Source organism: Polypterus senegalus, chromosome 17, assembly GCF_016835505.1.
Source record: "Polypterus senegalus isolate Bchr_013 chromosome 17, ASM1683550v1, whole genome shotgun sequence".
NCBI lineage: Eukaryota > Metazoa > Chordata > Cladistia > Polypteriformes > Polypteridae > Polypterus > Polypterus senegalus.
The window spans coordinates 91339925-91484103 of NC_053170.1; the positions used below are offsets into that span (position 1 = coordinate 91339925).

The window sequence follows — 144179 nt, forward strand, 5'->3', positions numbered from 1 at the left end:
CCCCGTGTTATTTAAAGAACAGGATCTATCAAAGTCTGCTCTTCACAACACACGTTTGTGGAAGTGTATCATGGCACAAACAAAGGAGATTTCTGAGGACCTCACAAAAAGTTGTTGATGCTCATCAGGCTGGAAAAGGTTACAAAACCATCTCTAAAGAGTTTGGACTCCACCAATCCACAGTCAGACAGATTGGGTACAAATGGAGGAAATTCAAGACCATTGTTACCCTCCCCAGGAGTGGTCGACCAACAAAGAAAACTCCAAGAGCAAGGCGTATAATAGTCGGCGAGGTCACAAAGGACCCCAGGGTAACTTCTAAGCAACTGAAGGCCTCTGTCACATTGGCTAATGTTCATGTTCATGAGTCCACCATCAGGAGAACACTCAACAACAATGGTGTGCATGGCAGGGTTGCAAGGAGAAAGCCACTGCTCTCCAAAAAAAACATTGCTGCTCATCTGCAGTTTGCTAAAGATCACGTGGACAAACCAGAAGGCTATTGGAAGAATGTTTTGTGGACGGATGAGAACTTTTTGCTTTAAATGAAAATGTTATGTTTGGAGAAGACTGCATAAGAACCTTATCCCATCTGTGAAACATGGTGGTGGTAGTATCACGGTTTGGGCCTGTTTGGCTGCATCTGGGCCAGGACGGCTTGCCTTCATTGATGGAACAATGAATTCTGAATTATATCAGAGAATTGTGAAGGAAAATGTCAGGACATCTGTCCATGAACTGAATCTCAAGAGAAGGTGGGTCATGCAGCACCTAAGCACACAAGTCGTTCTACCAAAGAGTGGTTAAAGAAAATAAAGTGAATGTTTTGGAATGGCCAAGTCAAAGTCCTGACCTTAATCCAGTCGAAATGTTGTGGAAGGACCTGAAGTGAGCAGTTCATGTGAGGAAACCCACCAACATCCCAGAGTTGATGCCGTTCTGTACGGTATGAAATGAGAGATTTTTAGTTTAGCTGAGCAGGTTTTCACTTTGTCATTATGGGTTACTGAGTGTAGATTGATGGACAAAGTGGCAAATGTATCCATTGAAATTATACAGAAAGTGATGGGGTCTGAAAACTTTCTCAATCCATTATATATTCATGAGACAATGTACTGTCTTAATGTTAGCGAGCCTTAATGTAACGTGTTTAATGTGTTTAAGCATCGCTATTCTAGGCTTCATAAGGGTCATGAAAAACATGAAGAATGTTCATCTCTCTGCTGCGGAATAGGAACGTTTTCCTTTTACATCAATGTGGCAAGGTAATGCCTTCGGCTGAGAATGGTCTGTCTCTCAAGGCAGAGACCACCATGATGTCTTGCCGCATATAGACTCGGGTGTGATGACTGTTGATGCTGGGTCATCCTCATCCATGAATCAATATTCTCTCCTAAATCCCAAAGACACAGATTTTAGGAGAGAATTTGGACTTCTGGCTGAAGATGCTCTTTATGATGTGACAAAGCAATGAGGTCATCATAGAATTGTTCTGCTGCTGCTGTCTGCTGTCGCTTGAAGTCGTTTTGGATACATTAATTGAATTGGTTTAATCAGTTTTTTTTTTTTTTTTAGCTGAATAGCCTGATCTCTTCAAAAGTTTTCAAATGATCTTTCATTCCGCTTGCTGCCTTCAAAAATTAATAGATGAGCTAAAATGTTTCCCCATACGTGACAGGGACTGTGGATGGCGCTATATAAAATATAATATCGGGCAAGAGTCTTCTTTACTTTATTCTTCTTTTTACTTTTTCTTGAGGCTTTTCGCTGTTTAATTTCTCCTCGAAAGTTAGCTTGGTGGCTCGTCATGAAACTGCACCCGGGAAAAACGCGAAACTCCTCAAATAAACGGAGCCTTTTCAGAAAGGCGCTTTAATACAGCCGTCAAACAAGGCCGCGTGCGACCGCTGCTAAGCAACCCGCAACCCCGCATCTTTTACCTGTTCCCGCCCTAGCGAGTTTAAATTGACTGCATTCCCAGCCAATGCAAGAGACAGCGGCGGTGAAAGTAACCAATAGGGTTTCGTGGAAGGCGGCGCTTATAAGGGACTTTCAATGTGTTCGGTGACGCCTTCTAAGAAGAGCGACGAGCGAAGCTGGAAGGTGGATGCGCTGGCGGGTTTTGGGGGGTCCAAAAAAGTTGACGGACACGCGGTTAGTCACTGTGGACTGCCCGTGTCGTAGACTTTCACCAAGAGAAGCTGTAATAAAAGCCAACGATATTTCGCGTCGCGGCGGGCAAACGAACTACTGTACACGGCGTCACATTACGGTTGACTTTCAGAAGCAATGTTGCCCCGTCCAGAGGAAGGTGCCAATTAGAGAAGCCGACAAGTTAAACCACGACCGTCAGAAGCAGCGTGCCGTGTAAGAAGAGAAGATGCCGGCTCCCGTCAGCTTGTCGGACCTGCTCCGCCTGTCCATTGGCACCCCGGAGGTCGGGTCTGTCAATTTCGGCGCGCTTCGCGCCCTGCTCCACGGCATCCTGAGCCACCTCCAAATCCAAGAGGTGACAGCTGAGCTACGGGACGAGGACAGCGACCTGCACGACCGTGGCGCTCACCCTCAGCCCGCCACTTTCCATTACATGGAACGAAAAGTGGCTGACATCGAGAAGCAGGTGGCGGCTCTCAGCGGTTTGCCCAGCGCTGCCGAGTTGCTCGAGCGATCCAAGACGGCCAGTCCCGGCGACTCTCCGGTCAATGATATGTGGCAGCTGATCGTGATGAAGAAGAAGATCGAGGCCAATGAGGATGGCGTCTCAAAGGTAACCCCCGTAACAGGGAGAGAAGTTCCGCCGTAAAAGTAAACGGGTTGTCGGGCAGTAGAGCGCTATATGCTTTTTTCAAGTGAGTAGCAAAGCTGGCGGGGGTTTTGTGGTGGATCTGTCAGAATCCCTGTCTTGTATTTGGAGGTTTCTATGTGCAGAACATGTTTACCCAATCGTGTTCATTGTATTGTCCTTTTATTTTGTAATTCGGTCCTTCCTTGTTTCCTAACTCACTTTATGGCAGAGTCTAAAGCTCAAGGCCCGTTGTCAAATTTTTTAAAGTGCTCCCAAAACCCTGCATTGGCAAGGATGTGTGGGTAAATTACTGCTAACCAGTCGTAATCCTCTTGCTGATGACTGTCTTCAATAATGTTAATTTAATCCAATTCACAAATATGGGTGGGAGCAGAACCCATCCTGACCACACTTGGTGCCTGGCAGGAAAGTGACGTCAAAATAATGCAAAAGAGGGTAGCTGAGCTTAATGCTAAATATTAAAGCAGACTACACACATATATTAACAATTCACAGTGCCACAAAACTCATTAAAAAATTATTTGTGAGTAGTCAGTTTGCATTCTTAAACACCATAAAAATATATCATCTGAATGATTGCATCACATTACATTCAAGTACAAAACTGAAAAGAAATGTAATGAAAATTTAACAAGTTGCACAATTTATTCAAGCATGCAATATTATGCTAAATCAATTTAGCATGAAAATATTTAGACAATCTAATATTTTTAAAGATATATATATTTAAAGAAAACAACAGTATTACATATAGCTTTTCTAGTTTTTGTCACTTTGTTCTTGATCCAAAACCTCCCGCCGTCCCCTGGTACCTTCTCTCCATGTCCTTGAAGTCCTGATGGAATCTTTCACCCCGCGCTTCACTCCAAAGATTTTCAGAAAAAAATTCCAAATGCAAAAAGTGAACTTTGAGACTCGTGATACAATCCAGTTCCTTAAAATTAAACTAGTCATTAATTTCTTAATAAATTGGATCTTCATTTTTACTTAAAAACATAGAAATCACTTCTCTGAGTGATAGCCAAGCCGCTCCTTCCAGGTCGTTCATCCATTATCTAACTCGATATATCCTAACTTACAGGGTCACGGGGTTCTGCTGGAGCCATTCCCAGCCAGCACAGGGCGCAAGGCAGGAAACAAACCCCGGGCAGGGCGCCAGCCCACCGCAGGGCACACACACACACGGGATAATTTAGGCTCGCCAATGCACCTAACCTGCATGTCTTTGGACTGTGGGAGGAAACCCACGCAGACACGGGGAGAACATGCAGACTCCACACAGGGAGGACCCGGGAAGCAAACCCCAGGTCTCCTAAATGCAAAGCAGCAGCGCTACCCACTGCGCCACCATGCCGCCCAAGTCGTTCATTGCACCTTCAAATTGCACATTGGTTTTCTAATATCGGGTCCATCTTTCAATTTAGCCTCCGAGAAACTCGGAAGCTATCGGCACAAATCATTAGGATGGGCTCCATCTTTGGACAGCCTGGTTTCTTAAACCAAAGTGAATGTGAAGCCGTGAGAGCAGCACTTTATTTGAGTCCACCAGGCGAGGTCTGAGGATGTCGTGGGCACCAGGCTGGAGCTTCTTTTTAGGTTCCTTCTGAACCCAAAGTCAGTTCTTGGCTCTGATGGCTCCACATGCTGCTAGGTCTCCTCACTGTGTTCAATTATATTCTGATCTTATTATCGAATAAAGTAACTGTTTCGCTTTAAACGTACTGTAGATTTATCAGAAAATATTACATTTAATCAAATTACCATTAAAATAAAATTGCTGCTCCTCCGCATCGAGAGGAACCAGATGAGGTGGCTCGGGCATCTGATCAGGATGCCTCCTGGACGCCTCCCTGGTGAGGTGTTCCGGGCACGTCCAACCGGGAGGAGGCCCCGGGGAAGACCCAGGATACGCTGGAGGGACTATGTCTCCCGGCTGGCCTGGGAACGCCTTGGGATTCTCCCGGAAGAGCTGGAAGAAGTGGCCGGGAAGAGGGAAGTCTGGGCATCTCTGCTTAAGCTGCTGCCCCTGCGACCCGACCTCGGATAAGCGGAAGAGGATGGATGGATGGATAAAATTTTGATATTGAATTCTAGCGCAAAAAGAATACAAATTATACAGTTCACAGCTAAAAAAAGTTAAAATACAAAACATTGTATTGTCAAAAGATGTGCGTGATGGAAGAAAGTCATTTTCGTTTTTGAATTCAATGTACAAAAGTTTTCTCAGTTTATACCTTGAAAAAAATGAAGAGTGGGTCGCTGCGCCAAAATTACAATCCGTTCCAAGTCTTTTGTCTTCATTTCCAGAAAAAGAAGCAGGGTGAATTGGAGAAGTCCGTCTCATTACCAGAGTTGGTCAGCCCTGAGCGTGTTGGGGGGCAGCCATTCGAAAGGCCAAGAGAAGTTCCAAACCGTGTGAAGAACACACAAACCACAAAGATGAACAAGAGCAGCCTACGCCTATTCAGGACCCGCTGTCTCTTCTTCGGGGCCGAGAAGTGCTATGAATGATCAAACTACCGTGCAGAAGCAGTTCTAAATAAATTTAAAACAGTTATGGGCAGATAGTCTAAAACACTAAAAAAACAAAATGAAACCGGAAAAAAATCTTTTCACAATCTACTATATAATAAAAGACTAAAGCCTCCTGTGTGCACTCTGATTGGTCAGTTTTGCTTTGGTGTGATTGGTCAGTTTGGTTTCCAAGGAGGAGTAAAGGCGCACGCTGAGAGAGTCGCCATCAAAGACCCAAAGTGTAAGACCGGACGGGAGGTGAGAAAGGCGCCTCGAAAATAACGAAAGAGTCTGAGCAGCTGGCTTTATGTGAACGGGGAGCGCAAGTGAAGCGAGGCCTTCACAAACACACACACTCGAATATGGAGGAATGGCGCTGAAGGTGCACATAGAGCAGGAGAGAGAAAATTATTTTTTAATTTCTGTGGCTAGTAAAAAGTCATGATTTCATCTACGTCAGGGGTGCCCAGTGGCTGAAGGTTTCCATTCTAACCCTTTTCTTAATTAGTGACCTGTTTTTGCTGCTAATTAACTTCTGTTGAATTCATTTTATTTGACCTGCTCTTGAAGACTCGGACCGCTTAATTAGCAGCCAAACAATAATGAGATACAAAATGAGCCAAAACAGGACCAGCAAACTGTGACCATCGTTCAGTATCTGAAAATAGGTGAAGGTCTCAGGAATGCTGATCTGCTCTTAGAAAAGAGAAAATCCACAATTTCAGAAATGTCTGCTATTGCACAATGAGAGCAGCAACAAGCCATGGAATTAAAGAACGGGTTTAATGAACGACAAGACTCGGTGCCTCATTAAGTAACTGGTTGGAGTTTGAGGCCCTGACTGAGTTGGTCTTTTGTTGGCTCCCTCGCTTCACATTTCATTTTTTGTTTGGGTTCCTTTTAAGGAAAGAAATGAAGAAATTCAGGGAAACATTTCTTAAAAACGGGCGGCACGGTGGCGCAGTGGGTAGACATGGGTTCGCTTCCCGGGTCCTCCCTGGGTGGAGTTTGCATGTTCTCCCCGTATCTGCATGGGTTTCCTCCCACAGTCCAAAGACATGCAGCTTAGGTGCATTGGCGATCCTAAATTGTCCCTAGTGTGTGGTTGGTGTGTGTATGCGCCCTGCAGTGGGCTGGCACCCTGCCTGGGGTTTGTTTCCTGCCTTGCGCCCTATGTTGGCTGGGAATGGCTCCAGCAGACCCCCCATGACCCTGTAGTTGGGATATAGTGTGTTGGATGATGGATGGATTTCTTAAAAACCAAGTCAATTAAAATAAATTCAAAAGAAGTTAATTAGCAGCAAAAACAGATCACCAATTAAGAAAAGGGTTGGAATGAAAACCTGCAGCCATTGTGGCCCTCCAGGACTGGAGTTGGGCTCCCCTGATCTAACCACACTTATTTCTGGAGCACATTTTCTTACAGTGTAGCTCAAAGTGCTTTACATGGTGAAGAAAGAGAAGAAAAAATTAGGGAACACTAATGTACATAGAATAAGAGTAAGGTCCGATGGCCAGGGAGGACAGAAAAAACAAAAAAAAAAAACGCCAGACGCCTGGAGAAAAAAATAAAATCTGCAGGGGTCCCAAGGCCATGAGACCTCCCAGCCCCCTCTAGGCATTCTGCGTAACATAAGTGACCTCAATCAGTCCTAAACAAAAAAGTGTTTTTTTTTTATATATATAAACAATTTATCTTATTTGTCTTATTGTTCATACCTTTCTTGAAGAGAATAGAAAATGGATCACTGGAAATGTGCAATGGACTGTATAATATAAACACTTGAGGCCTGACAGTCTATAAGAGTTAAAAAAAAAAGAAACTGAAACGGAGAAATGGATTGACTTTAGGTAGAACACCAGAGATAAGGCACGCGGAAAGAGCTGTGGATGCCAGTCCCATAATGAACCCAATCAGCATGTCTGACTTGACTTGGGGGTGTTGGAGGAAACGCCGCCACCTAAACTTCACGTGATTTGGTGTGAGATTTGAACCCAGGGCACTGAATCCTTGAACATTAGAACAATTCCGACGAGAACAGGCCATTCAGCCCAGCACTCCTAGCCGTTTATCTCCTCCAAAATAACCTCAAGTCGAGTTTTGAAGGCCCCTAAAGCCCTGCTGGTTATCTGTGTGAAGAAAACTTTTCCGAATGTTTGTGCAGAATTTACCCTGAACAAGTTTCCAACTGTGCCCCCGTGTTCTCGTTGAACTCTCTTGTTGGACTAACTCTCTTTATCATTTTAACTATTAGTTGTTAGTCTTCTTTTGCTTAATCTGTAAAGGCTCAGTACTGAGGCACTGCACTACGGTGCCCCTCTCACATATGAGGGTCGTTTGGTAAATTTCTTTAAACTTGGTCACGCCAAATTTCAACCGGAAGTGACGCATTGTTTACCTTCTACAGACGTTTGAAGCGATTTATTTTTGTCCAATAAATGGTGTTTAACTTGCTTTTTTACCATACTTATCAAACGATTTGTTTTGTGCCCAAGTATTTAGATATGCTTATCCGTGACTGGTATCGCACTCAGAGTTGGTTCCTGCCTTGTGCCCAATGTTGTTGGGGTAGGCTGCAGCCCCTACAACCCTAAAATGGATCAAGTAATTAAAAAATGGCTAGATGAGTGGACTGCCTGTATGCACAGAGCTTAATGGGATAGTGTAAAGGGAATGCAGTTGCAGGGAGTGGTGCACTAGGTGGCATGGCCCATTCCTCAGCAGTGCCGCCTCATTTTATATTCACGGCAATGGCCTGTTTTCCCATATATAGATGCATAGAGATGCATTTTGAATTTTGCGCATGATTTGTGCCAAACAATATTTCAGATAATGTTTCCACGGGGCATTCGATACCCACCCCCAGCGGACTGTGATGTTGCCTCTGCTCCATTCAAGCCTTTTGTCTGATCTCACACAATGGCACTAAGCCTGCGATGCCAGAGAAGTCAAGTACGTCTGCTGAGAGACAGACCCGGACCCTGGAGGTTTATCTGAACAGTATTCTGCCAGGCCGCTCTAGTAAACTTCCTCATGCATGGCTCGTTTTTGTTGTGCCCAGCTTTGTGCCCTCAAATCCACTCTCCGCCCCCGAGTGGTGGGACTTGGTGTGGGGAAGCAGCAATGCCAGGTATACTATAGAGAATGTGGGCATTGCAGTTTCATTCCTAATGTGCGTCCCAAATTTATTGGGTACCTAAACCTGACCCGGTAGGGTTGTACACATTTGTGTGGGTGCCACATTCAAGACTGGCACCGGCTTTTCACCTGATGCATCCCTGCATTGAAACTTAAATTAATTTAACTCTACACTCTTAACTGTATTCTCTAATTTAGTCCAGTGGAAGGCAGCTAACAGAAAGCTCAGAAACCCCTCAGCACCACCAATCCGTTCTCACCAAATGGTCTTCTAACATTTAGCCAGCTGTCTGCCTACAAACTTCAGACAGCTGGCCAAACTGATCGCTTCTGGTATGGCAAAGCCCCAAAAAGGAGAATTAAATCGTATTGTAAGGACGTGCAGTGCACAAAATGGGCACCGAAACCCTTGCCAAGGTAAAGTGGTGATTGTTTAAATGCCAGGCACCATTTTGTACTTTTGTCAATGGATTAAATTGTCAGGCGCTATACAAATCTTTATAAATAAGATTTATTATTATTATAATAATTATTATTATTAGACAAGCCTGTCCTTGTAATGCAAGTCCATGACCAGCCAAACTGCAGCTTCACTCTCCCGTTCTGTAAATGAAATGCTTACCCCGAGATATTGCAGAATCTGTACTCCTTGGTGTCTGTAAAGCAGTAAAGGATGCTGGGTAACTTGAATCTTTTTTTTTTTAATATAAAGCTCATTGCGTGCCAGGGGTTTCCCCCGAAGAAAGACCTTTGTGATCACCAAAGTCTGAAACTCTCCATGAGGGGTTGAAAACGTGGCAAACGAGGAGGCCACGAGCGAGCCTTCCAAAACGGCAAGCTTTTTTAGGTTTGCGACCCCGTTTTAAAGTCGGACCTTTTTTTGCAAAAAAAACTGTTTGAAATATTCAGATTCACATCTTATTCAGTACATAGTTTCATGTTTTTATTTATTTATGTTTTTTTATAGTTTTAAATATTGTCTCGCGACCCCATTAGCATATCAGGTGACCCCACTTAGGGTGGCGATGACAAGGATTGCACTACGCTGCACTATGGGGTTTAGTTGGAATGAAAGCGTCCCGTCAAGCCCAAAAAGTGGCACGGCATACACAGGGCGGAGAGTTTGTTTCCAAGCAGCCGTCACGCAGATGAATAATGAATGGAAAAGGCAGAATCCACACGCTATGGGGTGAGGTGTTTGCTTCTCGTATCAAGCTCCATCTTTTATCAGTGTGAATAAAAACCATGCGCTATGTAATGTTTGGCCAGCTCACCAAGTTCTGCCTTCTGTCCCACCACAGTGTATGTTTTATATCATATTTAGGTCCCTGCTTATCCTTTTTCCTTCTTTGTGCTTTTCAATAGAAGCCCGGTGTGATTTCTACCTATAGACGGGTGATGCGGTTATTTAGTCCCACTGCTTCAGACATCTTGGGACAATGGACTCCAAACTCCTTGTGGTTGTGCATTAAGAAAGGTCTGACTTGAAATCTGGTGTTTTTTTTTTTTATTTTAGTGCGGACGGCTCTGCCTCCTCAGCCTTTGCTTGGGAGTGTTAAAGGCCACAGTCTGCTTGCGATGGACGTGACACCTTTTGCGAACCACTTACTGAAGTATTGACTTTGGTGTTGCTTGATTGCCTCTCATACTTACTATTTTACACTTCTTGACAATCTGGGACTCTCTGGCAAACAGAAAAAATCAAGTGGGCACCGCCCATGTTCTGCGGTCAGGACACATGGCAACAATGACAGGTAAACATGCGGGCCTGTGGCTGGCGTGGTGCCCTCAAGGTGTGCACTTTAATCAATGACAGGAATCTTCCTGGCGAGATTAACCGGTCGTTTAAAACCCCCAGCCACTGCCTTCAACCTGAAGTGACCACACGTGTGCGGGTGTGACACCACCCTCCTTACCGAGACCGCTAACATGCCTGGTGTGTGTGAACAGTGTAGCTGAGCATGCCCAGAAGGAGAGATCTTCGTTTTCAGGTCTTGGCTGAAGTCCTGTAGCGGTGGGCACTGGCTTTGATGGTATGGTGTCTCCTTTAGGAACGCTTCCGACTCGTTTGACTGTGCAAGATGCCCACGTTCTCACCTGCCACGTCCACCTGAGAAGAAGCTTAGAGCACAGCCTTCTGCAGCTTTTTTCTTCTTTCTGTCCTCCCCGACCATCAGACCTTAGTTTTAATTAATTAGTGTTCCCTAATTCTATTTTCTCTTTCTTCATGATGTAAAGCACTTGGAGCTACAGGGGTGGCACGGCGGCGCAGTGGGTAGCGCTGCTGCCTCGCACTTCCTTCCCGGGTCCTCCCTGTGTGGAGTTTGCATATTCTCCCCGTGGCTGCGTGCAGCTGCTCCGGTTTCCCCCCACAGTCCAAAGGTTAGGTGCATTGGTGATCCAAAATTGTCCTTAGTGTGTGTTTGGTGGGTGTGTGTGCCCTGCGGTGGGCTGGCACGCTGTCTGGGGTTTGTTTCCTGCCTTGCGTCCTGGGATTGGCTCCAGCAGACCCTGTAGTTAGGATATAGCGGGTTGGATAACGACTGACTGACTTGGAGCTCCATCGTTTGTATGGAAATGTGCCATATAAATAAATGTTGTTGTTTGTTGTTGTAGGTTATATTTTCTCCATGATAATCGTAAAAAATACACAAGTAATGAGCCATTCCTGCTGGTGTTAATTTACTATGCAATACGTTCAAATCTAGACTCAAGAAAACCCCCCCCAGGAACATCTGGAAATGGTTTAGAATTCTCTCTTACTCTGGTGATGTTGTTAGAAGAATTGTTTCAGGTAAGGAAGAAAGAAATTTTGAGGTGAGGCCATCCTCCTCCCTAATCGTGGTACCAGAGAGGGGTGACATGCTGCATGTTGATTAGCACATGAAAGTCGCAATTTCACCGTACTTAGTGCAATTTTCGGGTAAGGAAGACTGACGTTTTGAGGTAAGGCAGTTACGCTCACTAATCCTGTAAACCTATAATCACGGTGCCAGAGAGGGCTGACATGCTGCATGTTGATTAGCACATCAGAGGCAGAATTTACTTCCACGCAGCTCTATAATACTAATAGAATCGAGAGGTAGTATATATTTTCATACTTTGCTTAATAGTTTTTGAAGAGCTGGCCTATTTTTCTAACTTATTTTGTGGAGCCCAAGACCGCGGCTTTCATGTCAAGATAGTTGGGTTTGCCTTTGCTAATTTACGTGACCATATTGGCCTATGGTGGACACAATATTGGCCCAGTAATTCATTGTGGAGTTTATCTTAACAGCAGAGAATCTCGATCGAATACTGAAGGCCCATCAATCTCTCACGCATTCAGTTTATCAATGCATAAAGTTCTTTACTTTTTTTGCCTTATACAATTTCAATTTCTTGTATTAGGAATTGGTTAGTTTTCACATACCCCTTGGGGTCAGAGCGCAGGGTCAGCCATTGTACAGCACCCCTGGAGCAATTGCAGGTTAAGGGCCCAGCAGAATAGGATCTCTTTTGGCAGTGATGGGGATTCGAACTGGTGACCTTGGGGATAGCCTCAGAGCCACCACTTTGCCCAGTAATATGGGTAATATTATAATGTTAGGTTTGCATCCATTTGCATGTTCTCCCCGTGTCTGTGTGGGTCTCCTACCAGGTGCTCTGGTTTCCTCCCACAGTCCAAAGACATGCAGGTTAGGTGAATTGGTGATCCTAAATTGTGTGTGTGTGCTCATCCTGAGATGGACTGGTTTGTTCCTGCCTTGTGCCCATTGCTTGCTGGGATAGATGCCAGCATCCCTATGACTTTGTTCTGGATAATCAGATTTAAAAATGGACAGACTTGAAGGTGTACACCCTGAGAAGATGCAATAAAAGACAATCTTCACCACCTGTGAATGGAAATTTTTATTGCATATTGGTCAGACATGCATGAAAAAATTTAATTGTAACGATACTACTAGTCCTTATTGCTCTTGGGACCCTCGGAGTGAAAGGGAAGTGACATGACATCAGTCATCATCCATCCAACCCGCTACAAGCTCACGGGGGTCTGCTGGAGCTAATCCCAGCCAGCACAGGACGCAAGGCAGGAACAAGTCCTGGGCAGGACACACACACACACCAACCACAAATTAGGACTGCCAATTCACCTAACCTGCATGCCTTTGGACTGTGGGAGGAAACCCACGCAGATACGGGGAGAACATGCAAACTCCACGCCGGGAGGACCCGGGAAGCAAACCTACAGGTCTCCTAACTGCAAGGCAGCAGCGCTAACCACTGCGCCACCGTGCTGCCCGTGACATGACAGACTGACTCCACTCTCAGACTGAGGAGGTCGTTCCTCCCCCACACTATGCGACTCTTCAATTCAACCCAGGGGTGTAAACGTTAACTTTATTCAAAGTTATTGTCTGTTATACCTGCACTGTTATCACTCTTTAATGTAATATTGTTTTTTATCAGTATGCTGCTGCTGGAGTAGGTGAATTTCACCTTGGGATTAATAAAGTATCTATCTATCTATGCTATTATTTAGTGCCTTTCACATCTATCTACAGTGGTGTGAAAAACTATTTGCCCCCTTCCTGATTTCTTATTCTTTTGCATGTTTGTCACACAAAATGTTTCTGATCATCAAACACATTTAACCATTAGTCAAATATAACACAAGTAAACACAAAATGCAGTTTTTAAATGATGGTTTTTATTATTTAGGGAGAAAAAAAAATCCAAACCTACATGGCCCTGTGTGAAAAAGTAATTGCCCCCTTGTTCGAAAATCACCTAACTGTGGTGTATCACACCTGAGTTCAATTTGCGTAGCCACCCCCAGGCCTGATTACTGCCACACCTGTTTCAATCAAGAAATCACTTAAATAGGAGCTGCCTGACACAGAGAAGTAGACCAAAAGCACCTCAAAAGCTAGACATCATGCCAAGATCCAAAGAAATTCAGGAACAAATGAGAACAGAAGTAATTGAGATCTATCAGTCTGGTAAAGGTTATAAAGCCATTTCTAAAGCTTTGGGACTCCAGCGAACCACAGTGAGAGCCATTATCCACAAATGGCAAAAACATGGAACAGTGGTGAACCTTCCCAGGAGTGGCCGGCCGACCAAAATTACCCCAAGAGCGAGAGAGCGACTCATCCGAGAGGTCACAAAGACCCCAGGACAACGTTAAAGAACTGCAGGCCTCACTTGCCTCAATTAAGGTCAGTGGTCACGACTCCACCATAAGAAAGAGACTGGGCAAAAACGGCCTGCATGGCAGATTTCCAAGACGCAAACCACTGTTAAGCAAAAAGAACATTAGGGCTCGTCTCAATTTTGCTAAGAAACATCTCAATGATTGCCAAGACTTTTGGGAAAATACCTTGTGGACTGATGAGACAAAAGTTGAACTTTTGGAAGGCAAATGTCCCGTTACATCTGGCGTAAAAGGAACACAGCATTTCAGAAAAAGAACATCATACCAACAGTAAAATATGGTGGTGGTAGTGTGATGGTCTGGGGTTGTTTTGCTGCTTCAGGACCTGGAAGGCTTGCTGTGATAGATGGAACCATGAATTCTACTGTCTACCAAAAATCCTGAAGGAGAATGTCCGCCATCTGTTCGTCAACTCAAGCTGAAGCGATCTTGGGTGCTGCAACAGGACAATGACCCAAAACACACCAGCAAATCCACCTCTGAATGGCTGAAGAAAAACAAAATGAAGACTTTGGAGTGGCCTAGTCAAAGTCCTGACCTGAATCCAATTGAGATGCTATGGCATGACCTTAAAAAGGCGGTTCATGCTAGAAAACCCTCAAATAAAGCTGAATTACAACAATTCTGCAAAGATGAGTGGGCCAAAATTCCTCCAGAGCGCTGTAAAAGACTCATTGCAAGTTATCGCAAACGCTTGATTGCAGTTATTGCTGCTAAGGGTGGCCCAACCAGTTATTAGGTTCAGGGGCAATTACTTTTTCACACAGGGCCATGTAGGTTTGGATTTTTTCTCCCTAAATAATAAAAACCATCATTTAAAAACTGCATTTTGTGTTTACTTGTGTTATATTTGACTAATGGTTAAATGTGTTTGATGATCAGAAACATTTTGTGTGACAAACATGCAAAAGAATAAGAAATCAGGAAGGTGGCAAATAGATAGACAGATAGATACAGTGGTGTGAATATCTATCTATCTATCTATCTATCTATCTATCTATGACTTGTTATAATTAATTAAGTGGAATTAGGTGGGTTAAAAAATGACTTGACATGTTATAATTTTAGTTGTGGTGTTGCTAAGTGTTCAGAATGCCATAAGTTCTTACTGATCTACAACACGTCAGCTCCCACCAGTGCCAAGATAAACAAGAATGTATTAATGCACAGAATTTTACTTATTTTAGAGTTCTTTTCACTGAATACAACCTTAGACGAACACAACTATAATTTGGTTAACGCTGAAGTAGAAAGTCTTACGAGATTTAGAAGCGGTAGTAGTAGAAGTAGTAGTAGCATTGCCACATGTACAGAATACACGAGAGTTCTTACTTGAATGTCCAACCAAAATGTGACGCGTGATAAATAAGAATGGATTAAAATACAGAACTTTGTTTCATTTAATAGAGAAAACACAAATCGGCTTACCCGATCTACCCCTTACCCCAGTTTAGATAGACAAATAGATACAAATACAAATAGATTGGATTTGATAAGCATTATTAATCCCATGGGGAAATTCAGAGTCTGAGACGGGTTGCGTTTTCTCGATTATAAATGTAAAAAAGACTCGAGTGATGAGCCATTCCTTTTGGTGTTGATTTCCTGTTAGTTCAAATCTAGTCTGAAGACCCAGGGATATCTGGAAACGGTTTTAGAACATTCAATTATAATTCTGGTACTGTTCTCAGATTTTTCAGGTGTGGTAGTGACACTCCGTAAACACCTGTAGTCGACTTGTTGCGCGTTGCATTTTTTTGACTCTGTTCCATCTCACTCACGATATCCTCGCTAGTCAGAATCGTCACGTGTACAGAGTAGCGTGAAATCCTTACCGGCATGTCTAGCCAACATGCAACACGTCGCCCCTCTCCAGTGCCACAATAAACGAGAATGTATTCAAATACAGAATTTCTGTTTTTTAATTTAATAGAAGGTACAACTCCTTTTACTGGATGTGCTCCCGACTCCTGCTTGTATGTCGCAGGGTCCTGAAGCCTTGTGGGTAAAAAGAAATTCTGACTCTTATTTACACTCTGGCAGCTGAAGTAAGATGTATCAGTCAGACTTGCGCACAGTTACAGTTGTAAGCAGGCATTAGTGGCACATCCCTCTCCTTATTATTATCCTAAGAATTTCATTAATGACTTGCTGTATCTGCTGAAACGTGGTGCTGACAGCCATTCAGATTAGTGGGGCTTCTAGTGAACGGCTATTCTGGGTCACAATCGCCATTTGTTGACTTACAAAACAAATACTTCAACACCCATAGTGCACTAAGCAAACAGTAAAGCGGAAATCCTTTCAGCCCCGTCAGCTCCGTTTGCCCACGGATGACCATTGTCAGATGCAGCTGAGAGGAGCAGAAGTGCCTAACAAGAAGGAAAATCATCTTCATTGTCAAATATTTGGTGGACACCTTAATCCAAGGGTCAGGAATTGTGACAGATGCTTCAGTATGCTTTGTACAGCAGGTTACAGTGACACGTTGAGGACCACACTGGGAGGCCCAGGTGACAACTGGACCAGCAGTCTATGCGTTAGCCACCGACTGTATGAGCCAAATGATGGGTTCCTGTATGTGTGTTACCCAGAATCTGCCTGCTTGGTGTTTAGGCCCTCGCTGATAAACCGTGAGAAGTGGAGACCCTCGGCTCCAAAGTCTCCTTACACGCTGTTGCTGTGCCTTTTATACATTTCACTGTATGCCCTTTGACACGCAGCAGAGCATAAAATCAGGCAGCACTTTCCCCACATGCCACACCAGAGTGCAAAGGAGAACACCTTTTAAAAAATCTCTTTCCTTGTGGTTTTCTTAACAGTCGCTGATCAAGGATTCCTCTGTTTGCACAGCGGAGGTTTATGGGTAACAGAGCTGAACGTCTCCGCTAGCAGGAGGTCTTGCCGTATCCTGGGTGATGATGTGTGTTTGTGACCCCTTGCTGTCCATGTGGATTCCCTCCGTTTAGTTTTGTCTCCAGATGGTTTGGCTCTCCACCAGGTTGTTCACTGAAACCCTACAGGCTGAAATGAGAGGGCCACCACGCAGGGTGCCTGCAGCATGTAAGGCACCGTCCTGGGTAGAGTTGGGCAGAAGGTCTAGAAAGGTGCGTACGGTAAATCAAGGGTCCCAATTTAGGAATACTTCCAGAGAAAAGAGGGTCCGGGCTCCTATTACAGGTTTTGTGTGTCTCCTTCGTTGTCAGTAGCTTGTAATCTGCCATCCTCCATAGGTGCTCTGCTGTCGACTTCTGATGCCATTCACAGACGCAGAGTGCAGACCTCTAGCAGGCTGGAGATGCCCACTCAGGCCCTCGCCGCAGTTGAATAAGGGTCAGAGGTCGGAGTGCTGGGGGGGGTGGGAACCCAAAATGTTTCTTCTGGTGGCCGTAGCTTACTTGGTAACCTAAGCTGCACACCCTGTGGATAAGCATTTCAGAATCATTTTGTGGTTCCTTTGCAGTTTGTTTTCCTTAGAAATGACAAATGGAGGTTTAAAAGGAGCCCGTTTGATAGCGTGATACACTAATCTGTTTGTCACTTGGTGCCTGCCAACAAACTAGGGGGAGTGATGAATGGGAATGCCATCCGTGGCGTCCAGGGGTAACAAGCACGAAAAGTATACGGAAATATTCAGCATGTCCCATACTGTATGTGTGCGAGAAAGCAGGGGAGGATCTGCTAATTAGTGCGTGCACCCAGGGGTCCGTGATGGAGGCCTTGTCACCAGTTCAAAAGCCAACCAAAGTAGAAATGATCAAGCGAGGCGGCGGCGAGCAGAATGAGGAGACCGACTCTCGCGCCATAATGAAGTGGGACAAATACAACGCGGTGTCTGCAAATTGCATTGTTAAAAGTAAAATCTGTTTCTGTTTAAAGAGCGAAGTCACCCAGGAGCCTGTGGTGGTCTTAATCTGGCCTTGGAGCAAGGATGCTGGTACTCCGTATGGTACACTTACAGAAGTCCCAGCACTGCATATTCTTTATTTGCACATGCGCCTGCACTTGTGTTTGAGAGTTTATTCAAACTGATGCCATACAGCAAATGGAGAAAGAAAATGCCTGGCACACAGTGCCCTGGTTACACTTCGCTACAATAGGCCCCTCACTGCATGCCATCTTGTGCATATGGCGTGTGTTTAAAAAAAGGCTGGCGTACGTGTTTGTGTAGGTAGGTGGGCTCACAATCTGACGCTATAAACTGGTGCTGCTTATCATGTATGAACTGAATGTGTGCCCATGTCTTTGCCAGTGTCATTGTCTCCAGCAGGTGTAATGCCTATTGCTGCAACTTGCGGAATTTTTCCACACTTTATTTCTTTAAAATGTAACTCTGTTGATTGCTTGTGTTCCTTTATTTGTTGTTACCTTTATGGTGTCACACCATGTTCCACGTCACTTGTCTTATCCAAGGGCTCTTGCTTGTTGCAGCGCGTTGCTGGATGTGTGCCAGCTGATGGCATTTCAGATATGACTTATTTAGGGGGCACGGTGGCACGTATAACCTTAAAAATAAAAATCAAGGAAAGGCTCTTCAAAAACAATTAAAAAGAAATGTTTATTATTTAGGAGTTCAAAACTACAATTTCTGGTTCGTCCCTTTTAGATAGATAGATAGATAGATAGATAGACAGAAACTTTATTAATGTCAGAGGAAACTGAAGACATAAAAAGGAGCAAATACACGTCTAACAAGAATTATCATACTCTTAACAACATTTATTTATACAGCACATTTTCATACAAATAATTTAGCTCTTATTGCTTTACAAGATGAAATAAAAAGCAAGTTAATATATAAAACATAAACAAACAAGATTAGGCAATAATATTATACATATACTGTACAGTAATTGAGATCTATCAGTCTGGTAAAGGTTATAAAGCCATTTCTAAAGCTTTGGGACTCCAGCGAACCACAGTGAGAGCCATTATCCACAAATGGCAAAAACATGGAACAGTGGTGAACCTTCCCAGGAGTGGCCGCCGACCAAAATTACCCCAAGAGCGCAGAGACGACTCATCCGAGAGGTCACAAAGACCCCAGGACAACGTCTAAAGAACTGCAGGCCTCACTTGCCTCAATTAAGGTCAGTGTTCACGACTCCACCATAAGAAAGAGACTGGGCAAAACGGCCTGCATGGCAGATTTCCAAGACGCAAACCACTGTTAAGCAAAAAGAACATTAGGGCTGTCTCAATTTTGCTAAGAAACATCTCAATGATTGCCAAGACTTTTGGGAAAATACCTTGTGGACTGATGAGACAAAAGTTGAACTTTTGGAAGGCAAATGTCCGCTACATCTGGCGTAAAAGGAACACAGCATTTCAGAAAAGAACATCATACCAACAGTAAAATATGGTGGTGGTAGTGTGATGGTCTGGGGTTGTTTTGCTGCTTCAGGACCTGGAAGGCTTGCTGTGATAGATGGAACCATGAATTCTACTGTCTACCAAAAATCCTGAAGGAGAATGTCCGCCATCTGTTCGCAACTCAAGCTGAAGCGATCTTGGGTGCTGCAACAGGACAATGACCCAAAACACACCAGCAAATCCACCTCTGAATGGCTGAAGAAAACAAAATGAAGACTTTGGAGTGGCCTAGTCAAAGTCCTGACCTGAATCCAATTGAGATGCTATGGCATGACCTTAAAAAGGCGGTTCATGCTAGAAAACCCTCAAATAAAGCTGAATTACAACAATTCTGCAAAGATGAGTGGGCCAAAATTCCTCCAGAGCCTGTAAAAGACTCATTGCAAGTTATCGCAAACGCTTGATTGCAGTTATTGCTGCTAAGGGTGGCCCAACCAGTTATTAGGTTCAGGGGCAATTACTTTTTCACACAGGGCCATGTATTATACATATGATAATATAATATATATCATATCATCATCATCTCTATCTCTATATATAATCTTCATTTGGATCTTGATCTTTGTTTGTCCGAGAATGAATTACAAGAAGAAGCACTAGATGGCAGTAGAGAGACAGCTAAAACATGGGCATTGCATTAAGAATCTCCTCCAGGCTTATACTACTGAAGACTGCAGTACTCCAGTCACACCTCAAAACACAGACATTCAAACTAAACAAATTGTTGTGCTTTAATTTAACTAAAGAGATCTTCATTTAGATCTTGATCTTTGTTTGTCCGCGAATTCCACGCATGCGTAGACCACCTTCCAGTTTAGTATGTTGTCGTTACTCACGGATGTCATCAATGTGGCGGAATAACGAAAGGGGTGGTGGGCAGTGTTACGCTGGTTAGCTCCTGAGGCCTGGTTAGAGAATGAGATTGCCGAAGATAAAAGGTACGTGCCTACGTAACATATGAATGAAAGAAAGACAGTGGGTAAAATGAATGACAACGTAACAGCACGTTCCGGAAATGATTATAGTTACGTTGTAGCCGGCGAGTGCTGCGTGTCTCACAGTTGTACTGTGGCTTGCTCACATGTCAGTGAAGTGATCCCTTTTTATGCTTTAAAGAGCCTCGATACCTATGTGTCCCCCTTTTATAACCATTGCTCCGTGTATATTGCCTTACTCTTTGGATTGCCACAAAGCAACCTGCGAGATTGGAGAAAGGTTGAGAAGACATCGTGAGAGGAAACGACAGCATCGTGAAAACGAGACGGACTGTGAACAGACAGAAGCAGAAATGCTCCTACACCAGCACATAATTATGATTCGGACAGTGATTCCGAGTAGGCCATTCCTATCCAATCAATGTCCAAGGGTTTTCTTTTGTAATTTTGTTTCCCTTATAAAAAATCATAATGCTGTGCGACGAAGGGCCCAGTTCACGACTGGCAGCCGCGTTTAAGCAGGGAGCCCTTCACAGACAACTTTAACACGCGCAACGTAGTTGGGCACACATGGCTAGTATAATATAAAGTACAGTAACCAGGTACAAATCCACCTATCTGTATATACTCTGTGTGTGTATATATTTATATATATATGTATATATTATATATATATATATATATATATATATATATATATACATACACTCACCTAAAGGATTATTAGGAACACCATACTAATACGGTGTTTGACCCCCTTTCGCCTTCAGAACTGCCTTAATTCTACGTGGCATTGATTCAACAAGGTGCTGCTGAAAGCATTCTTTAGAAATGTTGGCCCATATTGATAGGAGAGCATCTTGCAGTTGATGGACATTTGTGGGATGCACATCCAGGGCACGAAGCTCCCGTTCCACCACATCCCAAAGATGCTCTATTGGGTTGAGATCTGATGACTGTGGGGGCCATTTTAGTACAGTGAACTCATTGTCCTGTTCAAGAAACCAATTTGAAATGATTCGAGCTTTGTGACATGGTGCATTATCCTGCTGGAAGTAGCCATCAGAGGATGGGTACATGGTGGTCATGAAGGGATGGACATGGTCAGAAACAATGCTCAGGTAGCCCGTGGCATTTAAACGATGCCCAATTGGCACTAAGGGGCCTAAAGTGTGCCAAGAAAACATCCCCCACACCATTACACCACCACCACCAGCCTGCACAGTGGTAACAAGGCATGATGGATCCATGTTCTCATTCTGTTTACGCCAAATTCTGACTACCATTTGAATGTCTCAACAGAAATCGAGACTCATCAGACCAGGTGACATTTTTCCAGTCTTCAACTGTCCAATTTTGGTGAGCTCGTGCAAATTGTAGCCTCTTTTTCCTATTTGTAGTGGAGATGAGTGGTACCCTGTGGGGTCTTCTGCTGTTGTAGCCCATCCGCCTCAAGGTTGTGCATGTTGTGGCTTCACAAATGCTTTGCTGCATACCTCGGTTGTAACGAGTGGTTATTTCAGTCAAAGTTGCTCTTCTATCAGCTTGAATCAGTCGGCCCATTCTCCTCTGACCTCTAGCATCAACAAGGCATTTTCGCCCACAGGACTGCCGCATACTGGATGTTTTTCCCTTTTCACACCATTCTTTGTAAACCCCAGGAATGGTTGTGCGTGAAAATCCCAGTAACTGAGCAGATTGTGAAATACTCAGACCGGCCCGTCTGGCACCAACAACCATGCCACGCCCAAATTGCTTAAATCACCTTTCTTTGCCATTCTGACATTCAGTTTGGAGTTGAGGAGATTGTCTTGACCAGGACCACACCCCTAAATGTATTGAAGCAACTGCCATGCGATTGGTTGATTAGATAATTGCATTAATGAGAAACTGAACAGGTGTTCCTAATAATCCTTTAGGTGAGTGTGTGTGTATGTATATATATATATATATATATATATATATATATATATATATATATATATATATATATATATATATATACACACATATAAGGATGCTCTGATTGATCAGCTGCTAACCTAAATTATCCGATTTTCACAAAATAAATTGAATTGTATTTTTTTTTTTCATAATCCCGTTTGCCATACTATATGTGTGTATCAGTAAAGGTTGTCCCCGTACCTTAAAAGGGGAAGGATGATGAAGGGAGGCCGCAACCCCAAGACGGAAATTACCTGTTGAATCCTCCAGTTACATTCGGGACATTCTGTATTTAAACAAGAGGAGCGGAAGGAAGGAGGAGAGAGAGAGAGAGAATGAATGAATGAATGAATCATTTACGCATCCATATTTCAACCCCTTTACGTTCATCGTACAAGTCCATTACTTTTTTCTTAAGGATCCGGATCATTATCACGACTGCCAGCACCGAGAAACCCCGGGGTTTGGATGCTTATCAACCATTGCTGAGGACACTTATGGTGAGGTTGTTTTTTGTATTGTCGGTAGGAAGCAAAATTTTACATCGGCCAATATTCAACTATTACCGGACTTTATTAGCTTTTGCACTCATTTATCACTTTTGTTTCAATTGCCGTTTATCATTCGTCTGTGCTTGTGTTTCATGTTTATGCGTTTATTATTTGATTTGAGGGCAAGGGAGGGTTTTTGTAAATATTGTGTATTCGTGTTTCGTATAATTAATAATTATTCACTGATGTCATTGGGACAGTGGTGGTTTGTGTGCACATATATATTATTGCATATTCATCTGTCCTCATGTGTATGTATATTTATCACTGTCAATTTATCTGTATTTGGTTTTACATATCTGTCTACTGTTTGCTGGTTATTTCATTAAGTCGGGAAAAGCAGGACAATCTGTAAGGAGTTTGGCTTGTTATCGTCTCGAGAGTCTTCAGGCTAGTCCAAGGAAATAGTCTTGGTAGTGTAGTGGCCGGTCTGGGTAAGGGGTCGGCCGTTACAAAATAAATTGGCTGATCACTAAATCTGATCTTTTCAGCCCCTGCTTTTCTAAGGTTTACCTGCAGTGCTCCTTTACACGAGGTAATATGGTAGTTGAGCCTGCAGACTTCTGAGAAGGGTGCAATTGCAGCTGGGAAACTTCCTGCAGTGACAACAAAGAGCAGTGGAGGTTTGTTTTATCAGAGGGTTTAGCCTTTATGTTAAAGAAAGCGGAGTAATAAATTGAGAAACCAGAATTGGAGAAGTCGTCCTATGCAACTAGACAAACGGCAAAAAAAAGTACTTTAATGATTTCAGACCTTTTTATTTTGGCCTTTAAATTAAAATGGACATCGTTTCAGTTTGGACAGCGAGACTGTTTTAAGTGCAGCAGCTTACATTTTTAATTGGAAAAAGAAAAGATAAATAATAATAACTTATTAATAATTAATACTAATTTTTGAATTATTATTATTATTATTAATCATTTGTGATTGCTGCTTAGTAAACAATAGGCATGTTAGCTTAACGGCAAAATGTATCTTTTACTTATAAACCTGTTAAGCTTGATAGTCCTGTGTCTTCTTAATAAACAACTTATGGACATTTGACACATTTGTGGCTTTTTAAAAGATTTGTACTGTTTATTATTTATTTCTGTTTGTCATACAGTATACGTTTTGGCAAGAAACAAGTACTACATAATTAAAATGGTAATCTGTATTCTTTAATTACACCTCAAGAACTACAAATGTCTAGCTGATACACCATAGAAAAAAACACACCTTTTTAAATCTAGTAAAATGTGTATTTTAACAGCCAAAAAGCTGGAGTGTACAATAATTAATCATTAAAAAAGATTAAAACCAGTACGTACATGTATATTTACATTTAAGCAGTGTTTAATTGCCAATATTTATTAACTGTATGAGGACAGATATATAATTTAGTTATTTTTTTGTAATAAAAAGGGTGGAAACTACTTTTTGTTTCAGATAGATACATTACAGAAGAAACTAAACAATACAGCAGCTTATAATTATAAAAAGGACTAGGGGCTGTGAGGTTGATGCTTATCAACCATTGCTGAGGACACTTATGGTGAGGTTGTTTTTTGTATTGTCGGTAGGAAGCAAAATTTTACATCGGCCAATATTCAACTATTACCGGACTTTATTAGCTTTTGCACTCATTTATCACTTTTGTTTCAATTGCCGTTTATCATTCGTCTGTGCTTGTGTTTCATGTTTATGCGCTTATTATTTGATTTGAGGGCAAGGGAGGGTTTTTGTAAATATTGTGTATTCGTGTTTCAGATAATTAATAATTATTCACTGATGTCATTGGGACAGTGGTGGTTTGTGTGCACATATATATTATTGCATATTCATCTGTCCTCATGTGTATGTATATTTATCACTGTCAATTTATCTGTATTTGGTTTTACATATCTGTCTACTGTTTGCTGGTTATTTCATTAAGTCGGGAAAAGCAGGACAATCTGTAAGGAGTTTGGCTTGTTATCGTCTCGAGAGTCTTCAGGCTAGTCCAAGGAAATAGTCTTGGTAGTGTAGTGGCCGGTCTGGGTAAGGGGTCGGCCGTTACAAAATAAATTGGCTGATCACTAAATCTGATCTTTTCAGCCCCTGCTTTTCTAAGGTTTACCTGCAGTGCTCCTTTACACGAGGTAATATGGTAGTTGAGCCTGCAGACTTCTGAGAAGGGTGCAATTGCAGCTGGGAAACTTCCTGCAGTGACAACAAAGAGCAGTGGAGGTTTGTTTTATCAGAGGGTTTAGCCTTTATGTTAAAGAAAGCGGAGTAATAAATTGAGAAACCAGAATTGGAGAAGTCGTCCTATGCAACTAGACAAACGGCAAAAAAAAGTACTTTAATGATTTCAGACCTTTTATTTTGGCCTTTAAATTAAAATGGACATCGTTTCAGTTTGGACAGCGAGACTGTTTTAAGTGCAGCAGCTTACATTTTTAATTGGAAAAAGAAAAGATAAATAATAATAACTTATTAATAATTAATACTAATTTTTGAATTATTATTATTATTATTAATCATTTGTGATTGCTGCTTAGTAAACAATAGGCATGTTAGCTTAACGGCAAAATGTATCTTTTACTTATAAACCTGTTAAGCTTGATAGTCCTGTGTCTTCTTAATAAACAACTTATGGACATTTGACACATTTGTGGCTTTTTAAAAGATTTGTACTGTTTATTATTTATTTCTGTTTGTCATACAGTATACGTTTTGGCAAGAAACAAGTACTACATAATTAAAATGGTAATCTGTATTCTTTAATTACACCTCAAGAACTACAAATGTCTAGCTGATACACCATAGAAAAAAACACACCTTTTTAAATCTAGTAAAATGTGTATTTTAACAGCCAAAAAGCTGGAGTGTACAATAATTAATCATTAAAAAAGATTAAAACCAGTACGTACATGTATATTTACATTTAAGCAGTGTTTAATTGCCAATATTTATTAACTGTATGAGGACAGATATATAATTTAGTTATTTTTTTGTAATAAAAAGGGTGGAAACTACTTTTTGTTTCAGATAGATACATTACAGAAGAAACTAAACAATACAGCAGCTTATAATTATAAAAAGGACTAGGGGGCTGTGAGGTGTGCGAATAATGAGCTGTGTGGCGGACGAAGGAGCGTTAGATAAGGGGGGGTGGTTAGCAAGTGGCCCCCTCGGGTACACACAGTACTCCCTGTCCTGCTGGCTGTTCTTTAGAGTGGGAGGGATGTGTCTCATTTGTGGAGAATCGAACCACATGTGTAAATAGTTAGCAGGGCATTGTGGATTAACGCAGGGGACAGTTGTGATTGCACTAAAAAACGACTTAGCGCAGCTGCTTCTGGTACCGAAATTAAGGAAAATGCTGGTGTTGTGCCATTTTAAAAAATATGTGTTTTTTTTTTTTTTCTTCAAACCTTTTTAGTATTGGTATACCACGCAACCCTAATTTTTATAAAAAAAAAATTATATATATATATATACTAGCCTTCCCCCGTGGCACCGCCTGCGTAGTAGTGAAACAGGACAGTGAGGAAGGCCCTGCTCGGCTCCCAACTCCTGACGTCACACTTCCCCCTCCCCTCGACCCACAGCCTCTGTCTTGGATTGACGCGAATAAATTGCTCCTGCTAACGAACTATGATTGTTAGCGCGATGAGAGAAGTTGCAAAATCAACTAGAATGTTCAAGCAAATTCTAGAAAAAGAACCTGATCTAAATCCGTTAAGTAGTTCTCTCGTTCGTTAGCAAAGTAGAGGTAAGGTACACGCCCTGAGGCTGGTGCGTGAGTGAGGAGGACCCCACCACCCTCCTAGTCTCGGCCCGCTGCGTGTCTCTCGGATTCGCGCAAATAAATTGGTACAGCAAGCAAACTATGATACTTAGCGCAATGAGAGAAGTTGCAAAATCAATCGTAATGTTATAGAATGTTTAAGAAAAAAACCCAACCTAAATACGTGAAGTAGTTCTCTTATGAAAAGCGACAGACAAAAAGATTTATATATATATATATATATATAATAGAGAGAGAGAGAGAGAAAAATATACTGTATACATTGGTTTGCTGCTGGAACAGGTGTTGGTGAGACCAGCAGGGGGCACTTACCCTGTGGTCTATCAGTGGACCCCAGTGCAGTGACGGGGACACTGTGCTGTAAAAAAAAAAAATGCCTCCGTCCTTCGGATGCAGCATAAAGCTGAGGTTCTGATTCTCTGTGAACATAAAAGATCCCTGGGCATCCTCTGTAAAGAGTAGGGTGTACCACGATGTCCTGGCTAAATTGCACACCACAGCTTATCATCATAGTCCATTAATCATCCCCTGTCCCTTATTGACTGTCTCTCTCCCTCCCTCCCTCTCTCTCTCTCTCTCTCTCTTTCTCTCTCACACACACACTCAGCCCTTCACCACCTAACAGCTCATGTGTGGTGAGTGGACTGGCACAGGAATGGCTGGCGCTGCATGAGCCGGGTGGCTGCTGCACATTGGTGGGGGTTGAAGTACCTCCCCATTGTCTATGTAAAAGCACTTTGAGTCGGTTAGAAAAGCTGAATATAAATTTAATTAATTAAAAGATATATATATATATATATATATATATATATATATATATAATAGAAAGAGATATATAGGGTGGTTCAGATCTAATTATGAAATTTCCATTACGCTATAACTTATTAAGAGAAGTGTGCGAACTGACAACATGAAGAATCGTCTTCGTGCCGAACTGGAATCGTCCCCATATAAATCAGTCATCCAGACGATCTGGATCTGCATAATTAGATCTGGACCACCCTGTATAGATAGATAGATAGATATAATGGCCACCAGGGGGCGCACCAGCTCCCCAGACGCGACACAGACAGACGCCATGCACAAGTCCAACAACAGACACATTTTATTTTAATGTGGGTACTGCTTTTCGCCCTTGTTACCTACAGAACACAATAAGGCACCAAGTAGAGTCATTGAAGCTCACTGCACTTTGCCTTCATTTCTTTCTCTTCCTCTTTCTGCCTCCTTCCACCTCCACTCCTCCTACAGCAAGCATCGTCATCATCGTTGTCCTCCTCCCCCTACCCGCACAAAGGCAGGCGGCTCCTTTTATGCTGCACCTGGGAGCACTTCAGGTGGCCCATCAGCATTGCAGTATCTCGATGTACTCCCAGGTGCAGGGGAAGCCCAAAGAAGGGCTTTGCAGCTCCCCCTGGAAGCCCCCATGGAACCCAACAGGTCTGTGCCAAACTCCACCTCCCATGGAGCCCTGTGGAAATCTGAGGCACCGCTGCAACCCATGGGGGGCTGCCAGTCTAGCACTTGAGGGGAGACAGTGTCCTTCCTTTACGATGGTCTCCATGCTGTCCAGATTTTGGGGTATTTTGTTTTTCGGTTGGAGGAGACTTTTACCTGTAATATCGATATACACACATATGCTGTATAAGTTAAATGCCTGGCACTGCATGCTGATGGTTCTTTTATGCAGTGTATGCATTGAAAGCCTGGCTTTGCACTTGTACCCGCGTGATGCTGCTGCTATTTATACCCAGCACTGCTGAAAATTTGGCACAGCATGTCCTGCCTTTGAGGCACAGTTTTTATACATTTATTGAATAAATCCTCTGAAATGAAAAGAGAAAGTCACTGTGGTTGTTTTGGATCAGCGCCACACCTTAGGATGGCACCAGGCAGCGTGGAGATAAAGACCCAAGGATTATAGATGACAATATGTAGGAACTGATGAGATTGCTGTTCTGTCGTGACACCACAAAGGGGTCAGTTAGAAGGAAGGCTGGTGGTGGGGGCTTGAATTGGCTGGCCAGATGCTGAAGCAGGATGGGGTGTTGGGATGCCTTGTCCTCTGCTGGTTAAATGCCAACTCCTTAGATTTGGAGTCTTTTGTTTCTGAGTTTGTTGCTGGTGTTTTAGTGCCCAGTTGCTCTTGTTGCCCATTCCTCAGTAGGAGGTACAGTGGCATACCTCCTGATGTCTCTTCACTTTGAAAAAGGGCAGGCAGTGTGGTGTGGTGGTTAAAGCTTTGGGCTTCAAGTTCTGAGGTTGTGGGTTCAAATCCCACCACTGACACGGTGTGACCCCGAACAAGTCACTTCACCTGCCTGTGCTTCAACTGGAAAAACAAAGAGCAATGTCCCCAATTGTATCTCAAATGTTGTAAGTCGCTTTGGCGTCGGCCAAATAAATAAATAAATTAATGTAAATGTAAAAAGATGAGAGCCCGTGACTTGTGTGTTAATGTTTAGGGAAGGCTTTACCTGCAATGAAATTCATTTCAGAGAGATTGGCTGGAGGATTTTCTATGTATCCATTCTGTCTGTCTCCCTCCCTCCAGGCTATGGCCCTTCTGCAGGAGATGCTGTGCGAGATCAACGAGTTGAAGAAGAGCACCAAGCGGCTGGAGCAGGAATCGCAGAGAATAAGTGGGCAGCTTTCACAGGTGAGTAGAAGAACATGGGAGCGCCCCCTGGAACATGTTTGGTGAGGGAGGGGGAGCATGGCAGGTGCTGGGGGGGGGTTGGGGGGTAGCAGTTGGCATCTACAAGCTGTACTTGAAGAATCCTTTTTAAGAGAGAGAGAAAAAAATAAATGAATCCACAGATGATGACGTGACTGAGAAAATGGACATTCTATCCAGCAGGGGGCGCTAGCTCCCTTGTTGGAATAAGTTCTTTTGTAATTGTGTTGTCTTACATAACCCAAAATATTATGGATATAATATAAAAAGGCGATACACCTTTTTACACCATAACAGATGAGGAAGCCATGACAAGACTTTTCACCAAATTGGGAGCTTGATGTATACAGTCTGCCATTTTGATCGCTGCGCTGGAAGTATTTTAAAGATCGGATAACGTTATCTCCCATCTATCCGTCGGCTTCAAAGGTGGGCCGGGCAATGTTCCAAGGCTTTATACCCTTTCTTCATGTGCAGGTCCCCACTTAGGTAAATTATGCCATTCCAAACAAGGAAAAGAAGATCCAATATCCTGCCGACTATGCCAATTGTTTTCTGTTGGTAGAGTAATATATTTCTCAAACCTCACAGACTTAACCACTGTTTATAACCTATTGTACCATATAACTTTTCCCCACCTTCCCTTCTACGTCTATAATCTCAGGCAATTAGGTGTAGTAAAAGTCAAGGAGGAGTGAAGTTACAATTTAAATAATGTGTTATTGATAATATTCATAAATAATAGCAATATGCAAAGTAAATTGAATTTTGGCAACCATACAACCTGATAAATGGTGATGTATAGATTCAGGCGGCACACAGACTTGTGAGTTACTTAAAATGTCTCGAGTTAAGGCCTCATTTTGTGGTCAGCTTTCATCAGAACAGGCCATATGGCTGCCGAACTGTGCTCTTCACTGTGTTGTCCTTTTCAGTTCATGGTGTGCGATGGTCTTCAATCAGTTTGGTAACACAGAGAGAGAGAGAAGATGAGGTAAAGCTTGCAAATTTATAGGTTTTCTGTCCAACCCCTAGAGCCAATAGGACATTGTGGTACTTAAAGGCTTCTGATACAAGACCATTCCAAACAGCCATACTTCATACCAATGAGGGGGACAGAATACCCTCACACCTGTCCTTCAAACCATGTGTTAAGTTAAAGCTTGGCAGTTAGGCAGCCTGACTTTCCTGAGGGGTTTGATTGAGAGACTTTAGCAGAGAAATATTAGCCAAAGTTGTTTGAGGCACTTCACCCCAACCCTGTCGTAAAATTACAAAGAGACTCAGTCCTCAAAGAGGGTAAGGGGTTCTTAAACCACTCAATAACGTAACGCTAATATTACATTGCATTGTCTAAGTTACAAATAAAGACATACAAAATATTTATCAACTTGTATGCACAATTTCACATCACAACAGACACCTTGAGTGTTTTTTTTACACAGTGGTCTCTTCCTGCTGTGGGTTTTGCATTAGTGTGGATTTTTCTTGGCACCTACAGGTTGAGCCCACCTCTCGGCGTTTGATGAAAAATAAAGGCCGAAATCGATCCATCTAATAGCGATGATTGTGACGTGACCACTTATGGAAATAAAGTAGACCCCCCTAATGGACTTAACACAAGGAGTGTATGGTGACATGACACATGTGGAGTGGTGAAACGTGGAGTTTGAAAGTGTTTGGCTGTGGTGGATGGAAACTTTTTTTTTCCAGTAGTGATAGAACTCATTCTTCTGTTGTTCTGTATATAGTGCCTTTGCTGCTTTTCATTTGAACCACACATCCCCCCACGCACTACCTACGCCTGCATTACTGTTCAGAGAAACGTCAGACGCTCCCTTCCCACCGCCCAGGTGACTGTAACTGTTTGCTTCGGTTACCAGGGACGTCCTGGGACAGCATGTGATTGAGCCAAGCCCATCGCCAAGCACTTCTGCAAGACGGCAACCTAACAGAGCACTGTCAACACACAGAGCCTGCACGCACATACGCAGGCCTGCCGTCCATGTGACATTTCACCTGCTGTGCTGTAAAGCCACCACGTGGGCACTGATCCAGGGTCGAGATGGAAGTTAGGGTAGCAGAAGGCCTGGCAAGAGAGCCTCTCTCTCTCTCTCTTTAAGTCCATCCCAGCTGGGAAATGGAACAGGAAGCCCATCCAGGCTTACAATAAAAGCACAGGCTAGTGATGTGATCACTCAGATTCAGGGTGAAATGAGCTTGTCAGTTTATATAGTGCCTTTCCAGAGTGAACGCCAAGTGCTTCCCAGGCACGATAAAAAATATTTGTATCAAGAAACGGTGGTTCATACAGAGGAAGCTGAACATTTCTGTTTTGGCCACACCTTCACCTGTTTTCAATGTGGAAGACAAAAAACATAGCTTAACATTGATCATCATATCGGCAATCAGACTTTCAGAAGTTGTGCTCCTCAACCAAACATCAAGGATTTAAAAGCAAGGTTTGCACACTGGCAGAAGCTGAGAATATCTGATGATCTCGTTGAGCCACAGCATTAGCCAGCTGCTCATGGGTTCTCTTACCTCTTGTTGGCCTTCACTGAAGAGCCTCCTGATGCTCAGGGGTCCATTTTTGTGCCATCACAGTGTGTACCACCATCAGGAGCACAGGTCATTTGTCTCTCTTTGTCACACATGCATTCTGTTTTCCCACACTGACTCTCAACAAATGGTGCTAATGTTCTACTTCTTTCTATGAGCAGCCTCGATGATGCTCAGCAGATGCCGCTGCTGTTCTTCTTCTTTCTCGTCTGTTTCCTTTGAACAGCCTTGACAGTGCACTTTACACTCAGCAGGTGTTGCCAGTGTTCTTCTTTCTATAAGCAGCCTCAGCAAAGCACTTGATGCTAAGTGGATGTTGCCAGTGGTTTTCTTCATCATATTCTTTTTCTTCTTTCTATAAGCTGCCTCGACAATGCACTTGACGTTCAGCGGATGTCACCAGTGTTGTTGTTATTCTTCATCATCATCTTCTTCCTATAAGCAGCCTCAGCAATGCACTTGACATTCAGCAGATGTCGCTGCTGTTCTTCGTTGTCTTCTTCTTTCTGTAAGCAGCCCCGGCAATGCACATAATGCTCAGTGGATGTCGCCATTGTTTTTCTTCCTCTTCTTCTTCTTCTACTTCTTCTCCCATAGCGATCACTTTTTGTTAGTCATTTTTCTAAAGTTACTTACCTGTTTTCTTACAATGAATATTTACAGATCAAGAGAATCAAGCAGGGTAAGTGGTGGGAACAGACCTTGAGGCTGTGTTTCTGTATAGCGCCTTTACATTTTGAACACTCTTACAAGTCACTTTGCTGATAATATAATTTTCTTTTTCTTTTTCATATAAGTGTACTCACTCAGTGTCAAATAGCGAGTCTGTGCAGGAACTGAGCACAAAGCTGAGTGACTTTTATATACTGTAGTGCCTTTCCTTAGTGATCCCTCCCATAAGTCATTATACTGGTAAAATAAAGTTGCTTACAATGAAGACTTGCGGATCAAGTGACTCAGGCAGGGTCACAAAATGAGTAAACTGTGGGGACTGAACCTGAGGTCCTTTGATTTTTGTATAGCAATGAATAGTTACAGTCACTTGGAGTCTGCGATGGGAATTGAACCTGACGTTGGGAGATTTTTAGGTAGTGTCTTTCCATAGGTATTATTCTCATAAATTATTTTACTGGTAATGTCCATCCATCCATCCATTTTCTAACCTGCTGAATCCGAATACAGGGTCACGGGGGTCTGCCGGAGCCAATCCCAGCCAACACAGGGCACAAGGCAGGAACCAATCCTGGGCAGGGTGCCAACCCACCGCAGGACACACACAAACACACACTAGGGCCAATTCAGAATCGCCAATCCACCTAACCTGCATGTCTTTGGATTGTGGGAGGAAACCGGAGTGCCCAGAGGAAACCCACGCAGACACGGGGAGAACATGCAAACTCCACGCAGGGAGGACCCGGGAAGCGAACCCAGGTCTCCTAACTGCGAGGCAACAGCGCTACCACTGCGCCACCGTGCCACCCCTACTGGTAACGTAAAGCTGCTTAATAAATTAGAATTCTCACAGCTTAATTGACTCAGTCAGGGTCCAACAGTAAGTTAATGGTAGAACTGAACACCAGAGCTTTGATTTTTTTTTTTTTTAAATAGTGCCTTTCCATAGTGAACACTTTCCCAAATGTCATTATTTATAATGTTAAGTATTCTCCAACAGGGAGTCCACGATGGAAATTGAACTTGAGGTTGTGTCATTTTTATATAGTGATTTTTCCATAGTGATTACTCTTAAGACTGATTTTAGTGATAACATAAAAATACAGTAAAATACAAATACTCGCAGCTTAATTGACTTGAGTTGAGTGCTTACTCCGCCCAGCAGTAAATCCGTGGTGGACCTCAACTAAAGGCCCACTGATTATCTATACCGTATATAGTGCCTTTCCCATGTGAACGCCATCTAAAGGTGCTTTACAAGTAGCGCACACACATTTTTAATTTCCTTAATCTGACCCATGACAGCCCCCAGGACTGAACAGGCCCTGATGCCCTCAGATTTCATTATATAGCACCTTTTCATGTTGACGACTTCCCCAGGTGTTTCGTCGGTGGGAGTTCTTGTGGGTTTAATGGCACAGTCGGGTTCAAGCAACAGCATGGACTAAACCTGTCATGTTGCGACTTTATATAGTGTCTTTTCAGACTCGGCAGGCTTTTTACTAATAGAATGCAGTTGTTTGCTTGTTCTCCTGATGGCTGACAGTGAGTGGATGGTGAAAGTTTAGATGTATGGTTGTTTTTTTTTTTTTATGAATTTATATAGCGCCTTTCTGCAGTGGACATCATTCTATGTCTGTCTCTTTGCACATATAAGCATTGCTGTAGTTGTGCAATGAGAACAGTGGCAGGTGAAGAGACTCCGGCTGGGTCACACAGGACGTCAAGGCAGAGGATTGATCCTTCTGGTGCTTTTATAGTGGCTTTCAGGAGTGAACATTAGCCCACCTTACTTTACAGGGCAGGTGATGTGACTTATGCAGTCAGGGACTGAAGTGTCAGCCTTTGAATTTAACTTCAAATACGCCGGCCACAAGGCCTAATTAGATGCTACTAGAAAAGAGACACTGCAATTCAAAAAAGGGGAAGGGGTCCTGGTGGGGTTCTGTGGAAAGACACCACATGAGATATGGGTTGACTCAAGGACTTGTTGGTTTTGATCTACTCTTGCCATTCCTTTTTTCTTTGCCTTTTTAGATTGATTTAATGGAACTCAAGGATAAACTGGCAGGAGTTGACAAGTGCCTGAAGCAGGTGGATGGCCTTGGCACATCACTGGTGAGTAGGGGGCTGCTGGCTGTACAGGTCAATTTGTGGCCCACATTTCTTTCCACGCGCTGGTGACACCCACACTATCTTGTGGCTTCCAGCAGTCAGCTTAACCACCTGTGTGTGCATAACCAGCCACACTCTGGTAGGCAGGGGTTGCTGTGGCTACATAAGGACATTGAGGTGGACTGCCACTGCTTTCCTCTGACTGGATGCCCCACAAATTTCAGAAAGGTGCCACATAACCCAGCACTGTACTGCTACTATGCCCCTTTTAAACGTGGCTGATGGTAATTGCAGCTCCTTATAATGGACTGTGAAAGATCAGATGAATGGGAAAGAGACAGGAGTGAGTGGAGGTCTTCAACTTTGCACCCATGGACAGTCTCCTGCCATTTGTCCTAAATGTACATGATGGACACTAAAATATTAATATCGATATTAGCAATCCCATTCTGTAAAGATAACAGGATGCCAAAGTCCTGGCGGAACCCCAGCTTTGCTAAGGAGCTCCACTGGCTCTGAACTTCAACGGGGACGCCGGATGCTACCCTCCTAATATCTTATCCTTGCTTCTTCATTTTCCCAGAATTCTCTGCAGGACAGAATGGGCCGCTATCCAAGTCCAGAAGAACTCGACGGATTCATCAACTGGGATGTTCTGCAGGAAACCTTGGTGAATGAGAGCAACAAGCTTCACGAGGTAACATGGAGTGAAATGATGGCGTGAGGCCACCAGCTGCATGATAACCTTTATCCATCCATCCATCATTACATAACGTAACGTTCTCAGATCTGCTTATTTCAATTCAGGGGGTGAAATATGGGATGTCTTATAAACCCTTTGGACCCTTAAAAGCCTGTGGGAGGTCCCATACACATTTAAAATATGGGTTAGGGTATTATAAAGCACTCATTGCCTGTTCCCGGGTGTGCCATAAAGTAGTTGGCAGGCAACTTCTTCACAGCCAGCTGGCCACGAGTGCTTCTCACGATGGGCGGGGCTACATGTTTGAGTGGCAGCAGGCTGGGTGGAGCTACAGGCTTGAATGGCAGTGACCCATTTGGCATGGGAATGAAGCTTGTCCTTCTTGAGATCCAAGAAAGAGGGCAGAAAAAAAAGAGCAAATATGAAGAACAGTGCCACGCAGCCAGTAGCGCTTGCCTTGGTCTCAGTGATGCTACAGAGCATGATGGTGGCTCACAGAAACTGATGGCAATTACTGATGCCAACAGTGGTCAAGTTGTAGCTGATCATTGATTCACTCTCGAGATGACCAGCTGTACATCTGCCCTCCGTGCTCTTAACTAACTGGAGCTGTGGCACTGGCCTGTGGCACGGGCCTAGTTTGGTGTGTGGCACACAATGACCTTAATCCACCTGATGAAATAGCTCCTTTAGCATTGGACGTATGCATCTAATAATAGAAAAGAATAAATAATTACATTTATATGACACTTTTCTAACATAACAGAGGGTGGGGAGCCACTTCAGTCACCAACAATGAGTTGCATCCACAAGGATGAAGACGGCCGCCATTTAGGAAGTGTGACAACTGTGCCTCAAAGGCAGGGCATGCTGTGCCAAGTCTTCAGCAGTGCCGGGTATAAATAGCATCAGCAAGGGCACATGTCCAGAAAAGTGAGCACACGCACATATACAGAAAAGCACACATTCACGCACACACACACACACAAAAGAAGCTGACTTCACTAAGAGAAATTTGCAAATGTAGAACATCCACTGAGGGATAAACACAAACACACAAGTACAACAAGTACAGAGCCAGGCTTTCAGCCACATGCTGTGTAAAAGAATCGTCAGCATGAAGTGACAGGAAATGTCATGTCATTTTCTAACCCGCTTAATCCAGACCAGGGTCAAGGTGGGGGGGCTGAAGCCTAGTCCAGTGTGCTGTCTGTATGTATACTGTATATATAATTACTTACTTTTACATAGCTGTGAGGGATGACCTGGTGTGGTCCTCACTCCCCTACCCATCCAGGAGGTCTTGACAATGGAAGGTCTGGGAGGGAATAACAGTATCTCCTTTCTGTGTCAGGACCTGGATGTGGAAGGATGTTAAAGTGGCTAAGGAGGGTCTGGCGTCCTAACAGCCACTGAGCAACACCCAGGATGGACTTGTGAGCAGGAAAGGACCGCACAGTGGAGTGGGTGACTGCCTGCTATGGACAGAGTGTCCCCCAGTACACTGGCTGGCAGCATCCCGTCTGGCAAGCCCCAGTTTGGATACCTGCAGGGCAGTATGGGAATTGTGGTCCCATGGGCAGGCTGTCTTGTGTTCTGTGGGGGCCACCAGGGGGAGGTGTTGGATAGTGAACATACCAGGACGGCTTTCTGGAGGCAATTGGTTAAGCACCAGAAGTAGTCACGGGGTCCAGAGTTAAAAGAGAGCCCTCAACTCGGCTCAGGGAGAGAAGCTGGACAACGCACCCCTGGGAGAAGGAGAGTCAAAACCGTGAGACCGAAACAAGAAGGTAACCAGGAATCAAACGTGAAAGGCTGAACACGGTCAAAACCAGAAACGTCCATCCTACCGCTAGGGCCTACTTGAAAAGAAGCTGACTTCACTAAGAGAAATTTGCAAATGCAGAACATCCACTGAGGGATGACACTCAGAATGACTGCCTCCATGTTGAAGGCATCACTTCTATGATGTCACCAGTGGCACGCGCACGGTCACTTGACGCTTGAGGGATAATACTCAGAATGATCGCCACCATGTTAGGTGTGACAACTGCGATCACATGACTCTTGAGGGATAATACACAGATTGACCGCCACCATGTTTTATGCATCACTCCTGTGATGTCAACCAAGGTGACGCTCACGGTCACATGACACTTCCAGACAGCATCATGTAAGTAATGAAGATCCTAAAGGAAATAAAAATGAACTTTGTGAAACTAATTTAAAATGAAAGATAATTCATGGAAGCAGAATCCTCCGTACACAACATCCAAATTGTATAATATTACAGTATGAATGGTGAACAGTAGTATGTTGGCTTAAAGCTATAGAATAAAGTGTGTTAGCCAGATGAGGACTGGTGTGCCAAAGTAAAGATTTGTGTTCTGTTTTACTTTGCAGAAGCTGAAGCTTTCAACCCAGCAGACATCGGAAACACAACTGCGGGCCCAGTCTTCTGAATCAGAGGCGTCCACTAAAGGTCCAGCGCCCTCAAATGAGACATCGGCCATCCAGCAGCAGCAGCTCCCCAGCCCTCCACCCCGTCCTGAGACGTGGGAATCAGTGGGACAAGCGGAAGTGAGTGTTTCTTCACCTTTCAAACCTCAGAGCCCCCTTGTTCCCTCCCGCCCTGTGTCATCGGCGGCGAGCAGTGGGATGGAGCGCTACCCTGAGACGGTTGATGCTCTGCGTCACATTGGCCAGCTGAAGGAGCGACACGAGTCCCTGGAGGAGCGGGTGAAAAGGCTGGAGGATATTGCAGCGGATTTTGCCGAATTCGGTAAGTGTGCGGCTCGTTGCCCGCTTCCAAGCTCCAGAGAAGTTGACGAGAGAAAAAGAGGGCAACATGTTTAAGAAGTGTCATGCATAGTGTGGCCACTAGGTGTCATCAGCCATTTGACGCTACAGCACGTTCTTCACATGTTATGTGGCCTAAAAGGCACAAGAATGAACATCTTCTTCGCGTTCAAATTAAAATCCTCTGTCATGCCAGTCAGACAAGCACTGAGTGTCCTCCATGGTAAAAGACACTGACTACAAGTAAGAGAACACCCACCAGCACCCACAGGTACACTTTCAGCATCAAACATGGTGGAATTTCTGGATAGTCCTGGTCTCCTTTCATAATTGGCAGTGGCAATGGGGGAACAGAACGTTACATCATCGGTGATGTATTACCCCAGATGTAAATTAAGAACTTTGTCTAGATAGGCCGTTCGTTGGCAGGGTCCATACAGTAGAAGGCTTCAATGTGGAGTGGAGTGGAATTTGCCCTGCACACCCTCCACTGAGAGCCGTATCAGGCTGTTACACAGCTGGAGCACTTGAGATGGGTCGTACTTCCTTTCCATCCATTCATCCATCTTCTAAACCAACTTCATCGTGAGCAGGGTCACAGGGGGGCTGGAGCCTAACCCAGAAAGCATTGAGTGCAAGGCAGGAACAATCCGTGAACTGGGTGCCAGCTCATCGCAGGGTAAACACACACACACACACATGCATCAGGTCTACTATAGCAATTCCATTCCGCCTAACCTGCATGTCTTTGGACGGTGGGTGGAAGCCCACTCAGATGTGAAAAGAAGATGCACCCCGGTTGCTTAGATAGTTAAATAGTGTGACTACTGGCAGTTTCCAAGACTTGCTCGGAGGGTCCCATGGGCACTAAAGAGTAGGAGTATCATAACAATTCAATTTTTTCATGCCAGTCTGACCAATAACCAATGTGTAATATATATCCACTTTAAAGTGGTGAAGATGGTCTTATATAGCCTCTGTTCACAGTGTACTTCTTCAAGTCCATCCATTTTTAAACCGACTTATCCAGAACAGGGAAGCTGGAGCCTATTCCAGCAAGCAATGGGCGCAGGTTTAGAACAAACCAGTTCATCTCAGGGTGGGTAAGCGCGCACACACACACACACACACACACACACACAGGGTCAGTCCAGCAGTGCCAGTCCACCAAATCTGCATGTCTTAGAAATGTGGGCTGGCAGGTTACGAGACTCACCTAAGTCACGGGAGCAGTGCTGTTATTTCCTTATTGTTAGTAAAACGTCATACTGTCGCAAAGGTGGCAGTGGTGTGGATTGTGGTGTTATATCGTGTCTTTCATTCTGAACAACATCTCAAGTTATTTTACAGTTTTCCACATTTGTACTGGAAGGTTATGACAAACACTTAGGGTCACACAGGGAGCTGAACTGGTAACCCCACCCTCCCGAGTGCAGTGTCTTTGCCACTTGGGGGGCACACTGCCTGCATGCAGTAGGCAGGATTTATAGAAGTTGTGAGAGTGAAGAGGTCTGCTCAGGGGGGCACAGTGGCAGGGATGCCAACTGCCTTCTTGTGTGCCCAATACTCAGTCTGCTACAATGTGCCTACGTGGCAGGCCTCACTTTCCAGTGCCGTTCCTGCAAGAATGGCTGTCAATTGTGTGTCCCGGGACTACACTGAAGCTGCTTGCTCTTTGTGCTCTGCAGATACAGCAGCTGTCCTGCAGCAACTGGCAAAACTCAAAGAGCAGCTGAAGACCATCAATGATGAAAAGCATAAGGTAAGGCTGCCAGGACACTATAGAACAGTCATCTTGAGGTATGGTAAAAATGTATGACCCCACAATTATATGTGGCACAGGTGGCAGAAGGGGATGGAGCAAAGGTTCCTCACCCTGTGTACTTGAAAAACACAAAAAGGCCATCGCCTGTTAACTTCTTTAAGGCTTGTACCCTTGGCATGACAGAGTGGCAAACTGTCACCTGCAGGACGGCGAGTTCCTGGGACGCATCCGGCGTGACATCCAGCAGCTGCAGGCCGAGTGTGAAAGGCTGAACACGACTGGAAAGCGCATGATGGATGAACGTGACCAGCAGGAGCAGCGCCTGAAGGTAGGTGGCGCCAGGCTAGGAAACCTGGCACACAAATGGTCCCCATGCACCAGGCTCAACATGGAGCTTTGTCTTTCAGCATATATATGAAGCTGTGCAAAAACTTGAAGAGAAGAAGGCTGACAAGGTGCATGTGGAAATGGAGATTGACGTGGTGAGTGATGGCACACACTGGACATTGGCATGGGTAGAGAGATCTGAAGTTAACTGGCCACCTTTGTTCACCAAATTGTATAACAGCGGCCGACTCCCTTTCTCATTTCTTAGAAAGCAGACAAGGATGCGCTGGAGGGGAAAGTGAGCCGCATGCAGTTTGATGCCACTACCGAGCAGCTGAATGGCATGTTCCAGGATCTGATGAGCAAGATCTCTGGGCAGGAGCAGGACTGGCAAAAGGTCGTCGAGAAGATCTCCAATGAGATGGAGTGCAAGGTACAACTGCTAAGCAGGGGGGAAGAGATGGGTACTGGGGTACAGATTGGCATCTATAGCCTTGGAAGTTGGTGATGGGGACAATACTTTAAAAAAAAAAAAATTGACATTGATGCCACTGTATGCCCACCATGTCAGTGTGGAGAGGGAAAGTGTGAATGGTAGTCACTCATGTCAATAAAATGTGGCCAAGCCTTTCCATTTGTTTGTGATGCCACAGCTTTCACCATCGGTAGTGACAAGAAGCCTGCACACTTAACTGCCAGTGAGCTGCTGAGGTGTAAGAGGCGCCGCCCTGCTGGAGAAACGCGGAGGCACAGGCAGGCCTTCCGAATTGCTGTTGCAACTCACAAGTTGCCATTCTGTGTCTCGCTTCATCCTAAATAAACTGGAGCCTGATAGCCATGAGCCCCCACCGCGCTCATCGTGAGAATTGAAAATCATTGAGATGGAAATGTGAGGGTCCCGACTCATTGGGCTCAATACCCTTCTTTGTATGGTACACTGTCTAAGGTTTTATGGCCACTCTTTTGCTACAGTGCCACATACCCTCTGGTTAGGAAAACTGAGCCGGTTTGCCAAATTGGGATAACTCAGAAACATTTTAGGGCAACTTGATAAATGAGAAAGCTCGCCTCGATGCAAAAAATCAAATGCCGGCTCACTGACTGCACGCAATTACTTTTTCTCGTTTTAATGATCTGATAGGAGATTTCAGTTCAAAATTCAAGCCAGTTGTTGGAACACTTGGGTGCCAAGTCTGCCATGTCTCTCTGTCTCTCTCACACAGCTAGATTTGTCGTGTTTGGGGCCTAAGGTGACCTTATTCTCCCTTGTTACGTAGACCTTATCAGAATGCCTCAAACCCCATATTCTTACCACACTGTCATGTACTGTAGTTCAGCACTCCCCTTCTGTTTATACCTGTGAAGGGCCGTGGGCTCGCCCCCACAAAGTTTGATGATTCGCGCCACGGTGAACCGCAAACCCACCCTTTCCGATTTAGAAGCAAGTGCTTTGTACCGCGAGCCAACTGGAGAGCTCCATCAGTCAGACGCACAGAGACCGTCTTTGAGCACGCTGGTGCCGTCAGCTGACCTCTGTATCAGGCCCCTCTTTCTTTGTGCACTCCTCCCGTCCCCAGTGCAAATCCAACCCTGTTGCCAATTGAATTGCCATGAAGCATCACTGTGACTCAGTTGTGACTCGGAAGCAAACGCTTTGTGGAATGAGCTAAATGGAGATCTCGAGCGGTCTGCCACACAGAGCCCATCTCTGAACACTGTGAGTGGTGCGCTCCCCTGGTGACATCATCTGATCTTTCTGTGTCAGCCCCCACCTTGTCTACGCAGCGCCACCACTACACTACACTACATCCGTCCGCAGCACAAATCCCCACCCACCCACCCCTTGTCGCCAGTTGAATTGCTGTGGACTTGCACCACAAAATATCTCAGTTCGAAGTGTGGACGGGTGGAGTGTAGTGTAGTGGCGATGCTGCGTAGAGCAGGTGGGGACCGATTTTAAGGAGAGAGAAATCAGCTGACAGCACCAGGGAAGCAGGCCACTCACAGTTTGTTCAGAGACGGGGTCTGTGCAGCTGAAGGATGGAGCTCTGCATTTAGCTCATGTTGCAAATCAGTCACTTTCGAGTCGGAGAACAAGAGTTTCGCAGCACACCACTGGCAACTTATGACGGGGCTAAACTTTGAACGGAGATACGAGTCCAACCCAACGCAAGTAGGCAGAGTGAAAAAAAACAGGCGGGAGAAAGTAGGTCAGCCAGTCATTATCCAACCCACTATATCCTAACTACAGGGTCACGGGGGTCTGCTGGAGCCAATCCAATCCCAGGGCGCAAGGCAGGAACAAACCTCCGGGCAGGCTGCCAGCCCACCGCAGGGCACACACACTAGGGACAATTTATGATCACCAATGCACCTAACCTGCATGTCTTTGGACTGTGGGAGGAAACCCACGCAGACACAAGAAGAACATGCAAACTCCATGCAGGGAGGACCCGGGAAGCGAACCCCGGTCTCCTTACTGCGAGGCAGCAGCGCTACCACTGCGCCACCGTGCCGCCCAGCGGGAGAAAGTTACACATTTACTTACGGATTCTAGATAATACACCTAAATTATCAGGACGCAGAGTTAAATGAGTGCTGGCTAAATAAAAGTGCAACTGATAATACGCTACCAGGTGGCTCACCGTTTGATAAGTTGATGGCCTGGTCCAGCCTGGCTCTTGAATGGAGTGAGAGTGATGACGTGGTCTCCACCCTGGATAGAAAATGGCGGAGAGAGGGAGACAGAAAGGCGGGGGTCCGATCTTACACCAGATCCTGTCACATGGACATGGACCAAGGGGGCTGTCGTGGTACAGAGTCGCCTTCCTGTTCCAAGGACCAATAATACTCGGCCACACCATAGTCCTCCAGCCTCTGCTTTTTACCAGCTCTCGTTTTCGTGGTTGAATCCCGTACCATTCCATCCAGCTAGATTGGCCTTTCATCTCAGACTAGCTGGGCAGTTTATGGCCTTCCATGGCGGCGGGGGGGTTGTTGGCTCAAAGAATGTCCAATACAAAGTTAAAACAAAAGCAGCGCTCCCTAAACTGCTTACAAGTAGATGGATGGAGGCTTCCACCCCCTCTACCTTCAAATTAAACTCCCACCACCCCACTTAACAAAAAGTGATGACATTCCTGGGGAGTTCCCAAAGACTTGCTTCGTTTAAGTCACGAAGTAATTCTCAAAGAGCAATTTTCAGACAATGAACACAATGTTGAATATTAATCTACGTACGCACATCACACAGCTCAATCGCATAGAGCTGGAGCCGGTCAAGAGACAGCTGGAGGAGCGCTGGAATGCCATCCGCAAGAAGCTGCAGGAGACGACGGTGCCGTACAACTCGGACGACGCCGCGGGCATCAGAAAGTAAGTGACGGGTGGTGGGAGGAGAGCGGGTTCCATTTTGTTAACCACTGAGCCGCTCTTTTGCTTCTCTCTTCCTTCCACAGGCAGCTCGTTGCTCGATTTCACTGTATATCTTGTGACCGGCCTGTCAACATGATGGTCCCAAGCCCGTAAGTATCACCAGTTTGCCCACTGAATTGTCGCACCCTCTGACCAGCTGCCGTACACACGAAAAACTACATCCAGTTTTGATGGGGGAGTCCTTCTGTAACTATCCGGAAAAGTCAGTGGAGTGATTTCCATTACTTCAAGGCACAGAATAATGTCGTAAAAAAGGGGGGGGGTGTGAATCGGGCACGGACCCCTAGCGTCTTTTACCCCACGATTCTTCTCCAATGGTGCTGCCATTTGTTGTGCCGTCACCTTGGTGCAGTGGGGTGCACGTGTGGGACATCATTTACGTGACAGACTTCACGTGACACCGTCTGAGATTCCGGATGTTCTAATAGGTTTTGCTTGCGTTTCTTTTCCCGATTATTTGCCTACGTTTTCGCATTGTGGTTCGACGACCATACTTTGAATTCCCAGTTCCAATCTTGCTGGGAGTTTCTGGGCTACATCTCCTCTTCCAGTACTTTTATTCCTTTCTCCCCTGCCGATTCGTGGTTTTGCACAACAGACTTCTTTCTGCTCCAGCATTTTGACTACGGGTTTCGTACCTCAGTTTTAGATCACTAGATAGTTTGCCCACCCATTTACGAGCTCTTCGTTTTCTTTTTTTTTTCCCCCCACTCTTCTGTATTCTGTTCATCTCCTGATTCACGTTTGAACCATTCCTGTGCACTATATACCGTGTGCTGATGGATGCTGTTTGTCCTCTGGTAGGCACCTACTGACGGTGACCAGCGCTCCGGGACTCCCGCATCGATCAAACCGCTCCTACACCCTGCATGATCAGGAGCCGCTACGCCATCCGTTTAAAAGGTGAGCAAGCCTGCTATGGTTATGATGGGCTTCCTATTGAATTTTTGTCCTGCTTTCCTGTTGGGTTGTGACGGTAAGTGGTAAGAAAGACAATGGCGTTGCCAATGAGGTCACCACCCTACATGAAGAAAAGGGAATTTCAGTTATCCTCCTGCGGTAGGTGGCTGGTGCCATAACTTTGAGCTTGTTGCAAAGTCTGTTGGGGTCCGACTCCTGATTGTTGCTGTCCATTTGTCTGAAAATAGCTGTTCCTATGGCAACCCCCTTCAGGTGGGCACCAGACATTGTGGGTAGCAAATGCTGACCATGTCCAAAACGTTTTAATTTCCAAGCGAACGGGCAGCAGACACGGACTACAGCTACCTGGTGGCGCCTCGCAGCTGTGGGGGGCTGCACACCCTGACTTTTCCACACCGGCGTTACACCCGTCTCCAGCCTCCCCAGATCCTTCAGCAAGAAGAAGAGGTGGCACCAGCGCCAAACAGCATACGCAACAAGGTGAGGGCAGATCAGTCCAGATTCAAGTGGTATGACCCGTCTCCCTAGAGCAGGGGCTTATAGGTAACTGACAGTGTTAATGGGGGCTGTCGGTCATAAGGGGGGGACTGACCCGTGTTATCTGCGTTACAGGAGGAGATAGGCATCCTTGGCCTGGATGGGCAGATTTACAAAGGCCGCATGGAATCTCAGGTTGACCCTCGTCTCGAGTTCAGACTCGACTCCCGGCTGCCGACTCTTCAGCCTAAAGATGGTAAGTTGTAACAGGAGAAAGGAGCGAACAGAAGCCGACGTGTTAGTTGGAGGCCTTTTTACTGGGAAGGAGGGCGCCTTGCTGGCAGTCAGCACCATTTTTTGTGAAGTCACTTCACGGCAGCCAACTTTCACCGAGGGCAGGTGAGCAATGCGCTGAATCCTGGAATGCTGAGCACTTCAGCTCACTGAGCAACCATTTGAGTGCAAGCAGAGGAGCGTCCTGGTCTTTGTCTCATCTTCTTCTTTCACACCTAGCGTTCCTCATGCTGCCATGCTCTGCTATGCTGTGCTTTTTCCACAGATACTCGACGGAGCCACGAGGTCAAGCAGCGCTCTTCCTCACACAAACCCAGAAGCCCCGACGGTGGACATGAGGTTACTGCTCGGCCCCAGAGTGCCATGGCCCACCGCAGCCGTTCAGGTATGAAGGAGCAGGGCTGCTCCAGCACTTGGCAGCTTTTATTTGGAGCAGTTCTGCAGCCCATGTACAGCATATTAGCAGCTGTCAAATTTACAGAGACATAATGTACAGGGGAACCAACCCCCGTATGCGCAGGCGATACATTCCAGGGCCCACCGCGGGTGACCGAAATCACATTAAGCGGCAAACCCTATATAGCAGTCGCTTGTCATTTACATACATACTGTATGATAAAATGGAATTGATAAATCCCACACAATAAGAGATTACCAACATTCAAAAATAATAAAATACATTGTATGAAACTTGGGCGCCCTCTCTCAAATGAATGAGATTCTGGCATTTTAGCTTAACCCTCCAGAAAAATGTCTTGTACACACACATATTTTTAACACATTTTTGCATTTATTTCTTAAAAACATAATCATACCCCTCTTGTGGGTACTCACCAGCTTCTCTGTTCTTCGTTGTTTCACCGATAGAAAGCCCTTCATGGCTTCTCTTAGGCTTTTATTGCTACAAATGTTTCTGATGCACCATCTGCTGGAATGACAAATGCAATGTATTTTATTACTACATGTATTACAAAATACATTCTAATAGATGGTGCACAGCTAGTCCACCTTAATAAAAGAGTAAGTGTCTGTGTGCCCGTCCGGTTGCTGTGCCTCTGTTATTCCAAAATATGGCACATCCAAAAGACTTTTAGTAATAAACTGCATTGCAATTGTCATTCCAGCAGATTATGTATCACACATATTAAACACAGCTTTTATGAAACCCATACCAAATGTCAAATAACAAACATAAGCATTGCATTTGCCATTCCAACAGATGGCACATCTAACATTTGTAGTAATAAGCTGCAATTAATTTGTCATTCCAACAGGTGGCGCATCATTAACCTTAATACTGGTTTTACAAATATCATATCAAATGGCCACCCTGCCTGGAGTTTGTTTCCTCCCTTGTGCCCTGTGCTGGCTGGGATTGGCTCCAGCAGACACCCATGACCCTGTAGTTAGGATATAATGGGTTGGATAATGGATGGATGAATGGATATCAAATGGCATAACACAGAGACATACACATTGCACTTGTTATTCCAACAAGTGGCCATCATAAACCTTAATACTGCTTTTACAAATCTTATATCAAATGGCATATAACAGAGACATACGCATTGCATTTGTCATTCCAACAGATGGTGCATCACAAAACAGTTGTACTAATAAAATGCAATGAATTTGTTATTCCAACAGACATCGCATCACAAACCTTACCACTGCTTTTAGAAAGCCCGTACCAAATAGCATAACAGAAACATATGCTTTTCAGTTGTCATTCCAACAGATGGCGCAACCTAAATGTTAATACTGCTTTTACAAATCTCATATCAAATGGCATATAACAGAGACATATGCATTGCATTCGTTATTCCAACAGACAGCACATCACAAACCTTAACACTGCTTTTACGAATTCCATACCAAATGGCATATAGCAGAGACATATGCATTGCCTAATGCTGATGTTTGCATCCGTTACTTAGTATTCAGCCCCTCACAGGCGGGTAGCACAGCTAGTCCTAAGTAATACGAAAACAAATGGCAAAATAAAAAGGCGAAGATGCGCACACACACCGGTTGTTAAAGATTTGCACCCAAAAACGTAAAAGATACTGATTGACAGGCGTACCTTCACAGCCAGCTGGTCACGTGCTGTCCTAAATCCTCATGAAGGAGTCGGTGCCTAAATTAGAAACACTGATACGCTGCTTTTATTCCCAATGGTAAGAGCACAATTGCGCCACTCTGAGATTTTTGAGCCGGTCAGGACCAGTTTCCTTCCCTGAGGTGCTTGATAAATACGGACACTGGCTCGGCCACTCCTGGTCATTAACTTTGTTGTTTTGAAGCTGACCTCCATACATAACGCAAGTTTTATCTCCTCACCCTTCTTCTCTTTTGGCATTGCAGCTTCAGCAAGACCACGAAAGGAGCGGCCACTGTCCTCCCTGGGGCACGTGTCCGAGGCGGGCATAGTCCATTCGTCCACGGATGGCCAGGCGGGTGAGGGGCGGGAGACCCTACACGTCCGCATGGATGTCAGGCTTGGCCACTCGGCTGAGGAGGAGCCCGCCACCGCGCTGTGAGGACCAAGACGTCATGACGGAGAGAAGAAAGCGCATCACTTCAGACCCCCCTCGACATCTCCGCAAGTTGCAGCGGACTGAGTGACTAGAATCAGCAAATTCTAATAAACGCCTTCACGCTGGCCTCCGCGTCCTCTCCTGTCTCGACTGTGTGGGTGTCGGTTAGTTTACTATGGGGCAGAAACTCGGCTTCGTTCAGCACTTTGGGGTCCCAAGTACAGTACACCCTGAAAGGACGAGAGGGGGTGCAGCATGTACACTGGGGTTGCTGCAGATGGATATGAAAAGCGGACCTTAAGTTTAATTTATGCACAGGACTGAAAACTAAAAAGTGAGCTGACGCTGCTAGGCAGACAGTGAACGGTAGAGGGCGCCACAGCCTAACATCTCCAATGCTGATAGCGTATGACGTGGTGGCACCTGCTGCCTTCAGCGCTCCCCGTCGCTTCCTCTTTCCTAGAAATCGTGACGCGTACGACAACAAACGAGAGGGGCAGCCGGCGCACAGGGCCGCTCGTCACCCCCACGACCACCTTCATCCACAGCTTTAACATGCCACAAACCTTTGTGGGGTACACTGGCACATCTTCACGTGAACGTAGGGGCATCCGGCACCACCCGTCTGTCTAGTTCAGTCCATTTGTGATGGCAGAGACGAAGTGGGGGGAGAACGAGCAAAGTCCACACTCGAGGCACCAAAACGCAGAAGACGCATAAGCTGGGCCACCATGTTGCTTAGAAAGAAGGACTTTACACTTATAGACGGCAGTATATGCCAAAATACAGGGAGATCTGTAAAAGGCACTATATGATAAAAGATAGAGGAGTGAAAGGCACTATATAATAAAAGGATAGATGAGTGAAAGGCACTATATAATAAAATGATAGTTGAGTGAAAGGCACTATATAAGAAAGGATAGATGGGTGAAGGGTATAATGTATAACAAAAGAGAGCACTAGATAGATGAGTGAAAGGCACTATAACAAAAGATACAAGGACAAGGTACTGTATAATAAAAGATACATGAGTGAAGTGTATAATAAAAGATAGAGCACTAGATACTGTAGTTGAGTGAAAAGCACTATGTAATAAAAAATAGACCAATGGATAGTTGAGTGAAAGGCACTATATAATAATAATAATAATAGGTGAAACAAATGCTATGCCACCATGTTGCTTATCAAGAATGACTTTTCCAGTTTTGAAACCACGTGGTACTGTAGATAAATAGGAAAGGCAGTATATGGTAAACGATAGACTAATAGATAGATGAGTGAAAGGCACTATATATCATTAGGTGTCAGCAACATGAGCTCTGCCTCCCTCTTGTTATAAAGAAGTTTTCCCTTGTGGGTGGCGCAGCTGTTGGCATTGCCAGCTGGGTGTGAAGTTTGCGTGTTCTCTCCGTGTCCACATGGCATCTCATCTCACATCCCAAAGGCACGCAGAGGAGGCTCAATGCGGACTTTACACCAAGTCGCCATTTTCTTCCATTGGTCTTGGCAGAGCATGAATTACTCAGGCCGTGGCCCTTTCACGATGCTGGATGTGCTGTTTGTGAAGGTCGTACACCACACACCACATAAACAATCATGCCACACAGTTTCTGCCAGTTGGACGGCGGCACAATCTCCTGGTGCGGACAGCCCAGTCCACCTCATCCCAGAGAGGCTTAATATGGCCGAGGTCTGGGATCATGTAGGCTACCTAAATCTCACGGTCATCTTCATGGTATAACCTGGTGACAACATGTGCCTTGTGATGCAGTGCATGAAGTGTCCTTCTGAATGGAGACAAAGTGAAGACCTGAAGAGATGACCCTGGTCACCAGTGATGCTCAGATACGCCTTGCCATTCAGATGTTCGTTAATGGAGAGCAGGCACTCTGAAGGGCATCCCACCATCACATGACCACCACCAACGAGCCTGTGCTGCTGGCACCCAACAGGACGACTCCATGGTTACTGGCATCTGATCCTGGTCCCGTCCACCGGCCTCATTCAAAAGAGAGCTTCAGTTTGTTCAAGCAGACCCCTTCCGTGCCCACAGCAGACCACATCGTCGCCTTCCGTGGTTTTCGCCTCGAGTGGCTCGATGGAGACAAAGTCCAATTAGGTGGGGCATTCTGAGGTGACATGAGGACAGCAGCTTGTCCATCCTATCCACCTTGACTGACCGAAATAACACAAGTCGAGATTTGAGGGGCCCTGATGTCCTGCTCTCCACCACCTGGTCACTTATTCCCCACGTCTGTGGTTCTTTTCTTACATTTTTTCAAAGTCTGCCCCGCTTAGCGAGTTTCCTGTCGCCACTTCTGTACACTTGTGTTGGGTTCAGGAATGGCTTGCCAGGCTGTAGCCCATCTGTCTTCTTGGCCGACTCTCCTTTGACCCTTTCTGGCTGACCATCAAGCAATTTTCATCCAGAGGGTCTTCTCTTGTTGGTAGGCTACTTATCACTCGATTCTCCGTAAACCCTTGAAACATTTGGGTGTGAAAAACCCCTGGGAGATGAGCTGGCACACCCAGTGCCAACTACAATGCCACCCTCAAAGTCACTGCGGCCACTCAGTTTGCTCATTTCAATGCCCACTGATGCATGTGGGAAATGGAAAATCTGGGGGGAGGCGGGGGTGTACCTAATAAACGGGCCACACCATGTACGCCACAGCCTTGCGCCACAGATGTCCCTTTCATTGGTGTAAGCCAACACTGGGGTAGGGACGGGCACTTTCAGTCCATCCATCCTTCTTTTCATATAGCGCCCTACACAGAGTGCCACATCATAAGGCGCACAAGCGTCAGTGCCCAGACTGCAGACAGACACTTGCACAGGACTCATGTATACATAGACTATAGCGCCTTTTACGGCTAATGCCATCCCAGGATGCTTTACATGCGCAGTACAAATGGCAAACCCTTTGGCTGGGGCGCACAATGCGACGGCCGTCTTCAAACTGTAATTCACGGCCTGTCCACTAGGCGGCTCACTCCCCGTTTATTTCCTACTGCACGCCATCTCAGGACGCCTGCGCGGTGCGGTCCAACACAGCGGCACTACAAGTTTGCACAGAGGGGGGCGGACAGGTCAACGGACTGCCATTTGAAGGTCAAAGTCTCCACCAGCTGGGGGGTCCTCTGCCTGTCCATCTTCAAAGACCCCTCCAGCTGTTCTTCAAGGTCACAGAACTCCATTACAGGACTGTTGGAGCAAACGGCAGGGAAAGGACGCCAGTGTGCGCAGATACGTCGACCGGGACAGATTTGGGTTCTTCTTCCACTAGGGGTCTGGGCTGGCGCAACTTTTATTTTTCTTCCATAAACCCAATGCTACCAACACAGACACCCACCAGCCCACGACCACCCTCAAATGGACGAGGTGGGCTTGGATAAAATCAAAGGATCTTGCGCCAAACAGACACATAATTCGATGAAAGGCACTATATAATGAGAGAACGGCACGATTAGTGAAAGACAGATGAGTAGAAGGGCACTATATAATAAAAGGCAGTCCCTGAGATAGATGAGCAAAATTAAGATATATGGACAGATCGATATGAAAGGCGCTATATAAAGACAAATGCATGAACAGATATATGCGTAGAGAGTCTTATGCTTAATAACAGCTAGAAACCCTGATAAATGGATGAGCAAAAGGCACTATATAATAACAGATATACAACATAAATGATGGAAAGGCACTATATAATAACAAAGATGCACTGACAAAATGAGCAAAAGGCAATATATGTGTTAGCCATAAATTAGTAAAAGGCACCACATCACAAGGCAGAAATAATAATGGAGTAATAATAAGACTGAAATAGAGTAAAAGGCACTATATAATAAGACAGATACATAGATAAATAAATAGATGAGCAAGAGACACTATAAATGTTAGATAAAAATGAGTAATAGGCACTATGATGAAAGGAACCGTTAGGTAAGATACACGGATAGATGAGTGAAAGGCGCTATATAATACTATGCACCAGTAGATGAGCGAAAGGCACTACATGACATGTACCAAATAATAAGACGAGAGAAAGCACAGACAGATAGGAAAGACACAATGACAGAGGAATGAAAGGCGCTACATAATAAACGAGAGACCAACAGTTAGATGAGCAACAGCGAGTGGCGTGCCAGCCCACTGCAGTGCCCACCCGTGCAGACACCAAGGGCGCCCAGGCCAGGACGGCACTTGAACCCAAAGCTCCTTGCAATCGGCTCGGCTCTGCTCCTGCAGCTGAAACATCAGGACACAAAGACACCGGACACTGTTGGAAGGTAGCAAATAATATTTTTGTTTTTAAATATATAAATACAATTTCCAACCAAGAAGAGTGTGAGGAGGAGGCGGGGGTACACATACTGTATTATTTACAGAGTTCAGTTTTGGCTTCGGATGGGACACGGTCCGTATCGTACGAAACACTTTAAATACAAAAACATGATGAAGAAGAAAAAGAAACAAGTGTCGGGTTACCAAAAAAAAAAAAAAAGGTACAAAGCCGTGCCGCGTCCACGGAGCACCAGTACTTAAAGGTCGACGAGGCCCTCCGTCATGATGCTCACCTGCCATCTGTCTTGAGTGGGTAACCCGACACTATGCTATCCCACAATGCTGTGTGCGACACCTAAGAAAAGAGCATTCCATCTCCCAATCAGCACACCTCACTCGGGGGCCGCGTCTCCTCCCATCAGTCACCGTATTGCTGCCCCTTGGTGGCCATGGCGGGTATTACAGCAAAAAATAAAACGAAATCCCACAGAACAGAAGTGAGTTCCAAAACAAAAGAAAGCGAAAAATCCAAAAGAGATGGCGTGTGCCAGAGGCCTCGTTATTGCTGATAACTTTCAGTTTATGATGAGAAGTGTGGAAAATAACAAAAACAAAAAAAAAAAAGCCATCAAGTCCCAGCACTGGGAAGAGTTCATTAAACTTCGAGACGACTCTTATTTCCAAGGATGGCGCATCCTCCTTACCTTTAGTGGCTGATCAACTGAAAGAAAAGATGTGGGCGCAATCCCAGAAAAAAACTCAATCAACATGTCGTAAGATTTTTTTTTTTTTTAAAAGGGCTGGCATCAGTCTGAAGGTGCAGCCCAGAGTTTTATTGCAACTAAATTTATTACACGTGTGTTGCCACGTGAGGTCCGTTCTGATCATGCAGTCTCCATGATGGGTCAAGGCGCTATAAAGCTGAAGCTGTTGCAGCCCCCCTGGGGGGCCCATCAGCCTTCAAATATAGCGCCCTGTCACCTCCCATTGGAAAGCTGGTGCAGTGTTCAGCCTCCCCGTTTCGGAGTACATTTAGTATTTAAAAAGAAAAACCTCAAAACATTCGAGTGGTCCGATCTCCGCCGGTGATGCCATGCTTCTTCTCCATAAGTACACACCGAACAATAAATAGAAAGAAAAAAATAGATATATATAAAAATATGAAAGTTAAAAAGGTCGGCCGAGAGATGGCAGTAATCCCTGAAAAGTGCCGTCCGACTGCTGCAAGGTTATTTGGGTTGGTTTTGTTTTTTTTTTATTATTGCCACTGAAACACGTGAAGCCAAGTAGAAGACCCCCGGTGGGCTCGCCTAAATGGTGTGCTTATTTCTTTGTGGTTGACAGAAGCCTGGCGCTCCATAAACTGTCCAAAAACAAAGAAAAAAAAAATCAAAGAATCTCTTGGGGGGGTTAGAGCGCCCACCACTGCCCGAGGTAGAAGAGGAAAAAAAAACAAACCATAAAGCAAGCGAACGGGGAACTGGCATCCGACTCACTCGGCTGCGTCTCGGGCTCCAAGAATCCGCCTCTCCCATGAGGCCGACTCGCTTCGAAATGTGTGTCTGTTTGGAGGAGGAGGAGGAAGGAGGATGAAGACGAGGAAGAGGAGGAGGAGGGCGTGCTTGACTTAAGCAAATAAAAAATAAAAATAAGTGAAAGAGGCCAGTGGAACTTCTGCTTGTCCAGTGTTTGCAATCCAACCCATTAAGTGGTCTACTCCCAGTTTCACGATGGCCTCCAGACTGTTAAATGAAAAAAAAAAAAAAAAGGACACAAAACGGAGAAACAGCCAGGGGCGCCAACGCTCCGTCCGCCCGCCCGCCCGCCAGTCTCATCTTTGGCCGCTGATGACTGTCACCGGTTTCTGCTGAGCGCTGCCGGACTGGGAGGCGGGGGGCCACATGGGAGTCTGGCGGTGATGCTGCGTGTGAAGGTGATGGCTGGTGGGCGACGACGGGGGGAGCCAGATGGGCTGCTGGTTGGGTGGAGACGCCGTCCAGAAGGAGCTGAAGCTGCCCGGTGGGGAGCACGCTGACGAGGCAGGAATCGGACTGTTGCTGCTGTGCATGCCGTCGGAGGCGCGCAATTTGGAAAACATGGTGATGGCATCCGGGAAGTTGGGTGGCGTGGCTGGCGTGTTTCGGGGGGTGCACATCTGAAATATCAAGCAGAAGAAAGGAAAAAAAAAAAAAAAAAGGGTTATTAATACAAGTCTCAAATAGAAATAAAAATCAGGGCATCACGCGTCTCGGAACACGTCACTCTCGTTCAAACGATCTTCTCTGCCTGAAGCCTTGGAGCCCCGCTGCGAGTCTCGTGCCACCTGCAAGCACGTAACGGTAACCACAGGGTCCACATATGGCGGTATTCCTTGTGGTGGAAACACAACTGGTTGTCAGCGGGATGGTGTAGCAAGTCGCCCAACACTCTTCACCCCTCGTCCCGTTTTCTTGAATCGCAGTGGAGCTCATTTGACTTTGTAGGTCACTGAGCAACACAAAAACACTTTGATGTCACATCTCCCTTAGTTACAAACATACCAGAACTGATGCCATGCACTGGCCTGGCACAGCTGTGCCCGATGCTAGCTGGGTGAGGATTAAGCAGGTTACAAAATGACAGGCCAATAAATCGACCAGAGTCACTACTGGTGCAGCCCACTGGTTTTACCAGAGCCAGAATCTGTCACCTAACTGGCTAGCAGTGCTCTGGTGTCCCGATGGCAACTCTGTGCAGATTCAAATGGGGGAATCCCCTTTATCAACCCATGGGCCACTCTGGCATCTCTCCATTCATACCCGGTGGAATACAACACTGGCACGTTTGCGGAGGGCTGGCGCTGACTCGAGGAGGGCTGCAGCTCATCTCCCGTTTCCTTTGCTTGGGCGTTAACAAGACGCGGAGGCCCATCAGTTGGACTTTCGAGCATTTCCCACCCCTGCCTGTTTAAAAGGCCGCTCTCAAGCCGGATTTACAGATTCCATTTTCTGGCCTCCCTCTTTCATTTTTTTTTCTCTTTTCCTTAAGCTGTGCCACCTACTGGCACATAACAGAAATCTCAAGTTCCGCATATGGAGCAGAAGCTGATGAGCCCGAGGGATTTCACGGTTGGTTTACTTTGGGTCTGAGTTGTTAGTGGAAATGCAGCAATACACCCCCCCATAGCCCCCCTTTGACACCTTCCAGTTTTCTTGATGTCTCCCACTGAATCACGGTGGGTTTAATTTGGCCGTTTTTGACGCTGACCAACAGAATAAAATACAGTACTACCTTCAGATACACTGTAAAAAATGTCAGTAAATTTAACGGTACAAATACTGTAAATGGTGAAGGTAAAAGACCTTTTCTGAAAAAAAGGAAAGTTACCTTATGTTCTCTACTGAAACTTACCTGTATATCTTAAAACAATAAATTCCATTATTTTTTACAGCCAAGTTCTGTAAAATCAATATTTTTCTACATTCAAAATAGGATAAATACCGTTTATTTATGCATTACAGTTACACTGAAAAAAATCTGTTAATTTTGCAGTGTAAAACTGTTAAATAACGAAGGCAAACAACCGTAAAATGTAAAACGGTAAATCACTGCTTCAGTAAAACCGGTTACGATATTTGCATAAGGACACGCCCCTTTTACAATATTGTTCCTGGTGAACCGCATGCCTTTGAATAGTAGGGAACAAAACTTCACCTAAGTTAGCAGACTGATTTTTCCCCACGTGCTGAAGGTTTTTTGAAGTTATGGAAACTGATTTATGGTGGGTTGTATTCGATAAGTAGGACACCATACACCACAAAAGAGAAAACTTTACTTCCCTACCAGGCAACGTGCCGTAACTTTCTTAAACATAGTCTTGTTTTCAATGTGTATAATTAAATTGCATATGCTTGTTATTGGTTGTTGTTAACTACCTGATGCAAACTGTGTACTGGGGCTTGACGCTACCAATTAGTAATGTGAAGTTCGAATCATTTTACCGACTCGGACCTTTGATCTTTTTTCCCCGAGTCATTTCGTTCAATTCTGTTTCCGGCTCAGACTGAGTTGGTTAAGCTTATGGGCTGTCACGTGATGAACGAATGACTCGAAACAGGTGAATCAATTCCAATACAGAAACTATAGGACGTTGCGCAAATGCGCATGCGCGACTGAACGAATCCCTCCCACGAGACGACTCGTTCTTCCCGAGTCACATTAAAGAACGACCCATCACTAGTTTGTTGCGAAGACCAAATAGTTTTTACTACAAAATTATACTGTAGACCTAAAAATATTGTCACCTTATTTATTACAGTAAAATTCTGGCAATCCAGCTGCCAGTTTTTTTTACCGTAAATTTAACATTTTTACGTGTACATTTCAGTGTACGAGTGCCCCAACGTACGAATCTTACCTAATATGTAAGAGAATACAAAGGGTTTATGCTGTATAACTGTGCGGGAAATGTTTATAATAGTGTGGGAGAGTTATAACGGCTTAAAATATATAAAAATAACCATATGAGCATATGGTTTTTACTTCGCGGATTTTCACCTTTCGCGGGGGCTTCTGGAACGCAATCCCCACGATCGAGGAGGGATCACTGTACAGGAAAGGATTTCTTTCAAAGACAGAACTGTCCCTTGACAAGTCAGGTTGTGCTGGAGCTGCTTCAGGGCTATAACAACAACAACATTTATTTATATAGCATATTTTCATACAAACAGTAGCTCAAAGTGCTTTACATAATAAAGAATAGAAAAATAAAAGACACAATAAGAAAACAAAATATGTCAACATTAATTAACATCGAATAAGAGTAAGGTCCAATGGCCTGGGGGGACAGAAAAAAAAAAAAACTCCAGACGGCTGGAGAAAAAACCATAAAATCTGTAGGGATTCCAGAGCATGAGACCGCCCAGTCCCCTCTCATTTCGGTCATCTTGTGTACATTTGGAGAATTTTTCTACATGCCCAGAATTTGAGCAACAGAGCAGGGGATTTGGAGCTTGTGGCACAGTGAGGGTGAACAGGAGACACAGGCCTTCACAGGCTGAGGAGGAAAAGAGGTGACAATACGGCCTCCATGCGGGCAGAAAACTTGGTGGCAGTGGCACGGCACGATGTCAAACGGGCGACTTGTCTCTCTACAGAACACCCTAACGATATACGCGAGAAAGGGCAGCAACAGACAATTGAAATGGAGGCACCAGTGCAACACGCATTGTAAGGAGTGCGACGTGGCAAGGCATGCGATTGGCTGCTTTGAGCGAGATCAGACTTGGCAGGACTTTGCTGTGTGACACGTATGTGAAATCATATAGTATACAACATGCTAGACAGTAACATTTGTCAAAAGTAAATATTTTTTGTTGATTTGATGTGTTAAACAATTGCTTTGCGTTCTTTTTTAAAAAAATGTTTAGTTTTTGGAAAAATATTCAGCCCTGGGAGAAAAGAAACAAACAAACAAAACAAAAAAAAAAGCCCTAAAAGAGTTAATTGCATGGCTTGTTGCTGCTCTTGTGATCCATTTCAGAAACTGTTGATTCACTCTATTCTAGGAGCACCATTCAAAATGGTTTTGGAGACCTGAGCAGATCAACATTTCTTTATTTTCAGATATTGTACGATGGACGCCAGTTGCTTTGGCTCATTTTGCATCACATTACTGTTTGGCGGCTAATTAAGGAAAAAGAAACAATTAAGGGGGCTGAGTCTTGAACAGCGAGTCAATTAAAATGAATTCAAAAGAAGTTAATTTGGAGGAAAAAACGGGTCACTCATTAAGAAACGGGTTAGAATGAAAGCCTGCAGCCATGGTGGTCCACCAGGACCGGATTTGACGACCCGTGCTCTAGAAGGAGGTTTCTAAACACCGTCCGGTGCCAGGATCAGGCTGTCGGGATGAATGTCTGCAGCAGGCCCCAGAAAGCCGATGAGGGGAAAACTGAAGGAAGCAAAATATGAGGAACTGCTAGAGGAAAACCTGATGGGAGTCTTTGGGAGAAGATTAGTTAGACAGCAAAACAACGACCCGAGAGTAAAGGAATGGCTTCAGAACAACAACGTGAATGTCTGGGAGAGGCCGAGTCACAGTCCAGATCTCAAAACACCGGTGGCTGGACGTGACAAAAGCTCTTTGCTCACGGTGTCCATGACACCCGACACAGCTCGAGCAGTTCAACAAAGCAGAACGGGGAAAAACGGCAGAGTCCAGAGTAGGGTTGTGTGGTATTCTGGTACTGGAAAAGTAAAGTACAGAAAACCCCAAAATTTTTAAAAACAGAAAGGTACCAGCATTTGTGCATCTTCAGTACCGGAAATAAAAGGTCAGCTTTCCTCTCAATTCTCCACACACGTCTGCCCCCCGCACGCTACAATCAGGACCCTCCATAAAGTAAAAACTGCTCGTGTCAACGTGACTGGGGACATTTCACGGCTCTCGGGACTCATGGATTCTTACTGGGGTGACACCATGACACCCTGAAACTAAACAAGAGTCCATGCAAGCGGGAGCATAAGGGGTCCCTAAACGCCGGGGAAAATTCTGTGTGCAGCGGTCAGCCGGAAAAAGTCATGACGACGGCTTTCTGAGATCTACGGGGCTTTCTGCTGTTGGCATTCATGCCACACAAGTCAACAAATCGCTTCCACAATGAAGTCGTTACACGAGGCCAACAAACAGAAACCTTGTGGGGGGGAAAACCTTTGATTAAAGCAAAGAAGTGGAAAGAACCAAAAGCCCAAATGTGTTTATAGATGTGTCCAAAATATCGGTACCCTTGCATTGCATTTAGATAGTGTACAATTTGTCCAAAAAAATGCAATTAAAAGGTCTTTTGTATATCATACATGCACGTCTTTGGTTTGCAGTGGAGCACAATGAGAACTTCATTCTTACTTCTTGCACACAGACAAGTAGTGTGGTGTAGCGGTTAAGGCTTTGGATTTGTGGATTGAAATCCCACTTCTGTCACCATGTGGTCCAGAGCAAGTCACTTGCCCTGCCTGCACTCCAATTGGAACATCAAAAAAAAAATGTCACCAGTTGTGTCATAAATGTTTGGAGTCACCTTGGATGAAGGAGTCAGCCGAATCAGTTGTTAATGTAAATTGTCAAATGGCTGCAACAACATTATTCATGTCATGGTTCAGCTAGGGTTCCAAGTCTCAGTTCATGTCTTTTTTTTTGTATGGCATTTATTTATATTAAATGTTTCTTTTGTGGATTATGTTCTGTGTGTTTTGTGGGCCTTGCCTCTTGCCAATCAGCACCAGCGACTGGCCTTCACCCTTCAAATCTGGAGGGTCTCCCACAGTTCGTGGCAGTTCATTTTGAATGTGCCTAGCAGTGGCGAGTTTACTTTGCCCTTTTCTTGCTTTGATTGTTTGGATTTTCTTGGCTGGTCGAACCTGTGCTCTGTTGTGGGACTTTGTTGGCTTTGGGTAGTTCCTTGATGTCTTTGTGCGTAATGAAGCTTCATGTTATGTGCGAGTATTTTCACGAAGGCCATTTCTCTGTCTAGCCAGTTTTTGCAGTACAGTATATCCCCCTCTAGTGGCAAACTTGTGGAAGTTGGGAGTTGTGTGATTTCGAACAACCAGCCCACGACAATTAGAACCCCCCCTTCAGTCATATTGTGGTGGTCCTTCAGGTCTTTCAATGGTTATCAGAGGTGTCTTCCATCTTGTGATCACTGTGTTCTGTCACACTAAAGCAAGTGTGTTAATATCATTTAATACATATGGCACCAAAACTAATAAAATTCTGGTACTGTACCATTCGAATTAACCAAGTTTTTTTTTTGTTTTTTACCCACCCCACCAAAAAGACCATGCAAACCTACGCTTAAATGTGGAAAAAAGAAGGAAGAGCAGAGAGTTGTCAGAGGAGGCAAGACAGACAGTAACAGCCATGCATGGTCAAGGTACAGTTGAAGAGGCCATCTCCAAAGAGCTGGATGTTCCTATGTTGCCATTATCATCAAGACGTTTATGTGACAGTAGCTTACATCCCTAGAGGAGGCCGCATGAGAAAAGTTGACCAAAGGCAAAGACTATTCAAATGGTAAACTTCACAATGGACCCAAGCTGCCCATCAAGCTCCAGGTACAACAGTTTCGAGTCGCACCATCTGTCACTGTCCGGCTGAAAATGGGCTAAATGGTTGGAGACCAGAAGAGAGAAACACAAATCTGCTCTGGAGTTTGCCATAATGCATGTTGATAAGCTCCAGTACTTATGAGGGAGATGAAAGTAAAAAGTTGAGCTTTCTGGTAAATCACAGCAACTCTGGGATTCACAGAAAACACAATGAAGCCTCCAAAGAAAATGGCACCATCCCTACCGTGAAACATAGAGGAGGCTCAATGATATTTTGATGACGATTTTTCTGCTTCTTTGAATAGGTGCAGGGCACAGAAGACTATCAGAGCATGAGGGGATGTCCGAGTCGTAGGTCACCGGTCCTCCAACTAGATACCCACCCAAAACAGACCTCAAAATGCACCTAAGAAAGGTCAGGTCAGGTTGGGGAGCATGAACTGGTACAGCGGGCTGCTGCACCTACCATACGACTTGGGATCCTAGTCGGCAATCCACCTCAGGCAGACTACACGGTCAAGTCCCACCCTCCAAAAATAACCATCTATCTGCCGCAATCAGGTGTTACATGGGTGTCCCCTTGGCCTGGTCCAGTCACTCGGGTCCTCAACAATGAGCCAGAAAACACTTGGGGAAACGTGCCACATGGCCGTAGTGCTGTATGTGACCGACGCTCCCTCACAATGTAGATAATGTGCCTCATTCGGGACTCCATCAGCAACACAAAGTCAAACCAGCGGGACCCAAGAAAGGAGGAGGAAAAAAAAAAAAAAAATAACAGTCTGAAATGGTCTCCTGCAAGTCCTGATCTGAATCCCACTGAACATCAGTGGAAAGGGCTGAAAAGTCACAGCTGGGAGAAGGCAGCCATCATTCCTGAGAGAACTGAAGACGACAACCAGCCGAGAAGTGCAGAAATGTCACTCGGGGCTACCGAAAGCCCCTGATAGTGGTTATTGTCTCCAGAGGTTATGTTATGAACCATTAGTCTTCTAGCAGTACTTTTGTCCATGTCAGTTTCATTTAATATAACGTGTTTGTTCATTAATCAAAAGCAACGTTCCTGTTCTATTAAATGCGATATAAAGAATCGTGGATGCCAAATACGGTTTGTCAGTTTCGGTTTAGTTCAACGAAACCTGAGCTGTTTTTTTAAATTAAGAGAAAGGGTATGAATATTTTCAGCCACGTCTGTACCTACCTGCACTTTAACAATACTACAGGTGCCGGTCATAAAATTAGAATATCATGACAAAGCTGATTTATTTCAGTAATTCCATTCAAAAAGTGAAACTTGTATATTAGATTCATTCATTACACACAGACTGATGTATTTCAAATGTTTATTTCTTTTAATTTTGATGATTATAACTGACAACTAATGAAAGTCCCAAATTCAGTATCTCGGAAAATTAGAATATCAATTAAGACCAATGCAAAAAAAGGATTTTTACAAATGTTGGCCAACTGAAAGATATGAACATGAAAAGTATGAGCATGTACAGCACTCAATATTTAGTTGGGGCTCCTTTGGCCTGGATTACTGCAGCAATGCGGCGTGGCATGGAGTCAATCAGTCTGTGGCACTGCTCAGGTGTTATGAGAGCCCATGTTGCTCTGATAGTGGCCTTCAGCTCTTCTGAATTGTTGGGTCTGGCGTATTGCATCTTCCTCTTCACAATACCCCATAGGTCAGGCGAGTTTGCTGGCCAATCAAGAACAGGGTTACCATGGTCCTTAAACCAGGTACTGGTAGCTTTGGCACTGCATGCAGGTGCCAGGTCCTGTTGGAAAATGAAATCTGCATCTCCATAAAGTTCGTCAGCAGCAGGAAGCATGAAGTGCTCTAAAACTTCCTGGTAGACGGCTGCGTTGACCTTGGACCTCAGAAAACACAATGGACCAACACCAGCAGATGACATGGCACCCCAAACCATCACTGACTGTGGAAACTTTACACTGGACCTCAAGCAACGTGGATTCTGTGCCTCTCCTCTCTTCCTCCAGACTCTGGGACCTTGATTTCCAAAGGAAATGCAAAATTTACTTTCATCAGAGAACATAACTTTGGACCACTCAGCAGCAGTCCAGGCGAGACGCTTCTGACGCTGTCTCTTGTTCAAGAGTGGCTGGACACAAGGAATGCGACAGCTGAAACCCATGTCTTGCATACGTCTGTGTGTGGTGGTTCTTGAAGCACTGACTCCAGCTGCAGTCCACTCTTTGTGAATCTCCCCCACAGTTTTGTTTCACAATCCTCTCCAGGGTGCGGTTATCCCTATTGCTTGTACACTTTTTTCTACCACATCTTGTCCTTCCCTTCGCCTCTCTATTAATGTGCTTGGACACAGAGCTCTGTGAACAGCCAGCCTCTTTAGCAATGACCTTTTGTGTCTTGCCCTCCTTGTGCAAGGTGTCAATGGTCATCTTTTGGACAACTGTCAAGTCAGCAGTCTTCCCCATGATTGTGTAGCCTACAGAACTAGACTGAGAGACCATTTAAAGGCTTTTGCAGGTGTTTTGAGTTAATTAGCTGATTAGAGTGTGGCACCAGGTGTCTTCAATATTGAACCTTTTCACAATATTCTAATTTTCCGAGATACTGAATTTGGGACTTTCATTAGTTGTCAGTTATAATCATCAAAATTAAAAGAAATAAACATTTGAAATACATCAGTCTGTGTGTAATGAATGAATCTAATATACAAGTTTCACTTTTTGAATGGAATTACTGAAATAAATCAACTTTGTCATGATATTCTAAATTTTATGACCAGCACCTGTAATAATAATAAAAGAATCACACAGTCTGCCCTTTTTACTTTATGTACTGTTAGATTTAAACAATCTTCAACTGTCATGTGCAACTCCGTGATGGCCACGAGGGAGGAGCCTGCCGGTTGACCACAGCTCTCTTCCCAGAAATCTCTTCAGTTTCATTATCTCTGAAGCAAGATCCTGTGATCAAGCCCTCTTCATCCGACACATTTCTTAATTTAAAAAGTGCGGGTGTGAAAGTTGCACACTTTCCTGCCTTTGTTAGTATTTATAACGATCTGCCACTTCCTTATTGTTTAACTCCTGTATGAAGGCTTTGGCTTTCCAAGTGCCCTTTAACCCACTAGTTAGTCAGCAGCCATTGCAGTATGTACTGTAGCTCGTGAAGTCTGGTTTCCTGATAGTGTTCTTTGTAGCGTCATACTCATCCCCCTGTTTATTTCCAGTTCCTACGAGAAGTCACAAGACCACATGCATTTATTACCAGGCTGGCAGCAGACGACATTCTTGCTGTGCTTCTTCCCCTCTCTTTATCTAACTGCCACCCCCATTCCCCTCAAAACACGGCCTGCAGCTGGCATGATGCAATTCATCACAACAAAAACAAGGCAAGACTGAGCTTGCAGCAACTTCCTCATCACAGAGCCTGCCGAACCTCTCTGGCCTCCCCCACGGAGTGATGAAAGGGATGTTCAAAAAAAAAAAAAAGGTGTCCATCTCTCCATTTTTCTTTCTATTAGAAAATTTTGTTTTTTTTCCCCCTCTAACAGGCTCTCCACATACAGAATACAGGTACAGAATTCTAGGGGTAATACGGCACAACTCCAATGCTCTCAGGCGAGTTGCTGCTTTTTGTCATCTTAATGAGGACTCCACAATGACACGAAGTGTGACGAAGGATCAAGTGAAGAAACACCCAACTAATTCTCCAGGTGGACTTAGCGCCACCATTTTTTGCTGTGGAGCCCCTTCTCCAGCCCTTCAGCGTTTACACTACACTTCCATAAATGAACAGAACAGGTTGGCTTTACATACACAAATATTTCTATGTCACCCTGGGCCAGTTATGCACTGGTGACAGAATGCGTCACTTCAAATGCCTACACAGGGACCAGAGACGCATTTCACAACTTCTATAGGGTGGTCCAGATCTAATTATGTAATTTTCATTACACTATAATTTATTAAGTTTATTACATAGACTATCGAGAAATGTGCGAACTGACGACATGAAGAATCGTCTTCGCGCCGAACCGGACTCATCCCCACATAAATCAAAGTCATCCAGACGATCTGGATCTGCATAATTAGATCTGGACCACCCTGTACTTGATATCAAACTTGAGGAGTGCAGATGCCGATCTCATACACTGAGGAGGTGTTTCAACACAGGACTGGAGGACTCTACTAAAATAAAGTGCATCCCAATAAACATTACTGCTTGGGGACACTTCCTGCAGTGTCACACAAAATTCAGTTCAGAGTTTGTGGTTTTCATTTATACTGATGTACAGCGTTTCCATTTTTATACAGAAGAGGGGCAGTGTTGACAAGTGTCGAGACTGTGCCACGTGTTACCTATAAAGGATAAGGTCTTGGGGAGGGATGCGTTGGCTCCCCCATTTCTCTCCCTGCCTCTCGGGCTATTAAGGTCACTGGCAGCATTTCTAACTTGAAATGGCTGCAAAGTAAAAAGCTTCCTTCTGTGGTGGTTGAGATTTACTGCTTGTCCAAATCACTTTATCCGTCAGAGCAAACTGCATATCTTTTATTTTATAAGTTATTGTAGGTGCCATGGAGGAAGGATGGATTCTTGCTCGGTTAGGAAGCCATAATGGATGGACTGGGCATACCAGGAGCAGTTTGTTTCCCCTACACGACATCCACAAGGTGGCATGGGAGTTGGGAGTCCAGAAACACAGCCTTGTCTTTGTGTACCCCCCCAGAGGGCACTGCCCTGGTTTCCACACGACCCAGAAGTGTTCCGGATATCTCGGGCATGACACTGGAAGCAGTTACCAGGTCGGAATTAAAAGAGAGTTCACAATGAATACACACAGGTATGAATGAAAACAAGGGAGAATTACTGGCTCCATTTCATTTGTATCTTATTGTGAAAAAGAGTTAAACTGTTTAAGGGTAAAGTAAGCAGTTTAGGGTAAGGTGTCTTAAGGGATAAGTTTGGTATCTTTTTAGTTGATGTTATTTCTTCACGCACACAGTATATATGCATTTGCCATGTGAAGCGGAGTTCTAAAGTTAAGCGCTTGCTATAAATTTTATAAAACACCTTCCCATGCACTGGCACTTTACATTACAGTCTACGGGGCATGGAGGAAAAGCTTAAAAACTCAGCATTACGTGCATTTCTCGAACCAAGACAGTTATTGATTAAACACACATTATACATGAGTTTCCATATGTCAATAAAAAAAAAAAACACCAATATTATGAGATTCAGTCATTTTAAAAGACAACCAGCTGGGTGCGATAGCTTAGCACTTAGCCTTCCTACGCAACAACCTTTCATGCCCCGGCGTGCGCTTTCCTCCCAACAGGTCAAATCACAGTAAACTTTTTATGCCAAGTGGTTCATTATTTTTTTTTTTTTTCGGGGAATCAAATTTTTATTAACCATAAATTTAATTGGTACAATATGAGAGAAAGTAAAAAAGGAAACACCAAAATTACCCACAAAGCCCACCTACCCCACTCCATCCCAGCCTTGAGAAGTTGTGAATTCTACTTAAAGGAATAAAATAAATAAATTAATAAAACAAAATGGATGGTAGTACAGAAGTAGGCCAGCAGTTAGAGGTGATTGAAGGGCAATGAACACCAGCAAGGGAAGTATATCATGGGGGCACCCTGACCGGAGCTCCTGATCAACTGAACAGCACTATGCCATCTCTGAACTGCAGACCTGGAGGAGTTGATAATCCGCACAGCAGAAAAAGTTCCAAGAGGACGAAGTTAAGGAACGTGGTTGGTTTTGTTCCAATTTACTCATGCATTTACATGAGAATTCACAGAAATGAATAGAAAAAGTACCCTTGGCACGAGAAAAACCGTACCAGGAATACGCAACAGAAACGAGTATTTCCAGATCCCCTTTTGTTGTCATAAAGGTCCATCAGAAACACGGAAGGCACGGATCAAAACTCGACAGCTGTCTTGGCTTTTAAGCTTTTTCTCTGTGACCCACACCCTCTGTTGTAAAGTGCCAGAACGGGCAAAGTTTTTTATTTTTATTTTTATAGAAAAGCATTTAAACCTTAAAAACATAAATTCCTGTAGCAAATCACATATAGACTTGAAAAATGCAGAACTAAAATGAAGCATAAAAAGGCTGCATGGTCAGGTGATGACATCACGAAATGCAGTCAGCAAGTCCGACATGCCTGGTGACTTTAAAGCTTTAGATATAATAACAATAACAATAACTGACTAGGTTGTTGACATTGTGTAATTACCCCGATCTACATACTGTCAAATAAACGAACCACACGCCGTGGCGCAACGTGAACGGCTTCGCCTCTGACACGGATGCCCGAGGTTCGATTCCTAAAAGGGAGTGCAGTGAGTGTGTACGCCTGATGAGCCCAGAATTAGGGCGAAACATGTGTCGCGTACCCTTTGCGTTATTTGACAGTAAAGCTATTTCAACCATTCTATGATCTGCTTCTCGCAATGGAAAGAGGGCACCGTGGCGGACGTTAGCCGACTTGCTGACCAACCACAAGCGTTACCTGGTAGGTAACCACCCACACAGTCAGATTGTGATTCAGAAAATATATCATTTTTAATGTAGGTTGATCATTTTGATCTGGTTATTTTAAAAGTAGCTCGCAAAAGTGTGGGCACCCCTGCCTTACATTGTAACAGGCTGCAAGTCCTTTCTGGCCCCATAATAAAGAAGCTAAATTCGGTTTTGAGTCGTCTGGCTGAATGAAATGATGGCTTTGTCTGCTTTGTTATCGTGTACACTGCTTTATAACCATGCTCACTGGACCCTTGTACCAGGTTTTAAAATTGTCCTCCTTCAGGACAGGGGAAGACCAAAATAGAATATGCATTTTACGAGAATAAAGCCAGAGCCGTTCCTTTATGGGAGCAGCCAAGCAGTACACTGTACATTCAAAAGGCTTTCAAAACAAAATACGCTCGGCAAAAAGCTCTGCCAGCCAAGGAGTCAGACAACTGACGTAATAAAACAAACTAAACCCATGGGCTGCCTTAAGCAGTGTTCGACACACTAGAGATCTCTGTTGAATTTAGAATGGAGGATATTTAGAAGAAGAAAAAAAAAAATCAATAAATGGCATGAACAGCCCCTCTCTTCTCTTTGACACTCAAAGGCACGCGAGACTCAATACGCTTACAAAGACTGGCTTTCATATGCAGCACAGTGCACAACGAAGACAAATCAAGGAAGACTTGCAGCCACACAACCCACGTGGCTCCTCAAGGATGCAGCGTGTCCTCGGATTGTGTAACGCACAAATGAACGGCGAGAAAGAAAACAGGCCTCAGTAGGAAATGGCCATTGACACCGGCCTGAAAAACCAAAGCCTGCCATCTGCCACATGCAGATTTTTTTTTTTTTTTAATTTGATGGAAGACAAAATAATACAGTTTCTCAACCTTGAGAAGAAGGACAAAAATGCTCATACGTTAGTGGGGGCAAAAACACATTTGAAAGTGGCTTTCAAATGCAAGCAATATACACTGGGGGGACCCCACCTCCCACCATGCAACCCCAACAGCCACCTCTGCGTATCAACAACACAATTCAGGAGGTGTCCAAAAAGACACAACACTAATTACAGTACATAATGACCCTCTGCCCGTGCTGGGGCCCAGCCATCTCATTTTACAAAATCTTGTCAGCACTTTGTATGTTGTTTGATTTTCAGGTTTCCACCCCCACCCCCCTGTTTGTTTTCCTCAAGAACAAGGAACTTCCTCCATGAGCTACACACACCTTTATTCTAATGCTGAGCACACCCAGTTAAACCAGAGGGAAAGCCTCAGGAAATGTATTTAAACAATGATGGTGCCCACCGGCGCACAAACACATTTCAGGACAATCTAGGTCACAAAGGTCATCACCCATAGAGATCAAAATGTACACAACGCAGCAGGGTGTGAACTCCTATGAACTTTAAAAGCCTGTGGGTTTCTGTTAAATTCAATGCAAATGAACTTTTAACTGTGCTGGAGAAGAAAGCACATCATCATCATGGGTTGTGGGAACTTGAAATAAATCTCCTCATGATAAAACGAGGCAATCAACGCTCTCTCCGTCTTAATGATTCATGGGAGTTTAAACTGTTGTCCCATGGGTAAATTCTAGTTAAAAAAAAAAAAAAATAAAAAAAAAAAACACGATGCAAAAAAAGAACAGTGGCTGAAAATGGTAGTCAGAGGATTAACCGTCACTACGTACCCACCTAACAAGTGCACACCGCTTTTAACCCTTACTGGGACCGGAATTGACTGATGTTCAAGAAGCTCTAAATAAAAGCACTATGGATGGATGGATAGATAGATATGAAAGGCGATAGATAGATAGATATGAAAGGCAATAGATAGATATGAAAGGCGATAGATATATAGATATGAAAGGCGATAGATAGATAGATATGAAAGGCGATAGATAGATATGAAAGACGATAGATAGATATATAGATATGAAAGGCGATAGATAGATATGAAAGGTGAATAGATAGATAGATATGAAAGGCGATAGATAGATATGAAAGACGATAGATAGATATATAGATATGAAAGGCGATAGATAGATATGAAAGGTGATAGATAGATAGATAGATATGAAAGGTGATAGATAGATAGATAGATATGAAAGGTGATAGATAGATATGAAAGGCAATAGATAGATAGATAGATAGATAGATAGATAGATAGATAGATAGATAGATAGATAGATAGATAGATAGATACGAAAGGCGATAGATAGATACTTTATTAATCCCAAGGGGAAATTCACATAATCCAGCAGCAGTATACTGATACAAAAAAAAAAAAAATTAAATAGTAATAAAAATGAAAAATAGAATAGAAAAAGGAAAGCGGATGTTGACAGAGGACAGAGTAGGAGGAGAAAGGTGAGGCAGCCATATCAGCCGAGCCCTTCTGTCTTACGCACACTTTACTGCTTTATGGCAATGGAGTTCTTTCAAAAATGTCTTCCGCTGAAAGACAGGTGTGGTTATTAAAACAAAGGTCTGTGACTGCCAAGAAAATTCTGGACAACCTGCACGAATGCCCATGCGGCTGATTCAGTGGGCTTCAGTTCCCTTTTGAACTCATCATCAAGCATCAGAGTTCATGGATATCAAGACCAACAAAAACGTCTTCCTTAGTCATCAACGTTTCTGTCCATCGACTTGACAAAATTTTCAAAGTAATGGTGAATCTAATGAATAAAATGTCCTGAAATGCAATGTAATGTTAAGGAAACAGTAAAACCGACTACCTACTGCAGCGTCAAGTCTAAGTTGTGTCTTTATGCTTAAGAGGCATACTGTATAAGAAAAATATTTTTTCTGCTAATTAAAAATAAATAATTTTTAAATAAAATTAATACTGACAAGGTAAACAACTCACAGCTGTTAGTAGCGTGTGGCATCCCCAGTAGAATTACCTGTCTTTATTAAAATGGTTATTCATCTTTGCTGTCCAGTCACCCTAGTTGTCCAGAACCTGGAACATCACAACTAAAAAAACGGGACGTGCTGGACGAAAACGGTTTTCAGATTTGCAGTCAGCAAGTGAAATTTGTTAAAGAATCCCAGTAGCAAAATGCTTGTTGACCAGTGTTATTATTATGGCACGTGGGGAAGATATGGGAGAGTGAATTTCCCGAGCTGACACAAAAAGATAATACATGTGACGTTTTAGTCCCACTTCAAGTTTTGTAACAACAAAGTGCCCAGAAACATATGTGACTCTTGCCATCCCAAGAAGTAAGAATATGCATTCTAGAATATAAATTCAGATTATTACGGGAGAAACTTACCATTTGATGGTGATGGCTGGGCACGTTGGCTTCTTGAAAAAATGAACTTAAGGCTGTCTATTGTAAGGGAAGACAAAAAAAAAAAAAAAAAACTGGTTAGGTTCAAAGAAGCAAAGTCTTTTGTTATTTTCAGTATTTACAGCTCAGGCTCATTCTTCTCATACTCTCTACTATCCAAATGCTGTAACAGAACAGCCCCATCTGTTTTAGTGGTTTTGGATCGAATATTACAAAATGACACTTTTTTAATAGGTTAGATTGTTGCGTTCTTTTCTGTAAATCTAAAGAAACTGAAGAATTAACCCTTTTCACACTCACATATATTGCTTGGTGGCGTCGACAGATGAAATCCCTTATAGTTATCCAAAACAATGGCTGCATTGTAAAACAGGGGCTTCTGTAGTGTCCCCCTGTATTCAAATTCAAAACAAAACTGACCCTTTCCAATTTTTCTTCATATTTTCCGATTGATGAAGCAAAGAGGAGAAAATGGGTCGAAGCCATCAAAACAGACAAAGGATCAAATTTTATTTTATAGCCTCAAATCTGATGCAAGCATAAAGTTTAAGGACAGCCTTTGGGTCAAATCTGTGCTGGATTTCTTAAGCTGGAACGACTCTGGTATCCTACTGATGTGGGAATCGGCTTTTGAGAGGGCTTGTCTTGGAGTTAATGTGCGAGAGTTGGAGGTAATGGAAAACTGCACACTGGGGTCTTCTCAGAACACCCCTATGAAAAACGGCACCTGCTCCTGCTAACATAACTGCAATGAGACGACATTGTTATTTAATGTCTAGCAATGTGAACTTTAAGTTTAAAAACACATATAATGTTTCATGGCAGGAACATAACCAATATGAAACAAACATGGAAAAACTTGAAACAAATCCTAAAATAAATATTGGCTAGGTAGTCTTGGATCAAAACATGGTTAGTTTCTAGGATTATAACTATATTGCAGTATAATAACGTCAATGAAAAACGGAAAGAGACCAGAAACTGTCACTATACTGGTAAAACAGAGTTAAACTTACTTTGGTAATAATATGGAAATACTTCAACAAAAAACGTATCGCCTTTGTCTACTTTTAAAGCTTTTGTTATAAAAACAATACTTTCTTTATCTCAAAAATTAAAATTTTGGAAGCCGAGGTGAAATAAACACAATGCATCGCTGACTAACTAAGAGGAAGTAAGTTTACCCAGCAAGTTGTGTGAAAAGGGTTAGTTCTTACATACACTTGCCGTCTGTAAAGTAAGCCAACAATAAATAAAAGGAAATGCAGGGCAAAAAGGCAGCATTTATACATAATATGTACGATAATAAACATTCAATAAAATAATAAATGAAATCAAAGCAGGGAGTCCAGACAAAGGAAGAATCCTGACAATCCCAATCATCACCAATACACGAGGTGATGCAGCATATACAGTAATCCCTCGCTACTTCGCGGTTCACTTTTTGCGGATTCACGACTTCGCGGGTTTTTAAATACAGTAGTAGTATTTCCTAGTCTAAGAACAACAAAACAAGTTCGGTGACTAGGTGCGTTGTAACACGGGACCATGATTGGTGCTTTGACTGATGCCCAGATCCCACAGCACCTCCCCTTGTCTCTCTGTCGCGGCCATTTAGCTTCAAGCTTTCTCACCAAGCAGTTTACTTTACACTGTACTGTGTGTGATTTTTTTTGTGGTTTCTTTGTGTTGAACTTCTCTTCAGTTTTCACCCCCTGCAATGGCTCCCAAACTTCCAAGGCTGGTGCTGAGCCTAAACGCCAACGAAGAATAAGGACGATCGCTGAGAAGGTGAAACTTCTGGATATGTTGAAGGAAGGGAGAACGTTCGCAGCTGTGGCTGCAGACTGGCTAAGGATCTGCAAGAGCGGTCACAGGAATGGGACGACGATATGGTTCGATCGGTCCAATTTTGCAACAAGGTCGACGACGTCATGACCGCCTACAAGCTGCTCTTCGACCGGAAAAAGAGGCAGCGGCAGCAACTGCCAATCACAATGTTTTTGCAGCCTCGCAAAAAAGAGCCAGTTCCTACTACTACTACGGATACACCTTCGGAAACCGTGGAAGAGGTGCCACAGGAAATGTTAGGTAGGTTCCTGTTGTTAATAGAGTAAAGGGTGGGTTGTAAACAGTACAGGGAGGGTTTAAAAACGTCCAAATACACATTAAATAATTAAATAAATATGGTGCTACTTTGCGTAAATTCAGTTATTGTGGCCGGCCTTGGAACCTATCTCCCGCGATAAACGAGGGATTACTGTACACTGTACTGTGTATAAAAGTCTTTGGCTACCCAAGGAAATCATTTTTTAAAAATCCTCTTACCATATCTACAGAGAAAGTACGTATCTGCTCATGAAACAGTATGCAATATTAAAACAAACACAAATAATCCCTGGGATGATAAAAAGTAACAAGGACACAGTGCATTTCCAAAATAAGGCAGTATTTTGTGGAGCCTTCCCCTCAAATTCAAAGCTAAAGCAATTCACCGTGGTGTATTTTTTCAGGCATCACTAGGATGCCACTAGGATACTTTGGATGCCGTTTGCTGTTTTTGTTGAGGTGAGGGCTCACGGGTGGCTGATCTAAAATCGTGAGTACTCCAAGTGCAGACTTCTGCTCCAAGTTGGCTCTTAATTATGTTTGGAGGTCACTATTGCGCTGAAAGATTAAGTTTTCCCAATAAGTTATTTTCCTGAACAATTCAAACATCATTAATCAAATCCAAGACCTCAACCATCATCACTGAATTCTGACCAGATGCCCTACGTTGTTGGCTGAAATGCACCCCAGACCACAACAAAGCGGACGCCATGCTTCACAAATTCAGTAGGCGAGCATCAGTTTACTTCTCATCAGCTCTTCTACGAACATACAGGCCTCATTGGGAACTAAGAATTTCTAGGATGGACTCGCTCCTGAAGACTTTGCAGAAGTGGTCGTCAGTCTATACTCTGTTTTAACTGCAATACAGTATATTTTGCTTGTTGCATTTCCACAAGAATAATTTCTTCAATACAACACACCCTACAGAGGCATTTCTTTAAAGACTCCTCTGCATTGTACCTTTGGTGCCAAATGCTGAGCAAGCACTTCACTGCTTTAGCTTCTGTCCCTTAAGGAAGTGATATTTAAGTAGTGCTCCTCAGGCACAGACAGTTTCTTGGGTCTTTTACTGTGCTTTCATCTTGACCAGTTTCTTCAAATATCTCTTAGGACAGGTTGAAAACCACACCATGAAAATCCAGTTAGGTGTGCTACTGCTAGTAGTGCTATATAGCCTTGTTGTTTAAAAAAATGTGTGTGTGTGTGTGAGAGAGATTTTAGGTCAAAGAACAATAGCTTAGCCATGTCCACCCTAGTATTTGTGGTTACTATCCAATAACTGCCATTTATTTTTTAAACTGTTTACTAGAACATTAAATTAATTATGTTCGCTCTTTGCATACAAGCAACCACTGAGGTGTCTCCAGGAGAGTTTTGGGAACCAAACCTGTATTGCCTAATCATTTCAGAAGATATCAATTTGTCTTTGAAGAAAAAAAAAAAAAGCCAGAATAAATCGGTGTTACTTTTCATTATTATCAATGTAGATTTTAGTGCTTTGATGAGCATATACTGTAATTCCTTACTGCCCAGCATTCTAGCTTGAAAAGGATCTTTGTATACTTTAAGACTTTTGCATGGTACTGTGTGCATGATGACTTGTTATCCTGTTCACTTGAGCTGCAAGGTACTGGCATTCCTGAAAATCAGGTCAGAGTTCAAAAATGGCCACCTTTTTATGAAATCCACATTTTCTTAGCAATCGGTCACCAGAAATAACCTTCAAAAAACACAACAGCCTGACATATTTCTTGAGAAAGCTGTTACATTTTGACCATTACTGAATCCAAAACTGAACTTTAGAAATGCCAGTACCTTGCAAACACAAGTGAACTTAACAGAACAAGTTTCAGCTCTGCTAATGGAATTATAAAAACTTCTCCATTAACCAGATAGCATTAACAATGATTAATTACGGATAAGCTACGGAAGCTGACCATTTAAATGCTGAAGGAATAGCTGTGGAAAATGGGGCTTTGCACTTCTATGTAAATCTATATATATCTAGATCTATCTATATTATAAAAAAAAAAAAAAATCCTGGGAGAGAAACGAGACATGATCTTATAAGATCATGGAAGACACTTAAAAGACCCGCGAGATGAAAGAGATTGATCACAGAGTGTCTCGCGGGGACCTTAAACACGAGACTTTGTGCCAAGAGATTGACCCAGGACCGTCTCATGGGGATGTAGAACATAAGATTCTTACAAGACACACCCTACTTACAAACAATATCAAATAAGACCACAGGCAGCAAAACACTCAGTCGTGTAAAGGCTTTATACACACACAGATCCTGGGCTCTCAGCGCATATAAAGCGTATAAGGACAATACGTTATAGATGAAACGTCAACGACTAAGCAAAGAAGAAAGAGCAGCATGAAGAAGAGAGACTCAAAAGCGATGGAGAGAAAAAAAATGCAAAAAAGATCTAGGTGCAAATTCAGAAGATAAAGAAAGTAATAATCAGCCCGGAACAAGTGGAACTGGAAAAAAAAAAAAGCACGTCCAATCAGGCTCAGAATTAAAAGACAAAGTAGAACTTCATAAAGACGTTCAAAAACGTTGGCGCTATAAACATGCAGAGCAGGTTAGAGATTATGAAAGCAGTGGAATTGAAAAGGCTCAAAAAATAAAGCTGGCGTGATACAAACGCAGAGAAAGTTAAAGACTATGCAAGCAGGAAAATTAGAAAGTATCAAAAAAAGAAAGTAAAGTTTGCAGTAGCGCAAACAAATGGAAATTACTCGAAAAAAGGGAAAATCATCACCACAGACCAGTTGTCATTGGAAAAAAAACAGGATAAAGCGAGGTCAGAAATAAAAGACAAAAAGCACAAAAAGTAAAAAAGTCATAAAGAGGTTAAAAAACAAGGGGGCCAGACACATGCAGAGCAGGTTAGAGATAATGAAAGCAGTGGAATTCAAATGACAAAAAAAAAAAAGTAGGCACGATACACATGCACAGCAAGATATAGAATATGAAAGCAGAAAAAAACAAAAGTGTCAAAAAAAAAAAAAGTAAAGATAGCATTAGCACAAACAAAGAGAAATTATTACTCGGAGAAATAACGAAAAGGCGAATAGAGATCAAATAAATGGACATAAGTGATATGTCAGAAGTATGTAAATATTGTAAGGCTTTGAAGTTTAAGGCCGGGAGTTAAACTTCACGCATGCTGCATCGGACGCTCCTGCTACACAAGCATTGTACTGTTTATACTTGCGCGTGTACTTTATGAAAATCCGGAGGAATCCACCAGGTGGCAGTGCGAGATATCATCACAGTGAGAACAGGTTTGGCTTCGCTGTGTTGGGAATTGCCTGGAACACCCATTAAATTCCAATGGCACCTTACCGCAATATCTCTAAAAAAAAGGATGTTTAATGATTAAATCCATCAATCCAGGGATTTGTCCATTCCAGCAAGCATTGGGCACGAGGCTGAAACAATCCCTGGACGGGCATCAGCTCATCGCAAGGTGAATACCAGCACTCACATACACTAACGTCACTTTAGTGTCACCAAATCTGCACATCTTTGAAAGGAAACCAGCAGGGAAACATGTAAACTCCAGGCAGAGAATACCAGCAATGTGACTCCCTACGAGACAGCAGTGCTACTGCTCCGCCACTGTGTCAACCCCATGTGTGTAATTATTAACAGTATTCATTATTTAAACAAAATTAAGGATTTATCTGTAAAACTTAACATACTTTAATACATTTCATCATGAAAGTGATATCAAGTATAAATCTTAGGATTCTAAATGTGCAGAGAGTTGGAATATTATACATTTAATATATTTTGTGTGGTGATTTATTGCTGTTTGCCGCTACTGTCAGGACCGAAAGAAAGCCCTAGTAAAAAAAAAAAAAAAAAGACGGCACAGAAGACGGTATGTGAGACTTTTAAAAATGTATCGTGTCGTTATAATCGGGAATATGCGACGCTTGAATATAAAAGCACCACGAATGCATTTGTATGTTGGCATTTTGCTTCACCACATCGAACCATTCATCAAACATCGAAGCACGCACATTGACCTTGTATGATCCGCAAAGCGGCTTTCTGTCACATGTAGACAGTAACCAGAAACTCTGACGTCACATTCCAACTTTTAGCACACTGCACCCCCCGACTTTTTGCTGGTACTGCAACTTGCATCACGTTAATTTCTGAGGACCAGCTCAAAGGATGCGTCAAATGAACACTGGGAACGCGTGGCAGCCATGATGCAGGCACATAGGCGTTCTAAGCGTGGAGTATAAATGAGCCCTAAGTCAGAGAAATTCAAAAATTGACCTTGCATGCATTTACTGGTTACTTTGCAAAAAAAAAATTACTAACTGCTGATGATGTAGATCATTTTGTCTGTGCTGAAATTCCAAACAGAGAAACCTATCCTGAATTATGGTACAAAGTCATTAAACACTTGTCTCACGGATCTCATTTAAAAGATTTAGCATGTTGGGACTCGACAGATTCCAAATATTGTTTTTAACGAAGTTCTGAAATAAAAGTGAAACCAACGAAATAGCAACAATTCAAAGAAAAAAAAATCTTAAAAGTGCGTATCCGGAAAACCAAACATGGGGGTTGGCGAGTGAAGCTCCGTCTGTCCACTTTTCATGGGAGAACTACTTAACAGATTTAGATCTGGTTTTTTTAAATATAATTTGCTTGAACATTCCAGTTGATTTTGCGACTTCTCTCATTGCACTAAGTATCATAGTTCACTTGCGGTACTGATTTATTTGCAAGAATCCGAGAGACACGCAGCAGGCCAAGGAGAGGGAGGCGAGGACCTCCTCACTCACACAAGAGCCTTGAGGTGTGTACCTTACCTCCGCTTAGCGAGTGAACGAGAGAACTACTTAATGGATTTAGATCAGGCTTTTTTCTAGAATTTTCTTGAACATTCCAGTTGATTTTGCAACTTCTCTCATCACGCTAAGAATCATAGTTCACTTGCAGGAGCAAAATTATCACGCTAATCCGAGACAGAGGCTGCGGGCCGAGGGGAGGGGGAAGCGTGACGTCAGGAGTAGGGAGCCGGGTGGGGACCTCATCACTGCCCTGTTTCACTACTACGTGGGCAGAGTCACAGGGGGCGGCTAGTAATAAATAAATCAGTCATTTCAAGCAGCCATTGCCATTAGAAACACTAGTAATATCTTGGCTGTATTTTTAAATTCACTTTAATGGTACCTTGATTAAAAAAAGTTATCAATTTCTACTAAAATCCATGAGCATTACTAACTGTGTCCAGACTTTTGACAGGTATTATTGCATATACAGTAGAACCCCGATTACCTGCAACCCAGTTAAGCGAGGTTCTACACTATCCAAGGCCAACCCGTAAGTGTAATTTCTTACAATTCATAAAATACTGTACCAAGCACATAAATACTATACTTGTAAAATAAGTGTGTGAATTTTTCTTTGTTTTTATATAATCCACTAAGGCATGAAGAGACTCTTAAAATAATACTGCACTAAATAATACATCCACAATTTTTAATCCAAAATGAGTGCAGCCATCCATTGTATCTAAGTTTTCAGTTATCCAAGGTAGCATTGGTCCACATTACCCCTCGGATAATCAGGATTTTAACTGTATACACACACACAAATGAAGAATGCAAGTTTAGTCATATCCTTTGACTCACGATGCTAAGTAGCCACTTAACCTACCCGCCTCCTTGCTTGTAAAAAAAAACAAACCTGCACTACAGCTTTGCATTTGTAAAACACCTGGAATGGTCTCATAAAAAGGCTTTATAAAAGGCACAATACTAAGGATGTTAATTGTTGTGTCTTTTAACTTGTGTCCTGCCTTGTACCTGATGCTTGCTGGGATATGCTCCAGTTTCACTGCAACGCTGCTCAGGATAAGCAGGTTTGCAGAAAAAGGGGCATGTTTTGCATTCACCTGCGTGGATATTTAGGTTTAATGCCACATCTTCACCTTCCATTGATCACTGGTTCGCATCAAGTTTATTCTCAGGTGTGCAGAAGGCAGCAAGATTCTTACTTGCATGTCTCCTCAGAAACAATGACAAAAATATAATTTCCCCAAAAGAGAAAACTGCATATGTAAATCCAGCATTACACAAGCCTAAATGTTGGTTTAATTTTTAGGTGCCATGCATTTAATCTAATGTTTCACCATAAGTGTATTTACTTGTAGCAAGTTTTTGTTTGATGGTTGTGTTTTTTATGTTACGTCATGGTCTCTCTGTAAAACCTGACAATCCAGATTTCCCTCTTGGGACAGTAAAACCGAACTGATCATATACACAGTCACAATTTGGTTCTGATGTTATCTTTCCACAAGGTATAACCAGATCCTAGTATAACTGTCTCTCTTTCGAGTGATCTATCAATATCCTACCACATAGGGCTATTCCAGCAAACATTAACCTCGTTATGCTACGCCTGGTCATTCCAAATGGTATGCGGCGGTGCAAAAACGAAAAAAAAACCTATTGATCATTGTGGGCTTTCCTACAACAACCATATATCCATTTTCTAACACCGCACGTTTATCCCAGCAAGTATCCCGCGCTAGGCAGTAACATTTCCTGGACAGGACGACAGCCTATAGCTGGGTAAACTCACAGGAAGCAAATGAAACAAAATGGGTTGGTCGGTATGTATGACTAAACGTTAAAGGCGAGCGAAATCTTGCTTCTGATACTCTCAAGTCACGGTTCCGTGCCTCCGGCATCTTCCCATGCAGCCCTTCACCAGACTCCGAGCCGAGATTTTTCGGCACTCTGCGCTTGCGCTGGTTAAACCAGTTGGCTCAAACTCGCGCACTAGGCGCAGCCAGGCAAGGTGTAGACACGCCTTTCATGCTGTGACGCAAGCTTCGGACACGTGCAGGACACATGCGCAGTAGCGGACGCTAGCCGAAACAAAAGACGCGTTTGTGCCAGGAGCTCGGGCTCAGAAAAACAGGAAAAGTGAACGTTAAGTTCACATGATAAAATACAATGAAAGATGGACGACTGCAAATCGGCCGAGAAGTTAAAGAGTTGACTAGGTTGATGAAAAATGCAAGCGCGACATAATCTAATGAAACAAGGACATTGATCTTGACACCCTCGAAGCTTGTTTGGCAACGCACCGTTTGGGAAAAAAAAGCGTCAGCAGACCTGTCGTGTGGTAAAAAGGAGCTACTATGGGGAAACCACCCGCCAATACATCGCCCCGTCAGTTTAAATTAGCCGAAACGTGTGTCCTTGGCGGTCGTTTGTACTTTTCGCACTAACGCCTTTCTTCAGTAAGTCGTGATAACTGCATATTCAGTTATTGCGAAAGAACCCAATGTTCCCATCCATAACAAAACTCAAGTCACACTTCCTTCTTTACGCTCAGTGCTCACCACAACAGAAACTGACAAAAAAATGAAAGGTCAAGGTATTGCCCAATTGTCAAGGTTACCACTAAAGGAACCCTTAATTGAAAAAAGGCACAAGAACAAAAATGTGCCACCCAGCACTTTAAGAGCAGCTCTCACTTCTTATTTTCACAGATGATAAATTTTCCCAGCAGTACTATCACGGGCTTACCATCTTGTGATTTGAAGCGTAGTATACTGTTACTAAAAAAAAAAAAAGTTCACAAGTACAATGCAACAGTGACTTTTTTTAGCAGCTTTAAGAAAATTAGTGTGTAACATTTAACCATTTTGGTAAAAACTTGCAGCACAATGTGCTATTGAAATTTTAAAACATGCCAACGTTAAGTCTTCAGAAAAGAACATACATACACACTATATATATATATATATATATATATATATATACACACACACACACACACAGTATATTCAGAATGTACCATTTGTAATGAATAAGTTAAACTAAAAACCCAAGTGTCATTTCCAGAGCTGCTTCCACCCTTAAGTTTGATGTTACGGTGACAAGGCTGTTCTCCCAGTGTCTCTGTAATCTAAAAATAAGGTTAAGAAAACGGACAGATGAATGCCAGTCATCAAATGGCTGTGTGGGACTGGCGTCGTATCCAGGTTGACCCCTGACTGAGATGATCCTAAGTTACCCATGACCCTGTAATGTGATAAGGAGTGTCAATCTGGATGGATGGAATAAACAAATTGAAACAATTTGTGTCCTGCCCAGAACTGAGTCATTCCCTTGGTAGCAATTGAATGGATATGTAAATGAACTGAAATAAGCAAAGGGAATTTATTGGTAATACCCAAAGCGGGTTCCTGCCCAGTGATACCAGGATAGGCTTCAGTTTCTAAACTATTAATGGAAATGGTCAGATTAGAAAATGGATGAATTAAATTTTACAGGCTTAATTAATATTTTACATGATGCGGACACCTTCATCCAAGGTGACTTCCCAAACTGGGATGTAATAAAATACTAGATATTTTACAACTAGAGAGTGACACACTGTGACTTTATTAGGGTCATAGAATGAGGTTGGGGCAGGAACACAGATTTAAAACCCAGTGCTTTAGCCACTAACCATGTTGCTTGCAATACTGTTTAGATCAAAATTTAAACATGTATTTTTAATATAATTTTTATGCAGACTTTTTTGACTTTTAACAATTTGAGAACACTGCAGTGTGTGGCTTTCTTTTAAAACTGCAATTCTGTATTTGTGTGAACAAAGTGTTTAAAATATAGCATGAAAGACAGTAAGGAATGCATCAGTGGTATGTGACAAACATGTAGGACTATGCATGGGTCAGCATTTCTACAGGACAAGACCACCTTTGATCTTCAAGGATCAAGGGGTTATCTTGTTTTAATTTGGAACTGTTCATTACTTGATTAAAGATTTGTACAGGGAGCATGCCTTTTATCATAATCATTTTTAATTGCTTAGTGATTAGATAAAAAAGCATATAATATTAATACTATTACTTTTACTCTGTGACACACTAACAGTCAAGATTTTTAGGCAGCAAACTTTTCAGCAGATGTGTGTGGAGAAACGCGTCTGGATCTCCTTTATAGTGCCTCACTGGGACTGCCCAGTCAAAAGGTTACTTTCTTTTTTGTCACTGGGGTGTATTTTAGAGTAGGGTTTGTTGTTTCTCATAAAAAGAAAAAATTACTTATTTATTGACAACTTCAGTTAAAAGGCAAATTCTACCCTGGGGACAAATAAAGTTCTAACTATTCATCTAAATCAGCTTGCCATTACAGGGACAACAACATCCAATTTTTAAAAAGTGCAAAAAACAGACTCATGGCTTTACTGCCACTTACCCAATTTACAGCATTTTTTGGAAATATGGAAGCCTTGTGCCCGATGCTTGCTGGGCCAGGCTCCAGCTTCCCTGTGACCTTGCTCTGGATAAGTAAATTAGGAAAATGGAGGGATGGAAGGATACATTTATCGACTGGTTGTTGTGATTGAGGAAAGAAATCGCATCTTGCCTGAGGAAGGGACCGGATTTACCTCGAAAGCTTGCATTTCGTAATCTTTTTAGTTGGCCAATAAAGGATGTCATTTTGCTTGACTTCTCGTTGGATAAATAAGCCAAATACATTCCAGAATATTCTCACCTTGGAACTTTGCATTATAGCAAACAGCAGGCCACTGACAAAAGCTCCTCATCAAGTATTAGGATTTCATATATTCAGATATGGGATGGACTGGTTTCCCGTCCAGTGCCAACAGGCTCCAGCTTCCCTGTGATCCTGCTCTGGATAATGGATGGACAGATGAATTTATCAACTGGCTGTTGTGCTTTTTAAATACATAAGCTAAAAACATTCCAGGAGATTCTTGCCTTATCATGTAATTTCAAACCCGCCTATTCCAGACCAAGGTTGACTTGAAGAAAGACATTGGAACAGCTCGGCTATTAGTTATCAAATGAGCCAAATGGAATGAGTGGTCTCCACTTGTTTGATACATTTCTTATGTTCTAATGAAACTTTGTGTTCTACTTAAGGGGAGGCCTCTCACAGGAACTCCTTGTCAGTCTCTTAATCCTTTTATGAATTGGTATTTCATATAGCGCCTCCCGTTGCAATGTACCCCTAAAAGAAGTGTGTTCGTTTGTATCATCCACTACCAAACGGATGACAGCCAGAGCCAACGTCTCTTTTCCACAAGTTCTCTTGTGCACAAGCATCGGGCACAAGTTCTCTTGTGGAAAATATTTACAATTGGTGTAATATGGCTACAGATTTCAAGATTATTACCATTGCGAGGATGTCGTCGACTTCGGTCTTTCTTACCAAGGTACAGTTACAAGATCCGGTTTTCTGCAAATGAAGTTGACTTGAGAGTATCAGATATCAACAAACCCCCCCCCACCCCCATCATCATCATAAAGTGTCAAGAATTTCAAACCCTGTAGAACAGTGGTAGCCGCATGATGAAACCATCAGCCGAATACAGGAAGCCATACCATGTACACAGTCGGAAGTGTAGCGCCATGCGAGGAGCCAACCACCCTCAGGCACTTAAAAGTATACAGACCAACATTTCTTCAACGCAACTTACCGAATAAAACATTAAATTCAATTTAATTAAAAGTGACCTCCAAACTCTACAACTACCCAGTTTAATCCCTACTTGTATATGTCCAGCACCTATCACGGAGTATTCTAGAAGAACGAAACACGGCCAGTTGTGTAATAAATTATTGAGTAGTGCAGGCGCTATATATATATATATATATATATATATATATATATATATATATATATATACACACATACATACATACATAAGGTGATGTGGGGGCGCAGGCAGCAACTGCTTCTCATATCCGGTATCTGACACCCCCCCGCAACACAACATAACATAACATACAGTACCTCGAACTGCCAGTGGGCCGCCTGTAAGAGCTGTTTCGCCTGGTCCGCCGCGCACCCGGCCGTCAACACGAACTGATTAATCATCACTTGATGCCGTAGCTCATCCATATTCACCGACATAATCGCTGTGTGCTGGGAACCTCAATTAAATAATATACACGATGGCTCGCGAAGCAGCGAGGGTAGCGCCGCCACTTCGTACAGATTCACGGCCAGAACAAAAATATTTGTCAGCGTCACCACCAACAACACAGCCAGCTGTAGCCTCTGATTGGCTACAAACCGACAGGGGAGCGTTACATTAGCCTCGATTCCAGAGCGAACATTGGCTTCCTGTGGAACTCAAATGTTGAAACTCTTAGCTGCAATTGGATGCCTGCGTGTCCTGCTATTGGAGCCAAGCGATTTGAAGTGCACTGATTACTCAGCGATTGGTTGAAATCTTTTTTCCCCGCCTTCCCCCTGCCGTCATTTGTCAAAATGGTTTGTTTGTAGTCAGATTTCCACGCTTGGATTGGGCAATCCGGGTTCTCTTGTCACGAGATATTTTTTTATTGGCCACTTTCTATTATTTACATTGCTGGTCTGAAGGTGGTGTGTTTTGATTGGTACAGTCGTATTGTTTTCTTCACATCTTTAAGTGAAGCGAGGGCTAGTGGGCGGGGTTACGACTACGACTGGGAGCCATTCATATTTTCTTCATGAAGGGCGGGTGCCGCTGCATATGTCAACAATGCCGTAAGAGACAAACCCGGATTAAAAAAATATTTATATATATTGATATGTACTTGGGGCCAACATTCCGTGTACTACACGCGACATAGATATCCGAGTGCGTGGTGTTTCCGGCTTTACTACAGCCTAAAACGAAGCATAGGTCCGGAAGCATTTAGCCTTGTCGATTCTGGGCGGATACCTGAACATGCGTCCCCAAAGCCCGACACGGCGTTTGGTATTATCTATTAACTACATGAGATGTCCTGTTTAATGACTTTGTAGTTGCATGGCATACCGAATGGTAGAAAGAGGTGTTAATGTTACGCTCACCTTCATATTATCATTTTGTGCAGCAGGATGGTTGGGGTGCTGTGGTTTGAGACTATAATAGATTATATAAAGTGCTAAAGTTTAAATGTTAAGTTACCGATTTATTGTTATTATTTAAGCCTAAATACGATAATGATCATTAATCGGATAAATCAGATTGAGTACCTGTAAGAGACGTTCGCAGGTAATGAAACGGCTCGTGTCGTGTCTTGATACACTATATATAACGAGGCACTTCCAATGGAAATGGTAACTGACTTTTCGCAAACAGTAGGTACAGTCTCTCCTACTAGAATTTCATGATTCTACAGTATGGTGGAATCTTTCAAATTCTCGGTCTCAATTATCAAAAACACTCTAATCTGGTACATTAACATAACCTTCCTTACTAACAAGGCTCAGCAGGGGTTGCAAAAGCAATTAAATCATTTCCACCCCGTCGTCGTGCAGTTTTACAATGCCATAATTTTGTAGTAGTAGGGTGTTGTACAGCGTTAGCCATTATGGACGGAATGAGAAATCAAGCAAAATGAAACCTTTTATTGGCTGAAAAAAAAAAGATTGCACTATGCAAGCTTTCAAGGCAGTTCAGGATTACATCTTGCCTGAAGAAGGGGCCCGAGTTTCCTAAAAAGCTTGAATATTGCAAATGAAAGCCAATGAAAGGTGTCATTTGCTTGACTTCTCATTAAAGCCGTAATTGAAAGTGTGATCACATTCTGCATTGGTGTCTGGTCTGGTTCAGCAACAGTCCACCGCAGAAGTAAATTGCAGTGCGTTGTGAGGTCTGGAGATACAATCATTGGCTGTGCTCTTCCATCTTTGGTAGACCTTTATGCATGCAGTGCCACTAATTGTGTCAAAAGGATCACCGCCAACTTATCCCACTAGGGTCATCATCTGTTCTTAAAACTCTCCTCTGGTAAACACTTTTAGGACATTTAAAAGTAAAACTAGCAGACATCTAAAAAGTTTCTCTTACTCTGAGCCATTGTTCTTACAAATCAGTAATTTAGCCTGTCTTCCTCACTTATTAATGTGTTTTCTAATATACTGTGTAAAGGTGTGTATATACAGTATATGGCCGTGTGTGCATGTGCATACACGCTATGCACACATGCCTTCACTTACACATCTCCTTTATAGTCACACTATTCCTCAACTGTTTATTATATATATTGCTTAACTTCCATTATTTGTTTGTAATATGTTATTCCGATTTATGTAAAATTCTACAAAGAACTTTGGACATCTACTTGGATGCAACATTATTGTCTCGCAGGCAAAGTACAAACACAATTTATAGAGGCAAACAAAATGTGCTATTGCGTTGTAAATTTACCATTCCATTTGCTAAGCCCACTTAATCCTGAGCAGGGTTGTAGGGTGTTGGAGCCCATCCCGGCAAACACAAGGCAGGAACAATCCTCTGGGCAGGGCCCTGTCCAACATAAGGGAACATTGAGCTTAATTTATAAGTTTGAGAAAAATTTCTGATTGCAAAAACCTGTTGGGAAAAAAAAAAATGTTTATTCCCATTAATCTCCTTGGTGTTAAACCTGTCTCAGGCTTAGAACGCTATGTGAATACAGTGAACCCGAGTCAGACTCGGGGTGACTTTTCATAATCTGCTTTACAGTGTTATGCCCGACTAACTCTCAGGACAGTATTCTGCTGCCATTTCATGGGTGAAATAAATTCATGCTTTACAAAATCATGAATATTTCTATACGGTAACTCATGAATATTTGTGGGAAAGAGTCTTCATCCAGAAACACAGTGGCAAACTAAAAGCTGTAAAGCCAGTTTTAGAACAAACAAGAAACTGAACCATTGCTTGAATTGAGCGATAGTGATGAATATGTGAATTGGTCATCAGGCGTTAACACGGACAGTGAAACAGACACCTGTTCAGTAGATTCCGACCCTCCAAGTTTCAGTGATGTTCATGTTTGGTGTCAACTTAATACTGCTGACAATCCTGATGTCTGTTGATTGCGATTATCTGGACTGTTTATGATTTGTCAATGATAGTCTGATGAATTCCTTATGTTCTAATGAAACTTTGTGTTCTACTTAAGGGGAGGCCTCTCACAGGAACTCCTTGAGTTTATTAATCCCTGAGGGGACATTTCCACTGACCTTTGGGTGGGTTAGAGTGCAGGGTCAGCCATTGTACATCACCCCTGGAGCAGTTTTGAGTTTGCTCAAGGTTATGCTGAGCAGTAGTGATGGGAAAATGAAGCCTCGTGTAGCTTTGAGGCTTTCTTTCTATTTGTGCCAAAAACGATTTGAAACTTTGAAGCCTCAGCCCCAGTATGAACAGTGACATCTGGTGGTTAACTGAGATCAGTGCAAGCTCTCAAGAGCGCAAGTGAAGCAGCACTCACTGTTTTAGTCTCTTGTCTCCAGTAAAAGGTCACAAAAGTCTGTGTTCATTTTACTCTGCTAAGTTCCTTGTCCATTTATAGTATTTAACTTCTGAATGCCCTTTTTCCGCTGTTAGTCGCCACCTGTCATCAAATCTCTCTCTCCTCACAACCCAACAATGTTAAATGAGAATGATGCATTTTATATAGGCTACCTGTTAATTTAGCGCCAAAGCTGTCAAACCAATAAAGTGCGCTGTGAAGCACTGATGACGTTCGAAGCTTCAAACGTCATGGGTCACGTGACAGCGGTGTTTTGACCAAAGCTCCGATCCAATGATTCGACTCACTACGCTTCAGATTGACTGACACAAGCTTCAACGCTTCGGTATCATTTTCCCATCTCTAATGAGCAGTGTCATAAAAGTCACAGTCGCTGGCAACCTGTTACTGCAGATGGCATGTGAGCGTTTCTCAGTCTCCTGATACTACAGGGCCGGGTTTGCAAACCAGCCCAGAGATGGTAGTGGTTCACAAATCATTTTTGGTGAAGTTATGAGCGAGTGTCGTTATTTTACTCGTTATGAAAAACCCACATTTCAGTAGTAATGATGACTATGATGAAGCCAATCACCCAGCACTGAACCTGTACAAACTGTGGGATGTGTATCAGGTGTATGCAGAAGGTAGAAGTTCCTGATCGTGATGTATGTATTGTTGAAGCTGTCATGGGTTACAAGGGGAGACTGTCGTGGATACAGTACATGGCATCCAAACAGGCACCATTTGGTATCAAGTTCTACATGCTGTGTGACGTAAGCTCTGGATACATCTGGAACTCGATACTTTACACCAGTAGAGGGACCAAGTGGGATGGCAAGTACATTCAATATGGCATCGCTACATCATCTGTACTATCACTGGCAGACTCTTTGCCTGACGGAGGTTATTGTATATATTGTATATTGTTTTTATACCTCACCTGAACTGCTTGAGATTTCAAAGTAAAACCGATGCATTATGGGACTGTACGATCAAATTGATGTAATGTGCCTGGTGACTCCGGTTGCATGAAGGCATCAAGCTCCAACATGGTGCAGTAGCTGTGTAACAAAATGACAAAGTGATTGCAATCAATTGGAAGGAAAAGAATAATGCCTGCCTTCTAAGCACAGTTCACAATGCAGCAACTGTCAGTGTTCATGCCAGGGAAATGGCGGAGTGGCTCTGAGGCGAGGGATCTGCACTGGCAAATCGGAAGGTTGCCGGTTCAAATCCCACAAATGCCAAAAAGGGACTCTGCTCTGTTGGGCCCTTGAGCAAGGCCCTTAACCTGCAATTGTTGAGCGCTTTGAGTAGTGAGAAAAGTGCTATATAAATGCAAATAATTATTATTTTATTATTAAAGAATTATTATTAAATGTGGAAGTCACTAAGCCTTGTGCTATGGTAGCCTATGATAACATAAGGGGTGCAGGACTGTGACTATGTTAACGTAACAGAAACATGTAAATACTAAAATAACTAATAACATTTTTTGCTGTTGAAAAAAATTCAATACACTTGGCTTGTTCTTCCAGGGGTAACCATAATGCAAAGGAGGCTACACTGCAGTTGCACACCTGACAGAATTCAATCTAGCAATCTAACAGACGGTTCATTTTATATGGTTTGGGACTGATATGTTCGCTTCACTGTATGCAATTTCCTTATTCTATCCATCCATCCATCCTCTTCCGCTTATTCGGGGTCGGGTCGCGGGGGCAGCAGCTTAAGCAGAGAGGCCCAGACTTCCCTCTCCCCGGCCACTTCTTCCAGGAGAATCCCAAGGCGTTCCCAGGCCAGCCGGGAGACATTGTCCCTCCAGCGTGTCCTGGGTCTACCCCGGGGCCTCCTCCCGGTTGGACGTGCCCGGAACACCTCACCAGGGAGGCGTCCAGAAGGCATCCTGATCAGATGCCTGAGCTACCTCATCTGACTCCTCTCAATGCTGAGGAGTAGCGGCTATACTCTGAGGCCCTCCCAGATGACTGAGCTTCTCACCCTATCTTTAAGGTATCTTTATCCCCTCCTTGGGCCGTCACCTTATCGTGGTGGATGGGTTTGCGTGTCCCAATGATCCTAGGAGCTATGTTGACCGGGGTTTTATGCCCCTGGTAGGGTCACCCAAGGCAAACTGGTCCTAGGTGAGGGATGAGACAAAGAGCGGTTCAACAAACCTCCAATGAAGAGCAAAAACTTTGGACAACGTTTTCCCTTGCCAAGACGCGGGTCACCGGATGGCGAGCGCCTGGTGGCCAGGCCTGCACCCATGGGGCTCGGCCGGGCACAGCCCAAAGAGGTAACGTGGGTCCTCCTTCCCATGGGCTTACCACCTATGGGAGGGGCCAAGGAGGTTGGGTGGTGGCCGAAGGCGGGGACCTTGGCGGTCTGATCCTCGGATACAGAAACTGGCTCTTGGGACGTGGAATGTCACCTCTATCAAGGGGAAGGAGCCTGAGCTAGTGCGCAAGGTCGAGAGGTTCCGGGTAGATATAGTCGGACTCACCTCGACGCACAGCTTGGACTCTGGAACTAATCTCCTTCCTTATTCTAACTATCTCTACATTCTGAAAAAATACACTACAATATTATTTTTTGCACCAGGTATACATTTTATACATGGAAGATGTAAAAGTAATGCTCTGCCATTTTGATTTTCCTAATGCAGCAGTGATGGCAGAGACTAATACGACATACAAATTCAACTCCCCGGGCACACTACAAGGGCCCTGTCTCCTTAGCTTCAGCTTGCAGGCTGACTAACATTGCCCTCCATAATGTTTGGAACAAAGACACATTTTTTTTCCCATGATTTCCGCCTCTACTCCACAATTTAAAATTACAAATCAAACAATTCAGACATGATTAAAGAGCATGCAGAGAAAGCAGAGAAGTTAGAAACCTCAACTTGAATCACTCACATCAGTTGGCTGCAGTGTTCATAAGCCAAACCGATGGATGTTTGTTTCCTTTCTGACCAGCCTAGGTTCATTTAATAATAATTATTACAATAATTCTTGACATTTATATAGCATTTTTCTCATTACTCAAAGCACTTTTCACAATGAGTGAGGAGCTACTACAACCACCACCAGTGTGACATCCACCTGGATGAGGCGATGGCAGCCATCTTTGTGCCAGCATGCATACCACACATTAGCTGTTAGGAGGTGAATTGGTGAGAAAATGTTAGCCAGTTAGAGACAGGGGATGAGTAGGAGTCCAAAATGACAAGGCCGTGATGGGCAATTCCAATAGACTCCAGCTGCAGTCAGGGCAGTTTTAGGCCTCAGACAGATTCAGCAACCTGAAACAAGTAAGATAACGCCCCTGTCAGCTGCATCTCTTTTAACTCCACCCACTTTCCACGTTCCCATCGCCATGTTTGTGGTACACTTGTGCTAAATGTACTATTACAGTAATGGTGGCAAACTGAATGTGTGTGAAAAAAAATATTATAAATAAAAAGCTTCACCAGAATAAACTGTCATGCTAATGTAATAAATGTCTCTTCGTACATCTCCAATGGGCATGCAAAGCCGCTCGGCTGGGTGACTCAAACGACTACTTTATGCCTCTTCGTGCTTCTGAGGGCAAGTGCGTCATTCCTCTGGTGCATAAACTCTGCCACAATTAATGCATCATTAATATAAATATTAAAATTTTGTACACCATTAATAATACAGTACTAATGATATAACACAGAGAGGACCACAAAGACAGTACTCTAAAGAGCTCCTAAACGTCCGGCACGTAGTATTGCATATTTTGATTGTTTACACAAATTATATGATTTATTCAATTAAGAGTCTGTAAGAATATGTAATGCTAATCGTAGCTGAGTGCAGCATATAATTTATGCTTCTTCTTCCTTAGCATTTCCCATTTTTATATGGGGTCAACTTTCTGATTACCAATGTAGATCCTTAGCCACAGAGCCACTACTCCGTTGAGTGCAGCATATAGCTAACGTATTAAAAAGTGCAGTCTAACCCAGCCACAGAGGATGCACAAACCAGTGTGTTTCTTCGTGCCGGTCCCAAGCCCAGATAAATGGGGAGGGTTACGCCAGGAAGGGCATTTGGTGTACAATTTTGCCAAATCCATATGTGGACAGATGATCCACTGTGGCAACCCCTAATGGGAGCAGCCGAAAGAAGAAGATTAAAAAGTGCAGTCTCATGAATAAGACATGGCAAACGCAGATATAAAATGCATACTATAAAATACAAAATGTTAACATTTTTTGTTCAATTTGTTTCTAATATATGACACCAAAACAACTACTTTGGCTGCAGAACTGAAAGACCTCGATAGTTTAGAAGTTTAATAAATGCTGAATACACATTTGAGTGCAGGAACTAAAGGGAATTGAACTCATCATGAGGGGCGTGTAATAAAGGTGTCAGTTCACCAGTGAAACAGGGGAGGGGCTCCAGAAGGGGGCATCAATTTATGAACCTCATAGTGTCTGAAGTGCTCAGATCTGTCCGAGGCCTAAAACTGTTCTGACTTGAGCTGGACATTTCTCGGCAATTTAGCTTGAACATCGGGTTACACCTTACCCTTTACAGATGATGCCCAGGGATCTTTTAAGACCACAGTGAGTCAGGACCTTGGTTTTACGTCACATCCAAAGGACAGCACCATATTTACAGCACAGTGTTCCCATTACTACACTGGGGCATTGGGTTCCATCACATGGTAAGTGCTCCCTGCTGGGCTTGCCAACCTCTTTTTCACACTTTTACTGGTTGGTTTCCCATCCAAGTACTGGCTGGGCCCAAACATGCTTAGCTTCAGGATGACCTCTTCTGAAGCGCATGTGGTATGAGTAACTGCTCTGTGTGACCTGCAATGAAATGATGAAAATGAAAAGAAACGTAAAAAAAGGAGATGCAAAGCATCATGGGATTTTTTTTTTATTCCATGGTGAATAGGAAACCTTTGTTAGTATTTGAGAACTGAATATTATTCAACATATTTGGCCCTGCATTAAAGTTTAATAAATTATTGGGAGCATATTAATCAGAGATGTTCTGATTGTGTCATTTTTAGGGCCTTTGCCAATATCATGTTAATTTATCAGCTGATTCTAATACTGATTCCGATTTATGTTTTCTTTTACTCTTTAAAAAACTTGTACACTAAAAGCTCCTGCATAACCAGACAAAGAGAAGCCTTGTGTCCAATACTGAAGTGTTAACCTTGGTATTTTTATAATTAAACTATATACCACCGGTGTTACCTGTTCATTTTTAGCCCAATAAAATTCTGTAGGCTAATTTTTCAGTGACCAAAAAAAATATTAATACAACACTCAAGTAGCTGTGTGCTCATGGAGCAGGAGCGACCAAACTCTCTGAGCAGGGTCTTGCTGAAGGCTGAGGGATGGTGACAGGAGAAAGTAGCAGAGCTTTTGGGGTCCCTACAGACACCAAGGGATGATGGCGAGGACATGAGCCAGATATACTGGGTTGACTGTGCCTGTCAGAAGACATCACATCTCATTGAGGAGACCATAAAAGGTGAGCAGAGGAGACGTTAGTTTTTAATTGAACGTACCAAAGCTCAAGATTCCAATTGATCCCAATCAGATTTTAACTTATTTGTTGAATTATTCTGTTGATTGTAACCATCACCAAAAACACAGTTTTTACCTTGGATTGGTTTATTTAAAAAGACTGCACTGTACTTTATTTGATATTTTGTTTGCAATAAAAGCACAAACACTTTTGCACCTACCTCTGTTATTTTGTGTGCTCATTGCCCTGTCCATCTTTGGCCATGACAGTTGATGTCAGCTGCTGCCAACCCTAGCGTCACTGCCAAAAAAAAAAGCTTTCAATCTCATGTTACTGTGGAAAAAAAAGGATATAAAATTTCTAATAAATTGGGAACCAATGGTGACCAATGTTGGACAACTGCAAACAATGTAAAAAAAAAAAAAAGTCCATAGAAAAAAAAGAAAAAAATGTCATGCTACTCATGTTGCATAATCCACATGTCCTTTATCTACCTGTATGGTCAAAATGCATAAAATGCATGCTTTTTTCTGCTAAAATGTTGTTTCTTCTGAAATAAACAGGGTAAATCATAAACACCACATGAAAGCATCATGGGAAAGACTTTTTAGAAGTAAGACAAGACTCTTGACTAATGAATGTGGGGGAGTAACATATAAAACAATATCACTTTTGGGTGGAGTATTCCTTTAAGAACTTAAACCCATGGCAACAGTACAAATATTTTATAATTTTTACGTAAATGTGAATATTACACTACTGCCCTTTTGTAATTTTATATGAAGAACATAACATTCCGTACAATCAAGTCCAACTTATACAACGAAGAAAACATTATACACAATCAAGTCAAACTTATACAACAAATGACTTCATAATCAAACTAGAAAAAAGAAGGGGGTAATCAGAAAGTTAAAATAAAGCAAGGTCAAAAAGAGACACAATTTAACAAAACAGAATTCAACCCCACTCAACTACTGCACTTTTCTGAAGGTAGGGTAAGAACAGAAGAAAAAGAAGATGAGCCGATTAAACAAAAAGATGAGGTGGATATAAAATGACTGAACGATTGTCAAACTGGCTGCAGCCACAGGGGGGTGACAGGGTGGAGTTTGAGAACCACTGATGTAGACCATGTATGGATGTGTGCGTTAGATGTCAACAGCCATGTGACCTATCAAAGACAGGTAATAGAATACATTAAAAAATATTTGTTATCTCTTGCCCTGGGCAGCATGGTGGTGCAGTGGGTAGCACTGCTGCCTCGCAGTAAGGAGCCCTGGGTTTGCTTCCCGGGTCCTCCCTGCATAGAGTTTGCACATTCTCCCTGTGTCAGCGTGGGGTTCCTCCCACAGTCCAAAGACATGCAGGTTAGGTGCATTGGCGATCCTAAGTTGTCCCTAGTGTGTACATGTGCCCTGCGGTGGGGTGGCGCCCTGCCTGGGGTTTGTTCCTGCCTTGCGCCCTGTGCTGGCTGAGATTGGCTCCAGCAGACCCCCCGTGACCCTGTAGTTAGGATATAGCGGTTGGATGATGGATGGATTGATGGATGGATCTCTTGCCCTTCGTGTACCTTCAGCGCCTTCCCTTGGTACCTGTGTGTGTCTGAACCGCCCTTCGCAACGGCATGTTCCTGTAAAGTCTGCTTATCAGACCCTGTAATAACTTTGAAGGTGCCTTGATCAGCTCCCGTCCGCTTTCATACTTAATGGTGACGCTCAGTATCCCTCTGACACCTTCAGTTCTCCTCATGCGTCTCACACTTACTCTTCCTCTTTCAGTCACGTCACCAAAGCCAAACTGACCAGTCATACTGGTCAGAGGAACTGGCCTCCCCCACAGACCTTGGCGTTTTAATACTAGCATTTGTAATACTACAGCTTTCACTAAAGTTTGCGGTGTATGTCGCATTTTGGATTGACGTCATGATTTGAAGTTGTATAAATTCAGACTTGACAAACCAACAACCGAGTTTCCAACTTGGAAATCCGACAAGGGGCGGTCCAGTTGAAAATTCCGATTACGCCTTTGTCCATTGCACAGTTATAGTTTTCTACAGTCCCACTATGACATTTACTCGTGTAGCACACTTGGCATGTTAATTCTGGGCTTGAGTGAAGCAGCCATTTTTGTGAACAATGCCATTTCACAAAGCCTTGTAGACATGCCAGTTTCAACGAACAAATGAACATCTTTGTGCTTTATGTCTGACCAAAGTTGCTGTTCTTTGCAAACATGATGCTAATGTTTCCTCTCTTGCATTATTTTTGGACTTGGCCTTGCATCTGCAAACTAATTGTTGGCTCTTTATTTTCTTTGCCAATAAATAAATTGTTGGCTAATTTGTGATGCTGCTATGAGGTGAATTTTACAGTTTATAGAATATTTACTCATAATTTGTGCCTTGCAACCTGCTTCAAGACACTGAATGCACTTACCATTTAAAAAAAAAAAAAAACACCTGTACAAGACTTAGTTGCTTTCTACCAGCCATGTTCATTTCTGAGGCCGTCCTTATCAAGTTTATATGTAGAATTTCGCCACCTACTGGCCTGAAATGGTATGAAAAATATCAGAAAATACATTCTGCACGTTTTGACAGATACCAAAATCGTCATCTAACCACACTGAGGGAACCATCGAAAAACTAATATAGTGACTTTATTTGGGCCAATTATTTTTGAAAATAAAGACAGAGGCTGACTAAAATAGCTAGAAATCAGCTGAAGCGTATAAAACTGAGGACATTTTAAAAAAAGACTCCTGAATATAGGAAGGAGGAGGCACAATTGGCCAGAAGAGCTGCAGTCCAGATAATTAAGATCCTCGCCATGCATAGTGACTGTGACTTGTGTTCTTTCAGGCATTAACAGATTAAAAGGGGACAGAGAATGACTGAGGTTCAGAAAATGGTAGAAGAGGAGCTACTAGCCACACTAAGGCAAGAAGAGAAAATTGGGAAAAAGAAGCCTTTCAGGGGCAGTTGGTCTCATCTGTTATGAGTGATGGACATCTAAGATGGTGGTCCACTGGCAATCTGTTTGAGAAAAAAACATAAGGAAGGAACCAAGGTGGGGAGGGAGACCTTAAAGAGAAGGAAAAAAGCAGGTCAAGATCTGCCAAAGTCTAAGCCAGTCTCAAGTCCAAGTTCAAGTTCAAGTATGGCCTACCACAGAGTGAACTTGTGGAGACAGGAGAAGGAAAGGATCAGTCAGGACCTCAAGAAGCAGCACCCGGTCCGGTCTACAGCAAATGTTTGAGTGAGACGGGCAATGAAAACTGGTGACATATCCAAACCAAGTAGGGCCCCGTCATCTCATCTCGCCACTACCGACACACTCTGACCTTCAACAGCAACTCCTCCTTCTGTGCCCGGAGATGGTGATGTGTTGATTACAACACTCAGGGTAGACATAAAAGGAAGCTGAACGAAGATAGGAAGGATCAGGGGGTATGTTTAGGCAATAAGGAGGAGGAGGAGGTTGGGAGCATGCAGTCATTCAGTTTGTTGCCGCATCCACCACACAATGGACCCCCTCAGGATCACAAATTAGGACCCGAGTGCAGCCGTGCAATGGGTGACACCTCAGCACCACACTAGCTCAAATGGAATGGAGCTGTGGGAGGTTTTTTATGGTGGCTGGAGTGCCAATCCTGTCACCAACCCTCGAGTTTTTCCGGCAAGTTGGAGTACATGCTTGCATGGGCAAAGCAATAAGTTAAAAGAAAATCTGGCAAAAATTGATAGAAGCATACAGGAAAATATGAGCAAAATTGAGAATACATTTCAAGTATTTGGAGCTCACCTCACCCAGAAGAAGTTAAGCAAATGTTTATGACTCACATCAAAGAAGAAACTTTTCAAGTCATTTCCCAGCAACAGGTCCAGTAATGATGGCAAAGCCAGCCAGCTCAAGTCAGTCGTCAAGCTGTCATGAGAAGAACTGCTGTTACTTTACATTTAACATATACCTTTGTTCAAGACTAATTAAAATGCAACTGTAGAAAATCAGGGGATGAAAATCAAATAAGCAACAGTAGCATTCAAAATGCATCCAAAGAAAGAGAACACTTGAAACTAAAATTCAACAGAGTCAGCAATTCTAGGAGGAAAAAAATGTCCTTCGAGAACCTGCTTGAAGAATAAAAGTCATAAGCTTGAATGCATTTTAGGGGTCTGCTTATTGAGGGATACGAGGATGGAAAAATGACAAGCAGCGGGCAAAATGATGGCAAGCCTGCCAGATTTGTAAAATTACAAATGTCCCAAAATCCTTAAACAAAACACACACACAGCTCAAAAAGTGCCGAATGCTGCACAGTTGGGTTAAACCATGTTTGTTATGAAGGAGGGGGTAACCTCTCTCTCACCAAGGTTTTTTTTGTTGTCATTTGCATCTAAAACAATAGGGGTATACATGCAAAACAGAGTGAGGAAAGCACTTATTATATCAGCTTTATTAATGAACTTGCTCAAGCTCTATTTTTTTCCCCTGGCTTCAGAAAAAGCTCACTGGTCATGAAGCTATGGACAACGGATGAATGGGAGGTAGAAAGCTAGACAGTGTAAAGAATTACTGTTTGGGCAGTGAATGTCTAATGTCACCACTGAGGTGACACATCTAAGGATGTCAGCAAAACAGCAAGCAAACAGAATGATCATGTGCCATGGTTATGATGCCACTGCACAGAAGTCAGTGGTCACTGATTCATGAATTCGTCTGCCCCCGAATCCCTGCCATGCAGAAGTTTGTCTTTGTCGGTACAGTTTCATATACTTGCTTCATATACTAAAAATCTATTTTCAAAGGTCCAGTTCTATACAAAGATCAAAACCAAGAATCAGAATATCTTTATTGTCATTGTAACAAATACAACTAAATTAGGTGCAGTCCCTGTGGTGTCAAAATATAAATAAATATAATTACAAAAGGATAGGAAAGGATAAGAAGAAATAAGGTAGAATACAAACATTCAAACATAAGACCTTATTGCACTTAAAAACACTATTGCACAGTCGCATTGGAGGTGATTAGGTGGCAGTCAGTGCCCTAATAGCAACAGGGTAGGGTAGGTCCTTCACAATTTGAAATGGATAAATTAGCCGTTTTTGCCAATCACTCTATACTTAATAACCCATTTCAGCAAAGTGAAAACATTGTAGCAGAAAAGTCTGCAAAAAGCTGAAATCTCTCCTTCATATCATTATTCCGACCCTTAATTCAGCAGATTGTACCCATGCCTTTACCACCAGCATCGCAAGACAGATAAAAACAGGGTCCACCCATACACCCATCCAAACCCACATTGTACCATCGTTTTTCTAAATCTGCTTATTCTGGGCAGGGCCGATGGGAACCTGGAGCCTACCCCAGCAAGAGCTGGGTGCAAGGCAGCAACAATCCCCGGTCATGGTGCCAGTCCATTGCAGAGTAAACACATTAAGCAGCACATTTTGTGTTCAACCAGCCAAAGCAGGCACATGTCGGCCCTCTCTACTGATCACTACACTGGTTCCCAGTAGCAACACATATTGATGGTTGCTTGCAGTGCAGGCAACAGGGCTGCACCTACAGTATGCATATGGTGACACTTTTGAGGTCCTATGCTTCTTCTCAACCGCTATGGTCTGCGGATGATCAACATCTGGTGATACTAATTCTGGGTGGCATCAAAGAAGATGGAACCAACCCCAGGCAGCATCCGACGTAAGGCAGGAACAATGACATTACATTTGCAAACCCACTTAATCCGAATCAGGATCGTCCACGTGCATCTGGGCTGGATGGGTCCACTCAAGGGTGGTCAGGGATGACTTCATTTCAAGGAGCTCAGCCGTACCAGACCTGAAGTCACCAGTAAACGGAGTTCGGTGACGCGCGTGTCATCTGTTCCCTGAGCACTCCGAGTCGGGGGTGACATCAACACAGACGGCGGCGGAGCATTGAATGAGGTCAACTCACCGAGCGCGGCAGAGTCGGCTGTGACGTCACTACGCGGCTTGCCGCGAGCTCGCGCTGCAGGAACGCTGCAGTCCCGCCGCCGTCGACGAAAGGAGGCTACCTTGCGGTGAGGTGACACACCGCATACTCACCGCGCTCTCTTTGTCGTAGCGGCGGATTCTAGTCACTGCTTTGCAGCAAAACTCGACGCGGCGCCGACTCGGGGTGAGAAGGCCGTCCAGCAAGGGGCGATGATGCTTTTGTTTTTCCACGAGGAGCACTAAATAGCGGAGGCTGCAGTGCGGCGGACGTCCTGGCCATGGGAGCCCTGACGAGTAGGCAGAATGCCGGCGTGGAAGAGTTGGACATCCCATCCAATTCCGTCTACAGATACCCTCCGAAATCTGGTAAGACACCTGGTTGTTAGACGGACTGAAATGCGCTTGAGCGCTTCAGTATTTTTTTTTTTTATTTTTTGTGCATGGTGTTCTGTACGGGGGTTATATCACGTGAAATGCAATAGCGTCCTAGAGATGCTCGGTCGCTGGCCGTCCAGCCGACTACTAAGCGGCTTTAGCGCTCTTTGCGACTCGAGTCCGCTTCCTTCACGTTTCGAGGTCACCGAATGCAGAAAGAGCGGCGCGCGTGATTAGAATGAGGAGCTGTACGTGTACCTGTTTATGTGCGGGATGCCCTCGCTTGTCGTTTTGAATTTCTTGTGTCCTTACTTGGGAATATCATTTCAAAGACGAGTACGTGGCTCGGACGGAAACAGCTCCCTCCTCAGATGCAACGACTACCCCATCAGAGCTCCATTCTAGTCCGGACGTCTATCGTAATTAGTAGTTGGGTAATTGAAATGAGCGATGGGGTTGGCGAAATATCGGACACACCTAACGGTATATTAGTGTCAAAGACCTAATAAGGAACAGGGCCAACAACTGCTTCCAGACAAGCCCCAGTCGTTCTTGAAATGCTGCCATTTAGTAGGATACTGCACCATTTTTGAGGAAGAAAAGTCTCCAGTCTTTTAAAGGATGAAAGGGGTGGAAATCAAATCAATGCTCGTTGCCCCAGAACTTTCCTTAAAGGATTAGTAGTGGTTTGATTTGGTGATTGTGAAGGTCACGGAAGCATTATGAGTTCATCCTGGAATAAAGGAACATCATGAGGGAACAAACAGTGTTCGTAACGCAGAGTACACTTGGTCCTGTAAAATGGCCACATTCCTTGGCTATCATAGGACTGACTATGCAGAGTAATTGTTAGACCTAATGGCTGCCCATACCGTTACAGATCTTTAACAGCAGCCCGCAGACATTGTAGGTTGAAGGCATTCTTTGGGGTTCTGAAAACGTAAGCTTGTTTGGGCCTGGACAGTTTCTTGAATGGGAGACCCACTAGGGAAAGCTGTGGTTTGCTGCTGGATTAGGTATAGGGGGCACTTATCCTGCAGTGTGTGTGTGGATCTCAATGCCTCAGTGCAGTGATGGGGACACTTTGCAGTAAACTTGATGCCAACCTTCAGATGAGAATTAAAACTGAGGTCCCAACGCTCTCCGTGATCATACAAGATCCCTGGGCGTCTTTCGAAAAGAGAAGGGCATATCCCGATGCCCTAGGTAAAGCGGCCAACACGTCCTGTTCATTCTGGTCCCGTAATCTTCCCCTGCCTTTCACTGGCTAATGATATCATTCACCCCATCACAAACTACTACCCAATGTGTGATGAGTGTACTGGCGCAAGAATGGCTGTTGTTAAATCATTCAGGTGGATGCTGCACATTGGTGGATGTTGATTGTTGAAATGGCTCCCCTACTGTATTTGTAAAGCATACTGAGTTTGTAGAAAAGTGCTTTATAAATCTGTCTATGTATCTAAACCACTCTAGATAAAGGAAATAGGGTGTATGGTGACTCTTTTTTTGCACTGGTAAGTTTTCTACTCCAACAGGTTATGGATCTTTATCCATTGGCCTTTGATACATGTGGTTTGTGAATGGCAGCCAGGGTATAAATTCCAGGTCTGTAAAGCGCATGATGTACAGTTTTCATTATAACTAGGTCACAGAAGTGCTGATTAAATCCTGTGGCAATTTTTGAGGCCATAATTGTGTGGTATTTAGCAGCCATCCTATGAAGTGTCTTCAACTTGTGACTACTGTTTCACTTTGCTGATTCAGCTTGTTCATATTTGGCATATGTTGCCGTTACGTTTGAGACTATTCTTACTGACAGATGAAATCATTTTGCAGTTCCTATGACCGGCACACTTACATCTGTGTCTTTGGAACTTTGCTAGCTGCCTCATGATGCGTTGAAAACTTCCATATCCTAGTGCTAATTATGAGACCTCTTTTGTAATAGGCACATACTGCTAGTTAGTTGGCAGGCAACCTAATAGGGCTCACCTTTACAGGTGCATTTGTAGTTATGATTTAGTTACTTCAAAGTTAGAGTTTTTTTTTCTCGTGAAGTTTTCATTATTTTTTCCACCCCTGGTAGATGTGGAAGTGGCTAGTGCTGTCTAGTGACAATGACTCATAGCAGTCAAGTAATTGTTCTCTAGGAAGTGTACTGCTGTGCATACCACTGGTGCCCTGGCAATGGATCCTAAAACAGGACTTTCATGAAGTGCTTAGTGAGTTCTTCAAAGTGAGATCACCTTTGTGGTATGGACAGAGACTGGCATTTCAAACCTGTTACCTCAATATTGTGTGCACCTAAAGCAAAAGTGTTTGATCATCCGATAGATCTATTCAGACTCCTTTATTTTCTATACACTTTCTTGTGCTGTAGATTTTAACTAAGACAGAATGTAGATAAACTTTTTCTTAAATAAACATGAGTGCTACAATGATTAGAAATGAAGATCACAGATACATTCCAATGCCTCCAATGACAACATCAGACTAATCAGATATAATACACTTTATCCCCCATATGTTGATAAAGGGTTTTCCTTTCATTAAGTCACAGGTTTTGGTAATCAAGGTAATGGTCTTTTTAGAAATATGATAGCTAAGAATAGTGGCATTAAATGTGCACAGCAAATTCAAAAAGTATTCAGACCCCTTTGCTTTCTATACAATTTACTGTGATGTAGGTTTTATTTGAAATCGATAAATCTGTCATTTTTGCCTATCAGTCTATACTCGATAACCCATAATGACAAAGTGAAAACGTGTTGTCAGAAAGGTTTGCAAATTTATTAAAAATCAAAAACCAAAAGTCTCTCAATCATATATGTATTCAGATCCTTAATTCTGTATTTTGTAAAAGCCGCTTTGACAGCAATTTAAGCTTCAGGTTTTTTTGGTAAGTCAAGCTTTATGCAGTTGGATTTAGCCAGTTTATCCTATTCGTCCCAGGAGATCCTATAAAGCTCCGTTAGATTGGGTGGGAAGTGTCTGTAAACTGCCATCTTCAGGTTTCACTACACATGCTTAAGTCTGGGCTTTGGCTAGACCACCCAAGAACAGTCAAGAGTTGTCTTGAAGCCACTCTAGCATTGTCTTTGGTCATTGTTGTGCTGAAGGATGAACTTTCGTCTAGTCTAAGGTCCTGTGCACTCTGGAACAGATTTTCCTCAAGGACTTTTCTGTATTTGACTGGCTTCATTCTTCCCTCAATTCTGATCAGTCTCTCTGTCCATGCACCTTCATAGCAATGTGCTGCCACTGCCATGCTTCACTGTAGTGATGGTGTTAGACAGGTGATGAGCATTGCCTAGTGTTGGAATTTTACCCAAAGAGATCAGTTTTTGTCTTGTCAGACCTGAGAATCTTTTTTCCTCATTCTCTCATTATCCTTTAAACGACATTTGGACTTAGCCACTCTACCGTAAATGCCTGATTGATGGAATGCTGATTAGATGGTCATCCTTATGATGGGTTATTCCATTTCAGCTGGGGAATTCTGAAAGGCAGCTGGAGTGACTAATGGGTTCTTGGGCACCAAGACCCTTCTTGCCCAGTTATTAATTTGACCGAAAAGCCAACTCTAAGAGCCTTGGTGGTCCCAAAAGCCTTCATTTTCACATTTATTGAGGTCATTGTGATCATGGGAACACTCAGAACTTTAGAAATGGTTTTCTGTTGTTGCCATGATCTATGCCTCACCATGATTTTAGCTCTATGGAGAGTTCCTTGGAATTCATTTTTTGTTTTTTTTCCCAATATGCAGAGTGAATTGTGGGACCTTATATACACAGGTGTGTGCCTTCCTAAACAGTCAAGTTGTTGACACTTCTCAAAAAAATATTTTTGGAATCAAGATGCACCTGACCACAATTTGGGCTACCAACGCAAGGGTTCTGAATGTGCATATAAATATAGGAGAGGTTTCACTTTTTGATTTTTAATACATTTTCAAACTTTCTACTAATATGTTTTCACTTTGTCATACAAGTTATTGAGTGGGCAAAAATGGCAATTCTATTCATTAAAAATGAAACTTACAGCACAATAAAGTGTGAGTATGAATATTATCTGAATCCACAGTAATCTAGTTCAGGTTCACAGGGGTATTGGGTATCATTTGACCGAAGGAAGGAAGGAAGGAAGAAAGAAAACAGCCCTGGATTGGCCTCCTGTCCTTCACATGCACACACACGTACACACATACATAGGAGGGTCAGTTTGGTTGTTCCAGTCAATCTAACTTGCATGTCTTTGGGATGTTAATGGAGAATTGGAGTACCTGGAGAGAAACTAATACAGACATGGGTAAAATGTGCTACCTCTGTATAGGCTTAGATTTGAACTCCAGAAGTGTATGGCAGCTCTGTTAACCAACTATGCCACTATGTTATCTGCACGTAGCCTACTTTATTACTTTTGTCCCTGTACTTTCTTAAAATATTTCACTCCAAAATTTTGCTCATGTGTTCTACAGTTTTTCCACAAGTTCTGACCTATATGGTCTGTGTTAGGACAGCATGGTGGCTGATTGTTTACCGCTGCTACCTCACAGCTCCATAGTCTTGGATTCAAAGTCTGTTACTGGGCACATTTGGTCCATTATATGTTTTGTTTCAAGCATTTTGGTTTTTCCAACCCCTAGGACTTGTGTGAATGTGCAGGGCTGGATTATGTCTTGTGTCCATTTTAGTCCCCAGCCTTCCACCGATCTGTAATGGATAACTGGGATTAGAAAACAGATGGATGGATGAGAGATATATGATTAGCGGTGCTATCTCACAGCCCACTCTGACTTTGCATAGTTTTCTCATGTTCTTCCTACCTTTTTTTGGCTTCCTCCTACATCCAAATGATGTTCTCATTGGATTTGTTTGTGAGCGTGCCATGGAGTGGATTGGCATTCTGTGTAAGATTTGTTCCAGGAAAAGATCCAGCTTCCTACAGCACAGTAAGGAAAAAAGAAATCAGAAATAGTGTTGGTAGGATTATATTGAATGAATACAATTAGCATTCTTAGTAAATTGAAATAGTTTTAAGGTGCATCTTGGGATTAGCACAGTGTGTACCATTGCTGCTTCCCAAAGCAAGACCTCAGTTTGATTCCTGTCTAATTCACCATCTGTTAGGACTTTGCAGGTTCTTAGTGTGTTTACGCAATTTTCTTCTGATTTCTCCCACAGCTGAATAACATTTCATAAGGTTAATTATTGGCTCAAATTTTGCCCTTTTGCCAGTAGGCTTGTACGTTTGCTCAATAGTAACTCTTCCTAACACACTTGCATTCAGTTTTGCACCTGTCATTGCAGGATATGCTGTAGCTTTTTTTTTTCTTTAAAGAAACAAATTCAGAAAGTGTGTTAATATGAGGACGATGTTCTTGTTATTAACATTTCTTCCTTTTGGTGACCTTGTTGCATTATTTCTGCCATTATTCATAAACCTCCGTTATGATTTTTGGTAGCTTTTATTTTTCAGTTTTAATTGTAATTTATCCATCTATATGTCCATCTTTTTTCTCAACCTTCTTGATTTATTTCAGTGTTATTGGGATCCAGAGCCCATCCTGACAGAATTGGGCACAAGGAGGGAACCTGTCCTGGACATTGTGCTGCTCTAGTGTAGGGCACACTCGCACACAAAATCCTACAGTAACAATACTAAACCACTTTATTTTTTGCAGTTTATTATGTGTTGTACACAGAGTTGGATGAAACAACAAAGCAAAAATTACATGAGTAACCCTCTTGCTTCATTTTGCAGTTTAGTATTTGATGAAATGTTACAGTTTTGCCCATTCCTATATATAGAACCTGTGGAAATGTTTGTTAAGCACCATAATGTATAATCATCAAGTCACTCTGCAAATTTTGTATCTGTAGTTCAAAATAAATGTGAGTTTATCAATGGCCTTTAATAGCTGATTTGATGACACTGTCACCAAATAGAGAATTTGAATTTATGCATTGCTAAACTTTCTTAGACACTTTAATTGCAGTGACGGCTGAGAAAACATTTTAATCTCACGTTTTCAAGGAGAATGAAGATGAAAACATTTATGCTATAATACTGTACAAGCCAATGGTGCCCCGTGCTATAAAATGGCAAATAATGTGAAAAATGTCCATGGGAAAAAGGAGAAAAAAAATCTCACGTTATTCACTAAGTGCACATGTCAGTTATTCAGTCATTTATAGCACATGCATTTTTTGCTAAATTATTGTTAAATAAATATTTCTGGAAAAATCAGTGTACATCATAGTCAGTCATGGGACTGACTTTTTGAATTGAAGAGAGGACACTTGACTAATAAATGAGAGGAAGAGGCGGATCTTCGATTAAAAAACTCAGTCCCACGTAACTTGCTTTTCATGTTCATGATGTGTGCTGATTTTTCCAGAATTGTTTATTTAACAACTAGCTGTGCAACCTGTCTAAGATGGATTGAAATCTAAATCTAAGTAATAGACCTCAGCATTAACGTTTGCAGTGCACATGTCTCTGTTATGTGCCATTCAGTATGGGATTTGTAAAAGCAGTGGTAATGTTTGTGATGTGACCTTTTGGAATGACAGAGACATATCAACCAGGTGGACACTCAGACAGACACAGAGACGCTTACCCTTATATTAAGGTGGATATTTTAGTAAAAAATGCGTGTGTTTTGCAAGATGTGAACAAACGACTGGATAACTGACGTGGATTGTGCAGCATGAGTAACGTAATATTTTTTTTCTCATTGATGTACTTTATATCCTTTGCCATTTTACAGTATTGGTCGCCATTGGCTAGAAGAAGATTTGTAATTTTTTTCAGGAGTGATTGTTTTGCATAGGTTCTGAGTTTTTTAAGACCGATCTCTCAGAAACCGCTTGTTCTAATTTTTTTTTTTATCTTTGCTGGAGTGTTGTCATCCAGAAGCTGTACATAATGCAAAAAAACTGCATTTGACAAAAAACTGTAATCTTAGTACGTGAAAATTGATTTTAGTTTTCCACAGACACACACACACGCAGACAGCATGCTAAAATCAATTTTTCTCAATGTTTTCAACATTGCAGAGTCAGAATCTGAACTGAACTTGAGAACACATTTGCAACCCATCACCAAACTTCCATGTACTTGGAAGTAAAAAATGATGAAGAATATGTTGTAGAATGCTTACAACCTTGTAATGAACAAAGCAGGTTTAACAATTGAATGGATTTCACACAAAAAAGACAGATAGGCAACAGTAAAAATTTTGGAAGTTTGTGATCCATGTTTTTGTTGATTGCATCAGAAATAAATAAGACCAGGCAGTGGCATGCTTCTGAATAAAGTTTCAGTCCATCACTGTTTATTTTATGCAACACCTTGTAGCGTGAAACTTATCATACAGCTCAGCATTATACTTTAAGGAGAATCCAAAGTGTGATTATTAGATGTGCACCAGAATTGAGTATCAAATTGAAATTGAAGTGATTCAGAGATGTTTTATTTGTGTTGTATAGGATGACATTTCTCATCTTTTTTTTCCCCCTACACTACCCTGTTTTTCATATTTTGTAATCCAGTGGAGAAAGTTGGTCCTCCAGAGCTTTGGTATGCTCTAAATACAGTACATGGAATAGCAGGAGGATGGTTGCCCCAGAAGTGCATCTAGTGTACGGATCAGTGTTTACAAGACAGCCTAAACTCTGGGAATCTCCGTAGTGTTTTGAGCATGGCGATTATGTAAATAAATAATATCATTGAGCTTGAGAAGGGTTCCCCGTGGTGTTTCAAGTGCAGTGATCACTGTATAATATACAAATCTTGGGGAGCAGCGCATGAGGCACAGGCAATCCATCAATGCATTTACTGCAAGTGCTCAAGCACCTACGAAGGGCGTTTGTTTTTTTTCTTCATGGCTGGTGACCCATCTAGGGCTGTAGGGCAACTGCTATAGGGTCAGATAGTCAATTAAACAGTATTTTAGGTGCTCAGTTTGTAGGTGAGTTGCAGTGTAACACTTTAAAATACTGTAGTGTGAAAATGTATCAAGGTACCCATTTACTGAGCACATTTAAGGTTAGGGTTGCAAGGATCAAAAACCTATCCTGGTGCATCAGGTACAAGGTAGGAACCAGCTTTGCATGGGTTGTGCTAGCAGAGTGATGAATATTCACCTTGAAAAGTTAATCAAATAAAAGTGAACACACTGTTCTGGCTGTCTGCTCTTTAAATCTTTCCAGATTGGATTTGTGGTTTTAGCATTTGGTCACGTTTCTGCTTGGTGCAGTTGACCCCACTAATCCTTTACAAATCTATTAAGCCAGCATGCAGCCAGAGGCAGTCTTATTTTGGTTGTATGGTCACGTGACAATTCATTTTGCTTTTTTTGTATACTCTACGTATAATACACGTTTCACTGTGAACCCATCTCTGTCTTTTCCATTAATTTGTTTTTAACCCAAATAATGGCAATAGATTTGCTCATATAGACAGTTATATTAGGCTGCTCAGAGTGCTGTTAAATAATATATACTGTATAAATTATCTTAATTTCATTCTTTGTCAAAGGGGCTATACTGTATGTGCATTCAATTTGCTTGAATACTTTGGTCATGAGAATAGGAAGAGTGCTATACTGTATAAAAAGTGAATAGATTGGAAAGATAAGCTTTTATGAAAACACACTTTTACTATCAAATGCTGAACTTTACAGATATTCTTTAAAATTGCTGGCAATGCCGCCTGTTTCATTGTCTTAAAATAGCCATGCATGTATTCGTATATACACCATTTGAATAAGTTATTAAGACCGTCTGTACATCTGCTTCTCAATGCAATTATCTAATCAGCCAATCATGTTGCAGCAGCACAATGCATAAAATCATGCCAGCGAAGGTCAGAAGCTTCCGTTAATATTCACATCAATAGGGGAAAAAAATATGATCTCAGTGATTTGGACCATGGCATGACTGTTGGTGCCAGACAGGCTGGTTTGAGTATTTCTGTAACTGCTGATCTCTTGGGATTTTCATTTACAACAGTCTCCAGAGTTTACTTAGAATGGTGCAAAAATCAAAACTGTATATACACACCCTCACATACTGTTTAAGCACGTGTAATCACATATCCACATCTGTCTCCATGCATGTATTCATTTTTTTCATCTCTTTATTCCATCTCAAATCTTTGGTAGTGGCTTTATCAAGCACATGATGATAGGAATCAACCCTGGATGAAGGGCCAATTAACTGCCTATTGTGCTCACATGCAGAGATACAGTCATTCATACAGGGGCCGGCTTGGTGTTGCCAAATAATTAAACACATCCATGATTGGGATTTGAATTAAAAGTGGGATGCCGTCAGAACACACACCCAAAGCATGAGTTAGCAGACTTCTACCAATCAATGACTAGGCTGAGAACTCATAGTGGGTCCGTAGACATTTTGAAGAATCAATGCTAACCATTCATGGTACCCACAATCCATTACAAATTGCAAATTTGTTTTATAACAATAATTAGAAGCAGCCATAAAGGAAATCAGGGGTGTGCTGGTACAGACTATAAACCTGTGTCAATTTTGATTTCTACCCTTGTCATGACCGAATGATGTTTTCTCTGTTTCTGTGTGGGTTTTCTTGTGCTTGCCTGGTTTCCTCACAAATCCTAACAGCAAGTGTTTTGTGTTCATTTTTGCTTTTTAAGCTTCCTGGGCTATATGTGTGATTTTGCCCAATGGTGAACTGGTTTTCTATTCAGGGTTGCTTCTGCTTGATGCTACTGGGTAAGGCCCTGCAACTCTCTAATGGATGAAGTTAATTAACAAAAAAGTGGGTGGTGAATATTCCGGAAAAGTGCTGACAAGTGTCAAAATATAATGGGGGAACTAACACAAAATAGAACATACAGTAATTTGTGATTTTTCTGAAGTTTTTTTTTTTTTTACATTTGACAAAGTCACAAATATGATACAGCTACAGAGAGCATTCAAGTCATATTAAAGAATTTGGAGATTAGTCAATGATGCATTACAAAAATTAAGGAAACTGAAATCAGATAATCTCTCAGGCTGGATAGCATTTAACCCCAGCTGCTGATTAGATTTTCTAATCCCCTGATGTGTGTTTTTTCAGTGATTCCTTCACAATAGGAACAGGGTGGAAGCCTCAGCTGCATTGTACCGTTTATGAAAAAGGAGAGAGTGTTGATCATGGGAAATAGAAGCCACTCAGAGTTTTTTTTGTTATTTTTAAAAGAAGGAAATTTTTATAAGACACACAAACTCAATGAACTAGTAGCAGTGAGGTTAGGACCAGGCAGCAGCATAGTCTTTGACAACAAATGTCTAGTGGCATTTAGTATGAACATTTTTGTAAGAAATCAGAAGGATATTTTCCAGCAGTAGTGGTACACCACAGGCTGCTTTTAGCATTTATAATCGACTAATTGACTTGCAAGTGACGTTGGGGAGCTGATTTTGGGTGGTAAAGAATGTGAGCCAAGAAGGTGCTGCAGCAATTTGGACTTGTACCTTTAAGGGAGGGGAACATTACGGGACGTAGGTGTCTTTATTGCTTTGTATTATCCGTCCTCTCTGCATATGTGCATTTTATTTCCACAAGCTGTCCACTTCATTTACACTTACACAATGTTTTAGTAAATAAAAGTACCTTTCCTGTTCTTTTAATAAAAAGGAGAACAGGTTCTCTCTCTCTCTCTCTCTCTCTCTCTATATATATATATATATATATATATATATATATATATATATATATATATATATATATATATATATATATATATATATATATATATATATATAAACTGTTCAGAAAGACAGCAAAGTAGATGGGCTGCTTTTTTACTAAGTGGTACCCTTGATTTTGAATGACCCAAACTTGGTGAGACATGTAGCACAGTGCAATTGCTGAGTGGATACCATAGAATTACCAACTTGGAGAATAAGTGAAGTGGGAAGATCGCTGTGATTGCTTGGCTGATTCATGTATTTACTGAAATGAAAGGCTAGGTTAAGAGGAGAGCTTGCTGTGATGGCTAAGGTGCACCCATGTGCAGTATTTTATTACTTAAAAAGGAAAACTACAGTAGAGTATTGCAGTATTTTTTCCTGTTCTATAAAGTTAATACACTAAGGACAAAAATAGGGATTTATTTTTGCTTTTTTCTTCCATTCAGTGGATTCAGAAAGTTTACTTTTATGTTTATTGTGTTGCAATATTTGCTATTATGATTGGTTTTTAGTAACTTTGCTATCTGTGGATACAAACTGCCTCTGAATCTACTGGTGTGAGTGGCCATGGATCATAAAGAAGGAGTGAGAGAAGTGACTGTTCAGGATGGCCAAGCTCTTTCATAATCCTGTCTGCCTTTCTAAGGTAGCATGTGTTGTTCAAGTGCAGTATATGTCCAGAACAGAAGACAGCTGGGTGCCAGTCATATTCTGTGCTGCCTTCACTACCTTCTGCAGTGCTTTATTTTCTTGAGTCATGCAGATGGCATACCAGAATGTGATGCAACCAGTAAGGATGTGCACCCTGTCCTCAAATATTTGAGGAAGTTAGAGGCATTGTTGAGCCTTCTTGACGAGAGTTCAAATGTATTGTGCCCACTTCAGTTCATAGTTGATGGCCACTCCAAGAAATGTAAAGCTGCTCACCTTGTCAACACCATCCCCTCCGATGCAAGTGTCAGTGTGGTCATCCTTCTGCTACTTGAAGTCTGTGATCAGCTGTTTCGTTTTGCTTACTCTAAGGATCAGATTGTTGTCCTGGTACTAATGAATCAGCAGCTGTCTCACCATTGTTGTTGATCAGGCCTATGATGGATCATGTTGGTGTCATCAGATAAAAATAGAAAGTACACAATTAAATTAATTGACTGTCGCAGTTTGACGCTTTGTTCATTTTATTGCTTGATAGTGCAAGCTCAAGCACGCCTTTATTAGTATCATTGCAAGATAAGGTCTGACTCTGTATTGGCTGTCTCCAGATATGTTGATTGTGTTGTCATTATTGCTTTGCAAGAGTGTTCATGTGCCTGACTGACTCATTACAATGATGTTGAATTAATCTGCATCACTTGGTAGTTTCACTTGATATTAAGTTAATGAAAAGCATGGCAAGAGCAGCCAATAAAAGACAAAAGTTATTGTGCAATTGGAATTATTTGAGAGTCCTGCCTTTTTTATCGGTCATACAATTTACTTACTCCCTAAAGTGTTTTGATTTGACTGACCTGAAGGTTTTTCTGAATCAAGCTTACTGGGATCCAGAGGCCTTCCCATTAGTATCGGGTATAAGGAATGAACCAACTCAGCATAGAGTACCAGTCCACCACAGGGCACTCTCACTTACACATACACTCATGTTGGAACAATTTAGAATTGTAGCATGTGTTTGAGATGAGAGGAGAACATGGGCATCCAAACAAATTCAATGCAGTCACAGGCAAGACATACACATTATACTTGTGAAATGACCCTATCTGGGAATGAACCTGTGTTAGTGAAACTGGGAGGCAGCAGCATTATTGCCATTGTACCACCACCTTATTCAATACGCTTTTTATTTTTTAAATAATAGTACATCCAAACATAAAAATCAATGTAGAAAAAACAGGTCTTGAAAGACTACCTGTTAAGTTTAAAAATCAATTAATAATCTGTCAAAGTCAGGACTGTGGAGTAACAGATAACTTTGAGCCGGCTTAATCACTACAGATGGGCATGGATTAAATTCAAAATCAGACAGATGTGGCAAATCAACTTGTCAGACTCTTTAGCTGTTTAAGATCATTTTGATTTATCCTGCATATTTATTCTTCTTTCATTTTAACAGCAAAAAAAAAACAAAAAACAAAACAGTAATATATACCAACAGCAACAGCAGTTTCTACATGACCATGTGTTCCATGTCATTTAAGGGAGACTGTCTGTAGATGTTCCTCGTCTGAACTTTGCAGAAATACAAAGGAAAGGCTTATTCTTGTGATTCAATTAAAAGTCCTAGGTAATGATTTTCTGGTTCTCAATTTTTCTGTTTTGATTATGATTCTTGAGATGCTCAATTTAGAAGTTTGACTTGAGCCCCCTCTCTTTTGGTTGTGATTTTAGATTTAGTCATAATAAGCTGTACCAGCAATATGTGTTTTTATAGTGAGATATTTTTTTGGTCATAAAAGTTGAATGTATTAAATTTTGAAGGTAAATACCACCCAAAAATATTTTCTTTATGCATATATTACCCCATGTAGTTTGTAGTGATGGCTGAGAAAAAAATTAATGTCATGTTTTTATGCAGAATAGAGATAAAGAATATTCTGATCTACTGAGGGACTTTTGGTGACCAGTGCTGGACTACAGCAAATAATATCAAAACGTCTATAAAAGAATCTCACATTACTCACACAGTGTCGCATAATCCACATGTCACGTCTTCTAGTTGTATATTCACCTCATTTCAAAGGCATGCATTTTTTACTAAAATATTGTTAAATAAACTAATTCCAGAAAACACTCTCATGAACGAAAATGAAATGCAGACATGCCAGAGCACTTGAATTGAAGTCCCTTCTCCTGCTCTCATTCATGGGTCAAAGGTCCAGCCCAGTAACCGCTTACTTATTGGCTAACATTGCGCTTCATGTGCTATCAACAAAAAAGCGTGCACTAAGAGACATGAAAATGAAAGATTAAAAGTTAAAGAAAAGCAAGTGAAAATATTATCAGGAAGAAAATATGCCTCAGACTTGTGCATATGTGAGATACTTCAACAACTAGAAGGTTGACTCACTCATGCACTTTCACAGACTGGCACTAAATAATTCCGAAGCACCCCAGTTGTGGCTATGAATATAAATGTAATGACATGAGGAGGGTCTATAATTCAGATGCTTGTTTGCATTTAAACGCATTCCATTTCGGTTCACGTGTTTTCCGTTGGTGGTTTATTTAACAATATTTTAGTAAAAATGCATGAGTTTGGTATGTTGTGATCATATAACTGAATGACTTAATTTGTGGATTATGCAAACGAGCAATGTAAGATTGTAATGTTATTTGCTGATGGTCATCAAAGATCTCAGTTCTATCAGAAACATTCTTATTTCTGTCCTCTATGAAAACATGAGATTAAAAATTTCCTCAGCCATCACTACAAACTACTGAGCATGGGGTAAGTAACATATCAAGAAAATATCATTTTTGGGTGGTGTATTCCTTTTAAGAATTTACAAAGGGTGAGGAAGAATAGGAGTCCACTTTATGAAACAGAATTGGGTCTGCTGCTGGGCTGTTTTCTGTTCGCAGTCGAAAGAACCAGATAAAGATTCGCAAAACACTAAGCTTCATATTTAAAAGTATACAGCACAGGTGTCAAGAGCCTCCAATGTAAATCCTTGTCCGATAAACTTTTGCTGTTTTCTAGTTTCCCTACCTTGAAAGTGACATTGCAGGACTAAGTTCTGGAAAAAACATGATAAAGTTTTGCTTTTGATCTTTATTTTAGATGCCATTGGGTTCTACTTTAAGGCCATAAATATAACACATGAATCTCAATTTATCTTCCGAACTTTAACATCACAGCTATTTGAGATTTGGTTTACTTGCGTGTTAGGTCAGTGAAGTTGAATTAAGCACCATTGACCCCTCTCTATTGGGTTACAAGCAGTCATATCCAGTGTCTCATTATTTTAGCCTGCATGAGGATTGGTATCTTCACTCATTGTTCATATATTACTGTTGAAAGGGAGATTGTCTATAATGAAGACATTGATACATGTATTTCTATGGCTAATTTGGATATTATATTTTCTCTCTTTATGTTAAAATAGTTATTGGATTCATTCTTTTTAATTTAACTGCTCTGATGGTACAACTAATTGTGTTATAGTAAACTCTTCACAGTGTCAGTTATGTTTCATAATGCTTGACCCCTTCTTTGGTTCATTTATTTGCATTTTCTGACAATTAGTAAAAACAAACAAAGTAGTTTTGTTTTAAGGTCTAAATTTATTTTTTGTTTCATTTTTCTTATTTATCCTGGAGTTGTAGATTATGACTTGGATACACAGTTTAGTATTTCAGTGACTTGCACAGAAAATGCTAGTTATAGTTACATTTAAAATGATTTTTCATATTTTTGCGTTTAAGCTTCTGCCATCTGTAAAAACTGATTCTGGCAATACAGGATAATGCTGATGCCTGAAATTGACAGAAAAATTCAGTAGGCTGTTGCAGTTTTTGGAAATCACACCACAGCATACATGTGATAAGTACTGGGATTCCACAGAGCTGTGTACTAAGCTCTGTGTTTGATACTCTTTTTAATTATAACTGTGTTTCTTATCAGAAAAATACCAGCATCATCAGAGTTTTCATCAATACCCAAGTCATAGTTCTGATGATTGGGATAATGGGTCTGACTACAGGAGGGCTGTGGAGGATCTGGTGGCATGGTGCCAGCTTCTACCCACAAGCCATGTGGGTGGTTTTTGTCCATTGCCTGTTCCTCCAACTATATTGGTATAGCTGAATAACCTTGGGGTCACATTCATGGATGATCTGATGGACATCGTAATTATTTGGTTAGCTGTGTTATTGGTGAATAGAGGGATATGCTAAGTAAGAATTTCATCGTATGGTATAACAGCTGTTTTACTGTGCATATGACAAGAAACTCTAAATCTAAATCTTACTTTGCATATAATTCTTGTGTGGAAGCTGAATGCAGTTTTACGAATGGGTGTTTACATTTGCAGTGTTTTTGGTAAATGGTTCCAATTTATTTCATTTGGTTAATGGCAGTGCCAAAATAATGATGTGTGACATGTTTCTCGTTGTTATACTCATTGAATTGAAACTCAAATGATGGCACGTGAGATGGAAGCAGATGGAGATGAGTTCAATGTGTGTGTTTTTAAGAATAAATAAGTAGATTCATTCTAGCCACCTTGCTCTGCTTTTACACCTTTATACTTTGCACATCTTGAGTGATTGAAATAATAAAGCAGATACAGGGTACCTAGTATGGGAGAGAGCCACTTCTTCCTCACAGGGTTAGCAGCTGAAGATGGACACTTTTAATAGTGAGCAGCATTGTAACTAGTAATGCACCATTTGGTAAGTGGTTTTAACCAAGGTGTATCAGTCTCCAGCGTCTAGGGGGCACCGAGGGACACACCTGTGGTCTACTTAAGCCAAAGCTAGTGAGTTCCCATGTGGAGTACTGAGGAGTGATAAGCTGTACAGGCATCACTCATAATCAGTGCTTCAGCGGACAGGGTCTGTGTTTGTGTCTTTGTGTGAAAGTGGGTTATGTTTAGGGTGTGTGAGAAGTGAGAAGAGGCCAATCTGGTACGAACTTGTTGAGTCACACTCACACCATGCTGAATACAACCGGCTAAAAAAGCTTTTGCAAATCTGATTATTAAAAAGAGATATGTGTTGCTCAGCTGAAAGTAAATTAAATTGAACCGAATTACTAAAACATGTAGAGATTACAGAATCTTGATACTTTTAACAGAATTATCACACTTTAAAAGAGCTGCACAAATAAATAATAAACAAGCAACAAAATATACAAACATTTGAGACGGTGTGGTATGTTTCTTTTGTGAATCTTTGGATATCTAAGAGGAAAATGTTTTGAAGATGCATCTGCATTTTAAAATTTAGTTGTATTTTGCACTTTGTAAGCATTGTGAAGTGAGAAAATGGGCGATGCTGGTAAGAGCTCAACCTACCCAAACTTGAGAAGAATTGGAGAGAAGCTGGAGCAGGAGCAAGTGTTCTAAGAAGCAAAGGCATGCCAAGGTTTGATCCATGGATGAAGTCTGCAACAACAGGGGAACTGGTGCACAAAGATAACACAGAGAGTGTTTAATAGTTTAAGGGCCAAATAATGGAACCATGCTGGCAAGGGTAGAAGACTTGTCTGACTGACACATTCATTTCCTTGTGGCAAATTTCAACAAAATTGGTCTGCTGGGAGCTGGGTTGTTTAATGAGGAGAGACAGATATGACTATTGCAGTAGGTGCTTTCTGCATCGTGTATGAACACACCTAAAAGTGGGCAGATAGATAATGAATAGTTAATGAATCATTTACATCGATTTAAAAATAATCACTTTTTATAGTCTGCTTTCTTTATTCACTTTGTAAAATATGTTTTACAGTATGTTTTTTTTAATGTATTATCTACATTTTGTATTATTTCACACACATTTGTGCACAGATGTGTTTTTAAAATGTATGGCCCAATGTGTACTGACAGGGACATTTCTCGCTTACTCTTTGGTTTACAATGGATTGAACAAGTCTGCAGTAGAGCATAAAAAGCTAGCGTCTGGTTTTTATTGTTATGTTGTTCCTTTTTTGAGAACAAGTGCTGTTTCAGCACCTTAAATACATGGCTGTAAAGGTGGTAAAGAAATGAAATTATAATATTTAAGTTAATTTGCACTGTCAGTCAAAGGTCTGTGTTGCTGAGTTACACAGGGTAAATGTTTAGCTTCTGTATACAACCGGACTTTGGTTAGCAGTTTATCGTGTACTTTGGTTTATAGTTAATTAAGCCACAATTACGGGCTGATTTTTGTTTTTTTCCCTCAGAGGAATGTTGAGAAATACAATGACATCTAACTGTTGTACCTATGTTTATTTAATGAAGTTAGCCCTGTAGATCTTCTTCTGACGTCTGTCTGTGTAGTGCGTTAATGAAGTTTCTGTAATGTGAATTACAAGGAGCTAACTATATTATAAAACACAATACAAGGACTTTACCTTTGTTTAGAAAGGGATGATTTATAACTCAAGTTTTGTCATCAGTGTGAAATGCAACCGGGAGTGCAGTCCAAGTTCTACTTACTTTAGCAGCAGCAACTCTGTGCCCACTTTCTCTAGAGATTCTGCACGGAGATATTTACTCTCAGAGAGATGCTATGGCTGTGGAGTAGCAGTGCTAGGTCTCTGGTTTGATTTCTGGTCACACCTTTGTCTGTGTGGAGTTTGAAACAGTGTAAAGTTGTTTACTCTCCACGTTAGTCTGATTTTTTTCTCACATGCACAGACACTAGATTTTAATTGAAGGCTATAAACCTGCATGCCATGGAGGCTTCCATCAATGTCCTCAGTGACAAACTGGCAACCCATCTTGGGTTGGTTCCTGCCTTGTTGTCTGATACTCTTGGGAGACTTTGGTTGATCCCAGGAGCCGGTGGCCCCAATAACTGTGAAAAGGAGAACGTTTTGAACCACCAGGTCTCTTCCTAGAGTTGGCCATCTGGCCAAACTGAGTAACTGGGCAAGAAGAGCCATGTTCGGGGAGGTGACTAATAACTCATTTTTGACTCAATGGAGCTTCGCTTCAGAAGTTCACTTCAAGATGGGACAACCATCTCTGCAGCACTCCATCAATCAGATGTTTATGGTAGATTGGCTAAATGGAAGCCACTGTTGAATAAAAAGGCATTAAAGGTCTCTGAGAGTATGAGGAAAGGATTCTTTGGTTTGATGAGACAAATGTTTAACTCTTTGGGCAGAGCTTCAAGCACTATATCTGGTGAAGACCTGTAACTATTCCATCACCAGCCTAATACCATCCCTTCATGAAACATGGTGGTGGTGACTTCATACTATGTGTGTTAGGGACTGAGAGACAGGTCGGAGGTGTGGGAGGGACAGAGAGAAAGAAAGAAAACCTGCTCCAAAGTTCACACCACCTCAGATTGGGACAACTGTTTACATTTCAAAAGGACAATAAATCGAAGTATACAGCAAAGACAAAGCTGGATTGGCTTTAGGAGAAGTCTCTGAGTGTCCTTGAGTGACCCAGCCAAAGGCCTAGATTTAAACCCGATAGAACATACAGGGAGAGACCTGAAAATGGCAGTTTGCAGACACTTCTCATCCATTCTAATTGAGCTTGAGAGGATCTGCCAGAAAGAATGGGATAAACCACCAAAATCCAGACGTGCAAAGCTTGGAGAGATTTACCCAGAAGACTTGAAGATGGAATTGCTACCAAAGGGGCTTTCACACAATACTGAATTAAGTGTCTGAATACGTCTATGATTGATAGATTTCAGTTTTTGATTTTTAATACATTTGTAGACCTTTCTGAAAGCATGTTTTCATTTTGCCATTAAGGATTATTAGGTTGTAGATTGAGGGTCAAAAATGGCAAGCTGATCCATTTAAAAGGAAACCTACAAGACAGTATGGTAAATTCTGCAGAAAGTTAAAGCGTCTGAATACTGTCTGAATCCACTGTATACCAGTCCTAATAGCAGAACTGTGAAAAGCAAAAGACCGATTTTGCTTATGGCACTCTCAGTTGTGACCCAAAATTGGCTTGCTTTTTGAATTTTTTAGTTTTTTAAGTGAATTGTTTTAAATCTTTCCAGACCTTCCTAAGTTATTACACATTTGTGCCTCATTGGAATTTGTTCAAATATGATTTATGTAGTTGCTTATAGACAATGTCATATTATACGACTTCTAGTCTGAGGGGATGTCAAACCTGATGACTGCAGTTGTTGATCTTGTCACCTTAGCAAGTCATATTGAACAACTAGAGATCACAAGATGCGTTAAGTCAGACAAATCTGTCAGTTTCACATTTCCAAAGTATTGTGAGCTTGCATCTTTTTCTGACAACCCATAACGTGCTGTCTGATGGAATTGGTGCTTATGACAAGGCTGTACAGGTATGTCAAGTTCGGCCCCAATCTCGGCCCTTTCCTTTCTTCTTATTCCATTCTGTTGTGGCCTGTGCTCAACTCACTTAACATAGATGTTTACCTGACTTGGTATGGAAGAGTGACCTGATAATTTAGCAGTTAAAGGGTGACTAGCTAGGAGCTGTACCTTTCTTGCACTGTCTCAATACAGCAGCAGCAGCAGCAGCACACAGTATAATTCTAGGAGCCTGTGAAAATCATATTCCAGCTCTTTTATTCGCCGCAGCTAATGAATAATAAATAGATACAGATTTCTTGGCAGATATAACTTGCACCATGAATACAGAACACACTATACCCAGACATATAGTGCTGCTGTCTATAAATAGAAAGAACTTGAATATTTAAGTGACTCCCGCCCTTCTCAGTTGGACAACTCTCTCCCCTTGCCTCCAACTCTCTCTTCTCGGTTGGTTTGCTGGGCTCTTAAACATTCTCTGGGACATCTTTGTGCACCATTTTCACTGGTTCTGCAACCTTCTCCTGTGGGTTAAGCCCTGGCATCCCTTTGTTTCTTGGTATACTTGCTCTTGCTTCTCTTCAGGCCCTTTCAGAATAAGGCTTATCCCACTCCTACCTCCTTTGTTTGCTTATAGCAATGAGTTGCTGCTTGGCTTGCTCCCTGCTGTATCTGCTGGGACCAATGGTGCCATAACGAATACGTAAGAAAGAAAGTAGCAAGCAGCTAAACAGCTGAAAATTTGACTTGATTTGCAGTTAGTTTTGGACACTTCAACCACAGTAATGAGTGCACAGAAATTATGGCACCGTCAAACATTCGTTCTCTGGTCCTTTGTTTCATTTTTTTTTTTTACCTTGGGTGCTCTATCTTGCATTCTTTTTATGTACTTTAGCTTTTTCTGAACTGGAATGTGATTTTTGTGGTCAGGCTTCTGTGACAAGAAATGCCACCCTCTATAATTAACAATGGAATTTATTTAGAACTTTCATAACTTTTATTTTTGCATGCTGTAGGTATCCTTATTTTTACTTTAGATACAAAAAGCTACTTTGGGTCAAGAAAGGTTCCATCTATTATGTAAATGGGTGACTAACTTGTTAGGCGGGTGGCAAAACAGCCTCAGTTCTTCATGGCATAGATTCCACACAATGGTAGAAGCATTTCTTTGAGATTCTGGTCCACGCTGACATAATTGCATCCCTTAGTTTCTACACATTTGTCAAATGCACATTCATGCTGTGAATCTCCCGTTCTACCACATCCTAAAGGTGTTCTATTGGATTCAGATCCAAGGACTGTGAAGGCTACTGAAGAACACTGAGCTTATTGTCATGTTCATGAAACCATTTTGAGATGACTTTTACTGTGTGATATGGTACATTGTAATGCTGGAAGTAGCCATTAGAAGATGGGTAAATTGTGGCCATGAAGAAATGCACATGGTCAACAATAATGCTAAAAAAAAAAACATTAGCAATAAAATAATGATTGATTGGTGTTAACAGGCCATAGTGTGGAAAGGAATGATTCCCAGACCCCCAGGCTGGTCTGCTAACACAAGGCAGGTTGGGTTCATGGATTCATACTGTTGGCTCCAAGTTGTGCCTCTTCTGTCTGCGTCCCTTTTTCCAGTCTTCAGCTATCCAGTTTTGATGAGCCTATAAACTCTGCAGTTTCAGCCTTGTGTTCTTGGCTGAGAGGAGTGGAACCTGAGGTGGTCTTTGTCTCTTCTAGCCCATCCACTTCAAAATTTGACTTAATGTGCACTCGGAGTGCTTATCTGAGTTACTGTAGCCTTTCTGTCAGCTGAAAGAAGTCTGTCCACTCTCCTCTGACCTATCACATTAGCAAGGAATTTCTGTCTGCACAACTGCCACTCTCTGAAGTATTTCTGTTTTTTGCACCATTCTGAGTAAACTTCAGAGTCTGTTATGTGTGAAAATCCTAGGAGATCAGCAGTTACAGAAATACTCAAAGCAGCCCATCTGACACCAACAATCTTGCCATAGTCAAAATCACTAAGATCACATTTTTCTCCATTCTGGTGTTTGATGTGAACACTAACCAAAGCTCCTGACCTGAAAAAAACCTTTTTAAATTTTCTACTACAACTTTGTGTGTGGGCCCACTCACTGGTAACCGCTGTGGTAAAAATGAGGTGAGGTCAGAGATCTAGCGTTGTTTTTTTGGCATCAGTGGTTATGGTTAAGAGCTTGAACTGCGACAGATTTTACATCGGCCTGACTCATGTCCTACCTCCTGTTTTACTGCTTTTCGAGACATGGGAGGTTTGCCCACTGTGAGTACATGTGCCATGACAATCATGGTGGCTTGGCCTTGAATAAGTCTGTATGCTGAATAGGAATATTCATCAGATCTATCCTTTGTATCCCACAGCCACATTTTGCTTAGTTTGAGAAGGATAAAGCAGGGAAGGCATGTCTAGATGGAGGTGGCCACTTTCTTTATACTGAAACTTCAGATTTCCTTTCTGCCCTTGAATAATTTAGGCTATCGGGAAAGCATGAGCCTTTGAAACACATAAATTATGGATGAAGTTTGATTCTTCACAGAAGCAAGTTGTCAGCAGGCGGCTGTATTTCATGCCTAAAGATATTAAAGTGTAGTTTTTATAGGCCTTTTAGGGACTTTTTTCATTTGTTTCTTTGTCCATATGCACATAGAAGCTATAGTCACTAATCCTACAGATCTACATTTCAGGGATGGCAATTTAAATTAAACTCTGCTTTTATACATATGGGTCTTTAAGAATATTCTCTTTATATCACAGCCACAATTAACTCACACTGCCTTGAACATTGACCATGGGCAGCTCATGCTTCATGTAAATACTTTGGATTCAGCAGGACAGCTTCTGGAGCTAATAAGAGGTTGTGAAATGCACATTGTGAAGGAGCTGGCACAAAATCTCTGATAAAGATGATTAATTAACATAGATTAGGATTTTCACCAAGCAGTAAAAAAGTCATATTCATTTTACATACTGGTGACCTTCAAACCTTCTTGCTTGACTGGACCGTTCAGGCTGGAGAGCAGTATAAAGAAGACTGCAGGGCTAATTGGTCCAGTCCATCAGCCACAAACAGGCTTGTAGCACTTGGCATGAAGACAATTTGACATAATACAAAAAGGTTAGACTCTTCTAGATAATAAATTACAGTGCATTGAGCGTATTATAGAAAATGGGAGAACAAAATCACAGACAAAGCTGACAGTTATTGTTCATTATTATGAACTCTTATTAACAGACTTTTCTGCTTCTGTCTCATGCTATGTCCATACTATTACATTTTCGTTTAAAAACACAGACATTAGCCTTCTTTTTTGCCTTTCATCCACACTAGCCCAGAAAATGGTGAGTTTTGAAAATGCTCTCCAGAACTGAGTTTTTCTGGAAACCTCCAGCTGGGCTTTGCATTGTGGATGGGTAAAAATGGGGTGTTTTGAAAATGCAGACTTTAATCACACTCTGATTGGTTTGTGCTTATTACATGGCCCTTCCCTGATTGGAAACTGCTCATTACAACATGGCATTCCTTGATTAGTTACCCTTCATGGAAGACAATCATATTCCAACATGGTGGACCCAGAGGAGTTGCTTTTCATGGTGCTTGTTGTGTTGCTTATCTGTATGCATCTAAACTTTTGTTTTTTAGATAGATAGATAGATATAGATACTTTATTAATCCCAAGGCGAAATTCACATAATCCAGCAGCAGTATACTGATACAAAGAAACAGTATTAAATTAAATAGTAATAAAAATGAAAACAATTAAAATAAAATTAATGTTAGCATTAATAATTTTATATTCTCTTTCTCTGTTCTCCATGTGTAAATGCAAGATGAGAATTCATTTCTAGTGTGGGGAACACATTCTCTTCATGTTGTTATGTCGGCAAACTTTGGAGGACTCAAGAGGCAGCCGGTAGACAGACATCAAGAGAGACAAACACTTAGTCAAAAATAACATGAGCAGACGTCAAAACCAGAAGAACTTTTAAATCAAAAAGGGATTGTAACAAGTGCTTTGAGAAATAGGTTTATTATTCACAGCTCGGATAAGGAAATTATCTTATGGCAGACCATTAAACCCGTCACACCATTATTCAAAGATCACAGCCTCTGAGGACATGTCCTTAATGATATGGGTGTCAATCATACAAAACTAAACATTGGCCAAAATGTATCAAAATAATTAACTTAAAGTAAACAGGGAAATCAGAAATATACATCATAATGGTAATCAACGACCCCAAAATGAGTGTCACATTTTTTAAATTGGTCCAGAAAAGACAGAAAAATGTAAGAAATAGAAACCAACTCATAACACCTGTTTCTGCCGATGTGTGCATGCCCAGTATACAGTAGATGAATGACTACATCAAATGCATGTGTTTTTGGTGGTTTTAATGTTGGTGGAGATACATTTGTAAATGATGTGAAAATGCTAGTGTGGACAGAGATTGTTTTCATTTGAAAATAGTGAAAGTAATATGTAGACGTAGTCTCCATTGTTGCTGATCCTGCATTATACCCAAATGTTAGATATACTTTTGCTCAAACATTGTTATTTGCATAATAAGCCCATGGGTTTATTCATGAGTACATCATAGTATAAAGCATCAGCCGTATTGGTGAGAAAAGCATTATTTGTTTTGGGTAAACATTCAGTTCTGTGGAGTGACAGAAGCTGGACATGTAAGTGACATTCAGGGTTGTGAATAACAAGCAATTTAAAATCTCCTCAAGGTGCCTGTTTGAAATTTCTGAGTCTCTTCCAGAATTAATAATGGCAAAGTGTTGTTGAGAATAAAAGCTGTTTATAAAACAAGGTCCTATCCATTGTCACCTAAGGATGCTGACATGTGTTTTATTTTCCTGCAGGGAGCTATTTTGCTAGTCACTTCATCATGGGTGGGGAAAAGTTTGACTCAACACATCCAGAGGGATATCTCTTTGGAGAGAACACTGACCTCAACTTCCTGGGCAACAGACCAGTGACGGTATGTCCATAGGGATGGGTCATGGGTCATGCTAAGAGATAAACTTTTGTTCTTTTTAATGGTAAAGAAACTAGTCGTGTTCATTAACACTTCCCTTCATTCATTTCAGATTAAAATGTGATTTTTGCAATGGTGCATTATATATCGGTTTTACTTTGTACTATTCCACATTTATTGAAGTAAATCATAGAAAACATAATGTTTGTGTAATGTTATTCTGAAAGTGAAAGGGGACATGAATGAAAGCATGAATACTAATGACTGCTTGTGATTATCTAGTGGGTATGGTTTATGGGAACACGTTATATACTCATTATTTTTTACTTTTTCTCAAAGTGATGTGAGACAAACTGGCATTCCCCACTATGCTTTGCTTTGGCGCACAAGACATTTATTTAAGAGGCAGCTGCCAGACCACCTTAACTTCAGCTGAAGTGTCAGTTCTCCTCTCTTTGGAATGCAGTCTCTAGGTCTCACTTGATATGACTGATCAACCACAGGCAAATAACATCCAGAGATATCTCCATGATGCACCATTTCAACACTTGATAAGTGACAAAAAAGCCATATCTTAACCAATGGCAACCTTGATGAATAAAAGTTTACACCAATTGTCAGGCAAAAAGATGAGCTTATACACGTCTAAGAAACCAATGGCAAAACATCCACTCCTTTCTTTATAACACATTGCAAGCAGTAGATCTGTGCTCTCTGTACTCTTGGCCTGGCTGTAACTACTGCTCCATAGCAATATACCCTTTGGCCTAGGTGTGGCTATAACAAAAGCTGGAACGATTCCTTTTACTCCAAAAGGTAACCTAGCGCAACACTGTAACCGAGGAAGACCATATACAATGGAGTTGGATATGGGTGTCACACAAAGTCCAAATCTTGCTAAAGTAAAGCAAGGTACACAAGCAAGAGAGATCTGTATAAAGCTATGCATTTGTCTTTGTGAAGAATGGAGTCAAATAATCATGGCTGCCCCGCAGAGATTGTTTTTTTGATAACAAAAGAGGACATTGTATGTTAAACCTTGAAGACCAACTGCAATACAACCACAGCTACAAGGTATGACCAAAGCAAAGGAGAAAAGCTTCTTAACAAATAAAGAAAAGTGTGCTGAACCTCCCTCTATGTGTGTCGGAGAAGGATGACTATCGAAGGAACAAAGTATCTCCTACACCAAGATCCAAGCCATATGTATACCTACTTTGATCCCGAGAATTATTGACTGTAACTTGGTAGGTAGAATAAAGCCAGCTAATGCATTCTGGTTATTAGTATTACTGTAACTGAAAGATAATAACTCACATGAAGCGGAAGGTTTTAGCAGCTATAAGTTTCTCTTCATAAATTCTGTAGGAAAGTTCAAAGCAGCATCTTGCACACACACAGAGAGATGAGCTTGGTGGGGGGCAAACCAGTGCAGACTAACAGTGAAGAAGTCAATGCTGCTATCACAGCACAGATGCTAGGAACTTTAAATTTAGCTAAAAAACGTATCTATCTAACCGGCTGAAAGAATTCTGTGTAGAACATTTTAAAGATGGCCCAGAAAGAATTATGTTTCCTGGGTAGTTCTTTAGATGAGAACATAAAAATTAAGGAATTTATCAAGTTAAAGTGGATATAGAAAGTATTCAGACCCTTCTACTTTTTCACGTTTTTGCAGACTTATGCTAAAATCATTTAATTAAAGCAAAAACAGGATTTTAGAATATTTGGTAGATTCAATCAAAATAAAAAAAAATGATTTTTTCTAGAGGAGAAACAAAGATAGAACTAAGCTGATTTATCTTTTATTATTTTTGCCTTTACTTGAATATATCCATATTTTACCTTGTGTGATGAATACATTGTATTATCTGGCTTATTGCAGTAATTGTGTTTGTGCTATTCATTCAAAAGTAGTCTATCACCATGTTCGAGCCACAAACGGAAACAATGAAAATTATTTTGTGTGGACTTTGGCTTATTTTTTTTATATTAGTTCATAAATTGCACAGATCTCTTCATAGTTCCAGCATCCTGATTGAAGGGTGAATCTTAGACCTCATTGAAAGCAGTGATTTGCAGCCTACTGCCTGCAAGCCAAATGTTCAGTGCAGTTGAGAGGACAGTGTAAAGAATAGAATAGAATGAGATGCCTTTCAAGACTAATGTTTAATGGTTTGCAAACTGCACTTGTAAAAAAAAAAAAAAAAAAAAATACAAGTTATTGACAATAGACTTTATAACATCTCCTCTAGGCTGAACCTTAAAACTGGTTCATTGCATTCATTTCAAAAACAAAGACTAGGAGATACAAGTCAAGTCAAGTCAAGTTGGGGAGCATGCACAGATACAGCGTGTTGCCGCACCTACTACATGATGAAACAACTCGGGATCCCGGTTTGCAACCCCCCAAGCAGACCCTCTATATGCCAGTCAGGTGGGCGACCCCTTGGCCTGGTCCAACCACTCGGATCCCCAACAATGAGGATCTTACGAGCCAGATCACCCTTGGGGAAACGCGCCACATGGCCATAGTGCCGTAACTGACGATCCCTCACAATGCAGGTAATGTGCCTCATTTGGGACTCCATGAGCAACCGCTCATTCGACACAAAGTCAAACCAACGATACCCAAGGATTTTCCGCAGAGACACAGTACCAAAGGAGCCCAGTCTTTGTCTCAGGTCACTGGGTAGCGTTCATGTCACGTAACCATATAGCAAGACAGGAAGCAGCAGAACTCTAAAGACTTGGACCTTCGTCCTTTTGCTGAGATATCAGGAGCGCCACACACCCCTCTCCAGTGACCTCATGACCCCCCATGCTTTCCCAATCCATCTACTGACTTCATAGGAATAGTCACCAGAGACATGAATGTCACTGCCAAGGTAAGTAAACCTCTCGACAAGGTCGACATTCTCTCCGCAAACAGACACACTGCTGATGGCTGTGCCCAAGAGGTCTTTAAAGGCCTGGATCTAGGTTAGGAGATATAGGAGAAATATAAATTAAAACCTGCATTTTGCCTTATTAACCATTCTGTGATGATAATGTTCCTTCTAAAAAGCTGAGGTGCATTTTACGAGGAAGGTTGCAAGAGAGATTTTAATGCATTTACTAGAATTCTTAAATGTATTTTTTGTGCAAATGGACCATGCACATAAAAACAATTCTCTTAATATGACACATAAGCGTCCATATTGTAGTTAATTAATTATTGTAGTTAATTTCTGTTAACAGAGAGGTTTATTGTTTTCATCACAAGAAAATCGGAACATGAATTATTGATAGAACCAGCCTGGTACAAATTTTTATTCAACAGACAGGTACCGAGAAAAAATAAAAAATATTCACATTGTTGCTTCACCAAATTCCTGTGTTGTCCTTTGTACTTCCAACTGAAGAGTTGATTCTAAAGTGACTTGTAGTTCCTAATTGTAAACTTGTCTTTCAGGCTTCATTAACCTTTCTTAGAAAACTGGATTAATCACATACAAGCATCTTGTAGTCTTGAATGAGGTTAACTAGAGTGTAAATTGCATTAAGCTAACCGAGGACCTGTGGGTGATGCTCTTCTGTGCAACGTGTGATTAATACGACATGAACATGTTAATCTCTTGTTTTAATATGCTGGTCATTTCCTGATATCATGCTCACTGGCTGCTTGCTTCAGGGTCTAGGATATCCTCTAATTAAATTACTAAATATAAACCCCCCAAGTGATGAGAGTCTTCTGATTAGGTTTCCCCCTAAATTGTATCTTTTCAGAGGCTTTGGCACATATTCTGATGAGATTAAATTGATACCACAATCCTGTGTTCCCCTGTCTTCGGAAAGGATGTATCTAATTCTTGTCAGCCTGTTACTTACTGCCACCATATTGTTCTTATCTAGTATGTAATTTACCAGATTGATAATAGTTCAGTGCAGCAAGTGTATCTTTTAAATAAGAGTTTCCGCCTGGTGCCCAGATAGATTATGGTACACGTCTATAAACTGACAAAGTGAAATAATGCAATAAGACAACATTGTTTGCCTAAATTACTTCATTTATTTCTGTCAAATAATTGGTTCTGGATATCAATGTGGGGCAGTAGAGACAGGCTAGAAAAGTAGCATCATGTCATTAAGGCAAACTATGTGGCCCTTCAAATTATTGAGTGCATGTATTTCAGCCATACCCATTGAGTGGGTCTCACTGAAGGCCTCAGTGACTTTAAACATGGCACGTTTGCCTGAAGTCAATATGTTAAATTCCTGCTCTGCTAAATCTGCCCGGGTCAAGTGGAAGTGCTATTATAAAACTGAAATATTGAGGATCAACAACAGCACAGCCACAAAGTGGTAGACCGTGCAAAGCGACAGACTGGGGCCACTGAGTGCTAAAAAACGTATGTAAAATGTATAAAAATCGCTTATTTGCTGGTGTATCACTTACAACAAAGTTCCATACTGCCCCTGGAAACCTTGCTATCACCAAATATAATGTTTGTCATGAAATGCAGTGTAGATTTACACAATTCGTGATGAGACCAGAGTAAAATAAGAAACTTCATCCAAATTCTATACTGATGTGTTACCTTACTTTTATTTTTTACTCTCTTCAGATACATTTCTTCTTGTAGTTTGCAGCTGTTTCTTGGACAAGAATGTGAAAATACTTGTAGTGGATTCAGACAGCATTCAGACCCCTTTAATTTCTGCACACTTTATTGTATTGTAGAATTAATTCTAAAGGGATTTTTGCCCATCAGTCTACACTCAATAACCTGTAATGACAAAGAGAAGACATGTTTTCAGAAAGGTTTGCAGAATACTTTTTAACCTGGTTATCATGCCATATTTGCAAGCAATTCTTCATCTCACATTTAAATAACTTCAGATACGGTTTCCTTTCTTGCAGTTCCCCTACGCAGCCCCACCTCCTCAAGAGCCAGTTAAAACTCTCAGGAGCCTCATCAACATTCGCAAGGACACCTTGCGCCTTGTCAGGTATGGACATGACAACCTATCACTCTCAGAAGACCTTAAAGATGTGACTTTTACAAGATTTGTTATGCAACGAGTCAGTTAGTCTTTACTTTATAAAACTCTTTTCACACCAAAAACTTTCATAAAGTGCTTTCAAAGGTAATTAAGAACATACAGCTACAATACGGTTTAAAATAATAAAGTAAGTTAAGCTACACATCTTTAAGATATGGGAGGAATCCAGCATATACAATGGAAGATTTGAAAGGTGCTAGTAATAAAGTGAGCTAAATTTGAGTTATGAGGCAGCAGTGCCAACAACTGTATGTAGATATTACAGTACCAAATAGTCATTAGTGCTCATAGTGATGAGTGGTGCAACTGCTTTTATCAGTGATGGAAAGCTCTAGGATAAAGGTGTGTATGGAACATATAAGACTTGTTTCGAGTCCCTTAACAGCAATAGTTGAAATATCTCTTGATTGTGGATGCAGGAGTAAGGAACATGGCGAAAAGAGTGCAAGGCCTCCAAAGGTACCACAAAAGGCAGGCCAGGACCTTCACTGGCCAGCCCAAAAGAAGCTCCCAAACCATTAACTGAAGAACTTGAGCCAGATCAGACCCAAAATGGAGAAACTGGCTTTTAAAGTTCAAAATGCTCAAAGTATCAAAATGTCTCGTAAGACGAAAACACTGTAAAAACTCTGACTTGTAGAAACAAATGAAAACAATGAATCATTTTTATTCATAAGTTAGGAAAATGACAAAACAAGCTCAAATGAATGAAAAAGGAGTCAACTAAAAGGTAATCCACAAAGAACGTGTCTCAAAACACAATCCATAATCAGAAACCAGAGCAGAAAATAATCTTAAAATCACACAATCTACAAGAAAAGACAATACTTCTTTCCTCTGGGCTGCTTAGAAAGCCAGAGTGAGGACCCAGCAGCAGTGGCGCCATCTCGGGCTCCACCCACAAAGTGCTAAGAATTGCTGCACCTTTAAAAGGACAAGGTCATTAACAAATAATAAACAAAAGTAACAGATAACAACATGAAAAATAATTAAAAATTAACAAAAATAATGATAAACAGAAATTACACATAGGATTTGATTAAATAGAATTTTATTTATACCATGGGGGAAAAGTACATTCTTCCAGAAGCTCAATAAATAAATAATTATTATAACAGACAACAACAACCTATTAAAATACACACCAGAATTACTAACAAGAAATAAAAACTTCTGACATGGCTAAAGATGAAAGGAACAGGCACAGTGAAACACTATAAAGACATCTTGCCATAGGTTTAAAGGAATCAAATTGTGTGTCTTGGTGCACTTCTGCTGAATTTCTTTAAACTAAAGTCCTTGATGAAGTGGGTCTGATTGGGGATTTTGATGTTTCTTTGCTGTAAGACAACACAGATGAAATAAATTATGTAAGAACACAAATCAGTTAATGCATGTTAAGTTTTATCTTGTCTAGGTGTAGTGAAGAGGTTAAAACTCCGCGAGAAGAAGCTGGCAGGAGCCGAATGTGCTATAATGTGGAGTTCACATTTGATGCAGATGCCCAGGTGGCCATCACCATTTACTATCAGGCTATTGAAGAGTTCCACAATGGCATGACAACGTAAGTGTTTCTCTTAAGCAGACTAGCCAGGTTTCTATAAAACATTAAGTAGTTTTCTATTTATAAAGCAAGACTACTCTGCATTCTCCCTACAAATTGCACCCAGTTGCACAGCTTTCCTTGGCATAATTTTCATTTTGCTTTCCTCTCTCCATCACTTCAGCTACATCCCCCAGGACAGCTCCCTGCAGTCTGAAACTGTGCACTTCAAGAGAGGTGTCTGCCAGCAGTTCTGTCTGCCATCACACACTGTTATTTTGTCCGAGTGGAGTGAAGAAGAGGTAGGACCAAGTTTGCCACTTGGGGGTTGGTAGTGAGGAGTGATAGGTTTGTTTGAGAATGCACTCATTGTTATTTTTATTATGCTATCAATATCATTATATTGCAAGCATTATTAACAGCATTATGTGCTACTTGCGTGTGCTGTGGCTGACGAAGACAAAGACAGGAGTGACTTTGCTGGTCATTGATCACTCTCAAATGCAGCATGGGTTTTACAACAGTATACATTAGAGCCAGCTGATTCAAGATTGTGGTGATGTTGCAGCATTGATCTGATGAGTCACAATCTATGCAGACAAATATAGATCTGAATATCCTCCAGGGTGGTATTATATTAGGAGTTCAGAGGAAAAAGAGTAGTTTCAGATGCCAGCATTCAAATTCATTTTACGTAGCTGCCTTAAAAAAAGCTTGAAATCCTGTGTTGCAAATAAAGTGACACAAAGAAGAAAAAGCACTTGAGATTCCTGTTTAAAATCACTTGGCAAAAGCTGGCCAGGAAGATGCTTGGCTGTATGTGAGGATGTATATTCAAGCCTCTCAGTCAGTTTTAATGGACTGGTTAGAATTCTGAAAACACACATCTGTATCTGCTCCTTGACAAAAAGTTGAATTCAGTGTAATTTCATGAGGATTTTTTTTAGAACAGAGTCAATTAAAATAAAGGTTCAAGAGGAAGGGCATCCTACAGTCACTTTATCAGTATAAACCCTTTCCACCCAAATGGGACAAAAATGGTTTTGCATCAGCCATATTGATGTAAAACACCAAGAGTATTCTAGATATCTTATCTCAAGTATCAATTCATTGGCTTCAGTTTATTTTCTGGATATTTTAATCAATACATTGTAACATTAAGAAAAGCTTTTTGCTGAGATAGTTTTTGCAGTTAGCTACCATTGTTCATTGATAATGCAAAATGCAAGAAAAAAAAATAAGATCAACAAAATTGCAGAATGTCACTGAAAACAGTTCAGGCTGGGAGCAGAAAATTTCATTGCAACAGTAATTCAGGAACATCATACTGAGAGATGCAAAAATTGGGTTGTGATGCAGAAATGATAAAGTGGTAAAAAGAAAACAAGTAATGGCCTACTAAGCAGGCAGTGAAAAAAATATATTGCCTTTCGTCAGATGAGTTGGCCTTCACCTTGTTCTCAACTGGCAGATCAGTACATATGTGGAGCAAACGAAAAGTCTGGTTGCTTGTCTACCACAGTGTGGGAGGTATGTGTATTAACAATTCTGAAAGAAAGCAAAGCACCTACAGTATCTACTGGCCATGATAAAATTGAAAACTGTGTACTGTAGCTATTCTGGTCAGCAGATAGACCACAAATTGTATATATGGAAAAAAGATGTCTAAGGAAGAATACTTCAACAAGCAAAGAAGAAAAGGGAGCATTCCAGAAATGTAAATTCAGGTTAAAAACTGAAGGGACACAGCAGGATGACACCTCAGCATAGCTTTCAGAAAGACTATGGTTTCGCTAGAAGCAGTGTACAGGGGGACTTTTGGGAATTTGTTTTCTGAACTGTTCAATTCAGTTTCAAAGCACAGTTTTACTCTACTTACTAAAACCTGTGATTTAACAAAAGGAAACTTCTTTATAAACTTTGGAGTGAAGTGGAATATGCCTGATTAGTCTGCCCTGGTCTTGTTGGCTTTATTTTTAGCACAATAGAATGCCTTTGTGATCTTCATTTCTAATCATTATGGTTTGTATGTGTTATTAAGGAAAAGCTTTTATACACTCTTGTTTTGTTTTGTTGGACAGCTGCTATTTGACATGGAGAGGGATGTTTATCCTATGGTGGTACAGGCTGTGGTTGATGAAGGTGAAGGTAGGAGCTCTTTTATTTGTCATTCTACTCCGAAATGCAATATGAGTATGATCAGTTTTACAGAATATTAAGTTGGATCTTAAGTTGGGTGAATTATCTTCATACAGACTGCATCCACACAAACAGGTCAGTTAATACTGAACAATATTTTATTTTGCAGCTTAAAGGATGTTTGGTGTTTTTCAAGTCAAATTTATTTCCTCATAATCTTTATATATATATATATATATATATATATATATATATATATATATATATATATATATATATATATATATATATATATACTTAAAATTGCATTCTAAAGAAAAACTTAGATCCTTAGTAAAGGATCAAAAATAACATCATATTTGTAATCACTTACCTTGAAATAGCTAGTCCTCATGCTTATGTTTGAAATTTGTCATTTTTAAGCTTCATGGATTGGTTCTTGAAGGGCTAGGACGACCGGTACAGAATCAAATATCAAAAATATGATCATATTCAAGATCAGCAACCTTGAAATAGCATAAAATGATACTCCACATGTCTACATTACCATTCCCCACATTTTGTGAAAAGGAGTAACTCATATCCCATTAGGGGGTGAAACCCTTTGGTCAGTTGATGTGGTATACACAACTTCAAGACCTTCTAATCATTTTCTGCTGAAGACACCAATTAGTTTACACGTTATCATACTGGTTTAATTTCCTGCACAAAATATGGTCCAAAATGACCTTAAACATTAGGGTTTTGAGTCTAGACGGCCAAAAATAGGGGGAATGCCAAAAGAAGAGTCAAGTGGTATATCATATGTTTCATGTACCCTGGGTTAGGGGGCATCAAACAAAAAAAAAACTGAAGTGATTTCAAAGTGTTCATAAGTAATAGTTATGAACATAATATACATAAATATATATGTGGTATATGTGTTTTTCTTTTCAATAGAGAACAAAATGTTGCAAGTGGCAGTCTGCTGACACTTGGTACTAATGATGGTAAATTCAGTTAAGGGTGTATGTGTGTACAGCCTCATTAGTAAGAGCTCACACCCTAAAGATCTCTGGAATGAAAACAATCCATTTAGAGGAGGTGGGAGCACTCCATGATGGATTCAACAACATAGATTCAGTTCTTTTTTATTGTTATTTTGAATGAATGAATTATTATAAATGAGTTGAAGTAGGTACCATTGAGGAAAAGATAATATAGGTTCTTGTACTGCATGATGTTTACAAGGTTTTGTCATGATAGGCAACCAACTAATTATTCAGCAGAAGTGTGTCAAGAGAATCTATCTATCTATCTATCTATCTATCTATCTATCTATCTATCTATCTATCTATCTATCTATCTATCTATCTATCTATCTATCTATCTATCGAACAGTTTACTTGACTTATAATGTAGCAGGAATCACCAATAAAGTGGAAATGAAGAAATCACAGTAAGATGGCATGTATCATTGTTCGTGATTTCACACACGTAATCTTAAAGTTTTAGCTACAGCCCAGACTATTCAAGTACATTGAATTTTCCTGCCACCTGTATTTTTAACATTTTTATATTTATAGATCACCTTGGGCATTCCCATGTACTACTGGCCACATTTGAAAAGGTAAGAAGAGATTATGTGATTAAGAAATGCTTAATTGCTTCTGCCACATTTGTTATGAAATATTACATTTTATTTAGGATTGCTTTATTTTATTACGTCATATGAATTAAAGGGCAGATTTCCACTTATGAAAACTATGATTTATCAGTTTACTTGAGTTTAACTTAAAACCCATTTCAGCTCCACTTGCGAACATTTGTGTACTGTGCCCTTAAAATTGTAATCCTGTGTGCATTACAAGTAACATCTGATCAAGTCACACTTGCATTGTGTGTGAAATCTCATTATACACAACATTCATGATCTATGCAATGTGCTCTGGCAGGTGTTTCAGTTTCTTCTGCCTTTAGGTCAAGTGAGAATTTACGGAATGACAAGTTTGCAGGAGGTTGAGGCAGGCTCAAGTGAAGTGAAGACAGGAATGTTAAAATGTTCTTAGTCTATAAGGGGCAGCACCACCAGTGTTTTTTTTTATATAATAACCTATATTGTATAGTCTGGCTGCTGTTGCCCAAGTACTCAGTAGGAAGAATATGCAAGCCACTTGCAGAAGATAACCTAGCTATTATCTAAATGCTGCATGATGGCAATGTGGCTCTGTGTACCCCAATGCAGAAATTTCCTCAAAGAAATAATTATCTAGTTGTCTTCATAGTGCCCACGTGTTCTTCTCCAATCCTGGGTCATATGTGCAGTACTCCAGTAATTGAGCCAGATACAAGGAATAGAAAGACGTTCTTGCATATTGATAGCCATCACAACAGTTTGATTAGTGTTTCTGTTTCTCGCCGAATGCCATATTTACGACATTAAATCCCAGTCATAATGGAGATTCAAGACTGCAGTGACTACATAAATGAAGATTTACCAGTATATGCAATAAGACCCCATTTTGTGTATGTACAGTGGGTACGGAAAGTATTCAGACCCCCTTCAGTTTTTCACACTTTGTTATATTGCAGCCATTTGCTAAAATCATTTAAATTATTTTTTTTCCTCAAGTGATGAGCAGTGCCTGGTTGTCTCCACACACTGAGGAGAGGCAAGACACATGACAGCCCGCATGGAGTTTGCTAAAAGACACCTGAAGGACTCGTGAGATGGTGAGAAATAAGATTCTCTGGTCTGATGAGACCAAGATAGCACTTTTTGGCCTTAATTCTAAGCGTTATGTGTGGAGACAACCAGGCACTGCTCATCACTTGTCCAATACAGTCCTCACAGTAAAGCATGGCGGTGGCAGCATCATGCTGTGGGGGTGTTTTTCAGCTGCAGGGACAGGACGACTGGTTGCAATCGAGGGAAAGATGAATGCAGCCAAGTACAGGGATATACTGGACAAAAACCTTCTCCAGAGTGCTAAGGACCTCAGACTGGGCCGAAGGTTTACCTTCCAACAAGACAATGACCCTAAGCACACAGCTAAAATAACGAAGGAGTGGCTTCACAACAACTCTGTGACTGTTCTTGAATGGCCCAGCCAGAGACCTAAAAATGGCTGTCCACCAACGTTTACCATCCAACCTGACAGAACTGGAGAGGATCTGCAAGGAGGAATGGCAGAGGATCCCCAAATCCAGGTGTGAAAACCTTGTTGCATCTTTCCCAAGAAGACTCATGGCTGTATTAGCTCAAAATTGTGCTTCTACTAAATACTGAGCAAAAGGTCTGAATACTTAGGACCATGTGATATTTCAGTTTTTCTTTTTTAATAAATCTGCAACAATTAAAAAAATTATTTTTTTTGTCTGTCAATATGGGGTGCTGTGTGTACATTAATGAGGAAAAAAAAATAATTTAAATGATTTGAGCAAATGGCTATAATATAACAAAGAGTGAAAAATTGAAGGGGGTCTGAATACTTTCTGTACCCACTGTACTTCTCATTGCTACCATCTGCCAGAAGACCTTGTCTTGATCCTGGAATGAGCAGTGTGTTTCATTTGACATTTACATCTAGGGAAGGTGTAGTGGCCTATCCTTAGTTGGGCCTGTCCCTAGAAAACTAGCATAACACATTTAAATTTTTTTCACAGTTGTCTTAATGCTCAAAAAAGGCACACAATTATATATACTGTGAATCATGCTATTTGACACATCTTGTGCATGTACAGACAAATCCTGTTGTTATACAGTAAATGGTGACTATCATTGAACCCTATTGTGGGAGATTACTGGCTTACGTTAGTGTTGGCTTTGTGTTTACAGCACATGGATGGAAGCTACTGTGTGAAGCCACTGAAACAAAAGCAAGTGGTGAGTTTGTAATGCTCAGAGATCTGAGCCATCTGATTTCTAATTTAATGTAGCTTTGCGTCTTTAAATATTTTCAAACCTACCTTCCTTATACACATTCTGTATGCTAATAAAAATAAAAAGGCTAAGTTACAAAAACTAATGATATATTCATAATCTACAGTCCTCAAAACCCTCAATAATGGCATAGAAAGACGTCAATTGACCTAAGAATGAATTGAATAACTATTATTACAAGGTTGAATGTAGCAACAGGGCAGATAACATCAAAGACTACAATTAATAAAATACACAATTATACAATAATTAATAAATATAACAATATTATTTAAATACAGTAAATGCAAAATTATCTCAAGAACAGAATTAGTTACAAGATATACAGTGCATAACAATATTAGAAAAAAAATAATAAGCAGAAAAAAACACAAGCTAAGAAAAGAACCCTGGCCGATCCAGTCCAAAAAACAACTGTATAATTTTCTTCAAATTATTAAAACACACTTCCTATTGTTGACTGTAGATGGTTCAACATTTGAATCCAGTCTGAATGCCAAGCAAAACTATACATTACTAATAATGAAAATACCAGGCCATTCCCTAAAGAATTAGATACTATAAAGACAGACCTGTTCTAGGTATATTACAAGTAGAACTTTTGATCCTTGCTGCTGGCAGCCCATGATATTGAAGAATTTTAATACCTACCAGCGGTGAGTGACTAAGATGGTGGTTCCTGTTATTAACCCGACAGACACTAGATTGAAGGGGTGCAATAAATAAAGAGGAGCAGAGATGGATATCTTATGGGAATTCCTTTGTACTTGTTATAAATGAGCCCAGGTCTCAAGACTCTCCTGCTGGCTCAGAAGGCATGGAACATTTACAGAGATTATTTTCTTTTTGCTTTCTAGTCTTTTAAATTATAGTAAATCATTGTTTCCAAATTTTGCGTACCTTTTATACTGTATTCTTTTTATACCTGTTATATCTCTTTAACAGCTTTGTCAATACTAAATACTAAAAGGCCTTTCCTTAACTGTGTTATCTACTACTAAGTGTATAGTCATGTGGAAATAGAAGGGTTCATTGTCATGTCTGATATGTTTTTCCTCATTTCGAGGTTGATGGAGTCAGCTACCTCCTTCAGGAGATATATGGAATTGAGAACAAGTACAACACACAAGAATCAAAGGTGAAGCAAAGCCATATGGCACTGATATAGAAGAAAACATTTTTGAAATCTAACAGACTTTACATATTTAGTTTATTATTCAGCCTGATAAAATTAATGCGTTTTTGTTGGGAACAATTTGAAAAAAGATGAAAATGTCAGCATAAGGTCTTTTCATATTCTAATATTAAAATGTTTTTCAATTCTATGTAGGGATTCCATTTCTCCTGTTAGAAAACTAATGGATGTAAACACTTCCCATAACCAAAAACTGCATCAGTCCATTTTCTAACCTGCCTGTCCTTTTCTGGAATATGAAGGGCCAGTGCCTATTTCAGCAGCATCAGGCACAAGGATGGAACCAGCCCTGAATAGGTGCCAGTTCATTGCAGGGCCTACTCTTGCATAAGAAGATTTATAATAAAATCCTGAATTGTTTCAAATACACAAGGCTGGCATTAGGCCAATCAACCTTATTTGGCCCAGTGGGTCTCTGCACCTCTGCATGATACACAGTCAGCATCATCCTACAATAACTTGGTTTAAATAAAAGAGAATTTCCAAATGAGTTTTTTATATACATACTATATTTTTGTTAATACCTGTCACAGTGATGTTTTTTTTTTGGTGAGAGGACCTGTTCCAAATTAATATTGATTAAATATAATCTGAGGTTAAGCATGCTCCAAGATTTACTAAACAGCTATCGAATATTATCAATTGAATGTGAGAAAACAAAAGACTTCAACAAAGGTTGTAAAGAGCTTGTAGAACAAAAACCAGTAATGGTTTTTCTAGGTATAGTTTCATTTTAAAATACTTTATATGAACATATAAGCAAAATAAATGACAATTTTTTTTTGTTTTTATAACAGAATAATAGAATATATTACTGATAAATAGTTTAAACTAATTAAATCCCACAGGCCCCATCATAATAGTCCGGATTGGACACTGCATTTGCTAAGGCTGGCCCTGAATTGAGATAGACTGTATGGCGTGGATTGAGAAAGTCTACAGACCTCTACACTTTCTACACACTTTGTGTTGTGGATTTAATTTTAAATCGATAATTTTGCCTTTTTTCCATCAATCTGCACTCAGTAACCCATAATGACAAAGTGAAAACAGGTTTTCAAAAAGATTGAAATCTCTCATATATTCATATAAATATTTGGACCCTTTGCTGTGGCACTCCAGATTGTACTCTGGTACCTCCTGTTTTCTATAATTCTCCTTGACATGTGTCCAGAACTTGACTGGAGTTCACTTTTTACACACCAAATTGACTGGACAGCATTTTGACAGGCACATGTGTATCTGTGTTTATAAGGTCCACAATTCATACTGCATATTAGGACAACAAACACACCATGATGTCCAAAGGAACTCTCTGTAGACCTCTGTGATCAAACTGTGTTGAGGTATGCAACATGAAATACAGCTTGATGTTAAAATTGTCATTTTTCAACCATCAAAATTAAGGAGTTGTCTTGAGTACTGCGTTTCGATTGGTGATTCATAAAATTTACATAAAACTTTAGCTATCAAGTGCTACATTTATAGGTAGACACCGTGTGTCAGATGAAGGCTCCTGATGATGAATTCTGTGGCTTCTTGAATTAACGCAGCCACTTCATGCAGTGATTCGGGAGAAATTTTTCCTGCACACTTGTTCACCATAGCCACAACTTTGAGCAGGTACTTTGCTTGCCTTGGGAATCCTGTAACTCACAGGTACATGCAAAGTTACCAACGCTTTACCACCCACAGAGCATTTCAATCACATTAGAAAAGAAAAGCAATGTTCTATGTGTATTGTAGTAATTTGAAGATATTAATTTCCTTTGATCCCTTTTGACATTTTCTGGTTGTACAGTTTTGTTTGTGTAGCTAATGCACATATAAATTGTTACAAGATAAAAGAATACTTGTCTGTTATATTGTCACTTAGCAAGTGTTTGTCTAAAAGCTGGTATTCCTACGCTTTTTGTAGGTGAAGAAGTAGTTACTATTTGAAGCCGTAATGCGATTAATATTGTTGATTGTAAGATTCAAAAGCCACTTACCATTTCATAATAAAATAATCATTCAGCAAGATTTGTGGTTAACTATAGATTTGCTTATTTAGCAGAACTATGTTTGGATCAGAGAAGATTATTAAGAACCACACGCATTTACGTCGGTATTAAAATGATAATAATTCATTATATAGTGCTTGAGTGTTTTGAGTATTATTAAAATGATGAATATTTCTATGTTATGTTTTCTCAACTCAGGTGGCAGATGATGAGATAAGCGATAACAGTGCGGAGTGTGTTGTGTGCCTGTCAGATGTGCGTGATACACTCATTCTTCCATGCCGGCATCTCTGCTTGTGCAATGCGTGTGCTGACACTCTTCGCTACCAGGCTAACTGCTGCCCAATCTGCAGACTGCGTAAGGCAATGCTTTGTTACATAGAATGCATGCTGAATCTTTGCATTTTAAACGTGGCTTAAAGCTGGCCCTGTTATATTTTCACTAGGAGGTAAGCTTTTTAAGTAGGTACATTTGCAGGTCAGTCACTTATGATATTTTGTTCTTCTGTTCCATTTCTACTGGCCATTTATTGCAATGCATTGTGAAAGGGTAACCTAGATTACACTAATGTCTGAGCATTAGACAAATTGATAGTTTTGCATTCCTAGTAGGCTGATTGATAGATTATTAAACTGTATTGTGTTTGACTTTTCTAATAACCTGATGCCCTCTTTGTGAATCACTCAGCAGACCTGCACCCTGTATTCTCGATGGGAATGTGCAAATGCTTTATGTAGCATTAGCAGGCACACTATACACTTATACTTCAGACTGTGAGATGTGACATCCAGTGATATCAGTGCCATTTTAATTGTCTAAATCATGTTTTTGCTTTATGAACAATGATACATCCCATAGGACTTTAACTGATACCAAGTACTTCCCTGCTTTCAGATCCTTTTTGTCTTACTAGATCATTCAGTGGTTCTTTCTATTTCCATTTGTGTTAACTAAGCTGCTGCATCCTGATCACATTGCCAAGTGTCATGTGGTTTTAGTATCTATTTGTCAATGTTGTCTTACAATTATCCACTACACTGTCGTCATTCACAGTTCTTTATCGGTCATCCTGAAGCCCTACTTCTCACTTCAGTACTCCGTCTTTTACATGGATTGGTTTTTGGAGTCACAAATATCATAACAATTCTGCAGGTGTGACAAGTAAAATTGTTGTTTGTGAAAGGAGAACTTATAACCTGGACTGAAACAGTGGATGAGAAGGCCTTGACAGTGGCATTGACTTGTTATGTCAAGGTCTACATGCACCAACAGTAATTGCTTACTTATATATCAGAGTAGAGAGCATGATTTATGGAGAAAGCCAGAGAGAAAATGACAATGTGGAATTACTGTCACCAGTAATAGGAAAATAAAGATGAGTGGCAATTCATTACTGAGTTTTTGATGACAGCTTCACCTTTAAGGAGATGCAGTCATCACTATTGTACGCTGTACTTGGCATCACCATTTGCAGTCCTAAAAGTCACTTCCCACTTCATTTCAGTATGTCAGTGGTCTACACTGATTTGATGATGACATGAACTGATGATTTTTTCCTCGCTGAGCAAGTTGTTTAAGTTCAGTATATTATATTATTAATCAACTATGAATTTTGCTGCCATAAAAATCTGCTGTGTCAAAATCTGGGTGAAAAGGCTTCATTCAGCCCTTATTCACTGTATTCTTTTTGATGCTTCTTTTACAGCATTCCGAGCCTTGCTGCAGATCCGGGCGATGAGAAAGAAATCAAGCCCCTTGTCACCAACTGGATTCAACCCTATCATTGCATCTCAGACCTCAGACTCCGAGGAGCACTCGGTAAGACAGTGCAGATAAGCACTTTGCATTAGTTACGTGCAATACCTGAACATATTTACATTTTTTTAACACTATCAGATGAAGTAATGGTTTGGTGCAGTTGCTTCAATATTCCTTCTCATTCTCATTAAGAACTGTTGGCTCTGATATGCCATTTGCGCTCACACAGGAGCCGACAGTAATGGCCATTCTCTGCACTTGAGGGAGGCGTTGCAGTGTTACACTATAAACTGGTTTATCATATATTACTAGTTCAGTAACTCATCTTTAAAGGTGTGAAATGACAGAACAGTTACTAGTTTGCAGGTCATGATGAGCCAAACAATAAGTAAAGGAAAATATTGTATGTGTATAGATTTTTGTTAGTTGGAAAAGATGTTTTGCTATATGTTACAGCAACTCAGATAACCATTCTGTACAACTGTGGTGAGCAGAACACCATCTCAGAATGCACATTTCATCGAACCTGGGGGTTCAACAGCAAAAGACCACTTTGGGTTCCATTCCTTTCAGCGAATAACAGAATGCTGAGCTTGCAGTGGGTACACGGTCACCAAAACTAGACAGCTGAAGACTGGAAAAATATAGGCTGATCTGATGAATCTCAGTTTCTTCTGAGACACACAGATGGCAGGATCAGAATTTAGCGCCTACGACATGAATCAATGGACACAACCTGCCTTGTGTTAATAGTCCTGGCTGTGGTGTAGTAGTGGTGTGGACACTTTAGGCCTGTCAGTCATTCATTTAGACCAATTGATCCTTGCTTTACTGTCATGGCCTATTTGAGTATTGTTGCCTATTATTGAGTATTGTTGCCTATTATTGTAGCCACAATTTAGCTATCTTCTAATGGCTAATTCTAGCATGATAATGCTCTGTGGCAAAAATCATGTCCAACTGGTTTTATGAACATGACAATGATTTCAATGTTGTTCCAAGCCATTGGACCTGAATCCTACAGAACTCCTTTCGGATGTGGTAGAAGAGGAGATTCACAGCATGAATGTTCAGCTGACAAATATGCAGAAATTGTGTGATGCAATCATGTCAGCATGGACCAGAATCTCAAAGAACTGTTTCCAAAAGTTAACCCTAACCCTACCCAGTATTAGTATAGTGTTCATAATAATTTGCTCAGTGAGAGAGTGTGTATATATTTATATATACTGTATATATAAACAACACACACAGCATTGGTACTACAAAAGCAGGTAAAGACTTCCATGCAGTGGACTCACCAAATTTTGGGCTAATCTAGAAATATTTAACTGAGGTAAGGGAATGCTATAATTTCCATGGCAGAAGTAATGTGCCATGTGCTAGCATCTCTGTACATTTTAAGAGGAATTTTAGGAGCCTGTGGGATGAGGATACCATATACTGCCTAGAATAGATAGCGGCAGTCCAGTTGATGAGGTGTGTGTATAGTATACTATACATTACCACCTTTGGTGTTACTGTCTGTGATTCCATTAGAGAATTGGTACAAAATGATTGGCTGACCAATCATGTGCTGTATTTAAGTACATATTCTGAGCACCAGGGTTGTGGTATCTCCTCGGAAACAAATTACAGATGTATATGCTATTTATTGTTGAATAACCTGGTATTACTTTGTAAGTTTCTGTTAAATGTACAGAAAGCTGCTTATCATATCTTCTAACTATTGCAGCTGTAAATTTTATATCAGCAGGAGCTGTACTAGGTGATATATCTGATTGATTGTGGTGAAGTTTTTCAGTGTGGAGGAAACAAGTATAATGAGAGCAAGAAGAAGCCAAGGATACACATGAAACACATGACTGGAAGATAAAAAGCAGATGTTGGTCATTTGAAAGTGAAGCTGAATAGATTCTTTCTAACTGCCAGATTTAATATGAGGCTTTTTGTCTTTATTTTCTTTTAAGTAAAATTTGTTAATGGAAGAAGTGCATGTTGGTTAATGCCCAGTTCTTTGCATTGATTACACATGAAAGTAGGTGTCATTTTAGTAACACTTGCTAATTTAAAAAGACTGACAGATTTCTCCCTATATTTGGTAAGTATATTAGAAGCAGGAAAAATTAGTGAGCAGTATTCTCATGCATCCAGTGTTATATGAAAGGCTGTCTATATGGTGTCCATGACATGCACACTTGAGATGAAGGCTTTGTTCATGTGCACCACTAATGTATGCATGTGCGCCACTAATGTATGCTTGTGCCTCTCATTTTGTATTTCAGACATCTGAACACATTCCTCCAGGTTTTGAAGCAGTGTCTCTGCTAGAGGCTCTCAACGGCCCACTCACGCCTTCTCCTTCAGCTCCTCCTCTGCACAGCCTCACTGACGGCCACATCTCTGGGATGCTACCGTCCTATGCAAGTGATGGTCATGGCTTGCCAACGCGAGGTCTTTCTCCACTGAACTGCAGTAGTGACAGCAGTCAGGCTTTCAAACTGAAGAAAGACTTTTCTGAGTAGGTACCCACTGCCTGCCTTTTATATTTATAGTACTTAACCCAGGACCTTAGGTCACTTCCTGTCCCCACACTTTTGTTGCCAAAGTCTGCTCTCAATTAATAATATATGTGTCACTTGTTGAAATTTAGGCAGTTTAATGTTAAGGGCAGTGTCTAGCTGAGCTGCTGCTATGCCCTGATACTCAAGTTCTTACTGAATATTTGGAAAGAATCATAGGCTGTGTAATTGCAGCTTAGCTATTGCAGTTGCAACATAGCTGAAACGTGCGCCCAAAAGCATTCACAGGGCTAATCTTGTCAATTACATTTTTGTTTTTTCCCTTTAACTGTAAGTTCAGTTCATTCGGAATGCCAGTTAGGTCACTGAGAAATGTTAAATCCATCAGCTACATTTTGTCATCTAGCTGTGCACATTGAGCATGTTTAGACTCCTGGAGAAAGTCTTTAACTTCAGCCAATAACTCATGAAATCTCGCCAGAAGTTTGCCTCTGCTCAATCATCACACATCTGTATGCAGTAACATGTCTATCTGTTCTACATCAGTCTCCTTTCTGTGTGCATGGCATAGATGTCTCTTTTGACTTCTTGTCCGCATGGAGTTTGCTGTCATCTTTGCAACAACCATCACACCCTTCAGATTCAAAACCTTGCTGCACAAAGCTTGTTGATGGAGGATGCAAAGCTCTTGGAGAAAGTCCAGGAAAGAATTGTGTACTTTACACAAGGCAACAAAATCATTATTACGACCTGCCATTGCAGGGCCCCCATCGGTAATGGCGACAATTTAACAAATGTGAAGGTGGATCTTGTCATTGAGTTAAATGAAAGCTTGAAAAGTGTGTTCTTCACATGTGTGCCCTTTCAGTGGCAAAGTGGCAAGCATCTCTTTGACGCTCATATGCTCAAACGCCATTCATATGTAAATACAAAAAGACACCACAAAAGCCACATCAGTTAACTCGTCAAACTGAGGGAAGAAACACTCATACCTCTCAATCTCCATTCTTTGTTGATCTCAAGTTGTCCGCTATTTCCTCACATCACCATGCCATTGTATTTCTGGATAAATGCCTAATAGCATGTTCTTGATAGCCCCCACAATTTCACTTTTATTCTTAAAAATCTCTGAACAGTGAGTATGCAGGCTCCAGAAGTGCTCCCTTCACCGTCACTCCATCTTTAAATGGCTTTTTTTTATTCTGCAAGAATGTGACTTGTGTGGTTTGATGCTATGGTTTCCCTTGGGTGGTATGCCTTGTAAAATTGGACTGTTGTGCTGTTAAATTAGATTGACGTGCTTGGACC

The 144179-nt window shown here is 41.7% G+C and overlaps 3 protein-coding genes across 10 annotated transcripts in view; 2 read left to right on the forward strand and 1 right to left on the reverse strand.

Moving 5' to 3' along the window:
- The first annotated feature begins 2050 nt into the window (after positions 1-2050).
- On the forward strand, positions 2051-47643 carry LOC120517818 (glutamine-rich protein 2). Of its 2 annotated transcripts, none has more exons than XM_039740309.1 (16): positions 2051-2767; positions 28792-28896; positions 34186-34266; positions 34847-34960; positions 37370-37748; positions 39454-39527; positions 39736-39858; positions 39938-40012; positions 40126-40290; positions 43111-43232; positions 43316-43381; positions 44097-44195; positions 44528-44693; positions 44826-44946; positions 45250-45369; positions 47349-47643. In XM_039740309.1, exons 1-16 carry the CDS (start codon positions 2381-2383, stop codon positions 47522-47524), a joined length of 2373 nt encoding a protein of 790 aa, XP_039596243.1. In that variant the 5' UTR covers positions 2051-2380; the 3' UTR covers positions 47525-47643. The 2 variants fall into 2 exon arrangements, with proteins under 2 accessions (XP_039596243.1, XP_039596244.1); XM_039740310.1 differs by lacking the exon at positions 2051-2767 and adding an exon at positions 28195-28216.
- Positions 47644-51810: 4167 nt separating this feature from the next.
- ubald2 (UBA-like domain containing 2) lies at positions 51811-82933 on the reverse strand. 2 transcript variants are annotated; one of them, XM_039739964.1, is made up of 3 exons: positions 82678-82929; positions 69718-69774; positions 51811-53964 (listed from the first exon to the last, which is right to left on the reverse strand). In XM_039739964.1, exons 1-3 carry the CDS (start codon positions 82795-82797, stop codon positions 53641-53643), a joined length of 501 nt encoding a protein of 166 aa, XP_039595898.1. In that variant the 5' UTR covers positions 82798-82929; the 3' UTR covers positions 51811-53640. The 2 variants fall into 2 exon arrangements, with proteins under 2 accessions (XP_039595898.1, XP_039595899.1); XM_039739965.1 differs by lacking the exon at positions 69718-69774 and having other exon boundaries at positions 82678-82933.
- Positions 82934-97599: 14666 nt separating this feature from the next.
- rnf157 (ring finger protein 157) overlaps positions 97600-144179 on the forward strand; it is a 70056-nt gene continuing 23476 nt past the window's right edge. For all 6 annotated transcript variants that reach the window (XM_039739667.1, XM_039739670.1, XM_039739668.1 and 3 more), the window contains exons 1-12: positions 97600-98009; positions 122627-122745; positions 127646-127734; positions 129206-129352; positions 129516-129633; positions 131413-131479; positions 133036-133079; positions 135288-135335; positions 136459-136530; positions 138789-138948; positions 140297-140409; positions 142635-142870. In XM_039739667.1, coding sequence (XP_039595601.1) covers positions 97922-98009; positions 122627-122745; positions 127646-127734; positions 129206-129352; positions 129516-129633; positions 131413-131479; positions 133036-133079; positions 135288-135335; positions 136459-136530; positions 138789-138948; positions 140297-140409; positions 142635-142870 — 1301 coding nt within the window. In that variant the 5' untranslated portion in view covers positions 97600-97921. The remainder of the gene's footprint in view (positions 98010-122626; positions 122746-127645; positions 127735-129205; positions 129353-129515; positions 129634-131412; positions 131480-133035; positions 133080-135287; positions 135336-136458; positions 136531-138788; positions 138949-140296; positions 140410-142634; positions 142871-144179) is intronic.

Coding starts and splice junctions, on each gene's coding strand:
- LOC120517818 (XM_039740309.1), top strand. CDS start 2,381: ATGCCGGCTCCCGTCAGCTTGTCGGACCTGCTCCGCCTGTCCATTGGC. Junction 37,749..39,453: donor AGCGGATTTTGCCGAATTCG/GTAAGTGTGCGG, acceptor TGTGCTCTGCAG/ATACAGCAGCTGTCCTGCAG. Junction 39,528..39,735: donor TCAATGATGAAAAGCATAAG/GTAAGGCTGCCA, acceptor TGTCACCTGCAG/GACGGCGAGTTCCTGGGACG.
- ubald2 (XM_039739964.1), bottom strand. CDS start 82,797: ATGTCGGTGAATATGGATGAGCTACGGCATCAAGTGATGATTAATCAG. Junction 69,775..82,677: donor CGGCCCACTGGCAGTTCGAG/GTACTGTATGTT, acceptor CCCTTACAATAG/ACAGCCTTAAGTTCATTTTT. Junction 53,965..69,717: donor CCAGCCATCACCATCAAATG/GTAAGTTTCTCC, acceptor TTGATATTTCAG/ATGTGCACCCCCCGAAACAC.